The sequence below is a fragment of the Pithys albifrons genome, chromosome 1 (assembly GCF_047495875.1).
Source record: "Pithys albifrons albifrons isolate INPA30051 chromosome 1, PitAlb_v1, whole genome shotgun sequence".
NCBI lineage: Eukaryota > Metazoa > Chordata > Aves > Passeriformes > Thamnophilidae > Pithys > Pithys albifrons.
In genome coordinates, this window is record NC_092458.1 from 60,625,677 (window position 1) to 60,759,901 (window position 134,225).

The following is a 134,225-nucleotide window of genomic DNA, read 5'->3' on the forward strand; positions in this document are numbered from 1 at the left end:
ATGAGAAATGCCTGTTCTTTCAGCCAGAGTCAGCAATGGTGTGTGTGTGGCATAATTCCCCTGAGTTTCATTTTGCATTGGATGGAGGATTTGAGGTGTGTCCTTAAATTGCAAAGATAGTCTGGTTTGATCCACCCATTAGATGAGAATGGCAAAATTCCCACTAACTTCAAACCTAAACCTTTGTTATGATTATCAAATGTGACTAGTTAGCAGCTCTGGAACTGGGTGTATTGGGTATGGCTGACTCTGGCAGGAAGAAGGAAGATCTTAAAAGACATTCTGGAGTGAAAACGAAAATGTTTTTTCAGTAGAAATATCAAGCTAGGCATAATTGTTGCAAAGTGACTGTTTCTGATCTTTCTGCTTTCTTATTGTTTTTTTCCACAGTGTTTTGGGAAAACCCAAGATAAGGATAATTCTTTTTTTCCACTGGGACTCTATTTATAGGTTACAAGGCCAGAAGAGACTATTATGACGATCTCGCTTGACCTCTAGAGTAACAAAAGCTGTAGGACTTCCCTTACTTAATTTGTGTTTGAAGTAGAGCTCCTCTTTAGGAACAAGAGATTGCATCTTCTGGGAAATCCCACTGCAGCCCTTGGGAGATTATTCCAGTGACTATTACCTGTTGGAAAAATATTTTGTGTGTACATGATCAGGGTTTGTTTAGCTTTGGCTTCTGGCCACTGGGCCTTATATTTAACAAGAGCTTTGTTAAGCATGAGTTCCTGCCATGCCTGGTACCCTGGAATGTAACCATTTCTTAAATGTAAATTGTTTGGAGTCTTTTTGCCCACCACACTGTCCTTTTTTCTGCTCTGCCAAAGGCTTTCCATAGTTACCTAACAACCACCTTAAGCTGCAAACACCAGCACTGGACCAGGGAAAGCTGTAGTAAAAGTATTACCTCAGAGGTCATTTGTTCCCCCAGTTTTTATACTCCCAGCCATCACAGACAGACAGCATGTCTGTGCTATCAAACATGTGTTTGAACCTATATTCATACACAGTTCAGTTCCCATCCACATACCTCAGATGCAAATATGACTTAGACGTCAGACTTTTGCTGGATTCTCATTCCTGTGGGCATCGAAAGAAAGAAGGAAAGTGGTGTTTAAGGGTGGTCTCCTGTAAAACTGCACTAGGCTAAGTGCACTGCTGAGACAGGCTTCCCAGTCAGTGTCCAAAGCTAGACTTTTCCCAAGCACAGTATAAAAACTATGAGCTTGAGCTATAGTGGGGTTATTAACAAATAGTGTAAATGGAAAGGTTCAAGACTTCATCTGATTAAGCTTGCCCTGCAGCTTCCTTGGCAGCTTACAGAGGCTTTCCTGCAGGTTTGCTTCCTCGGGGTTGTCCTTCTTGCTGTGGTTGTGTGATTATTTCTCACAGTGACAGATGAAATTTCATTTGATCATCTCCTTATTTTGATAGTAAAGCTAACTACTCTCCCTGCAAGTTTTGTGTTTCCTCATAGGAATTTGGCTGAGGTTATATTTCTTGTGCTTGGTAATAATACTTTCAGGTGGGATAGTGGCGAAAGACTTGTCAAAGTAAGGTGACATCATTCTCTGCTCCAAACCTGTGGGCATCAGCATGAACTAACTGGTGTGACAGTGGAAGCTCAAGATTAGCTATCAACTCAGTATGATCTCCAGATCTTTATAAAGTAATGAGTCCCCAGGAGGGAGTTGCCCATCCTGTAAAGCATATTCTGCAGTCTTTGTTCCTAGATGTGTGATTTTATGTGAGCTGTGTTAAAATAGGTATTGTGTGCTAAAGCCCAGCTTACTCAGAGATTGTTCAGTGGTAGTGGCTTGTCTTCAGAACTTGCCACTCTCCCAGTTTGTGTGTTATCTGAAGTTGAACAGTGATGATGTTAGATCCTTTTTAAGGTCTCTGATAAAGTTTTAGATTGCTAAAGTCTAATTCATGATAAATCTTCAGATAAATAGATCTTGCATGAAAATTACACATTAAAAGGACATTTTGAGACCAACTTGTGAACACTGAATCATTTTAAAGCATACTGTGCTAATTCTACAGAAGCATCCTTGGTGGAAATGTCAGGTGTTTCCAAGGGAAATGCCCTATGGGAATGTAAAGTAGTATTACATTATAACTTTGCTCCTTTTACTCACCAAACTTGTAGCTTCATCTGTAATGCATTTTCCACAAACTTTTGTTGAGTGGAACTGGTGATGGTACTCTCCGATTTTATTATCAGCTTTTTCTCCCTGTGTCTGGAATCAGGGTAGGGGTGACAGCTCTGTATCAGCCAGGTCTGCTCTCTCTTTACAAACTAACCAAAAAAACCCACAGATGATCCAGTGGTCTGAAACCTCCACAGCATCCCCAGACAAAGTGATTGGGAAAATAGTATTACAAACTGTTGGATGGATGCAAATTTATCCAGAGCTGCTGATTTTAAGTTCTTTAACTGGAGCTGCTTTTATTTTACATTCTCAGACTTGCATTGGTACAGGATTCATTTTGTTACCAACCTGGAATATGGTTTTATCATCTGTTATCCAACCCAAAACCAAACAGAACAGTTTATTGAACGTCTGTGTTTCTTTTGCATTCCAATTAACAGATTTTTCACATAGCAGTAGATCAGCTGAATAGCAACTATTCTTTTGTTTCACATACCTATTAAAATTAGACAAATCATTATCACTCACCATTGCTGACTGCAGATCTCATCTTCTTTTAAGTTCTTTACTAGCTTTATGCTTCTTATTTTGAACAATTTCTGAAAATCTCGCCTTTTTTTCTACTTTTTTTTTCAATTGAAACGTCTTTGGTCATTAAATTAGTAATATTCTTGTCAGTTCTCCAATCAAGACTGCAGTGCAACCTTTCTTTTTTTCTTTTTTTTTTTTTTGGTAGCTCAAGAATCCAAAAGGACATGTTTCAGTTTCTCCCTTTTTTCCAGCCTCCAGCTTCCAGGTTTTTGAAGTTTCCCCCTAAACCACCAAATATTTATATTACTGTTTTGGCCCTTACCTTGATCATCGCTAACAGATGACTATCTTGTATCACAGCCAGCACTGCTCTGGGGATTTCACAATTAATTCTCCTTTGCCAGTATGGATGAAGGCAAATAGAGATTTCTCTGGCTTGCTGGCTTCTCTTTCTGAATCAGGGTATTATTACTGCTCCTGTTAGGAAGCTTGAGGTCAATTCCATATCAGCAAGAGGAGACTTTCAGCATATTTTACACAGATAGAAATCACACACAATAACACATCTCTTCCCCCCTATGCAGAGCAGAGAGGGAATTCGGTAGCCAGCCATTCTGCTTTCACACCTGGTGGTCTGTAGACAATATGCTACTACATGATCTTGTTTTTATGCCAACGGAAGAAAAAGACATTTTCTTCCCAACCCAACTGTGCTGGCAGTGGGGAGAGAGCCACAAACCAACACATCACCATATGCCCACTGAAAACCACCAACACAGCCAATCTGGTGATGGTGCCCTTCATAAGTACCCTTAACTTGTTTTGGATACAATCAAGTAGATCGATCTCAGCTCATGGTTGGAGTCAGTGTGGCTGCTCTGCCCTGGGTGAGCAGGGGGCAGCTGCCCATAGCCCTGACACTGCCCATCACTACATGTGCATGTGCTTTCTGCACAGCTGCCAGCTGCTGGCAAACACACAATCCCATTTTTACAGGCCATGATGCTTTTTCTTGCCTGAGTTTCCCGCCATGGCTGTCTTTAATGTTTCATCAACATGTGCTACCTCAGCACAGCAGTTATCTGGAATCTGCGTGCAGGTGGGATCAATCTGCGCAGTCCCTGCTTGTTTATTGCTCCAGCAGCTGGTACTACATATCAGCAATTAAAGGTCACTCTCTCTTTGTATCCTTCAGTGTCTAAATTAATTTTGTTCTCAACTTTATGGTTGTGGACTAAATGAGTATTTGTCTGCTCTCCCTTTCTCCTGTCCCTTCTGTTATTAGTTTCTCACTCTCCAGGGAGACCAACTTTAATTGCAAGGAAACCCTGCATTTTACCCACTGCTAGTCAGATGTCTCAGAAACCAGCTCCACTGAAGTATTTTAATGAAAAATATGTTCCTGATGAAACTTGGGCGACACGTTAACAAAGATAGATCTTAGTCCTTAGTATCACAGCAAGTGTGTTACATGCAAACGCAATGCAGTGTGCTTCAAAGGGTTTAATAAAGTAGCCTGTGTATTTACCCTGTGCTCATCCTCCTATTACCTGGGGTCTTTACAATTTCTACCATGTAATCATAAGGGCGACTTGTGATTTTTAATCACTATTTTTTGGTGTATTGGTTTTATTTCTGGCTTTAAAGAGACAGTTTGAGCATAATCTGTCTCAAGCAAATCACTTTACTCTGGCAGAAAAAAATTAAAAAAAAGCCTTTTTCATCAGGATTGGGAAACAAAAATATCAAAGATCACTCATAACTCATAAAATACTCTAAGGCCATTGTATCAAAGGCTCAATAGTAAGTGAAAAATACTGCAATACACAGAAAACATCTTGCCACATGTTCCAGACTCTTTCCTGCTGTGTGGATTTCTTTACTTTCTCCTCTGCATTACAGCAAAGAGATTTTTTGGTAGTAATTAAATCTTCAAAAGATTGTGTTAATAGAGGAAAAAAGCCTGGCACTACACTCACCAATGTAAGATTTTTCAGATGTTAAATATAGGCAGCATGTGAGACTGGAGTTTCAGTCCTGGGACTTGAGCAGATGTTTCGGAGCAAGGAGCCATTCACCTCACTCTCCTCTGAACTCCTCCATCATCTGGAATCTACTTATAGTTTTATTTTCTTTATTACTACACGTGATTTATTTCCTGTTTCATTCAAACCAAACCCAGTACCAGGGTGCATCCAGTTGGAGCTCCTGCCACAAGTGTGCATCTCTGCACCTTAGTACCTCCACAGTGTCACTGCCTGGAGCTCAATTCTTGCTGCCAGAGTCACACAGAGCAGGACTGGGCATGGGAAGCTCCTGAGCATCCAAAGGAAATGTTGAGCAATCTCACCGCAAGACGTGTAACAGATCGTGTAGCCGCAAGTGTCTGGTGGCAAAATGCAGCCTCTTTTACTTACCAGACTGAATACACATATATGTGTGTGTATCCCTTGCCCTCCAAAACATCATACAAAATCTTACAGGCATCAAAACAAAGAAAAATTAGCAAAAAACTGTACACACCTCTATTAAAACAAACCAGGAGAATATTAGGAATTTGAATTGTTCAAATTAACATGTTTAAAAACCACCTGGAAAATCTTTATGATAAAGGAATAGTTCACTTTTTGCTGTCCCGATTGCAGTCTGAGTTCCTCAGTGTGTATGTTGCTGTCCCGAAGGTTTTTGTTAGTACTGCAGATGGCAGTGTGCCTGTGAAGCATTAACCACCACAGACCCCAGCTGGGATAAGGGAAAGGGTTTTAGCGCAGGTTGATCAGGGCTGAGGGACAGCAGTGGGCAGCAAACCCTGATCAGCTGTTTGGTCTCAGCATTCACTCAGGGCAGGGATTCTGAGGTTGTCTGGAAATTTTATTTTCTTGATCATATAGATGATACAAGTTTAGGAGGGCCATTTTAATCTGTTTTTAATTTTGGACAACAGAACTTGACAATTACTTCCTCTTGGGCCTTTATGTCATGCCCACATTTGTTGTAAATGAATTAGGGAAAGCAAGGAAGACTCATTACATGTAACACTGGCTGATTTAAGTGCTCCTTGAAATCCATTCGTAGCTTTGTGAGCGTATTGGTCATCCACTGGTCTGTATTTAAATCACAGACTTCATGTCAGTAAAATAAATTTAACTCATAAATAAATTTATGAGTCTGTTGCATAAAAACAGATGGAAAAAGGGTGTTTTTAAGAAATGTCTGCAAGAGGATAGTTTTATCATGTGACAACAGTCCCTGAACATTATCCATGAACACTGGACATGACAAATAGCCATGCATTGTGACCTTTGGCTGCAGACAGGCACGTTAAGGAGCTGGTGCTACTGCTCTTTGCAATATGATGTTCTCTCTTCACCACTGAAAGCTGCCTCGCTGGCTCTGGACAGCAGCCCCCTGCCTGCCCAGCTCTCTTCGTAGGTCAGCAACCAGCACCAATGTGCAAGCTTGTGCCTGGGCAGCTGCCTGGTGGCAGGGGAGTGATTTTCATAGAATATCCTGAGTTGGAAGGGACTCACAGGGATCATCCGAGTCCAACTCCTGGCCCTGCACAGGACCCTACCCAAGAGTCACACCTTGTGCCTGAGAGCATTGTTCAAATGCTTCTTGAACTCTGTCAGGCTTGGTGCTGTGACCACTTCCCTGGGGAGCCTGTTCCAGTGCCCAACCACCCTCTGGGGGAAGAACCTTTTTCTATTATCCAACCCAAACCTCCCTTAACACAACTTCAGGCTGCTCCCTCGGGTCCTTCACTGGTCACCATAGAGAAGAGATCAGTGCTTGTCCCTCCTCTTTCCCTCACGAGGAAGTTGTAACCGTAGTGAGGTCTCCCGTCGGCCTCCTCTTATCCAGGCTGAGCAGACCCAGTACCCTCAGCCTCTCCTCGAATGGCTACCACGCAAACCGCACCGTGAGGGACCTGCCGGGGAACAGCAGGGCCCTCCCCGGGACGGGCCGGGGCCGCACCCAGCCCTCCCAACCCCTCTCGTACAGGGGCCGCGGGGCAGCGGGCGGTGTATGAGAGCTGCGCGGCCCCATGAGAGCAGGGCTGGGCTGGGCTGGGCTGGGCAGGGCCGGGCAGCGCCTCGCCGCCAGGGGCGGAGGCTCCCCTCGCTCGGCGCCCGCTGACAGCCGCGCCGCCATTCAGCCCTCCCGCCGCCGCCGGAGGGCAGCGAGCGCCCGGGGCAGCCCCGGCGGGATCTCCTCCGCGGGAAGGATCTCGCTCCGGCCCCGGCCGCGGGCAGCGGCGTGGAGGTGAGCGCGGGGCGGCCGGAGGGTGAGCCGAGCGCGGCGGTCCCGGGGCGCGGGCGGGTCACGGCGCGGCGGCTGTGCCGGGGCGGGCGCGGGTGGCGAGGGGCCGGGGCGGTGTAGCCGCGACAGGGCAGCCCCGGCAGCGCAGAGCCCGGGGGGCATGGGCAGGGCAGAGCCGGTGGCCACGGGCAGGGTAGAACCCCGTGGGCACGGACAGGCAGAGCCGGCGGGCGGTGCGAGCGGCGCTGGCGGGACCTGTCGCTCGGCTGTGGGGGGTTTTAAAAACATGCCTGTGACTGCGAGTCCTGGTTTTGCCCCTGCCGCTGTTTTTATCCCTGCCCGCCGCGCAGACCGTCCCTGCGGTCCCTGTGTCCCGTCCCTGCGGTCCCTGTGTCCCGTCCCTGCGGTCCTTGTGTCCCGGCGGCACGGGCCGGTCCTGCCCGCTGTTCCAGCGTTCCCGAGGAGCCGGGAGCACCAGCGCGGGGAGTGACTGCTCTGGTTTGTCATCCCCGTCCGTGATAAGTAGGATTAATTTTAGTGGTTTTCCTTATATCTGGTGACTTCTACTTTATCCGTCGCTGGAGCAGTCGAAGCCGTGTGAGTACACGGCAAAACCAGGGTAATGCGTAGGGGAAAGCTTCCCCATTCTCTTGTTAACACTGATACTTGAATGACATTCCAGACCTGCTTCTCAAACGTACTTTTCATTGTTTCAGCTGTGCAATATATACTCGCTACACTACGAAAATACAGGGGAATTCCAGAAACAGTGGACAACATATCCATATATTTTAAAAACTCTAGAGGGGAAGGGAAAGACTGGATACTGCATTCCTTCCCTTATGCCATAAGGTCTGATCTAATGTATTTAATTCTTTGCATTCTTTATTTATTATTGGTTGGACACCTTCCCAAATCTTGTCATGCTTAATGAACTTATTTTCACTGTACAGTTTCCAAAGTAATATCATCCATATATTTCATCTACTATAAGCCCTTCGGTTTCAAAGGACAGATGTTGCTGGCCAGCTAGCTCTTGAATTGCAGAGTTATTATCAAAAGGAGCTGAGGAATCCTAGGATTTTGTGAGATCTCATCCCAAATGTTAATGAAAATAGCTTTTACCAGCTAATTACTGGGAGTTTTTCTTGCACACAGAGGATCTGACGCTGTCCGTTTCAGCCTAGTGAATTTCGGTGCATAATTTTAATAAAGCCATTATCTGATAGCAGTGTAAAATTGTCGGATGTGTAAATAAGAATGAAAGATGCCTTTGAGGATGTCAGCTCTAGCCGCCTGCTGTGACAGACATCACACAGATACTTTCTGGCTAAACCCAGTATCTTCCGAGAAGTGGCATATTTTTGGCATTGACCACTCTGACTGGTCAGCAGTGATTAGATTTTGATCAAATGTGATGCATACTTGAGGTGTTCCCTCTTTCATGTCAAAACAGGAAGATTATATGGGAAGTTTTGAAATTCTCAGCAGGAGGTAACACTTCAATAGCTGCCTAATCCCATTGCAATAACCATATGCTCGTTGAAAATAATTAATCTCTTTCCTGCCATACAAATAAAATACCCTAAATTTGAGGAAATGTTGCAGATACACATTTCTTTTTGCTGTTTGTGTTGCTTGTGAAATGTAGGAAGGATTTAGTGACTTTCAAGCTTTTCAGTCTCTAGCCTAATTTACTGTCAGCCTCTCATGCATAGCCAGAATTGTGCAGGTTCTGGGTTGCAAATACAACGAAAAAAATGTTTACTAATGGACAGCAATTAAGGAAACTGTTTTTCATCTGGGATTTCTCTCCACCCCCTCCCCCCGCATTCTTGTCACCATTTTGCTTGCTTTAAATTTCAATAAATATTTTTTTTGACAGCATCACTGCAGATGGCTGGCTGGCTGCTTGGCTGTGTCCGTTGGGGTGGCGGGGGTAGGTGCTTGAGGCAGTGCTCAGGGGGTAGGCAGCTTCTTGACTCCAAGAGGATCACTTCTCACCCTGACCCCACACACACACATACTTACTTCTTCCCCAAGCCCTTCTCCCACCTTCCTCTCATGGGTTCCCTAAGTTATGAGGGATTCTGTGCCATGGCTAGGTCAACATTCACTTGGACACGTGGGGTCTGAGGGACAAGGAGAGACCAGGGCTATGCCGAGAGGAGAGATGAGCAAAGACAGGCCTATCACTGGAGGATTGGGCTAGAACAGGGGAGGGGTCAGCTCTTGCTGGGGGTTTGCAAACAGGAGGAGGACTGAGGGTACTCATGGGTAGGGCAAAATATGGGATCCATCAGTGGCACTTCCCTTTGCATGAGAGAGGCTCCAGAGCACAGAGGTTTTGATTGCCGTAGGTTTGTGTTCTCAGTAAACTCAGTGCTTGGTCATGGATCTGCTTAATTCCTGATGTCCCTTTCTAGCTGCAAGGCTCTTTTGCCTCTCATGCCCTTATGAAGGTGGCATAGGCACTGAATGCTATACTGTTGCAGCTGATGAAGGTGGTAACTACTCAATGAGCAGGTGACAGCTCTCAGAAGATGTGGCTGGTTTCGGAAATGTCATGTCTGCACTGTGGCCTTGGATACTGCTGCAAAAAGTATTGGAGGTCATAAATCAAGTTGGCTTAGGGTTTATTGTTGATTTAGGTTAATTTATTTTAGGAGGGTTTTTTTTAAAACCAAAATGATCACGAAATACTATATGATTTTAATGATACAGAGAAATGCTTGAATAGATTAGAATACGTGATTCTAGTAGGCAATATATATGTGACCTATTCTGTTACTTATTTGCAAAAAAATACTGTATGTAAAATTTCAAATTTCATGTTTGACTCTTATGCAGTTCATGACACTGTAGTGCCTGCAAGGCTCAGAGTTGATGTGGATTTATTCTTGTAATAGCCATACCAGATAGTGAGGCACTGTCTCCAGTGGAGAGCTATGCCACAGGAAAACAGGGATGTGACCAAGATTGCACAGGAAATCTGTTGTAGAGCAGCGACTCCAAGTTTTCCCGTGTCATTTGCGTTACACATAAGCCTTGGTCTTCATTTCCAAGGCGCTTTATGGCTTATGCCCTCCTCATCTGTCATTTGAAATTCCCTTTGGAGAGGAAGTCTTCCATTTCCAATCAGCCCATTACACCGTCTCTTGGAAGAAGAAAGCATCTTTTTATGTTGCTGTGCTTCTGCTGCATCTCACACAATAGAGCCTCAGTTTATGCTTGTCCATGAGAGCAATAAATTAAAAAAGCCAATTATTTGAAGTGTGATAGCCTTCTCTGTTCAATCATTTTTTGTCTCATTAAGTTAATGAACTAGAGGTAGAAAATCTCAATGGAATGGAAACCATTTTAGATGCACTGTCTGCCTCAAAAAGCATAATTTTATGTTGAATATGAAAAGTGAAGAAAAAATAATAGAGTGGGGAGGAGAGATGTGGAGAGTTTGGAAGAAGACCTAAAATTGAGAAGAAATGCAGACAGAAGTTGGCTTAGGGAAGACTGAGAGGAGAGGGGAGAATTCTGAATTGAGTTTAGAGGTCAGTATAAGATCTGTCCAAAACTGAGATGAGGCAAAAGGAGGGAAAACTGAAGGAGAGAAGAGGAACAACCCTGTGCAGAAAGAGAGCAGACAGAGAGGTGTAATACTACAAATGGACCAGCAATTCTTGCATTTAGAAGTGCTTTTAGAATTGAGCTAGCAAAGGTTCAAGAATTCAGGGAGGCTTCATGGAGAGGCTTTAATAGGAGCTTTGTTCAAAGGCAAGGCTGCCTTGAAGCTGGTAGCCTAAAGTAGCTGTATGTGTGTGAGGTGGGAGAACTCCTGCTGCAATCCAGTGATGGCAGAGATGTGCAGAGGGTGAAGTAGCCCTGGGCTAGTCTTCCAGAGGTACCTGATTTCACTAATTGGAAGTTAGCTTTGGTACCATTTCAAATACTCCAGTTCTAGCCTGGGTGTTGCCCATGTTGCATGCTGGAGGCTTTTCCCACGTGAGCCAAGGTAACACAGAAGGAAGGGAGAGAAGGAAAGAGGTTTTGGTCTGATGAATGATTAGTGTTACCAAAACACCCAAGGGTTCTGGCGCTGGGCTCCATCCACAGGCTTGGTTAGAAAGAGTCTCTGTCTTGAAAAGTCTGTCCTATAAATACAGAGCGTGAAAGATGGGCCGGGAAGGAGGGGAGCAGATTAATGCTGGAGTTTGCTGACATCACATGTCTGGCAGTAGCAGGAATAGGAACAGAAGTCAGGTCTAGTCCCTGTGCCTCCTGCTGGCACCCCGTCTCGTGAACCACGCTGCTTTTTCCTCGGTTGGGCTGATGTGCAAATTAAGATGTAAGGCAACAACCTCCCTCAAGAGTGCTCTCCCGCACAGGTTTTTTTCTTTCTTTCTGAGGATTTATTCTCCCTTCCATAACTTCATTTCCTCTGTGCAGTGTGTTGCTCATTAGACTGAGATTAGAATTACTTAAATTTCACCTGCCAGTGTGTGACTCTCTGAAAGAAGTATTTGTAAAAGCTATTTGAAAAATACATCGCTAGGAAAGCTAGAAATGGAAAGGTCCCATTAAGTCATCCAGAACAATCACGGTTGTTGCCCACAGGGTAGTTTTTCTCTTGTGTTTCAGGGCAGTTTACAGCAATGACATGTAACTTCTGTTTTCCTTGAGCAGTTACACTGGAGGCCAAGACATCTACTGCAATTATTTTTTTAAAATGAAACCTGCTTTTTCTTCCTTAGGCCACCTCGATTCTTTGTTTCGATTAACTGATTAATGATGAGTAACAATACAGGCCAGGAATGATGTCCCTGATGTGATGCTGTGCCTGCTGCTGGTAGCCCAGGGCAGTTATGGAGTGGCTGCTCCAGGAAGCAGGCTGGCTCTCCACCGCCCTCCACTAGCAGCTTGCCTCTTTCTTGAGGCATTAGGTTTGTCTTCCTGTAATTTACAGCATATCAAGTGAGTTGTGGGTGGTGACGGTATCACTGTCCCTATCTAGTGCTTTCTGGAGCCTTGTCAACTTTGTGGGGCAGATGATGATTATTCCTTTCAGATACGTACAGCTATTATTGTAATGAGCTTTTACTGAGCAAGGCCATGCTGTTAGTCTTTTCTTAGAAATTGTTCTCTTGAGCCACTTGGCACAGAGAGCAGTTCAGAAAGCTTTCAAATAACACATCTGCTGCCTCTTAGTTCAACAAGTCAAGCAATGCAATTGTTGAAATATCTCATTTGTGATTCTTAAAGAAGTACTTGATCTTTGCTGTACTTGCTTCCTATGGTTTACCTTTATTCTCCGCAGTTTTGCTTGCTCCTAACTTCTGCCTGCTCCACTGCCAGATTTCTCTCATAAAAAATGGTAAACTTAATGGATGAAGACCTTTCTTGCATGTTTCTGTGATGGTAAACACAGTAAGGCTGACTTGCAAGTGCTCCTATGAAACACATAAGAGCAATTCTTGTATTTTGAGAATGGCCTCTGAGTTAGAACTTTAGTAAGATCCCTAAATATATTGGTAGACCTGAATAGCAGAGGAGTTCGAGGACCAAAAAACTAGTTTGCTACTGAGCTTCTTTCATGCCTGAAAGCAGTTGACAGTAAATGATATGAACTGTGCAGCAGCAATAAATCTCCAATGTAGGTATATGCTGAGATCAGAGCTATATTTTGTATAAAATCCTCATTGTTTTGCTGTCGTGAGTCTTGGTCTTAATGTAAGACATGCACAGCAGCAGTTACTGCCATGCAAAGATAATACTGTTGTCACCTGTCTTTGTTCTGGCTCAGGAGCTAACATTTCTGGAGAAAAAATTTATTGTACAGTGAATTGTAGTTATGCTTATTCAGATCCAATTATACAATGTTAGTAATTTTTAAGTAGATGGGAGAGAAATGTTGATTAATAGTGTTGGGTTTGGGTTTTTTTTGCTTATTATCGGGATGTCTTTCTTCTTGTATTTTATAAAACAAAATCAACACAGCTGTAATTTTTTAACTTTTAGGTGTTCTTGGAAAACGTGCCGGCACTTCGGAGCTGAAGAAGGACATGAGGAGTAAAAGGCCCTGGGATCTCACTGGTCAGAATGAAACAGATGTTGAAAGATTTTTCAAATCTATTGTTAGTAGTGCTCTGTGACTATGGTGAGTATTGGAGCTGTCAAGGGAAACCTGCTCTAGGTGCATTCACAAGGTAGTTTTGGATTTATGTTTCCAAGTGATCTGTTGAAGTCAGATGCTACAGAAGCTACCACTGATACGCATAGAAGTTAGATCTTATGGAATATTTAGGTAGAAAATGCAACTTGCATAAACCACCCCTTTAGGTCAGAGCGGCAGGAACCTTTCCTGCTGTAAATTTGCTCAGAGAATTAAACAAGATAAATGAACAGATTTCCATGGGCATCAAGGGACTGGCCATGACAGAAGCACCTACTAGAACTCTACTCTCTTGTAAGACTTACATTTTGTAATATATATTGAATATCATGAAAAATAGGCTTGTTTTAGTTATCTAGGATGGACAGAACTGTGCCACACAACTACCTGTTTATCTCCACAACTAGGAAAGGTACCTGTGAGGGTTGGCTGAGATGAAACCATCTACAGTGTAGGCAACCTTCTATGACTGAATGAGCCCCCATCTGATGGACCTAAGCTGCCACTTAGCTTTTGAGATCAACAGAAGTGTGCTTTCTTCTGACCATATAAGAAACCAAAGGATGGTATTCATTCAATTTTACTCACATAAAATTAGGCAGGTAGTCAATCAGTCTCATTTGAGTCGTCCATGTACAAATCAGTATATATTGAAAGCTGCTTCTATCTGTCTGCAGCAGAGATGTGTAGAATTAAAAAGCACCTCCTTCTCACCTTCAGCTGCCATGAAGGGAGGTTAGACATCTTAAGTTCAAGTTAGACAACTGCAAGATGTCTACAAGCTGAGGGGCATAATATGCATGGTGTCTTATCCTTTCTAAGGATGTAGTAAGTAGGAAGTAGATTTGCAAAGGGAATTAATTCCTTATTGCACAGTGAATTAGAAATTTTGAAAATGGGGCTCTTAATTCCTAAACAATACATATGTTTTAGAAAATTGCCTTCCTAGTTTAAAAGCAGGCATTGTTCTGACAGCTGCAGTACACTATCAAACCATGCTGAAGGATTAAGCCATGCTGAAATGTCTACAACATGGAAAAAGTTGGAAAAGTAGTGGTTAATCCCAATTTATGGAATGAGCTGTGGTAGCAGGTAGTTCATGCCCCAAACAGCTGAAGATGTCTTGTGACAGAGAGAAATGGATCAAAAATGTACGCAGATTGCTCTCCACGTATAAGTGAGAAAAATTTGATTAGTGACTGAATACTGAGTGTGCTACTCATGCCTTTGTGCTTGCTTGATCTCTGCTCTAGAACAAGGGATCACTAGACTATGTAAAGAACCTGTAAAAGAATTTCCATATTTTAGATTAATTTAGTTCCAGTAGAAATGGAGACACTCATCTATGGCTTTTAGTACCATTTCTTACTTTAAAAAGACAAAGTTAACCAGCCCAGTTAGGAATACTGCATTGAGTGGGTAACCCAGTGAGAGTAAGTGTTATTCTCACTGAAGCCAAGAAGTGAGATGAATGATTGCAATATCCACTGGTTCTTGGTGAGCCAGTCCTGTGGGCATTCACCACTGGTTGACTCAGAGGTAAAAGCTATTATTCCTGAACTTTACAGAGCTTGGTGCAGTATGTAATTACAAGGTGCAGTTAATGAGCTAAATCTCTGCTGCAAACTTTGGGTGCATCAACTTTTGCTTTATTTCCAGTTAAAGGACTTCCCATAATTCAGAAAATTACTTCCAAACAGTTCTGCATATACACATCTTTGAGTATCACATGTGTAGGTAATTTTTAGATAACTATTTCACTCATATAGTTCTCTGTTTCGGATCAAGACTATTTTTTAAATGATCCAGTATGCTCTGGAAAATTACTGTAGTGCTAAAAAAAGCCCTAACGTACAACAAAACAGTATTATCATTTCTTATCAGTTTTACTGATGTTTTTGTTCTTAGCTCTGTGCTACTGGTGTCTGACAAGCCAACAGCACAACCCAAGTTGGATTAAACACACCTGAAAATAAATAAGTATCTGAATAGCACCCTCAAGTAATTCTTCTTGCTCTTCAGTGTCAACAAGGATTTTTCTTTTGATCTTTCTAAGCGTGAGTTCTTTCAAAGACTCCTGGCAGGTTGTTGGCACCACATTCAAGCTTCTTTCAATGGCAGACCATCCTAATGACAATGAAAAAATATACAAATGCATTGAAAGCTGCACCTCACTGGCTGTCCAAACAATTGGGACTAAGTCATGGGCAAATAGTAGGTTGGAGGGCAGCTGTAGGAGCTTGTGGTGGAAGCTGACTGTTTCTGACTGGTGCCTTTTGGAGCATCGTGTAAAACAGATATGTGGGCTGTCCAAGACTGCAAAGTTCTTGTGCTTTTTACCAAAAATGGGAGAAAGGATGCTGCGAACTGGGGTGTATCAGGCAGTTCTCTGCAGTGTTATAACATCATCCTCCAGTCATGCTCACTTTCCTCACTTCCTAAGCAATCTGCATTCATGGAAGCTACATGACAGTCCCCTGCCCTCTCTCCAGTCCTTTCGCCCAGATACACAGTGCTGTTACTTCTTGTCTCAGCCATTCCAAACAAAAAAGAGTGCAAGAGAGTCAGGGTAGATGTAAAAGCAAGTAAGGACAGTAAAGCAGTAGGTACAAACATAAGTGCTTTTCATTACTCTCACATGAATGTATTGCTGTGAAGTTTAAAAGTGAAATTTTTCATGGTGGATTTTTGCCATGGTCTGATTTCTTTTTCCCTTATAATAATTCAACTAGTTGAGCCTAGTCAATTCCTTTATAGAGAAATGCATCACTATCATTTGTAGAGAAATTGCCCACTATCAAACAAAACCCCAGCAACTTGCAACCACTTCATTGGGAAACTCTAACACAGCTATGAGAACTTCATCTTTGCCAGAGTGCTTGCAGTGGCCTGCTTTCTGCCGTCCTTAGGAAGAGTTGCCTAGATCTGGTACAGATCTAAATCCTTGCAGATAAGTTATTGATGAGGTTCTTTGAAGGGTCAAGCGTGCCCCAACTCCCACGGGCTCCTCTTGCCAGCCCCACATGACACTGTGCATGCTCTAGCCCAGGGCAACAGAGTTCCCCAACACTTTCCAACCCTAGAGTTGATTGTCCTGTGCTCCCTGATGTCATGCTAACAGTGAGCAAAGAAGGTGGGAATGTGTTAGAGTTAATTGCAGGCCCAAGGTAGAAGGTAAAAGCTATAAGGTAAAGAGATGAGAGCAGGAATTTGGAGAACTGTGTTAACAGTAAATTGACAGTAGATGATGATAGGAACAGGGCCTTAAAATGTGGGCAGGCACACGTGACAGAGCCAAAACGTGAAGAGCAAGGAGAATGTGTTGCTGGGCAATTCGTAGAGAAAATTTTCACAGGCATTTAGGGTCTGTTTCTTATGTCTGAGAGTCCAAGTTGAGATAAGGTTTTCTGGGGTGCCATGTGCTCACCACAGCTGAGATCAATGAGACCCTACTTCAAATGTCTGAGGGAGCATTGTATTTCAAAGCAGGTCCTGGCTTTGACAGGACATCCATAATCAGTTGATATTTGACAGTTTTCACCTTTGTGCCTGTGCCTTGGGTCCTAACACACTAAACAAGAACAGTGATATCCTCTCATCTTCCCAGGATTTTGGAAGGACAGACTCATTAATATTTCTAATGCACTAATATACTATAGGAGTACAATAGAAGAGTCCATGGGGGCAATGAATAATTCTGTGTTATCAGGATGGATTTTGAATGGTGTGCATTCAGTAATACATAGGACCACCCATGGAAGAATGAGAACAAAAGACCACTCTGGTAATGAGCACTATCCATCTGCCAAATGAGGCAGTGTCTTGTGGAAATGCAAATGAAAGACTGAGCTACAGTACATATATGTAAGAGTATATGCATGATTTATATGTGTAAGGCTGTGCATGCCACCTTTATTTGGACTTTATGTATGTATGTATGTGGTTGGAGCTGGTTATTTTAAGGGCATGTTATAGCTGGTGGCAAGTAATAGGCTCTTTTTTTTCTACTGCACGCTGCACCGCACCCTGATGTAAATGTCTATAGCCAGTCAGATGAATTTCTTCCTGAAAATTTTCCCTGCTGAGAAGAAAGTGAATCCAAGGTGACTAACTCAAATTGAAGCTTAGAGTGGTAGGCGTCTAATATTATGTGAGATGAGTCCTGCTACTCCTGACTGCCAAGTGCTTGCCTTGGCAGTTGCTGTGTTTTTCCAGCAAAGCTTTCTTTGAGGTAATCTTAAGACATGTGTAACAGTTTTAACAAGTCAAAGTATTGTTCGTTGATACCACTTATGAAAGGATTGCTTTAAGTGAAATTTTACACTTCTGTAGCACCTTCCACCTCAGAAGCCTATTCTCAGACAATTAAAGAAAGATGTCTCACACCACATTCTGTATCTGGAATAGATGTATGCAGTTGCCATTTTTCAGATAACCTTTCTGTGTCTGAAATCCTTAAGTTTCAAGCAACATAGAAAAGCTACCTGAGCTAAGAACGGAAATGTGATCTTCCCAATTCATTGCTTTAGATATGATCACTAGTTACAGCCTGTCTCAGGATAATTTGGCAACTTGCACAAACATGGTCATGCAAGAAGTGAATTTGAACAAACTGCGCCATTTATAATGAAGTGATGTCATTTGGACATGTTGCACCACATCTGAGACAAGAAAAGTGCTGCAGTCACCATCACTGTTATTTTCAGCTCTTTCACTCAAGTGTCTGCAATGCAAATGAGCAAAATGAAAGATTCATAAGACAGAGAAAGAGAAGAGGCTTCAAAAAGCATCATGCAGACTTTCTATTTTATTTAATTTCGGGGACATTAGCTTCTGTACTAAGAAACTACTGTCCTTTTTTTTGCTAAATTATAGCTAAAGTAAGCGGATAAACAGCTGGCCTCTGTGAAGTGGACTTTAAGAATCTGTAAGTGAAAGAAGTTGAGAAGTTTGAGAATCTATCCTGTTAAGTTTTCTGTGAATCTTTTGGGTGGTTTGTGGTTTACTTTAAAATAGTGGTTTTTACCTTCATGAACATGTCACTGCAGTGGACTTTGAGCTGGTCCAAACCACATCCCTGCACAAAGAGGTGTTGAGCTCTAACTGCTATAGCTAGGACTTTTTTTTTTTTGCTAACTGATTCAGTTGGAAAAGATTGAGATCCACTTTTTAATACCTATTTTTAAATACTTGTTTTCTTCTATAAGGTAGATAAACAATCAGTTGTCTGTTTGGTTCTTAATACTGTTGTGAAACTGTTTTCCTTTCAGTTCTCGGTGAAGTGGAGTATCTCCTGTTGGAGCACCCGGGTCATGTAGCCTTCAGCAATGACACAGTGTCTGTGGAATATCAGTACTACAGTGGTGGTAATGTGACAGCAGAGCATGTGTCCATCCTTTTGCTGGATGCCAGCACCAACGAGATAATTGCAAGAAAACAGCTTCCAGCAAATCAGTCCCAGGGGACGGTGGAGTTTGAGTGTTTCCATTTCAAGAGTGCTGGTGACTTCTTGTTCAGAATGGTGTCTCCCAGTGATAACAGTAGTGCTGCCCAGTGGAGCAGAAGCAGCATGTCCACCCTCCATGTGGAATGGCCTGTATTTCACATTGATTTGAACAGGAGTTCAGAGGTGCTTGGGAGCTCCCTTCAGGTTGGACTTTTTACAAATGAGCAGTTGTGTGCCATGAACAAGACTGTGGTTTCACTGGATGTAATATTCACCAGCACCCTTTATGAGTTCAGAAGAGTAAGCTCTGATGAGACTCTGGGCATTAGAACCAGCAAAGGAATCCCACTGTCTAGGTCCCAGTGGATAGAGTTTGATTGCCCGCCTGTTGGTCAAGAAATTTACATAACTGTGTTACTCAGATCATTAGTAACACAGTCCATCATTGCCTCCATAGGACCTGTAGATCTCCTCCACAAATTTGGATGCAGACTGGTTGTGGCAGCAGAAGCCACATGCAAAACTTTGGTTCAGGTGTTTGTAGTTTCTCCACCATGCACTTCTATCAGTGGAAAAATTGTTGTCTATAAAGAGGCTATCAAGCATCCAAGTCAAAGAACAACTTGGCTGTATGAAAACACCCTTCACCCAGGAGACAACAGGACAGAATTTAACTGCACTTTGTTTGATGTGGGGAAGAACAAATATTGCTTTGACCTCTTTAATTTCTCAAACCGAAGCTATTTCCCAACAAGAGTTAAGGAGTGTATGATGATCCAAAGGAATATGGGTTTGTACTGATGTTTTTCCTCTTTTAGCCAAAATAAGCACTCTTCACAGGCAACATGGGTAATGATAAATAGGTTTGATTGTGCTACCCCTTATTTGGGTCTCCTACACCAGACAAAATAGTTGTAATGTCATATGCAGGTGGGGAACAAGATAGACTGTTATGTAGAGGAACACACAAGGACATTTAGTAACAAGTACCACTGTGTTAGCATAAAGCTGCACTAAGTCAATGCTAAGTACCAATCAAAACCATTTAGGACATTCTGAATGATGTATATGTCTAATCTTGCTGAAAATGAAACTTGTCCCTCTCAGTGAAGTAAGAAGCTACTGCTGTAAATTTGGCCCACTGAAGACTCTAGAGGTAGGATTAGTCTTACCTACATCTAAATGTCTAAAAGCCAAAGGTCCAACATTAAGTAGTTGTCTAGATTTTTAGTCAAGAGGCATCTCATAAGGCTGATTCATGAGTACAGAGGATGCATGGACTGACTCCTCACCTGGGCATCTTTTTCTCTAGCCTGTACAGTTAAGTACACAGGCAGAGCTTGAGCCCATTTCTTAGCCCTGTTTCAAACCTTTCTATACATTCTATGTATATCTATGTATCTTATGCAGCTGTAGTGTCACAGGTTTGGCAGTCTACAAATCACAGTTGTATGGCAGAGGAAACCGTTGAGCCAAATATCCTTCTCATCACTCATTTGTGGAAGGCAACCACAGTGAGAGGTGGGCTGTATGTGCATGAGAGAATTGGGATTGGTTTGGGTTAGGTTGTGTTGCCTACACCCTGGAACGTAACAGTAGATGTTCGCATTTGGAGCAGGCTTCTATCTGTAGGTAATGAATTAGCCTTTCCCATGTGCACACTTGAAAGAGTTTGGGTTGGAAGGTTTGAGATGTACACTATTTTCCTCACCTCTGCACTCTGGTCTCCCTGAAAAGGAAGTGCAGGAACTCTAGCCAAAAAATGGTCATTGCACCTCATGGGCAGGTATCTGAGAGGGATCATGAGGAGACCAAGAGTACAGGAGCACCAGAGCACACAGTTCATAGCATTATGTGGTCTTATTTTGTACTCTTTCACAAATTCTAAAGCTGTTAGCTATTTAATTAACACTCTGTACTAAAAATTACCTCTATTTTCAACACATGCCAAACCCAGTATGTAGTTCTACTCTTCATCTTCCCATCTGCATTCTCTGTTGGCGCTGTCTCTCTTCCTTTGGCATAAAATAGCCTATGAAAGCATATTATTTTCTTAATGGAAAGAATTCTCAAGGAAAAAGGAAGAGAGAGTTCTAATTTTTCCTTTGTGCTTGGGTGGTATGTTACACTGATAGGGTCTAGATAATTGCCCTGACAGATAAATACCTAGCATATGATATAGATATGTTTCTGTGCCCAATATTTAACTGTTTTAATTGATGAGATCCACATTAAGCAATGTCTCTGCAGTCTGCTCTGTTTCCCTGGGTTCCCCAGTAGCATCAGCCTTACAACTAGAGCCGAAAGAATCAGGCTATGCCTCTGAATAGGAGAGTGAAGTCAATAGCTGCCAAGTTAAGAGTATCAAATCTACAAAGCCGATGAAAGCGAAACCACACTATGCAGTTGTAAATAAAATGTCAACCTGAAATTAATTAGACTCCAGCATATCTGACTTCGTGCCTGTATCTGTGAGACTTCAAAGCCTGCAGGCAGTGTTTGAAAGAAGCAGGGTGTTCTGGGAGGGGCACATCAGCCTGAAGCCACGACAGACAGAGTGAGCCTGTGCTGCCTGTGTTGGCCATCTGCCTCCTGGCTCCTTTGGAAAGTGCACTGCTGAGCCCTCTCCCCTGCTGCAGGGCGCTGTGGACTGATCTGCCTAGACCCAGACCCCTGACAGCTGTTTGTGTAAAACATGTGGCTGCCACATAACAGCCACCTCTCCTCAAGTCTTTTTGCTTTGGACTTCCTGAACTCAGTTTAAGGCAAGGAGAGGTGATAAATCCTCTAGTTCTGGGCTCCTATGCAACATAGGCCATACCTTTTCATTCAGTTACCCTGGTGTTGATGTTGAGTCCCACAGCTAGTTTTTGCATTTCACTGCTACTTACCCTCTTATCCAGTGTTTTATTGAAGACACCGCAAAACAGAGGCTTTTTTTGGTAATTTCTCTCAATACTGTGCTCTGATTTATTTATTCTTCTAAAAAGGGAAACTCTATGTGTTTCATAACTAAAGCTCATCTACCTTCATCCCTTGGTGACTGGCTTATATATTGCTCCTCTCTGAGCTGTTTCCTGTCCACTGTCTTCCCCTCACAAAGACATTTGCACATTGAGGTCATCTCAGTCCTTCCAGATTATCTCAGCATACTACAATAGACTGGAAAGATTGAGTCTTTAACTGGAAGACATTTTCTTCAGGATTTGATTAATTTACTGACTCTTTTTGGCTCCCTTTCTGTTATTTTAAACTCTCATTTTTATTTGATGACCAGGGTACCAGCTTTGGGTATTGTGTTCAGACATCCTCCTTTCTGATGCTGCTTGAGCATTAGCAGTCCACTTGCCACTACCTCTGCTTTCATTCCACCAATTGCATTAGATAATTTTGCCATAATTTTTATCCTGTAAACTCATCTTGTGCTGTTTTTGTGTATGACCTTTCAGTATGTTGTCTGCCATCCTGCCAGGTGCAATTTGCTTTCCTTCTTACCTTTTTCATTTTGCTGATTTACGATCTATTTGTTTGAATTATCCTAAGAAAGTACCCTGCATTGCTCCATACAACAGCACTATCTACTTTTGTCACTACAGGAGTGACATATTTTCTTAGTAATGGTTTTAGGGTTTTTTTTTGTGTCAACTATGGAAGCACTAGGCCTTATACTAATCCCTTTGGAATCTCTCAACATGAATTCTCACTCAGTGATGGTTTTATGTTGACAATTGCATATCCAGTCTGTCACTCAGCCAGTTCTTACTTAATTTAGCATATGCTCTATTGTTATGAAGAAGAGATACTGTTCTGTAAAAGATCAAAATTCCTAAAGCATTAAAATTGTCTTCATCCAAACTATAGAGAATGAGATAAAAGATGGTTTTGCCACATATATTTTCCATATATCAGACATAAATTGTATTCCTGATCCTTTGTCAGTTCTGCGCTTTACTCCTCCTCCCAGCCAGGTTTATTACAGCCTTTTGGAACAGGAATCTAACTTTTGCTTGGAGCAGGAAGGAGAAAGCTTCCAGTGGCCCTGAGCAGGCCACAGCAGCAGCTCTTTCAAGCCAGGCCATCAGGCTTAGAATGAGTGTCACAAAAAAACCTGTACTATCTAAGACTGTGACTATATGTATTAAAGGTAGGGAATACATCCATTAAATGTGAGACAGCACTTGTGTAGCTTTCTGTAGACTCTTAACTGGAGAGCCTGTGAAAAATTACCAGTGGGATGTGAGTCACTTCATTCATCTCAGTGGGCTCTTCACTGTTTGACACAGGTGACTTAGAGTCATGCAGCTGTTTTTTTTTCCCAGTGTTTGACCAGATTATTTGGATTTCTGAGGTGGGAAACTCTGTTAGATCATCTTGCCCAGAAACCGATGAGTTCCAGGCTCATTCTTTTCAATGCTTTTATCATGTGCTTTGCTCATCTGGGATTTAAGTGTTCCCAGCAGTGAGACTTCTGTACTCCTTAAAAGGATGTTCTATGTCCTAGCCTGTATCCCATTTGAAACATTCAGGATAAGACTGATAAAATTAATCAGTAATGTTAAAACGTAGAAAAAGGCATATTTTCTTTATATTTCTGCTGTTAATTAACTTTCTTTTCGAGTTCTTAGTTACACTCCTGAGACCAGCTTCAACTTTTGTGTGACTCCCAGTGAAGTCTCTTGCACTTGCCTGCAGCAGAGATGAATTTTATTCATCTGACTTTTGCTAGCTGTCAAAGAAACCATTGGTATGTCAGCAGGGCATAAGAAATGCAGCTGTTGCCAGCAAAGGGAAAGAGAGGAAGGTAGGGGAAGACATTCTGAAGGGAAAAGTGGTCTGTAAGGGAGGAGACAAGTAAGGGGAGTATCTAGGGGTCAGGTAGGGATATACAACTTCCATGAAATTTTTGCTCCCTGAATAAAACTGTATGAATCAGACCTACTTGTCTGCAGGAAAATCTGGGAAACAATTAGCTCTACAGCCTGAATCTGCACCTGGCTTGTGTTTATTTAGAAACAGGCAAATGCAGGGGATCCAGGTATGGCAGAGATGCTCCTGTGTCACAAAATGTTTCATCTCTACACATTAGGTATAAATCAGGAGTTATGGAATCACTGGTTTCGTACTTAGCTTCTGGCAAAAATGATTTTTAGTCTGTGCCTCCATAATTCTTAAAGATGCTTGTTTTGGGGAAAAGATTGTAATTTTTCCAGCTGAGTCTATACTTTCTTCTTTTAAAGAGATCCTTGTCCTTTCGTTGTCCAAATTAATAACCTGTTGCAATATGCCACCATTTCAGTGCACCCAGACTTCATTTCCAGGGAAAACTGAGGAGGGTGTTTTCCAAAGTCTTATCTAAACATCCACACAATAGGTGTAAACTCATTTTCAGGACCTAAAAATGGATCTCAGCTTCCATAAATACCTTGCAATCCCCCAGGCTAGTGTAGATGTTTATGTGAACCTGTAAATAATCATTGATTTTGTCCCCTATCACTGACCTTTTTGAAGTGCTTAGGAGTGTCACATGCATCAGGCTGGAAGGATGATGCTGAGTTTCCCTCACTGACTGGGCTGATGGATAGTCCTGCATGCACAAATTCTTATGAGCACAGGAATTTGAGGGGAGATATTTATGCAGAACAACAATTACTGCAGTTAATTGCATGTATCTTTCATGTTGGCAGATCTGCCAACTGTCAGCTATTTCAAACTAACTCATCAGTTAGATGTCTCCATGTTGATAATTCATTCCTCAATTGTATGTGAAAAAAATTCACGCTTATTAGAGCTAGTTTGCAGTGCATACCTTCTGTTTTTCCCCTGGCACTTTCAATCTGTTTGTCTTAAATGGGGGTTAATCATTTCATTTCCTTGGGGGAGAATAAACTATGCTTCATTTTCTTTTACATTCTGGTAATTGCAGGAGGTTGTAGAGCAAGTTGCAGGAGTTTAAATCTCCCATCTTTCATTGCAGCTGGAGCATTTCTTGGTCTTCTACTGCCTATGGCACATTTCTTAGCCCCAAAGCTATGGATGCCAAGTGTTTTTGCTAAGGAACTCTGTGTCTTTAGCTGAAGCCTAAATCAGTGGAAAGTGTCCCGGAGCAATGGGCACTTCTTAGGTTTGGCATCAATGTTAAAAAATTACTCATCCTAAGTGTTCCTGTATGTTGAGATCCAGAGGCATCAATGTGGAGACTGCTAGGCATCCTCCACTGTCACCAGTGTTAGCACTGGAGGCAACCAGAACCCTTCTGAGTCTGGCTCTATATCTGACTCTAGTTAACAGATGTTTAAACAAGCAGGGAATGTGGAGAGAGGGAAATGAGTTAGCTCATGCACTGGAAATTATGGCAGGAATTCACCAAGTTGCTTACACAAGGAAGTCTACAAGGAGGTAGGTCCTTCTCCAACTAACTCCATTGCCAGTGGTGAGGGACACTGCTGGAGTCCTTCCTGATACTGATAGGAAGAAGGGTATTCTGAGATCTCCAGATAATGTGAGACCATGAAGTCGTTTTGAGGAGCAATTTATGAGCCCTTGACTGACTAGTGATTATGAAGATTTTTTCTTGCTGACCTCACTAATAGCTTTGCTCGATAACTGATGTGATTTTCCAAATTGTCTGGGGCCTGTACCTTTGTGGGACTCCTTACCCTAACAAACTTCCTCCTTGGCATACTCTGATTCCCTTTTCTCCTGACATCACACACCATCTTACTCCATTTTGTACTTTACTGGGAACTGGCATGACTGCAAACCTGAGGAGTCTGAAAGCTTAGCCCTGCCATAGCAGCTCTCCAGCTTCAGAGACAGAATGGGGAAAGCAAAGATGTGCATGAAGAGCACAAGTGAAATACGGCCTGGGATCACAGATACTGCAGTACTGTAGAGTCAGTGGCAAACAGCCAGGAAGGTCACTTGGCGTTGTTTGGTTTTAAAACTACAGCACCAGTGTGGTGTCTCGCCAGACCCATCTTGCCTGTGGATTAGGTGAGGCAGATGTACTGGGACATGCAGGAGTATGTGCCCACACACGCTTTGCAGCCTCAGCTGACAGCACAAAGTGTAAGCTCCACACCTCAGTGTCCCAACCTGCAGTGCAATCAGTACCTGCACGCGAGAGAGCAGCCCCTCTGGATGTTAGGCTGCTCACATTGATGCTACTCAAACTGGCATGCTCACAAAAATTTGTTGGACAGAGCCCAAAGCAGTTAAAATTTCATGTTTATTGAAACACAGCTGTATTTATTTTTGTTAGAGACATTTAAAAATAATAACATACTATGAACAGTACGGCAACCAATATAACATGAAATCATAAAGCCATTTTCAGGCATGCAACATTATCTAGTTCTTTAACATCACAACTTGGTCAAGGGCTCAGAGGCATGTTAGGAGAAGCAACAAAATTAAAAATCATGGCCTCTGTTGGCAGTAGCAGCACCATAAATTATTTAAAAGAGCAAACTTTAACAAACCTGATCTACTTTTTAAAAAAAATCTATTCTACTGGTTTGCTAATTAATCTGTGGGCAGTGAAATGGAGTTAAGTAGTCTATTGTTTTTCTTTCTGCCAGATTTCAAAACTAGACCACCAAGGGGGTTCCCCTGGGCTGTTGTCCTTTAGGATTGTACCTGAACTCGTGCATTAGTTTGGAATTTAAAGTAATGGTCCTGCTTCAGTGTCACAGCTGTCAGATATGGGCAGGAATGGTACCTCCTTTTTCTCTCTGGGTTCTCACCTGACATAAAATTTGAGTGTTGCACACTGGATGAGGATGTTGTATAAGAAAAAGAGGGATTCTGTTGCACATTAAAAAAATACACTGAGTTAGTATTAGAACCTGAGTCTGCCCCCACTAAAATGTATAAATGAACATGCAACATTTCATTGCCTAACCAAAGCAATAAAACAATAGGGACGTGTAAACTGTCAAATGAATGATTCAATAACATGTTCAGATGCTGAGAAGATAATGAAGAGAAAAAACAACGTTGCCATTTCATTAGGCCTTGGAGGTTTATCCTCTGGTCACGTCATATAAATCATCAGTAACTATACTTAAATCAATGAAGCTATGCTGCTGTAAATGCACTGTTTGTCAGGCAGGAATTGGATTAATACATAAACTACCAACCCCCTCCAAAGGTCTGTGGATTCATTTCCTCTTGTTGTTGTTCCAGGCAGAACCTGCCTGCCAGGTGACTGACCACTGTGTTGCAGGCTGGTGCTGGGGTGAAAAGGAAAAAACAAGTGGAAGCTTTGGCCCAGACTGATGGGAACAGGAGCATGTCCCTGGATGCTGCTTGCTCTTTTGGTCTTGCTGTTTGTATTGTTTCGTTATTTATTACTGTTTTTCTTTAGAAGGAGAAGACAAATGGCTGCATCTTTAAAGGTAAGAAGGCAGACACATTCCTCACTGCTGTGAGCTTGTGTATTTATAGAAACGTGGAGCCCGTGGCAGCCCTGGAGCCCTTGCAGTGTCACCTGTGGGGATGGCATCCGGGAGCGCTTCCGAGAGTGCCTCACCTCCTCCCCGGCAAAGCCAGGCTGTGCTGGATCATCACGGGAGACTTCCTCGTGTTCCCTGGAGGAGTGCGTATGTACGTACCTCTGCTGTCCCACGGTTGTATGACTGTGCAGGCAAAAGCAAAGAGCCTGTTACCAGAAGGGCTGTGTCAAATGGAAACATTCGATCTCTCCTTCATTATATTGATTTGAGGGCTGACACATTCCTGTGGTTGATGGAGTAGGGTGGAAGCCTCCATGCATTTGTGGGACAGTGGAGATAGGACTCCAAAGCATAAGATTTCTGAATGCTGTGGGTGCCATGGATGCAGCTTAAAACCCCCAGCATGGACAGGGAGTGGAGGAGCACTGAAAGAGAAATCTTGGGGCTAGCAGAACATGTTCAGTAGTGAAAGCCACTCCAGGCAATGGAAATCTATTAAAAAGTTAGTCTGTTAAAAAGAGTGATGTTTTCATCAAGCCAGGTATTGCATTTTGTCAGTGTTCAAGGAGCACTTGGAATGTTTTAACAGGTCTGATGTTTTTAATGACTTGAAGATGCTGGCCATGTGGGTTTGCTTATTTTATAAAACTGTAACTATAAGCAGAGAAGAGCAACTTAAATGTTTTAGACCCCAGCTTAAAACTAATGTCCTGCTCTAGAGCTGATTGTCTTATGCCAAGCTCTCTCTGACTGCTTTGGGCAGCAATGCCACCAGCAAAGTGCAGGGGTAGGTTTAGTGTTTTTCTAAAGCTGGTGTTGAGCTGTTCTATTCCATGCCTTCTTGTTAGCAGCCGGACAGGTATAAGTACCTAATTTGGTTTGGCTCCTTGCTTGCCACTCCCCTCCTCTGGGGCTCAGAGAGCAGTGCTGGTGCAGAGAGCTCCCCAGGGCAGGGTCTGTATTTGCAGAGCACGTGCTGGACACATCATTTGTGTGTGCACCTTGCTTTACATGCGTGAAGGTGACAGGCCTCTCTGACCCTTCGTGAAGGTGTCACTCTTCACATGCAAGTGTGCAACTGTATAAGGTGGTAAATCATCCTGCACATACACAGCTCACATGCCTGGAATCTGCTTGGAGTTACAGTATGACAGCACTCAGCAGGTCTGAACAGTCCTCACATTCCAGTGAGGCCTCTGGGTTAATAAACAGGGTTTATATATCTAAAAATCAGATGCACAGGAGTTCTGCATCTGCACCCATTGCTCTAAGATCATTTGGAGGAAATACCTCATTTCCCTCTTGCACATGGTTTCTAGTCTTCCTGCTCCCACATCGGGCAGCTTCCTTTACAGAACCACCTACATGATTTGATCCCATTGAATCTTAGGTTGCTCGAGAAGTGACTTGACACCGTGACTTTACAGTGTTCATCTGCTGCCTGATCTCAGTCTAGGAGTGTCACCCTTCCCATCCCTGCTGTCTGCAGCTTTCCAAAGAAGACAAGCTTTGTTTTCAGCATAACTCTGCAGTCATTTGTCCAGCAGATGGAGCAAATGGCTGAGTGAGTGAGACCAGCAGAGTGTAGGGGCCGGGGAAGATGAGGTGCAGAGAGAAGTGAAGGGCTGTGACAAAGTCCTATTTCGAACCTTGCTGTTTGCTGAGCTGTTAACTGTCTTCTCCATGTGATGCAGCACAGTGTGCGTTACAAATAGAGAACAGAGTATTTGGAAAACAACCACAAGCAACAGGACTGAGAGAAGGATGAGATATGAATTAATTCCTCTGCTGCAGTGATACTTAACCAGAGCAAATGCTAGTCCTGCCTTTTTTCATGAGATCAGCTTGTTCACTCCATGATCAGACCTCCAGAACAGCACTGCTCTGGACTCTGGTGTGGTAGCATTGGGTTGAATGCAAGTTTTAGAGATCCTAAGAGATTCAGATTCTTGTTCTTTAAGCTGGTTTCAAGCTGTCAAAGTGACACAAAGATCAAAGTTAATCTGATGTCAGGATCTTTTAAAGGGCTTTGGGCTGTCAGGTAGCCCTGCAACAAAGAAATGGATCTCCTGCTCATCCCAACACCCTGCATGCCTGAAGGCCTCAGACCTTCTGAACTTTGCTCATCAGTCCATTTCTGCATCCTGCACACCTAAGAGCTGCACTGCCAGCTTGCTGTTGAATGAGTTCTCCTCTGAATTATGGGAAATACATGGTATCTGATTCTCATTATTCTAAAGTCACATTTCGTATGCCTGGACAGTCACTGTGGTGTAGACAGGAGCACCTGCGAAGTTTTACAACCAACTGTCTGTCAGTCTGATAGAAGGCTTTGACTTCTGGCTAAAACTAGAGACTAGGGCAGGGTGGTTCAGTGGTTCAGTTTGAGTTCACAGCTTCATGGTCAGTTCTTGTTCATTAAGACTGACCAGCCTTGCCCTCCAACAACATCTTCATGGCTCTACAGAGCTGATGTCTAACCACAAGAAATTGGGGCCTGCTAACAGAGACTAAAACTAGCTGCTGGACCAATTAATCCACTTTTCAACGTTGGTATATTCTACTCAAGGCTGCCCCTGAAATGTTAACCAATCTCTCATTTGTTCAGCTTTCTATAATGTGGTGCACTGGGTAGGTGAGAGGTTTAAATAGGGCTGTGGACAGTGCTGAGATGTTCACATTATATGTTAGAATCATAGAATATCTCAATTTGGAAGTGATCCACAAGAATCATTGAGTCCAACTTCCTGGTCCTCACAGGACTACCTATAGCTAAACCATATGATTAAGAGCATCATCCAGACAGTGCTGGAACTCTGGCTTAGTGCCACAACAATTTCCTTGGGGAGCCTGTTCCAGTGGCTGACTACCCTCTCAGTGAAGAACATTGCAGGATATTCTTCCCTGTTCATAACAGAAGAGTGTCAGTCTTAGAATGCTGGAGACACCAGAGGCTTATTCAGTTGAGAGCTTGCTGTAGCATGTTAAGGTTTTGGCCTCTGGAGCTGTGGTACCAGACAGCGGTGGAAGCAGCACACCCTCAGAGGAATGCTTAGAAAAGTTACACTGCCTCTGCTAGTGCTGACTCTCTTCTCTTCAAACTCATTCCAATTCTCACATCCACTTAAGCTCTCCTAAAAATACTTCTTCTAAAGTGATACCTGAAGTACTATCTTTGGTTGAAATATTTTTACCCGTGTTACAGCAATTTTTACCTGCAAATCTTAAAGTACTTAATAAAGAAGGGCAAATAGAGTTATACCATTTTACACTTATTTATGAATGCTTTATGGAAACAGCAAAACAAGAAAAGTAATGATTGCATTTAAAAGGTCCGTAGGCACCTTAGTTTAAAGTCAGTAGATTTGTTTGTGCCAGTTTGAAGTCATCAGTAGTATGTCATCTTCACTGAGCAAATTCGAATGGCAGACAACTTCCTGTACTGTATTGATTGCTTATTTTTTTCTTTGCAGTAAAACATCCATTCTGAAATACCCAAATGCTGATGCCATTGCAACTCTGACAGACATATGCGCTCTTTCTTACAGCTGTCAAGCCTCCCGCCCCACCTTCAGTCCAGCCAGGAGAGGACCAGAAAGCAAATAATATAGTTACCATCACAGGTATCTCCATATGCTTGTTCATCATCTTTACCACCATTCTCATCACCCTCTGGAGGAAGCTCTGCAGAGCTCAGAAATGCAGCGCTGCTGTCCGACGAAACTCTGTCCATTCTCCTGGCTTCCGGAAAAACTCCGATGAGGAGAACATTTGCCAAGGCAACAAGCAGCGGGACAGTTTTGCTGAGGGAGGGGATGCTCCTGTTAACATTCCTCTGACCTACAGGCAAAGCCTCCAATTTGCCCAAGAAGATGATGCCTCTGGAAGTGAAAACATTCAGCCTAACGCCCAGAAAATAATCCCTCCAATTTTCAGCTACCGTCTGGCACAGCAGCAGCTGAAAGAGATGAAGAAGAAAGGCCTGACAGAGACCACTAAGGTGTACCATGTCTCTCAGAATCCCCTCACAGACACAGTTGTTGGTGCCACCACGATGCTTCCCCTGAGCGGGGAAAACCAAGAGGAGGCAGCGGCAAACAAATTTCGGATCAAATCGCCATTTCTGGAGCAGCCAGCCAGTCACCCCAAATTCCTTGGGGAAAGTTCTCGCTCCAGGCTGGATTTTCCATTCACACAGGCCAATCCTGCAACGAGCCCTACCCAAACCCTGGTAAGAAGAGCTCACTTCAAGCACCAGGATAGCAGAGTGGACTTGTCTGACAGGGGCTGTCACAGAAACTCGCAGTTTAGAAGAACAGCCAGTTTCCATGAAACTAAAAAGGCCAGGCCTTTCAGAGAGAGAAGCATGTCCACTCTCACACCCCGACAGACTCCTCTGTACAACTCCAGGACCAGGACGTGGGACCAGAGTCTGGAGGACAGGACACGGCCAAAATCAAGAAATGCTAATCCAGCTTGTGAAAAGCTGGATCAGCCCCCCAGCACTGTGCTGGGGTGTGACCCACAGGGCCATGGCACAAAGTCCCACCACAGGGCAGGGCCCCTGGTGAGAAAGATGGACCTGATCCCTGACCGCCAGCCTGCTGATCAGGAGAAGGCAGTTGAAAAGCCTGAGCCCAGCCGAAGTAAGAGGGGCCCTTCACCTAACCCCAGAGGCGTGTGGCGGAAAGAAACAGGCTCAAACAGCAAGGATAATTCTCAGAGAGGCCCAAGTGTTAGCCCTGCCCAGTACCGAAGGGACAAGTGCCAGAGCTTCCCCTTGGACCCTGAGTTTGCCTTTTATGATAATACTACTTTTGGCTTAACAGAGGCAGAGCAGCAGATGATTGACCTCCCTGGGTATTTTGGTTCAAATGAAGATGAAACAAGTACTCTAAGCATTGAGAAGCTGGTGATCTGAGTGACTCATTGCAGCCCTGCACGAGGGGTTATGCATAGGAGAGGATCAGCAGGATCCACTGGCTTCTGATAGAAGAAGCAACAAGAATCGTGTTGCCTGCACACGAAATAGGAGGGAATAATGCCCCAGATCTGGCTTGTGGAAAAGTATTCCTTTCTTATTACTGAAAAGTGCTTTCATGTAATAATTTTTTTTGTGTGTGTACGTGTGTACAATACACACAAAATATCCTGGGAAAGCACATGTCAGTGAAGGCGTGACACAGGAACGGCCAGTGGATTTTATTGCCTGATGCAGTCATGTTTCATGAGTCAAACATGACGAGTGTCTCGATGCAGCCTTTCTTCATCGTGTGGACTCTGTACTAGTGACATACTGAAGCATCCATTATTTGGCATCCTCACCCATCTGCCCTGATTAGTGAATCATATCCCATTTAGGAAGCACAAACCTCTAGCTGTGAGCAGTTTTCATCATTTCTCTGGGAGTCGTCATTGAACTGCGTTGATATGTCATAGTTGCTCAAATAACTCATATGGTGAGGGGTTTTTAGCTGTTTGCATAAAAGTGCAAACAATTGATGCTGAATACTTTGAGTGAACTTAAAATTGAGGAGGCATTTTTCATCATTCTAGACTTTGATGTTTTCTTTCTGTCAATATTTATACCAAGAAAACCATAATGTACAAATATTTGCAGGAAATTAGTAGAAAAAGCAGGCTACAGAGAGGGCAAAGAAAACATGATCAGATTTTAGTCCTCACAGAAATGTTACTGCAGCATTTTACCTGTAAAAAGCAGTGAGAGAACTATTGAATCATGCATCCTTTCCATAATCATCCTTTCCTTTATTAAATTTTAAAAATGTAAATATATTGACAACAATACTACTACAGGAAGGTCAAAATAAATTATGAACAAAACCAGAAAACAACAAGATTATTTGACTAATACCTGTTCTGTTAACAAAACTTAAAAATAAAATGACAACATCTGGTGATTCACTGAGAATCTTATAGACTCAAAGAATCATTTAGGTTGGAAAAGATCTCTAAAATCATCAAGTCCAACCATTATCATAAACAGCACCATGTTTACCACCAAACCAATATCCCCAAGTGCCACATCCACATGCCTTTTCATAGAATCATAGAATCAGTTGGGTTGGAAGAGACCTCCGAGATCATCAAATCCAACCTTTAATCCAACCCCACTTTGATTACTAGATCATGGCACTCAGTGCCATGTCCAGTCTCACCTTAAAAACCTCCAGGGTCAGAGAATCCACCACCTCCCTGGGCAGGCCATTCCAATGCCTGACCACTCTCTCTGTAAAGAACTTCTTCCTGATATCCAACCTAAACCTTCCCTGTCAGAGCTTAAGTCCATGCCCTCTTGTCCTACTGTTGGTTACCTGAGAGAAGAGAACAACCGCCACCTGGCTACAACATCCCTTCAGGTAGTTGTAGAGAGTGATAAGGTCTCCCCTGAGCCTCCTCTTCTCCAGGGTAAACATCCCCAGGTTCCTCAACCTTTCCTCATAGGACTCATGCTCCAGTCCCTTCACCAGCCTTGTTGCTCTTCCTTGGACCCGCTCCAGCACCTCAATATCTCTGCTGAACTGGGGGGCCCAGAACTGAACACCAGGAATGTTGATTCCACCACTTCCCTGAGCAGCCTATTCCAATGCCTGACCACCCTTTTAGTGAAAAATGGTTTTCCTCATATCCAATCTAAACCTCTCCTGGTACAACTTGAGGCCATTTCCTCTGATCCTGTGACTTGTTACCTGGGAGAAGAGGCCAGTCCCCACCTTGCTACAGCCTCCTTTCAGGTACTTGTAGAGAGTGGTAACAGTGAAGTAGAAAAGCCATGATGGTTTTTTTGTTGTGCTTTAAAACCAGAGATCACAAATTGGCCATTACACACTGTTGCAAGTGTTCACATTTGGGTTGGAACCCCAGTTAAAAATAGAGCTGAAACTCAGGCCAGTGAGAATGACTTAGAGACTTTCCTTGCCAATTGTTAGGATAACCATCTCTCCAGGGACTTTGCAAAGGCCAGGGGAATGCTAGTGAGCAAAAACAAGAAAAGAAGAGATGCTGCCTGTGGAGTTTGGTGTGAGAGAAGATAGGTTTAGGCAGTGGACTGTCAGTCTTAAATCAACTCACCCATAAGGAGCCCAACCCTACATGCCCTTTAACCTGCCTTGTAGATGTGAAGGAAAAATTAGCACATGTTCCATTCTTTGGAAGGAACAGCTATCTTTCCCAAAATGGACTTTCTGAGCAGATAGATTTCCCAATCCCATGGTTTTTTTTTGCCCCCCCCCCTGCAAACAACAGCAATCTTAAAGGAAGAGCAGCATCACTGTGTGTTAACTGCCAGTTACTGATGGCACCCCACCGAAGTGTCCAAAGCATGCACAGCTAACTTGACAGGCACACGATGCCACTTGCTGTGACAGCCAAGGAGGAGCAAGACGCTCAGCATCTGGCCAGAATCAAAGCCAGCTGCTTGAATGGCCTTTTTGATGGGTGACATTTTACAGCTTCTACTGGAGTGATGTATCCGACTCACAGGGAGCTTCCTCTTTCCCAGGATCTGTGCCACCAGGGCACACTGTTGGCATTCAACCCTTGGCCCAGCGTGGCGTTGGTACCAGCTACGCATTCCCATAAACTGTCAGCTTGAAATGCTTTTTAAAGCATTTGAGAACATGTCCACGCTTGAAGAGTTATCCAAAGGCAGTCAATGGTAATGAGTCTTTAAATTGACTTAAATGGGCTGGAAACCAGACCTCTGAAGCAATTGCTGCTCAGATTACTCACCATCCCTGTACTAAGGTAAACTCTGCCGTGTGAAGCACATTCACCCTGAAGCAGCAATCTGTCAGCCTTGGAGCTTACAGGGCTACAGTATCTGTTTAAGCTCTGCTGAGCCTCTCAGCATGGGAAACCCTGGAGAAACGAAAGATCAAATGTACAGAGCAGCAACATTCAGCAAGCATTCCCTTAACCTTCAGTGGGAGTGATTTGAACTTGGTGGTAGCCCTCAGATCAAATAGAGTGCTCATCTAGAGGCATTTTGCCCTGTTTATAAAGAGGGTCCTGAAATGCTTCCTGGGGTTTGCTGGGGAAGCTTAAGGCTCCTGCACAAAGCCCTGTGACCCCTGCATCTCCAAGGGGGGTTCCTGTGCTGCAAGGAGGGCAGAAAAGGGGGAACATTGCTCTAAATCAGATGCTCCTTCCTGCAAACTTGTCTCAGTGTTGGGCTGTCTTCAGAGCAGCTACTGTAATGCATAAGATGTACTTAGGTACATCTTACATAAAAGACATCAAGGCAGACCCCCTCCCTCCCAGCTTGTCATACCTTGGCTTCTCTTTCTCTCTCAGAAAATATCACCTGAACATTGATGCTGGCTGAAGACAGCCCAACTATACTGCCTGCCTCTCCATATTGGCACAGAGGGAAACAGTCTCTCTAGTCTGGACTTTACATTGCTTATCACTCACTCACTGGGAAACTGGGTGGCAGATGTCTGACTAGGCCCTGCTGTCTTTATCTCCAGCCTGATACTTCATTTTCAGGTGGGTTATTGGCTGCTTAATAAACTGTGAAATTGGTAGTGCTGTCCCTTCAGTGCTGTAGTTTCCACAGTGTGTAATATTTACCCTGCTTCCTTAGCCCTCTACTGAAAAATGGGATTGAGCATCACTGGCCAGAAGGCATTAACTGAATTCATTCACATCTCTCTGTGTCTTCCACATAGGCAAAATTTGTCCTTACTGCCCTGAGCACTGTATCAGTGGCCATACAACTAGAATGTGTGCAAAGTCATTCCTTACGTTTCTCAACACGCAGTTACAACCTTGCACTAATATTTTACCGTAGTAAAATACAGAAGTAGTGATCAGAAGGGAAATAGTACTGGTTGTTTCCAGCCCTTTCTTCACAAAGGCAACCTCATTTCAGACATGTTGGTGTACATTTTGTTCCACATGGGTATGCTTGGGAAGAGAGCAGGGGTGCAGTCTGGTGAAGGGCAAGGACTTCAGGAACATGGCTCTCTGGATTGATGGCCAGTGCACTCTGATGTTCACATTCGTAATCACTGAGATGTCTAGGAAGCAGTGAGAACAGGGTTTTACCTTTTGACAAAGCAGAGGAACCAACCCAAATTTTACACTGAACCTTCACCACATGTCTCTGCATTGTCTCCCAGACAGCTTGAGCCATGGAAATTGAACTTACCTTGCAGACTCTCTCAATTACCCAGGACAGCAGGTGGAAAAGAACAGGAGCCAACACCAAAAGAATGCTTTTCTCATATTATGAGCTTTCCAAGATTTTAAACCAATTTTCTATTCAAGTTCCTACTGTTAAAAATCAGATTAAAAGTACTAAGTCCTAATCAGAAGGTTTTATTTCACCCTTTATGAGTGTATATACAAATTACAATATGTATGGATCTAAAACCAAGTAAATGGAAAAGAACTACCAGTTAAAAAAAACATTGTAAATCAGAAAAAAATAGGCTTATTCTACAACACAGTAGTTAAATCATTTGCATCAAGCTGATACTGTTGTTAACAACTTGTGGAAAATAAACTCTCAGTGTTCTCTTTCTTTCAGCACTTCACTCCAGTGAAATAATGAAAGCAGTTTGCCTTGTGGTTCAACCACTTTCTACTTTCTGATTCCCCTTCACTGACTCAAAGTCATCTGGTAATTTACAGGAGAATGTACAAACAAATCATATCTGCATTTTAGGAAGACCTAAGAATATCACTAAAAGTTTAGTGAAATCTGCCTAATTTTAGTCTGGGTTTTAAACTGGTTGGCAGGGTTGTCTTTGCATAAATGTGTTGCAGTGTGCCATAGCAGTGGATCTGCAGTGGAAAGCTGTTGGCAATGGAACCCAGTGCCCACACTGTCCATATTGTGGGGGTTAACTTTGAAGCAGTTTTAGTCTGGATGCACATTAGCAGTTGGAACATGTCCATCCACATGTTTGGTTTCACATGCTCCAGGGGCGCTCCGCTACTGAAGTGTGGCAATTTAGAACCATACAGAGACTTGCTTAAAAACATCTCCTGATGCAGAACACAGCACTAGCAAAGGTATGCTAGGTGAAGTCCAATTCCTCATTGCCTTGTTCTTTGTATTTTGATGTTCTCATAACTGAAGCACTGATGGCTAAATTAAGAGGAAAAAGGTTTAGACCTTGAAGAGTATAGATGAAGGGCATGCTTGATTATTCAGAGTCCAGAGAGCTTTTAATAAAAGTTCTCCAACAAAGTCCTGAAAACTGAAAAAGAAATCTGTGATTATGTCCAGACTGAGATCCATGTTCAAACAACTTGTGCGGTTGGCGTGAGGCAGCAGAAGCAGGTGCAACTCTGGTTATCACAGTGCAGGTTTGCTGATAGGCAGCAGCAGAGTACTGGCTATCAACTTACATAATTCTTTTCATCCTGTACTTTTTCCAAAGCAGCAAGTTTCAGCTGCCCTAACTGTTCTCACCGTCTCCACTCTCACTGTCAATGAAGAATGGAGCCCTGATTTTCATGGCTGAATATTTTAGTGAGTACCACATCCCATGCCATGTAGACCAAACCATGCCATCATCATGGGATCCCTTGTACCTTCCTCTTCTGTAGTATCGTCCATTCAGGTTTACGGCATGGCACCTTGTAACGATGTAGGAGAGGAAAAAAAGGGAATTATGTTTAGTGTGGGAAGATACTGCATCATTGCAGTAAAGTACAGTTTTCACACAACATACATTTAGAAATACCAGGGTGGGATGGAGATATATTTAATGCATTTAGTGGAACCCAGAGGAGTATATGGGTCATCCTAACACACTGATCAGACAATTCAACCTGTTGACTCTTCAGGTGTATTACCTACACACATTATGTTGCCTACACTCCTATGTTGAGGGGTGTAGTGCTATTTGGTAGGCTCTAGCTCAAGTGTAGGCAGCTCCCTATTGACACCTAAAAATTCAGATGTCTTTAAATTGAGATAAATCCTAAAATTGATGTACATTTTTGTAGCTCCGCTGATTTCAGTTGGTATATAATGAGGATCTGGTCAAACGGGCTTGTCCTGCACAAAAGCAGAGAAAAACCAAGAGTGGTGTGTCCACTCGCGGGGCTGGTGAACCTGAGTCCCTATCCACTGTTATGTGGTGTATGCCCAACTAGCAAATTCACCATCACGACTGTTGCAGGGTAGTTCACCTCCTAGACATGCTCTGCAATAGAGAAATGTCCTTTGTACACACTTCACCTAGCCATGGCTGCAATTGTTTTATTTGCTGGGGTATAATCCAAAGCACTTTTAGGAATTTTAATTGGGCCCTTTTACTTCCGGGTCATTGGCCCCTATGCATTTGTTCTGACCCATTTTCCTGAAATGAATGCAACTTACCTGTGGCCCATTTCTTAAAATGAATGCAGCTTACCTGCTTTGCTATTATGAAAGAAGCAAGTACTTTCTTTTGCGGATCTGTAAGTGTCTTTGATTTGGCTCGGCAAGGTGGCAAGTGCACACAGCAACCTCCAGCTACTGTAAGGCAGGCAAGTCCTCTCAGCTGTACAGCCACCCACACTTTACGCATCTGAGAGGAATTAGCTGTTTTCCATACCTGTTAAACCACCAACCGCCCTTGTTCTCTGATGCACAGTTTCCTGCCAGGAATCGATCGTGATCCTTGTCAAATGTGGTGAACTGCATCCCTCTGTGAGAAGCTGACCACTGATGTTCAAAGTTGCTCCCACCAGACAGAGCGTCGCCAGCATTACCAGAGTAGGTGCCAAACCATAACCTGTAATTGTCCTGCAGGAGTGTGTGAGACATGTCTTTGATATCAGATCCTTCTGCCTTTCCTCCCATTTTTGAGATCAAATTTGCTCTGGCTATTTTATTCACTGTTAAAGGCATGACTTTTGAAGACAAGGGTGACTTTTGTCTCCATGCTTCAATGATCCTAAAGTAGATCAATGCAAGATTTAAACTTCCAGAAGGGATTGGTAATTACTGCTGCTGCTGCAAAGGGCTTCAGATTTATTGTGGTTCAACAACCACTTGATGCACTATACAGCAAGATGGAAGGCTCTTTCTAGCTGATTAAAGAACAAACTTAGCAGAAAACTATGCCAAGTAGTTGCCTTCATAAACTGATCATTTGTTCGCTAAAATAAATATTTAGGCATTTAGCTCTTCCAAGGACTAGAAGCCATCTGATTTCTAGCTAAATCGTGTGGTCCTGGTCGCAATACTTAGAATAATAGTTCCATTGTGCACAGCTAACAGGTCTAAGAGGCTTGATATGAGATGGATTATTACTTTTGTATTGTGGGCTTTCTCCTATCATCATAGTCCGTCCTTTATGAAAAATGGCAATAAGCTATTAAAATGAAGCTGTTAAAACTTTTCATAAGAAAACTCTGAGTGCAAACTGAGCATAATGTCTACATTTCTGGAGCAGTGACAGTTGGAACTGGGACTGGCCCATACCATGGAACTCATGTCCTTGTTTATTTGGGCTACTCACCTGTGGCGTTCAGAAAAACAAGTCTGCAAAGAACAGCACCTGTATGGAGCAGGACACTGTCTACAGCTAAAAAGTAAACATGAAAATACAGGATCTTTCTGCCTTTGGGCTTTCTGTGTCTGTAGCACTAGGTGTAGTGCTATAGGTACTTCTCTTCAACATAGGAACTTACAACTGCTCTTTCAACACTTTGAATAGCGTTCACTGTTTTATTTTAAAACAAAGTAGAGAGGGTTTTTTCTGGTGTTTGCCTTTTATGTGACAGTCTGTAATACCCTCTTAGGAAGCAGGAAAGCAGGGTTCCATTTTGTTGCAGAGGTTCAAGTCCTGAGGGTCTCCTCACTGACAGCAGGCTTTTTTAATCATAAGACCAGAGGCAAATACATGTAGGAATCTCTGCGCCCTGCAGCAGAGAGATGCACCACCACAGAGCTGTCCTCTATGCAGCATCAGAGTTAGCAAGAGAGAACACACACATGGTCCTGTCACCTGGTGACTTGGGCACTTCGCAGTTGTAACAAAAAAGTCCCAGGCTTATGTCCCTGCTTTCAGGGCTGTTTGTCAGTCAGATAAACTAGAAAACCCAGGGAACCAGAGCGGGTAAGTTTTGCAGAGCTATAGTTACAAACCTGATACTGGTCTGATGCAGATGCCCCACCCCCACAGACCAAAACAAGCAAATTGCCTCTGTATCTCTTTCTTACCTGCTCATTTGCAAGCTGGAAATTTTCATAGACTGCATAACGTGTTTCTCCATGCCAGTCCATCAGGTCAATCTTTAATGACCTCTCTCCTAAACATAAAGTTGTGTCCTGTTAGGTGAGCTATCTAAAGCAAATTACAAAGAAATCTCCAGAGGGAAAATACTCGGACCTCTAGAGAGCAGATCATAGATGTGGTCATTGCCAAGCCAGTATTCATCATTCTTGCCCTGGAATCTTCCAAATCCCAGTTTGTAATCATCCCATGTCCTGCAGTGAGATACAAATATAAATTTCAGCATGTGAGGGGAATTAGACAGTTTGTGACACTTGGGTATGGAAACAAGTAGAATTCCACTTGTATTTCTGGACGCTGTTTTCTAAAAGTATCCAACTCATCACAAGCTGTGCTTTGTCACTGTGCATTAGAAGTAAATACAACTCACATCTTACTTTTTCTCCTGCTAAACCTGTGCGCACACATATATTGGAATCAAACCTTGAAGTTCTTGGATGTGGTTCTTGCAGGATGAGGTTGTCAGGCGGAAAGTGAAAGCAGCAGCTGTCACACTGGTCTTCAGCAAAACACCTAATACAGTTCTTCAGCAAGTCATAATGATTTATGTACTATCTTTGATACTCACATATACTTTCTGTGTATCATCATTTCAAGTTTTAGTAACCCTGTGTATATTCCCTCTCTCGTGTTGTTATTATGAATAGTAATTCTGTTTGACCTACATACAAGTCAGTACTCTTCAGGATGTTTTTCATTCACCTGAAATACCATGGCTAGATAGCTACCACTTGCTGGTCAAGCCAGCTTAGAGGCAGTTGAGGCAGCTTTGCAATGGACTGAACAGACTTCAAGAGGCTCTAGATATGCCCTGAAATTGTGTGTGCTGTGATAGTGAATTGATCTGCATGGGGACATTTCTTCTTTACTGTGCTACGAGAGCATCTCTCCTCCTGTAAATTTCTGTGTGAAAGTCACCTCTCTGGGATTTTGCATAATGAAAGGACAATCTGGTTTTGAATTATCTGAATACAGTAACAAGTGTTATGACATGCTGAACATAATTCCTGATATGAAAACAGATATGTTGAACAAGTCTCAGTCTATGCTCTGGCAGCAGATACCTGCCAATTTGGAGACTTTGAAAGTCTCTGAAAATCATAGAACAAATATGCATTCAAAATGCAGAGAAAACATGGAAAAGATGTTATAGATCAAATTTGAAAATGGCCTCCTGCTGCCAGTACATACCACCAGATTGCCCTAATCCAGAATTATCATCACTAATATATCGTTTTGCATACCCTGCCTCTCAAGGGTGGGGTTTTGCCAGACAGCAGAACAGGGGTGGGAACTGTTGACCTGACTGAAAACCCTGTTGGTGCAACAATGATGCACCCACCTGTTGAAATTTTCCCTGCCGTTACTCCGCCGTTGGATGACCGTCCAGCCCCCTCCATCAGACATGTCACAGTATGCCAGGAAAGGCTCTCGGTCTGCTCTGGGCCTGATCCGGTAGTAGCCACTTTTGGTCTTCTTCTGATTATACACTGCAGAGCAATCTGGGCAGAATGGTATTGGTTTGTTAAATGGCATGTGGGGGGAGCAAAGTGGTATGTGTTAACAAGAGAAGACATCACTGAGAGGCTGTATGGGACAAGAACACTTGGCCAACCTCTGTATAGATAACTCTGCAAGCCCTGGAGAACCAAAGCAAATGGTTCAGTAAGGTAGTAGCAATTCTGGTTTGCAAACTATTGGGCCTGACAAAGAACTGTAAGGCTCAAGAGCCTTTTACAGCCATGCCTTCTGAGGGAATCACTCCCAAATCTTTGGTGAGATGCAGGACAGCTGCAGATTAGGCTGGGGCTGTAGTATGAAAGTGAAGCAGGACTGAAACTGTCTCCATCAGCAAGATCATTTGCAGGGAAACTGATTTCCATGTGGAAGGTAAGGTAACCTCAGCTTACTTCTGATAGGATCAGGGAACAACAATTCTAAAACAAAAGGCTAAGCTCCTGTGACCAGCTCTACCAGGGCTGTATCAGGAGAGAGCCTTTCAGGACTTCAGTTCTTCACACTTTCAAGGTAATGCCCACAAAGGATAAAATCTTGGCCACAGGTGATGATGTTTATGACTATGTTCTCAAAGTAACACCACAGAACAAAGTATGCATGCCTGTTACTTTGCCAAGTGATGGAGGAACTGAGGAACGGGGAGGCTTTTTGGTGCCTCCAAAAAGGTTCAGTGCCTGCAGCTGAGCCAGGCACTCTGGGCTTCCCCAAGTCACTCAGGGAAAATGGGCTCTTTAAGAGCAGGGCCCATTTCTTCCTACAGCAGATGCCTAAGGTAAGTCTGATGGAAAACATGAGAGGTGGCTGTTCCTTTCTGCAGCGGAGTCCCAAGTGAGAAGTCCAGCTGCTGTTGTTCATGCTGTACCTGGGTGGTAGATGCTTAAAGCTGACTCTACCCCCAGGGGATATCTGCTGGTATGAGTACACCTAGTCAGATCTTCTCATTCCTATGTATCTGCATTTTAGAATACAATCCACTCCAAAAAATTAGCAATTTTAGCAGAAATAAAATATGACATGTGAGACACTACAGGGAGAAATAAACATTGTGGCACATTACTTCAAACTGTACCTTGGTCATAAACTATCAAATTTCCACTGGTTGTGGGTAAAAGCATGTCGTGTTGCATGCTCCTGTTGCCTGAAAACAGTCTACTATTTGTTCTGTGGTAAGTGTTCTCCAGGATGTCCTTCAGTTGCAGTTCATATAAGTAAAGCAAGTCTTGAAGTTGTTTTAACCTTTGTCTTAATTTATTGTTGTCTAGGAGGCAGGCATCTTTGTCCTGTGGAGAAAACATAACCCCCCATGCTTCAGTCAGTGCCAAGAACAGAGAGGCAGAGAGAGGAGTATGTGCCTCCTCTTGACCCTAACATGTCACACTGCCTCTGTGGATCAAGATGATGCGATGGTGGTCTCTTCCTAAGACACACTCTTGCACAGCATGAGCTGTTGAGCTGAATTTAATGGAAATGGGGTTTCTACAACAACCTGGCATTGATCGGAGCATGCCAGAAACTGATAGGATGTACAAAAACTTAAGTTTGGACAAAAATAATTTGTCTTGACCCCCATTTAATGAGCTCAAAGGGAAGATTTGCAGACTGCAAAAATGCTCAGACTGATAAGAGAGAGGGAAAGTCAGCTCTTGCACTGCAAACAAGCCAAATCAGTAAGGTTCCAAAATCATCTTTGTATAAAATTAGAGGATAAAAGAGCTGATACTTTGGCTATCAAAACACATTTTAAAAAAAAAACAGTTTGTTGTTTTTTCCAGTTTTTGGCAATGTTAGTTCAGTCACCCAGACAGCTACACAGCTCTTAATGCTGTGAAAACCCTGTATTATCAGGACAAGAAGAGTGACATTCCTTTAGCTGCAGGCAGATGCCTTTTTGCTCTACTCTTGCAGGTATCCATGCCTCTTGCAGGGGAGCATCCATCTCTGCATGACTGGGAACAATGAACCATTGAGAGATTGTACTGACACTAACTAAAATATACTCACTGAAAACCTGGGTGCAGGTGAGCCGAAGCTGACCAGGAGAAGGAGCAGCAGCAACCTGTGCATCGTCACACTCATTTCTTATCACCTGAAAAGAAGCATGGACAGGTTGCACTGGAGGTTTCTTTAGCTCCTCTCACAACCTAACATTTCCTCACAGTTATGTTTACTTCTCCAGAAAATGCTGCGGGACTTGTTAAGGAGGTTGCTTGAAACTACAGGCACGACAAAATCAGAGGAAAGATGCATATTAAGGCAAAGCTAAAGCACCAGTGCAGCTAAAACACCAGTGCAGCATACTGACAGGGGGACCAAGACTTAGGTATGAGCTCCTGATTCCCTGTAGAAATAAATATTCTATGTGACTTTCCAGCAGCCTCTGCCCCTTCTTCCAAGTGTCCACACCAAGGGAAAGTTACTCAGCAATCATGCTTCTATGAAGCACTTCTCACCAGTGTTTATTCAGTTCCAACTCCCTAAAGTTAAGAAGAATTTTGCCTCCTGGTTGAGTGACCATGGACATTGCCCCTTCACAGTCCTTGGAGTGGTCTGTCAGGCTATGATTAGCTTGGAGGCCAAGAGCAGAGGTCACACATATGACAAAGTGGACATAGGATAGTTTTTCTTGGATCTCAGAGGAAAAGATCTCTGCTGCCAATGTGCCCCAACACACAGATGTAACTTTTGTTGGAGAGTTTTAGCTAGAAAAAATGCTAAATGCTGACATTGGGAACATGCAGCTGAGTGTGAGTGAACAGTACAAATTGTTCACAGTGTGCTTGCATGAAGCTCTAAAAAAAAACAAATACTAGAAAGAAAAGAATCTGAAAAATAGGCTAAACTTAACTCCCCTGCTTCACATCTGGAAGCTGCAGAAACTTGGCTACCCAGCTCTATTCTCTGAGCAACATGCTTGGTTTCAGCTATGGCTCCACTAGCATTCCCACAGGGGCTGATGTTAGAGCTGCTTCCAGAGCTAGGAACAGGGGACCCCTCTGTCAAGATGGGCAGGCAGGGCCCAAAGCAAATTGAGGGAGGATCTCCACAGAAGACATCCATAAAAGTTGTTGTGGAGCAGGGTGCCCCAGCATGTGGCAATTTTTCAGCTCATAGAGAGCAGAGTTCAATATTACAGCAGGGGACCTCCTCCAGCCCACGACCACTAGTGCTGCTCACACCCCCTGGTGCCGGTGGCTGCAGCACTGGTGCTGAGATCAGAGCCAGGCTCCACACACAGAACATGGGTGGAGGCAAAAAGCTAACAGGAAGGATGGGTTTGAGCGACAGCTCCTGAAAACCAGACAGTGCAGAGCAGAGAGAAAGAGAGTAGCTCCATCCATGCCTTTAACAACACACATGAAATGAACTTACCTGTAACTTGCCTTTCTTCAGACCTCCTCCTGACTGATAAGGTTATCACCCTTAAAAGTCAGCTGTGAAAGAAAGTGATCATAAACCTGGATGCATTTCTAGAGGTTGATGAGATTTTCCTCTCCAGGCGGCCCACATCAAGGGCACGGATGAAGAAGGTTTCACAGCACTAGGCAGTCTCACAAAAAAGATACGCAGAATTCGTCACGGGAAAGTTACCCAAAGCCCAGGTTTCCTGTTGTTACCCAATACTCATCTTGCTGCTTCTCAGTGGGAATAAAGGACAGTAGGTTTCTATCAACAGTGCTCTCCAAAGGAGGGGGGAGAGGGGCTCTGCTGCTTGTGTACTATTACCCACCTTATTTGACTAGGAAGTTCAACCAAGGCTGACTTCTTTAAGTGTTTATATGAATCACTCAGACTAATGCTCCCTGTGGGAGTTTTAGCTCATGTTTTAACACAGCCAGGCTCATTTCAGTAAATTCTGAAAGGTGGAAATAACACAGCTTTTCCATTCAGCATTCCTTTTGCTGTTTAATCTGTTTTATAAGAGCACAGCTGTAATGCCAAAAGAGCTGCAAATTTGAAGCAAGAAGCGAAGATGGGGGTATTAAGCAAGATTTGCTATTAGATTGAAATCTCAGAAGGTTTGCAGGTGTGTAACTCTGAGCTGGATGATTAGATTTCTGTTAACAAACAAGGACATTTCTGGAAAAGAGAAAAAAATCCCCAAACCAAACAGATGGGTGTCTCCCTTTGCATTATGGCCAAGAAATTACAGATTATTTTAAAGGAAACAGCAGGAATGTTTCATTTTACAGACCTTTTTTTTTTCTTCCAGAGGAGAGACGATGGGGACAAAGACCGAGGCATATAAACCCATAGTAAACTTCTGTGCTACTCTTAAGGAAAGCAGGACTATCCAGCTACTACCTAGTACAGCAATGATGTTTGTTTCTTAAAAACTACATTCCTCTTCTCCCACAAGAACCTTGGCCCATTTCACTGCCAAAGGATTATGTAAACAGTGCTTTTCTTATCAACTTGTTTTCTACCCGCAGTTTTAGGCTGGTTCTGACAGCTATGAAATTGAGTGAACCACCTCCACATCTCCTCTTCTCCTTAGCAGGTACTTTAGCCTTTTCTTCAGCTCCTTTAGCCAGGAACTGCAGCTGACAGCAGGGTGCTCAGGTACCATCACTGGAGCTCAGGGAGGCTGCACTTCATCCCCTGGGGCTTTCATCCACAGCAGCATCTTTCTCAGCTGGACACATCCAGACAGCACTTGAGATGCTGCACAGCACTTTCTGCTCTTGCCTAGGCAGCCAACATGCTCACTGGCCCACAAGCACCTCCTTATCCCAGATGGGATCAGCAGCAGGACCCAGTTTGTGGTGGCAGTGTTGGAGTCATGGTGGGGGCAGCACGGTCAGTCCCCACAGCTGTCTGCTGGGACATATGGTTAGGGAGCATCGGGCCTCATATCACCAAGTCCTACTGGTCCTTGAGTAGAAGGGAGAGATGTGAGGCTCACACATGTATGTTATGTGACTGCAGCTTTGCAGGAACAGGACTCAATCTCCAACCCTCCTGCTGTGTCTGCCAAAACATCTCTCAGAGCCAAGACATCTGGAGTTCTCTCATGCTCACCAGCATCTGCATGTGAAAAACCCAGTCAGCTGGAGCAGGGTTCTTGCATGCCTGCTTCATGATTAACTTCTTTTCCCAGGCTAAAGGAAACTTTAGGAATATCTGAAGCACAAGAGACCAGTTGCCGTGAGGCTGAGATCATGTGAGGTGGGTCTAGCAGGAGGTGGGTCACGTGAGGGGGGTCTAGTTCATGTACTGCTCCACTGGCTCCACTGGCTCGGAGCTAAAATAGTCATCATAAAGAATGTGGACACTGTGTGATCACTGATATTTCCTCACAGATGTTGAAATCCCTAGGCAAAGCAATTGTAAATGCTTTTTTTTCTTCCTGGAAAACACATGCTTCTCACACATTCTTCAACGCAAATTCCTGTTTAGTTACTTGGAAGGAGGTCAGATTCCCTTTTCTTAAGATAGTCTGTGATCTTGTCAGCAAATAATAACACTCTCATTAACTAAACCTCCCCACCCTGCTGTCCTCCACCTTCTTTCCAGCAAAAGTATTTAGGTACTGAATAACAGTCACAAAAACCTATTATTCACACATTAAATGCACAGCCAGCACATGCAAAATGGTGGATAAACATGACTGAAAAGAATGGCTCTGTGGCAGCTCTTGATATTCCTAGTCATGGGGCACTGGGGTCCCCCTGAGAAAGACATGAAAATGACACCCAATGGATATTCACACTCACAGAGCGCAAAGGAACATCACTGCAGATGGAAGACATTGGTGTGCCTCAAAACTCTTCTAAGACCAGTTTCTTGTCTGGTTGTTATTAAAGGGGGAAGGGAAGAAATGAGGTAGACAGTTTCAGGCTCCAAAGGAGGCACAGAGATGGAGAATTTTGCAGGAAGAGTGTGACTGCCTACCTGTGCTCTAGTAAAATTCAGGGTACTTTGGACCCAGCTCAGAGCAAAACAGATAATTTTCAGTGAATCAGGGTGGTCTATGCACTTGCATTATTTTTATACTTCCCTGTCACATTCCACCTTCCATGAACACCCTCACTGAAAGAGACTCAGATCAAGCTACTTTGCAGACACTGTAGGTGTGGAGGCACCTTGATGTGTGAGCTACTATACATCTTCTGTAGGCATCTTGTGCTGCCAGATTTTTTAAAACAACGTTAATACATGAGATCTGCAACAAATATTTGTTGTTTTTAAATATAACAATAAAGGGTTTCATCAAAAGTAAGATAAATTTAAAAGACCAGGATGACATCAGCCACAATAGTTTCAATCTATGAAATAACCGAAACCAGTATATGCGCATGAAAAGTCTCTGGTTTCTAAGCAAGGAGTAACCACAGAAATCTGTGTACAAAGAAGTAATAATGGCAGACCATGAAACACTCTAGATCTGAATGTTTTGATAATGTTCAAAGAGCAAATACATAATTCAGTTTAACTAATGAGTCTGCATGCAGCCTATGAGTATCTAATGGGTTGACACAACAAACGTAATTAGTTTGCAAGGTCCTGAGGTTAAGCACAAGTCCCAGCGATTTCACATCAGGAACAGCTGTCCTAAAGGGAATGAGTCACAAGACCAGAGGGAATATGTAGATTATCTGCATGATCTTCTACCTACCTCAGGTCAGAGAACTCCCCTGACTTAATTCACTCCCATTTGAACTGGAACATTTCTTTGAGAAAAAGGCATTTTTCTGTAAAATAGTGCTGAAGAACTAACCACAAACCTTAGCATGCCTTTCTTCTGTTTAACTACTCACATTGTTAATTATTATTGGTTTTTTGCCTTGAATCTGCGTGTGCCAAGTCTCATCCTTCAGCCTTTTAATCTCATAAGACCTCATTCTGAGAAAGGGAAGAGCCCTCTGCTGCCAAATGTCTTTTTCCCTTCTGAAGGTTGGGTCCGTGTACATACCAGCTGTGTGCCTGCTCCTGGCTGGGAACCCAAACCCCTGTTATCTCCTCTGGCTGTGGGTGTGCATGCTGGGGGAAAGCCAGCAGGGTCATGGAGCAAGGGGTTGCATGGAGCACCTCCTAGGAAAGGCTAAGAGCCACAGCACAAGCACATCACACCAGTGAGTGTGGCACTTGGGTGGCATGGGGACGAAAGGCAAGGACAAGTTCTGCTTTCAGGGCTGTTTAATGTAGAACACGTACATAGAGGTGAGAAGATCTGTGGGTGGTGTTTGACAGTGTGTGGTGGAGGTGGACTCACTGGGCATGTTGAGGGGGCTCAGAGACTGCAATACTCTACCTAAATTTGGGAGCCCATTCCATCCTAAGCAGGGGCCAGCAGAAGAGATACATGTCCAGGACATGCACAGGAGCAGAACTGCACGTTCTGTGTGGATCTCTGCAGCCCAACAGAGAGGTGCCAAATCAAGTTAATTGCCTCAAGGGTTAGGCAGTTCCTGAACAAATACCTTTCAAGATCTGAACTTTGATGGCATAAGTCTGCTTACACGCCTTTTGCAGAACCTAGACCTTTGTTTCAGATACAACCCTGACCAACTGTGATTAAGTCACTGTCCTGATTTCAGCTAGGGTGGAGTTAATTCCTCTCAGTAGCTGTTGCAGTGGTGTGTTTTGGATTCTGAATGAGAATGGTGTTAATAACACGCTCATGATTTGTTTTTTTGCTAAGTTGTGTTTATCCAAAGTCAAGGACTTTTTTTCTCTTCTCTCATGCTCTGCCAGTGAGGAGGTGCACAAAAGAAACGGGGAGGGAGAATAGCTGAGACAGGTGACCCAAACTGACCAAAGGAATATTCCACATCATACAATGTCATGCCCAGTATATAAACTGGTGGGAGTTACTCAGAAGGGTGCCCGATCTGGGCTCAGGAATGGGGGTCTGGCATTGGTCAGTGGGTGGTGAGCAACTGTATTGTGCATCTCATAGGGGTTTTCCCCCTTTATATTATCGTTATTATTTACTATTATTATTTAATTTTACTTTATATTCAATTATTAAACTGTTCTTATTTCAACATACAACTTTTACTTTGATTCTTCTCCCCATTCCACCATGGGGTGTGAGGGCGGGAAAGAGAAGGAGGGTTGAGCAAGCAGCTGCGTGGTGTTTCCTCTCCCTTTGGGCTTAAAAGCATGACAGTCACTCACATTAAGGGCCATGTAAAAAGCTCAAGCAATATTTTCAACACCAAATCTTTTCTGTTTGTGGATCCAAGGATCTTCCTATTCTTTTTGCCACAGAATTACATGCCACAATCACCTGTCACTCGCTAATTCCTCCTGTTTGTTCCAGGACTTTTCAGTGTCACCTGTCTTCATCATAGTCACTGATGCTCCAAGTCTGATCTGCATGTGTTACTCCCTGCAACCAGGATGATTGTGATTTGCAACATGAGAAGTTCATCCAGAAATGCTTGCCAGCTTTTCAACATGTATGCCACGCAAGTGGCAGGTGCCTAGCAGTGAAGTAATGAGACTGTAAGTAGACCAAGGATTTTTTAAAAGAAAATGTTGCATTGTCCTTCAGGTACCAAGAACTGAAAAATATCATCCTAAGGTCTTTTGTCCTGAACTTGACAGTGGATATAATTTACAATTTTCCCAGTGCTAGGCAGTCACTCAATCTATCTGACCACTGCTCCAGCCTCAGGATTATATCTGGACCACAGTTTAAACCAACACAACACTAAACACTGTAAAACAATGTGGGTACACAAAAATCAAGAATTAGCAATTCTGATCTATATAAAACCCTGTGAGACTTCGCCATTGGCTAAGAAGCAGCAAGGAGCACAGCTGCTGCTAGGTGGTAGGGAGGAGGTTACTCCCCAGGGATTCACACAGTAGTTTCTCACAGTACTCTGCAGGTGCTTGAAAACAGCTAGGGTGAGATAACATAAACATTGAACTTGTGAGATATGGGTTATAACCAATTAAGGTTTGTGGCTTGATGGTGTTAGGTTCAACTTAGCCAATAATGTGCAGCTTTAGCCCTACATAAACCATGTGCAGTGTGTAATAAACGGCATTCACTCAATCACATTGATCTGTGTGTGATGTCCAGTTCCTCCACCATTTATTTATTTATTTATTTAAAACAACAACCAGTCCCTGCTGAACCTCTCAGGGAAAGAATTGCTTGAGGATGGTTTTTTTTTTGGTTATTTTAAGATTAGTGTGCCAGGTTTACACCAGTGTGGACCAGATTGAGTTTACATTTAACTTTTTTAATCAGTGATTTTCTAGACAGATAGTTGCTTACAGAAGCAACAAAATAGTTTTATCTTAGCAGTAAAACTTGCAATCTTGCTTTAGAAATACGTTTAACACAATTACTTTCCCCAATCCCATGATGATTTGCAATAATAACAATAACAACTATTATTATTACTACTAGTAGTACTACTACTACTATTAAGCTTCTTTAATATATTATATTAATTAAACCTCTCTGTGTACTCTGCTCTTTTTTCTCCTGGGAGCAAAGCCAAGTTGACAATCTATCACCATCAGGTTATCTGATCTACCTGCTTTTATTATTGGGAGCAAATTGATTTTTTACCCACTTATCTTCACACTTCTGCTATCCCAAGTTTAATAAAATTATAATTATTTTTCTTGTCTATCCCCCTTAAAAGTATCAGATATAGAAGAGCCATACCTACCAATTTTAAAATCTGTCAAGTTAAGAGATTCTGTTTACCACACTCTCTGTTATTTTTGGAATGTAAAGTATGTCATCAGCCCTCTGAGAACTGCATACTTAATCCTGCTCTTTACCAACTATGTAACTGGATTATTTACTGAACATTTCAGTCTTTTTTGCATTTTTTGACATTTCTGTTATTTTACATTGATGAATAACCATTAGAGGATCAGAACTGGATTCTGAGGGGTATTAAATATCAGGATCATGAGTTAACCAGCAAAATAAAATCAAAATGATTCAAAAGTCTTCAATTTAAACATCAGAACAGTTTCAATGCTTCCTTTTTATTTTTAGCTTTATGAACCTTGGCCCTTGTTCCTATGCTTTTCTCCTCTACCTGAGAGCTAGAAATTTAATTTTATTACTAAAAAGGTGCTGTTTTTATTCTATTCATCTTACTCCAGACATTAGGTGTTTAAGAAAATAGATCAACCACCAGTAAAATCATGATGATGTATGAGAGCTGGCAAATCTTTTGCAGCATCACAAGTGCTGTAAGATTAGTGACATTGAAAGGAGCAGTTAGTGACAATCAGTATCACTGGCAATGCAGCATCTTAAAAATGGGAAGAACTGGTTTTCCTTTTAAAGTGCATCTACAACCTTTTGCAAGCTGGCCCTGGCATTCCATCTGGGTGCCAAACTGGAAGCCTCCCAACTCCAGACTCTCCTTTGGCTGGTTCTTACAGGTTGTTCTATGAGCACCCCACTTCAATACCCAAACTGCCTTCCCAACTTGGTGCTTACAAAGCCCAGGACAGGGGAAACTGGATGTTTGTATTTCTATACCTTTCACCACTATGGTTCTTCCTGTGAAGGTGCTCCACAGGTATAAACTCCTGCTGAGTGTAATTCACAAGATCCCTACATGGTCCACAGGATCAAGCCTGCGCATGTACATTTTTTTTTCAGAACTAAGAAAACAAATTAATCTAATGCTTCTTCTCATCATCCAGCCTAATTTCCACCCTTGTTTAGCTGCTTCTCAAACACATAATTACCTGAATACACCAAATATACTTAGCACAAGCCATATGAAGTTTAACAAAGACAAGCATTGGATTTGACACCTGGGAAAGGGCAAACCTGGATATTTACACAGACTGGGGAATGAGAGAGCAGCACTGTGGAAATGGACCTCGGGGTCCTGGTCGACGGCAAGTTGAATATGAGTCAGCAGTGCCTTGGCAGCCAGGAGGGCCAACCATGTCCTGGGAAGCATCAGGCAAAGCATCATCAGTCAGTTGAGGATTGTCCTGCTCTGCTCTGCACTGGGGTGGCTTAACCTTGAATATTGTGTGCAGTTTTGGTCACCACAACATAACAAAGATATTAAGCCCTTAGAGAGTGTCCAAAGGAGGGCAACAAAGATGGTGAAGGACACTGAGGGGAAACTATTTGAAGAACGACTGAGGTCACTTGGTCTGTTCAGCTTGGAGAAGAGGAGACTGTGCAAAGATCTCATTGCAGTCTAAAGCTCCTTTATGAGCAGAAGCAGAGAGACAGGCACTGATCTCTTCTCTGTGGTGACCAGTGACAGGACCCAAGGGAATGGCCTGAAGTTGTGTCAAGAGAGGTTTAGGTTGGATATAAGGAAAAGGTTCTTCACCCAGAGCATGTTCGGGCACTGGGACAGGCTCTCCAGGGAAGTGGTCATGGCACCAAAACTGACAGAGCTCAAGAAGTGTTTGGACAAGGCTCTCAGGCATATGGTTTAATTCTTGGGGTGTCCTGTGCAGGGCCAGGAGCTGGACATTGATGATCCTTCTGGGTTGCTTGCAACTCAGGACATTCTATGATTCTACGTTTCTATTACTTGCTGTCACTGTCTGTACTAGCTATTCACCCGTATATTTACATATACAGATTTAAAAGGGAAATTTTCTATTTAGTCTGCTGCCCAGAAATGCTCCCTAGTCTCATCATTCATCTTAAAGATTATATTTCTTTTGGGCAGGGAGCATCCGGTAAGTCTCCTGCCATCGGTTAACCACATATCCCCCGATCAAGCCCCAGAAGCCCTGGGAGCAAGCCCCAAAAGCTCGCTTCGAGCTCCCCCTGCTGCCGACCGTCCTGCAGAAAGCCTCTCCAGCGCAGTTCTGGCCTCAGCAGCAGGAGCGGGACTGTTGTACAGTGGGATGATCAGACTGCTTGTCACTTGGCTTTTGAAAGCTATGAGATAGGTGTGAAGCCTCTGTAGAGTACAGGGTAACATGCCACATTATGGAGGCTCCATTTCTGCAAAAACATAAAAGCTTGATGCTATGTGAAAACCTCAAGTCCTCAGTATGATGCATCTTCCCTGGATGGCAGTAAGGGCTGCAGCGGGCTGTGGGTTCCTGGCTGCCCTGCAGCCCCTGCCTGACCTGCACCATCCTCATCCCGAGCACAGGCCCCCCCATCAAGCTGCCACACCATTTTAAAGGCATCAAGAGGGATCAAACCACGGCAGCAGCAAAGTTGACAAAAACCCAAATGGCCAGAGATCGGAAGCAGGAGGCTGGCCCCACTGGAGTGGGCTGGCAGGAGTCAGTGGGCTGGGGGCAGCATGGCCCTACACAGAATCAACTAGGTTGGAAAAGACCTCTGAGGTCATCAAGTCCATCTTATGACCACCATGTCAATTAGACCATGGCACTAAGAGCCACATCCAGTCTCTTCTTAAACACCTCCAAGGATGGTGACTCTATTTCCTCTCTGAACAGCCCTTTCTACTGTCTAATGACCCTTTCTCTGAAGAAATTCCTCCTAATGTCCAACCTGAACCTCCCCTGGCACAGCTTAAGACTATGTCCTCTTGTCCTGTTTCTGGTTGCCTGGTAGAAGAGACTAACTCCCACCTGGCTACAACCTCCTTTCAGGCAGTTGTAGAGAGTGAGAAGGTCCCCCCCCATCAGCCTCCTTTTTCTAGATCTCACACACTTTGGGCCTAATTCTGAAAACTCTTTGGACATGATGGTTCAGCTGTCCCATGGACAAGACTCCATGCTAACAGACATGACACCAGCAGGACCACTACATCCAGGAAGAAAGAAGAGTTCACAGAATTACAGACTATTCTGAGTTGGAAGGTACCCACAAGGATCATCAAGTCCAGCTCTTAAGTCAATGGCCCACATAGGGGATTGAACCCATGACCTTGGCATTATTACAACCAAGTTTTAACCAACTGAGCTAATCTCCTCCAGGCTGAACAATCCAGCCAGCTCTCTCAGCTGCTTCTCATAGGACTTGTGCTCCAGACCCTTCACCAACTCTGTTGCCCTTCTCCGAACCCACTCCAGCACTTCCATGTCCTTCCTGAACTGAGGGGCCCAGAACTGGACAGAGTACCTGAGGAGTGGCCTCACCAGTGCTGAGTATAGAGGATAATCACTGCCCTGTTCCTGCTGACCACACTATTGCTGATACAGCCCAGGATGCCACTGGCCTTCTTGGCCACCTCGGCACACACTGGTTCACGTTCAACAGCTGTCGACCAGCACCCCCAGGTCCTTTGCTTCCGGGCTGCTTTCCAGCCGCTCTACCCCCAGCCTGTGGTGCTCTTGTTGAACCTCACACAACTGGCCTGGGCCCATCAATGCCGCCTGTCCAGATCTCTCTGCAGGCCCTTCCTGCCCTCCCGCAGATGACACTCGCACCCAGCCGGGTGCCACCCTCGGCGGTGCCCGGGCGGGAGGGACCGCGCTGTCCCCGGCGGGCGGTGCGGGGGCGGCGGGGCCGTTGCCATAGCAGCAGGTGCGCCCGCCCGGCCCGGCCCGGCCCGGCCCAGCCCGGCCCGGCCCAGGTGCATGTAACGCGGCCCGGGTGGCCGAGGCGTGTTCGTGCTCCGCTGCTCGACCTCAGCGCGGGTGAGCGGGGCTGGCGGCCGGGCCGGGAGGCGGAGGGAGGGCCGGGGAACAGCGCGCAGGAAGCTTAGCGCAACTTTCCGCTGAGTGCGCCCGCGCCGGGGGCGGTGTCGGGGCTCGACTTTGAGCCCGGCGGCCGGGCCGGGGTGAGGTGGGGGCGGAGGGACTGAGAGCTCCGCAGGGGTCTGTGTGAGCGGGGGCGGGCTCCTGGAGCCGCTCCCCGGCGTCCGTTCAGCCAGCGCTTGCTGCAGCAGGCTGGGCCTGCACCCTGCGGAGTTGCTGGCTGGGACTCCTCTGCGGTGCAGAGTGTGAAGGAAGGGGAAATACTGAGTGGTGAGGTAAAGATGCTGTTATCACTGTGACTTTCTTGGTATGGTCAAAAAACCTTCATCGCAGTGCTGAGTGCACTGACTCTGGCTAGTGTTATAGTTAAAGATTGAGCTTTGTCAGCTGTAGGGGGGAAATAGTTGGAGCTGAAGCCTGTCTGCTGGTAAGGCTCCTGTAGGGTGCTGGTATTTACTGCTTCTTGTCCTTCTCTCTCACCAGGTGTGCTTCTCTTAAGGCCAGCAGGGCAGCAAGGGGCAAGATGACAGCTGTGAGGTATGAACAAGGGGCAGAGCCGTCAGAAGCATCCGGGTGAGTGAAATGAACTGTGCCAGTGTGGGGGTTTGGGGTTGAATATGCTGTGTGTGATCCCCTGTCTCTAGTTTCTTAGTACTTCAAATGTAACAAAGGAAATAATGATGGAGAGTTTGGTGTTCATATAGCATAAAGTCTTTTTATTCCTCCTCCCATTGCCAATGCTGTTGTCTGAGAGAAGGGATATTTTTGAGATAAATATTTTGTTGTGATTGACTTCTTGTAAGTCATTAATAAGCAAATAAGGAGTACAGAATATCCACTCCTGGTATAAAAAGCTCTTGGCAGTAAAGTCTGTTCTTTTTTAGCATCCAGACCGTCAAGGGACTTAGAAGAGAGAGTTGAGGTCTCTTGTAGAGCAAGGTGCTCTCACTCTGCTCTCTTAAAAGCCTTAAGTCTGAAGCTGTCTTTACCTGAGAACAGTCAGAAAGGCTTGTGCTCTGTAGGGAGTGTGTGTGTGTGTGAAGGAAATAACTTCTACTATCTGCCCCCTTTCTTCTCTTCCACCTCAGTAGTCAAAGACTAATTGTAGCATGTGGGAGAGTTTGTTCTACCTTGGACAACAAGTAGATGTAGAATGATCAGCAAAACAAACTCCCTCTGAGTATTATCTAGAACTGAATTCTTGTGTGAGAACACAATGGGCCTCTGTTTTATTTTTGTGTGAAAGATTGTTTTCCTAACTCAAAACACTTCTGTTTCTCATTTGTACAGTGGCTTATTGTAATCGCAGTAGAGGATAAGAAGGTGGCATTTGATACATTTCATGTGTCTCCAAGTATAAGAAGTGACCTGCAGCAAGATTGCTGTAGCAGCAGCAGTAACATGCTTTAATAAGTGAAGCATTTCTGCTGTTAAGTAAGTGTAAATTCCCAAGTGAATATTCCATAAGAATAGCTTGGAAGCAAACATGCATGGATATGCATCATTTGCTTCAGCTCTAGGAACAAAAAATGAGGACACTGGTGTCTGGAGATACTAGAGCTGAAAAATAAGGCTTTAATACTGAAATGGTTGTGGTAAAGTTTTTCTTCTATTGAGCCTGATACTGATTGCAAGTGGTGAAACATTAGTACTGATTGCTGAAACTGTAAGAGAAGCATGATTAAACTTTTTTGCTTACAGGTGGCTAGCCCAGACTGCAGAAGCAGTGCAGGGTGAAGAATACTTGAATCCTCTGAGTTATACTAATGCTTCAAACATGCTATGCTGCCTCAAACAGCATGAAAATATCAATATTGAATATGTGTGTGTAGTTGTTCCTGTCCAAGAAGCAACGATGCCCAAGGCAGAGCCTCAGCCAACACTGTGGCTGTCCCATTATGCAGCACAGTATTTCTGTGGAGAAGGCTGGAATAAAACCTCCTGGATTTGGATGTTACGCTGTTTATCTGAAGCTGTCATGGTGCCTTCAAAAAAACAAAAGCTTGATCTAAAGAGACCCTTTTAAGGAAGTATGGCAAACAGCCACTACCCCAAAAATATGCTGTTCTAGCACTAGCTCAGCTGCTACTCTGGTCTTCCAGTTTCCGGTCTGGTATCCTGCCCTGCACAAAAACATCTCTGTGCTATGGCTTTTCCTGGTGGAAACATTCACTCTCTGAACAAGAAGTTTGCTGTAATTGCAGTAGTGTCCCTTGGACTCTCTGAAGCTCTGTTGCATATGTACATTTCTGGCCCCTCTAGAGCCTGAACTGTTAAGTCCTTAGTGGGCTCTTGGATGCCCTATTTCAAAGCCCTTTATCCTACTGCTGAACATATCTGTCCCTTTTTGGGGGGAAAAAAGGGAAAACTTGTGAGTGGTGGATTGCTAATGGGAAGTAGGTCAGTACAAGCCAAGGGGTTCTGCAGTGCCAACGTGGGGAAAGCCTTTCTTCCACTGGTTAAACCTGTGCTCTGGCTCAGGCTGCTGCTCACTGCTCAGCTGAGAGTTAATTCTTTTCTCTGGAACAACAAAAGATACCAGTATATAGAGCTGACATCTGTATCAGTGTGTGACTTGTACTATTCCTTTACCAGCTCTCCAGCAGCAGAAGAGGCCACAGTAAAGATTGACGATGGTCGTGATGAGGATAATGAACCAGACGGCTGTTCCAAGTAAGCTAATGAGATACTAAATTCTTCGCTTACCCTTGACAGTAGAGTTTGCTGAGCCAAAGTAAGAAGGCAAATGTCTTGCTGAAGTAAAGATAAGCCCAGTAAAATGCCTGATATTGACATTTGTTCTAGGACATAGTTAAGACAAGTAAGTTGAGGAAGTTGTGTATGCCTCTAGAGATGAAAGCCCATCCCAAGAACCCAAGTGCATCCATCACATTATGGGAGAATGGGTAGTCCAAACTGCATTGATTAAATTTTCCCAAAGCAATGAGTTTGAGAGAACAGAACAAGTGCTGGTGAGAAAATGAGGTGAATGAATATATAGGGTAAACAATAAGCATTGTGGCCCTCATCAAGACTCAGCTGTCTGAACTTGCTAGTAGTTAACTCTGTTCTTGTTGTTTTCTAACAGTGTTTAGTTCATATCACTGTGTTACTGACTCTTATAGCAAATTTCGTCAAGTCAATGACAAGTCAATGGACTTGTTTCTCTGTTCCTGCAGCTCAAGAACAGTAAGGCTGTGCCTATTATCTCACTTATTCTATGTGACAAGGTGTTTTTCTAGATTTCAGAAGTTGACATTTACAAATGTATTTCACAAAAGCTTTAAGCCAAGTATGTAAGCAAATGTGTCATGTTTTCTTCAACTGATTTAAGATGTTATCAAGCCAAATTGGAGCGGTATGTGTGTATATTTGTGTGCAATGCACTTAATAGAGGTACTTGTCAATAGGCTGTGGAAGCTGAAGTCTTGGTGTACGTACTTCCGTTGCATTCTGGGTTGACTGGGCAAGGACATAGACCAACATACAGTGTAATTAATGCAGTATTTCCTTAGATATTTGAAATTCATAAAGGCAAGGAAAACCTTCTGTATGCTAAGCTGCCTTTAGGACAAGACATGTTATAACATCCTTGACTTCTGTAAGAAAAGTGAGTACTTCAACCCAAGTATCTCCTTCCTGCTTAAGGCTGCTGGTTAGACCTTGTACCACAGCTTAATGTAAAAGCCTAATAATGAAAGGTGTGGGTTAATTCAGTAACCCCAGCAAGATGCTGCCTCAGCACTTCAAAGGTATCTAGCCATGTCTTAAACTGAGTTATTGAGGTGCACCAAGTGAAATGCAATGCTTGAGTTAGCCTACAGGAAACAAGTATCTTGGACAGGGTCACTGACATGCAATGTGAGTTACTGAGCTGACAAAAACTTCCTGTAACAGTGCAAAAGAAATCTACCAGTACTTTTTGTCAGTTTGTTAGTACTTATGGTAAAAGTAGCAAATGTCACTTGTCAAATCTCTTCTCTTGCAGTGCAATTAGGAGAAAAATTTCCCCATTTGTGATGTCATTTGGATTCAGGTAAAAGCTCATGCTTGTGAAGATATATGGCCAAGGTAAAAATAGTCCTCATTTCTGATGTGAGAACTTGAAGAGTTCCTTGAATAGCAGTAACTCCAGCCTGCTTTGTCTGAAAAGTACTGAATGCCCTGTCACTCCCACAAAGATGGCTTGAGACAAGTACTGGGATTGAAAAATAGGTCTTAAACAGGTATGACTGCACTCTCCAAGAAGAGCTGAAAGTCAGAACTGTAAATGCCATTGATTGGGATAAAAGCTTTTTAATGGCTTATTCTATGCTGGCAGCCTTTGAACAAACAGTTGGTCAGTTGTATGCAGTCAGTTATTTTTAAGGGACTGCATCAAGTCATTAGTGGAAGGAAAACTGAGTAAGATGAAAGGCAGCACTGACATTTGTTTGCCTTAAAGCATTCAGGTTGGCACTGCTTCTAGGTAGCTGTGGAATTCTAAGTTAATAGCAAACCTGTGTCTGAAGTAAATGTATGGTTCCACATGGATGATATGCTCTGTGCAGATCACTTAAACATGCAATTGGAATCCTTCAGCTGCTAATTAAGCAGGCCTCAATCTACATAAGAGGGCATGCTCTTGCTGGAACAGCTTAAAAAAAAATCTGGGCTTGTACTATTTAGTTGATAAATGTCAGCAATTCATTCCTGCCTCTCAAGTTGACTTGTATTTTTCTCTTTGCAGAGTATTTGGAGTTGTACTTATCATTGTGGACATCATAGTCGTGATTGTGGATCTAGCTATCAGTGAGAAAAAGAAAGGTGTTAGAGAGATTCTTGAAGGTGTTTCCCTGGCAATAGCACTCTTCTTTCTCATCGATGTTCTTCTGAGGGTGTTTGTTGAAGGGTAAGGCATGGGCAAAAATTAACTCAGAGTGGCAAGTCATCGAGTGAGGAAGGATGCAAAACTTCAAGCTTGAGCTGTGAACATGGATGCTATGTAGACTGATTTTTCTGGTCATAGACAATAACCATGTCTCATGTTGGCTGTTACCCTTCTATAGAATAATCTGTAAGTGTTTTCAGTATTAAGTGAGTGCTTGGAAACTGCATCAGCTTTGCCATACCTTAGGTGTGTAAATAAGGTGTAAGATTACTTTTAGTGAGACTTCAGAGCTTTGTGTTAGGAACTACTTCAGGAGAGTCTCTCTAGCAGTAGCTCTGTATGGGTGGCTTTTTTCCTGAAGATGTATTTCAGTCTTTGCTACCCATGTGGGCATCTGTCTAAAAGTCTCTTTTGTTTCAGCTTCAGGAACTATTTCCGATCCAAACTTAATATTTTGGATGCATTCATAGTGGTGGGCACTCTGTTAATTAATATGACGTACTCCTTCTCAGACCTTGCTGCAGCAGATCAGATACCAAGGTGAGAATGCTATGGCAGCTGGTAAGTGTGAGCTCTTTTCCTGATAGTCAGTTCTAAGAATTTTCTTGGGCACTTCTAGGTTAGATGTGTGCATACTAGATCACAAATACGACATAGTGTTTCATGGTACTAATGAAGGATAGACATGTAACTCTGGTCCACAGTTATACTGTAGACTGTCCCTATCTCAAAGGCAGAACTGATCTGAACAGATCAGTTGTAACTAAGTTGAGTAGTGAGGTTGTCAAATGCCCTGACTTGAGCAATTTTTGGAGAAAGATGTTCAGCCGCCCTGATAGAGAGGAGGGTCTGAAGGTGAGAGAGAAGAGTGGGATTATAGTAGGAAATGGAACAGGCAACTGAGGGAGGACCCCCATCCAATGGATCTTGAAATAGGAGTTGCCAAACGGTCTGTTTTCCTTCACTTTTCTTTCCCCAAAGCCTTATGGTATACATGTTGGATTTTCCAGCCATGCCCCTGGCGAGAGAAAACAGGCTGTTTGTGTGCATAAGCTGATTCAAGTCCTATTGCCTTCCGATTTCTGTAGCTTGATCAGATAACCTGTGAGAGGATTTTGTTCCTGATGGAGGCAGAACTACAGCTTTAAGATTAGTTTACCTACACTAGGTTTGATTTAGTGAAACTTGCCTGCATCAGCCAGGGAAAGAAGTTGAGCTTTAAAAAAAAAAGAAATTGGAAAAAATGGCACCCTTCCCAAATTCAACTGACTAACTGGCCAAAGGGAGGAACACTATTTCAGAAGAAACCAACTCAGAGTTTAGTTATTGAGGAATCCAGTGTTGGACAAACATCTGTAAGTACTAGTTGTCTTTTCAAATGCTGGCTAAACTCAAGTTACAAAAACTCAAACTGTCAAAGGAATAGCTTCTACAGCCTCAGTCATATAAGGCTGTTTCCTTCTAGGTTGTTGTAAACATTCATCTGAGTTTTTAATGATTAATTCCCATTACCCTGACCATGTTTTTCTAAAGCAGCTTTCATCTTATGGCAGCACTCAGTTAAAGGTAGGAGAAAGAGCACTATGATAGGGTAATCTGCACTGCTGTCTTTTCCAGGCTTTGCTTGTGTACGCCTCATCCTACATTGGCCCATCCAGTTTTAGATTGGTGTGTGCAAGGTCCTTGTATTCAGACCTGATGAAGTTGATGGGAATTTAGAATAGGTTTTTGACTCACATAAAGAGGAGTTCACACTGATCCTCTTAGGAGACACTCAGCTGGGATCTATCATCTCACCCATTCAAGTCTTGAGGCCCTCTGTAAGGCTCCTTATGTTAAAGGTTCTTAAATCCTGTTCTAACCAAAATATTACTAGATGATACCTCAAGTTTGACCAAATCTCATATTTTGAGATGAGGTGCTCTTGACACCTAGCACTCCAGTAGTGTCCACATAATCCAACTAATTTCCAGTAGCCTACCTGGATTTATAACTTTTCTTTCCTCATAACCCTTCCTCGAGAAGCAAACAGCAATCTTATAGCATCTGATACATCTCAGAATAATTAGAATTTGAGTAGCTCTTATGTGGATGAGAGCTTATATATGACAAGTGAAACTTCAGTGACAGTCCATAGAGGTAACATGCCCTTATGGAGGAGTATGGTTTCTATTTCTGATCTGGTTTAGCTGAGTGTGTGTTGGGATGAGTTACCTCTTTCCTTGAAGTCTGACCTGTAAAAGTACATTGAGGAATGAGAGCTGGGTATCAGCCTGGGAGTTCATGCTTAACTGGTTGACTTCCTAAAGGGCAGAACACAAACTGCTTTTATCTTGAAGAGTAGCATCTCAGAGTTGTGGTTCATGCTGGGGAGAGGGGGTATGGAGTTTTGACCCCACTGTTTGCTGCTGGCTCCAGGAGAATTCTGTTCTCAACAGAAGAAGGTGATTCTGAGTGATCCTGAGTTAGGAAGATGCACAGGGAAAAGCTGCAAGTTTTCTCCAGGTGTCCAGAGCAACCTTGTCTTGCTGACTTTAAGCTCCACATCAGTGGAGAGTAGGCTGTCTTCAGCTGTAGGTTTGTCACCCTTACTGTTGGTATTCACCAGGATTTTTCCACAAATGTATCAAAACCTAAAATATGTGTGTATGCTGCTTAAAAGTATTTGCTCACATCTCCTTAAGGAATGAAATGAATGTTAGTTTGGCCTTGTTCCCTAGAGGTAGGGGAAAGCAGCTGCCCCTGCTCAGTTGTTTTAGTAGAACAACTCACCTAAGTGTCTTGCCTGCTTCAAAGTTCAACAGCAGTTCAAAGTTCCTCAAACCAAACCAAGTGCTCAAGTTGCTGAATGATTAAACACAGGATACATACTGATCTGTTCTCAGATCCCTTAATCAAGTCATGATGTACATAGCCTGTCTATCTTCTCTTTTCAGTCATTTTTCAGGTGGTTGCATACACTTAAATACAGGGGTGAGAACAAGGAATAAGAATTTTGTGATAATAACATAAGTAATGTTAATGGAATTTGTTGCTTGCTGGTCACATGTGCCTGTAGAAGTCTGTTTTAGCAAGTAGGGGATTTCCTGGTTCTGTTAGCTATTCAGAATGTGTACTCCCAAAAACCTTTAATAATAGAACCATGGTGTTCTTCAAGCAGGGCGGTCCCGTGGTGTAATGGTGAGCACTCCGGACTCTGGATCACAAGGTTGTGAGTTCGAGTCTCAGCAGAGACCGTACCGGGCAGTTAAATGCCTCTCTGCCATCCGATCCCGTCAGATCTCGGATGCTCAGCAGGGTCTAGTACCGGGTGCTGTAGACAGTCCTGAGGACTTCACTGTCACTGTCCAAGCTTGCTCGGCCGTGGCAGATGGACCTCAGGATTGAAACGGTGGGGCCAGCTCTGCGCACGCTGTGCCTCACCTAAAAAATCCACTGCGCAGGCTCGAAGGGCACACCCCCACCTGGGGAGAGCCCTTCCCAAATCTTCGTTCGCGAACTTTGGCCATACATACATTTGCTCCAAAATCAGCCTGAGAAGTCCTAGTTCAATATATGAAACAACGCTTAAACTGTCTCAAACAGCTTTTAAGTAGCTTTAATCTTTGCATCTGAGTTTAGTTGTCTCCATTTTCTTTCATGTTGAATCTGACGTCTAGAATGGTTACTTTCCTCCGAGTTCTGAGAATTGTCATCTTGATAAGAATATTTCGCCTGGCTTCACAAAAGAAGCAACTTGAAATGGTGACCAGAAGAATGGTAAGTTGGCCTCTTAATATATCTAGTCTACTGCTACTCTGTCCAGCTCTAGCTCTTGCTTTCTCCAGGCAGCTATCAATGGTAAATAGTATTGCCCAACCAGCACATCAGTGTCCCTGACAGCACACTGAAGCTAGTTGTTCTTAACTTTGCTCAAGAATGCAGAAAATTGACCTGGAAGGCTGACATATCAAAGTGATTGCAACAGCACCATGTGTCTCAACTGACAATTTCTAGCTTGTGTGGTACATAAGCTGTTTTTTCTCATATGGGAGAATGTTGGAGTTTTAATCCCTCTGACGTTTTATTTCGTGTGAAAATGAAACAACCTAGTTGTTGAAACCCTGTCCACTGTCAATGCCTCTTATTTTCATCAGGGGCATTAAAGTGATACTTTAAGCTTCAAGTATGTCCTATTGCTCAGGAATAAGCAGTTTTGGTTATGTTGCCCTTAACTTTATTCTTTCTTCTCTTAGCATCCAAACTCTCAAATAACAGTGACAGATTGATGCTGCAGTCTGTAAAGAATTTGCAGTATTGTGTTCATTGTAATAAATTTTGTTTCTTCAGGATAAATATTCTGCACAGGGCTTCTAACTAAAAGCTAATGCAATAAATGATACTCTTGGCTAATGCTGTGTACTTTGCTATAGCAAAATGAGGCTCTGCTGCTCAGGCTTAACTTCAGAGTTTGGATGGCTGATTTTTCCTATTAACAGGCAACATTCTGATCTTTGGCATTCCTGTGGAAGATTAAATCTATTCTTTTTTTTTTTTTTGGTCAGGTCTCTGAAAACAAAAGGCGTTATATGAAGGATGGCTTTGATCTGGATCTCACTTATGTTACTGGTTTGTGGAAACAAATGTCACTTTGGAGCATGTTAATTCTGCTAAGACTTGTTCTTCAGTTAATAAGTGCTTGATGTGACATACAGACAATGTTTTAGACTAATTATATTCAAGTATGAAGTCAAACCAGATCTACTCCTTTTCTTTGGGATTTTGAAATATGGATTCCCGACTCTGGCACTGTTCTCAAGAGTTAGCCTTCTGGGAGAGAGATGTAATGATAGAAAAATCTCCTGAGACTTAGAGAGCCAGAGCTGGGAAACTATTGACTTAGTGTTTTTGCTTCTCATTCTGTGGAGACTGACATTAGTGGTGTCTGATGCTTTGGGAAGCATTATTTGTCTTGCTCTAGCTATGCTAAATGGAGGAAATGCCTCTCAGAAATGGGTAGATTGTTCTTATAACTAATATAGGAATAAGACACTTCATAAGGATGTTTCTCAGTCATGTAGTTCTTACATGTAGGGGCCTTTCTGTTCTTACTGCTGATTGCTGTCTTCTCCACAGATCGAATTATTGCAATGTCATTTCCATCTTCTGGGAAGCAGTCGTTCTACAGGAACCCTATAAAGGTAAAAATCTACCAACTTCACAGTTTCTGAAACCTCTTTTTTTATAGGTTCTCACTAATTTACATGTGGACTATATTGCGTCAGTCCTAGTTCTGCTGGTTTGGCCTGTTGGAATGATTGACTGATGGTCTCCACTGTGCTTCACTGCTTGTGTTGTAGTGCCTCAGCTAAGCCTAGTGGGATGTATTTCAGTATGGACACACTGGTGCTCTGATGATTTAGTTCTTTGGGAATGCTTTGGGGATTCAAGGCAGTTCTGTCCTGGGCTAGTAATACGGATAAGATTTATTCACCTAAATGAAGTTGTTTAAAAGGTCTACATAATGTCCTTTTCAGAGGCATGCTGCCTGATATTGTAGAAACATATATAGGGCAAGGAAGATAGTAGCAGTAGTACTTTTATTCCAGCCAAGAAACTGAGTTGGAAAGGCCTGCTGTCCAAGGGCTGTCATGAATGCTGTTGCCAATCTCATGTGGGGGTGGAAGTAGCAGTAATGAGGAGAGCACTAACTATTCTGCACTGTTATCTTGTTACTGCTTAGGAAGTTGCAAGATTTTTGGACACCAAACATCCAGACCACTATAAAGTCTACAATCTCTGCAGTAAGTATGTTTGCCTGCTGGCTATACTGAAATATTGCTGAATGGAAAAACATCTCAAGGTATTCTGCTGATAATAACAGATCTCAAAACATGTAAGTCAGTCAAAAGTGCATAGCTGTTTCTGACTACACTCTATCCTGAATGTGGCTGCTGACTCTACCAGAGGTTGCAAAGCTAATCTAATATTGTACTGAAGCTTGTAAAGGCAATACTGGATGTCTTGCAGTATAGACTTCCTTGTTCATGCTGAAAATTTGATTCAGTGTTCCAAAATCATTATTGAAAATAAAAGTGGTAAACTAATCCCAGGCTAAAACTTGAAGTAATGCTGGAGAATCTTCTAATGATGGCTTAGAAGAATGAAATGGAGAATAGCTAGAAATTATTCTGTTTAGAAGTGACTAAAAATATTCTTCAAGAACAATGGTTTTGTGGTTCCTGCTTCATAGCAGTGTGTCAGAGGTGGAAGCAAAGTATATTCTAAAAGCATTGATGCTTGCAGTCATTAAAAAGTAAAACTGTCCTCTGAGCAGCAGAGGTATAGATGGGAGAGGTCAGATGGGGCATGTGGTGTTAGTGGCTATTTATCACTTTGCCTGTAGGTTTTTGCTGTGGTTGACCCTGACACTACATCAGAACACTAACTTTCAGATCTCCAAGTAATCTCCACAGAAAGGAATGATGTCCTGGGCCTGGAGATAAATTTGAAGTGAGAAGTGTGAAATTGGAAGCTAAGCAATCATGGCATTAGCAAAATTATCTCACATGTTTTTTCATTTTGATCTGTCTGTTTACACTATTGTCCTTTAGAAGCTAGTGTATGCTCAGATCGGCAGTTGTGTATCACAAGCTCCTTTCTTTGTTGCACTTCCCTTTCCTGGCATAACTTCAGATGTTCTTCTGTAGGTGAAAAAGGCTATGACCCCAAGTACTTTCACTACAGGGTGGAAAGGATCTTTATTGATGACCACAATGTCCCAGCACTACAGTGAGTCTTGTCAAGAAATGCGTATATTGTGATAGCTCTGTGTAGGCATTTACATTGATCTCCTAATTTTCCTCTTATTTAGGGACATGCTGAAATTCACTGCCAGTGTCCGTGAATGGATGAGTCAAGATGAAAAGAATATCATAGCAATTCACTGTAAAGGAGGGAAAGGTAGGATTTCTCATGTAATCTGTATATGCTACAAATAACACTTCATTGTTATTATAGCTTCTTTGACGTCAGTATGGCCTTAAACCATACTATGAGATAGGATTATAGTGTAACTTGACAAATTCTTCAGACACTGAATAGCAACAGTATAGTCTTTATATCTCTTAAAATGTTCTTCAGTAACTGTTTGCTGTCCTAGCAGCTGGGACATCAGTCCTTCAGGAGAGGCTGGGGATAAGGAACTACTAAAACTGCCACTGTGAAAAGTGTTAGGCTGCTGCTTTGGCTTCCAGACAGCCAGTCGGCTGCACTGAATATTCTGCATTGTAATATAGCTCAAGCTTATACTTTGTTTAAGTTGGAAAAGGACCTTTAAGGTCAAGTCCAACTGTTAACCAAGTACTACCAAGTCCACACTAAACTATGTCCCTCAGTGCCACATCTATGCATCTTCTAAATACCTCCAGGAGTGGTGACTCAACCACTTCTCTGAGCAACCTGTTCCAGTGCTTGATAGCCCTTTGGGGTAGAAATTTTTCTTAATATCCAATCTAAATTTCCTGTGGGGCAAGTTAAGGCCATTTCCTCTCATCCCTTTGCTTGTTTCTTGATGGAAGTAGCAACCTCCTTCCAGGTAGTTGTAGAGGCCCATGAGGTCTCCCCTCAGCCTCCTTTTCTCCAGGCTAAACACTCCTGGCTTCTTCAGCTACTCCTCATAAGTTCTGTGCTCCAGATCCTTCACCAGCTCTTCTCTGGACACACTTCAGTACGTCAATGTCTTTCTTGCAATGAGAGGCCCAGAACTAACATATGATTCCAGGTGTGGCCTCACCAGTGATGAGCACAGAGGGAAAAATCACTTTCCTAGTCCTCCTGGTTATGCTGTTCTTGATACAGGCTAGAATGCCACTGGCCGCCTTGGCCACCTGAGTGCACTGCTGGCTTGTGTTTGGCTGCTGTCAATCAGCACCCCAAGGTTCTTTTCCACTGGGCAGCTTTCCAGCCGCTCTCCCTGAGCCTGTAGCACTGTATGGAGTTGTTGTGATCCAAGTGCAGGACCGAGCCCTTCGCTTCATTGAACCTCATACAGTTGACCTTGGCCCATCCATTCAGCCTGTCCAGATCTCTGCAACAGATCAACACTCCCACCTGACTTGGTGTTCTCTGCAAACTGACTAAGGATGCACTCAGTCCACTTGTCCAGATCATTGGTCAAGATATTAAACAGAACTGGCCCCAGTACTGAGCCCCAGGGACACCACTACTGACTGGCTGCCAGCTGGATATAACTCCATTCACCACCACTCTCTGGGCCTGATCATCCAGCCAGTTTTTCACCGAGTGAAGAGTGTACTTGTCTGAGCCATGAGCAGCCAGTTTCTCCAGAATGCTGTGGGAAATGGTGTCAAAAGCTTTACTAGTGTCCAAAATAGGTGTCATCCACAGCCTTGCCTTCATCCATTAAGCAGGTCACCCTCTTGTAGAAGGAGATCATGTTGGTCAAGGAGGATCTGCCCTTCATAAACCCATGTTGCTGGGCCTGATCTCCTTGTTATCCTGTATATGTTGTGTGATGGCACTCAAGGTGATGTCCTCCATAACCTTACCCCCCTAAAATACTCTAGATACTGCTGGATCTTAAATCAAGATACACACAGTATTGGGTGATAGAGTACAATGAATTCTTATGGACACAAAATAGTCAAAGCTGCCTCATGAACTAACCTGCAGGTGCTATCTGCAACCAGTAGTAGTGTGGGAGCTGTTGAAATGCATAAATAACTGCAAATAAGCCAAACTTCCTTGCAAATATATGCCAAGCGCCTGCTGTTACTACTGCAAATACTTGTCTTAAGACAGGTAGTTCCTTAACATAAAGTTGCACTGAAATGAAGCTCTGTTTTAAAATGTTTTGCAAAACTGAATGTTGAAGCTACCTGCAGGTCAAAACCAACTTGAAGAATAAGTGTAGGGAGGGTTACTTGATCTGGGAGGTTTTTAAGTAAAAAACTGAAACTATATAGGACTTTCATTCTCTCAGACTTGACGGCTTCTTTGTAGGATTGTGGGTGAATAGTTGGAGCAGAGAAACAGCTCTCAAACTTGTAGCATTGGGAAGTGCCAGTTTATACCTTTGTTTAGTAGAGTGCTATATTCTACCCTGCTGAATGGAGTATGCAGATATCAAGCAGTTTCCCAAGTGTCTCTAGTAATACTACAAGGAAATGTGGGGACTGCTTTCAAGGAATAAGCTAAAAAACTGTAATATCTTTTCTTTAATTTGTTCTTCTCCGAAGTACTTGACTACTTGACTGTCACCTACAACTCTAGAAATAGATGAGATCACAGGAGATGACTTCACCTTCAGAAAAATAATCCCAAATACCTTTAAACTGCTGTAACTTAACTTGTCTTATACTTCTAATACAGGCAGGACTGGAACAATGATCTGTACCTGGCTCATAGACAGTGACCAGTTTGAAAGCGCAAAGGTAAAACTGTATTTTTTTTGTTTAGTATACAAAATGCTCCTTTAGAATCTACTGAGTTGGTGAAATGCAATAATATTTGACAAAAAAATTCTATACTGGAAAAAAGATTGTGTGAAAAATCTGTTTTTAATGAAAGTTCTTGCAAAGCTTTCTACTATGTAAATTCTAATGCTGTCTATTCTTGATCAGCAAGAACTGGGAAAGTAGCATTTAACAGGATACCAACTCGAAGCATTCTTTTTGGAGGCATGATAGACCTAGGCCCTTAAGCAACAACTTAAACTGTAGGTGAATTCTGAGCAAAGTCTACTAAAGATAGTGTCACTGTTTTTCAAGTGGTCTTGAGTGAATTTTCTTTTCTTTCCCCACCCCCTACCTTAATCTCCTTCCAAGTAGTGTGAGGCATCAAGAATTGTTTTGTCTTGGCAGCCAACATTACAGCAGGAAGCCTTTCTCAGGAAAGGGAGAAAGATCAGCTAGGACAGGTGCTTATGCTGCTTTGGTGTCCTAGGTCTAGTATATCAATCTGGAGGCTTAGAATGCAAAAGACCCAGGTCACTCAAAGTAGTCCAGGCAGAGTGTGTATCCATTTAATTACTTGTTTTCCTCAGAGTCTGGTTTGTGAAGATCTGAATTAATATTTGGCTTTGTCTGCCACAGACAATTTGGGAAATACAGTTGGTTCAAAAGCAATTGCTTAGAAGTCATATTGCTCTGCTTTACTCTTTCATGGATTACAGACTTAATGTATCTGTCTTCCTAATTAGTATTTTCTTATTCTAGTTAAAAGTCTCCTTGAGAAGGTACCAAAGCAACTACTGCCTATTTTCACTTGCCTTCCCGAACTGGACTTGAGTAGTGTAGTTCTAGTTTAAAATCCAGTTCTCAGGAAGGGGTGTGGTGATAGAATGGATATCTAAACCCGTGAAATTTTTTTCCTGTGTAGGAAAGTTTGGACTACTTTGGGGAGAGAAGAACTGATAGAAGCACAAGTACTAAGTTTCAAGGAGTTGAAACTCCATCCCAGGTAGGCTTGAGCAAGTTCAGTAACAGTAGCCATACCAATACTAACCTTGTGAGTGCTTATGCTGCCTCACCTCCTCTGCCTTGTTTCCTACTACTTGCTTAGCTCCTGAACTTTCTGTACTCTTTCTTTAGTCTTTCTGTACGAGTTGGAAGGCTAACCACTGGAAGGGTTGCACTGCGTCTTTTCCTGCTTTCCTTATGCCCTTCTCTGCATAATAACATCAAATCTGAAGTATGGTAACTAAGATAACAGAATTCTTGAGATTAGGAAAACCTCTAACCCCGCTGTTCAAGCAGGGTGAGCTGGAGAAGGTTGTCTATGGGTGTGCCCAGTCAGGTCTAGAATATCTGCACAGATGGAGCTTTCACAGCATGTCTGGGCACCCTCACAGCACGACACTGTAATACAGTTGGGCTGTTTATGAAGGATGCACAGAAGCCTGCAGTCTAGCCTGGGATGGGGTTATGGCACTGATGTGGCTGTGTGTAGGAATACATCCTCTACAGACTACATTCACTGGGAAATACTGCACAGGTGTTTTGCCTCAGACTGCAGTTTTGGGGATTTGCTCATTGTAATTCACTGTACTATGTGATGCAAGGGTGTGCAGTGAATCTGGTGACAGAGGTACTTTAGTTGCTAGTATAAAATAAAATAGAAGTATAACTGTCCTTTAGAATGTGCTTCAGTAAAAAGAGTCTTGTATGTTTAAACATTCAGCCTCTTAAAGCTAAAATATAAAAACTCCTCACTTCTTGCTGAACTAAGAATTCTTCCTAAAAAATGAAATGTGAATGCTGATGAAAAATGTAGATGTTGAACTGGTCTAGAGGATTTTTTGAACTGGGAAAGGGAAGGAGAACAAATGGCTTTCTTATTTCTGGACTTTGGAGAGCTAAAATCATGAAGTACAAGATCTATTTAAATGCTACTTCTGCCTAGAATTGATCTGTTTTGGGTGTAGAAACTGTATAATGTGTCTGGGTTTTTTGCATTACAGAGTAGGTATGTTGGTTATTATGAGATCCTGAAAAACAAGTATAACTTGAAACTCCCACCAGAGAGACAACTCAAAATAAAAAACCTCAAAATCCACACTATACATGGTAAGAACTCTTGAATTTGAGCATTCCTCTATCTGGTAATGGTTTCCTATTACAGGCAGCTGATATCTACTGTCTCTCTTGCTAAGCCCATGATAAGAATGTAGATTTTAGTGGGATTTGAGAATTTAAGTGGCACAGAATACAATGAAGAGTATTTTGGAGTCAGTTGCTCTGTGTTGTGTTGCTTTCTGGATGTCTGGTCAAACGATGGCTCACACACAACCTGCTCTGTTTTGGAAGGGGAATCACTTCTCAAGTTAGACTATTCCACATGTGGAACTGGATCCACTAATGTTTCTCAGCTTTTTATACATGCCTGTTTCTGTATATGTGCACAGGTAGTCTTGATCAAAGGCTGGAAGTTCATCACTCTTTGTTCAAGGTGATTTCAAACTGCAGTTCTTGCTCAGCCAGTGGAACTAGACTCTACATTACCCTGATCCACTAGTGAGATTCACTGCTACTTCGATATATTTTCATCCACTGAATCCTGAATTACCTTTAGTATTTCAGGTCTAGTTTTTATCAAGGCACTCTGGAAAGAAGGCACTTTTGAATGGATGTCACTTGGTTTACATGACCACTTATGTTTTCAGCTAAAATGTGTGCTCTGGTATAGTGTAATGCTTTCCTCCTAGGAGTTGGGAAGGGCAATGGAACTGATATGAAGGTGCAGATAATAACAAGGAAGCAAGTTGTACTAGAATGTGTATGTGCCAGACAAGAAAACTGCAAGGTGAGTACTATGAAATCACATCAGTTGAGTCACAGAAGCTGGAAGGTCAAAAGTGTCTTTGTGTACAAATTGAATACTGGACATAAAACTATTTAACTAAATGGATGATATAAATTTTTAGAGGATGGAAAAGCTAAGCTTTGCTAAATCCTGGGAAAAGTAGTGGTAAGATAGTGAAAGATTTCCCTAGGAGTCACTTAAATGCAAATAGCTCACTCTGTCCTGAGTAGCTTAAACTGTTGGCAAGTATTCTAGCACTGTTGGTTTTGTATACCATAAATGAGTAGGTAGGTATTGTCATGAATTGGTCCCTTGTCTTTCTGCACTAACTTTTCATAGAACATACTTTATTCTGTTACCCAGCTCTTCTTTGATTCTGAAAATGACTCTGTAGTCATTGGCTTGGAAGACTGCCCTGTTATAAGTGGTGATGTGAAGATCAGATTTGAATCAGATTCTGTAAGTATAAGTGTGAAGACCTTCATCTGGGTATGGGGAGAGGCTGCAGTGCACACTGCTCTTTGGCCTTGGCTGGCTGTGTGGTGTGGGGCAGAATTTGTTCTTCCCCAGTGAATCCTGCTGTGTGGAGTGGTCTCACTATGCAGTGAGGGATGCAGCAAGAAGTGCTGCGTCAGCCTATATAAGCAGTGGATGCATCAGGCTGTTCGTATAACAGTGCAACCGAGACATCTTAGTTGGGTACCTGCTGCTTCTAACATGAGGCTCTTACCTCATTGTGTTGAATGTCCTAGTACTGAAATAATTGCAGTGAAAATAGTGATCTGTGTGTGATACTGGGCTCTTTATGTGTACTGACTCTGGCATTGTAGCTTTGTAAACCAAACTACTGAGGACAAGTGGGTACTCTTGCTCTGCAAAAGGATTGTTATTGTTTAATACAGTCCTTAAACAAATTCTTCATCCTTTAGGATCTCCCAAAAGGCTATGATGACTGCCCATTCTTCTTCTGGTTCAACACTTGCTTTATTGAAAATAACAGGTAAGTGATCATTGTGACTGCCTTCAGATCTTAACTTCTGGTGTCTGAACAGAAATGAAAGTTCATAAACGTGGTACTGAAAACTGAGGTAGATTTGAGCAGCCAGCTGTCTGAACTTCCAAATCAGTACTGGTCTTTGTCCCTCAACCGTAACTTGTAAGCAGGCAGTTTCTTGCACTGTACTGAGTATTTTAAACACATGAGCTTTTTATCTTAAATCGTTGGACTGTTTCCTCAATGCTCTAAGCGTTGTTAAATGAATTTGAATTAAAAAATGTAATGCTAATTATTCAAATCTGCCATCCTCTATAGTACAGCTGCGTGAAAGGCTGGAACTCGCTCAGTAGCTTAGTAGTCAAACATTTAGACCATGCTTAAAGGTACTGATGCTTGGGATACCAAGAAAAGGCTCTCTTATGGCTTCTCATGTTTTTGATAAAGTTAGAAATTACTGTGTTTTTTCTTGCTGAGACTAAAACTCCTGCAGAAGCTCCAGCCAGTGAAAGTTTGGCTTGTCTGTCTTGCTTGGGGAGTGATGTAGAAATGCAGACACAGGAGATCCTTATCTTCTGTCTAACTTGCTTTGACAGATCCAGGCAGAGGAACAGTGAAATTGACATAGGAGACAAAATTACTTGTTCTCCATGATTGGAATAGGAAGGAAATTTTTTTACTTAACTGATCCTGTCAGAGTGAGGAGAGGTAGTCATGAACTGTTTGTAACTGTAAACTTAGCATGCTGATCCAGCAATGCACCTTGCAGTCTAGGGCAGACACCTAGTTAGATCAAGCCAGTACTAGGACAAATGTTTGCCTGCTGTCTGACAGCCCTACACCATTGCCATTTCTAGAGTTTTGCCAAAGTGTTTTGTTTCTTCCAGAACTAGGGAGGATGCCCCTACCAGCCTTTCATTTCTTCCCTTCTGCCCAGAGGATTCTGGTAGAGCTCAAGTGAACTAGGTCTAATCAGAAGTGAAACAGCTATTCAGACAGTGCTTCTATCTCTATACCTGTAATTCAGCTGTAGCTGATGTGTAAGTGCTTTTAAATAACAAGACATAAATTTGGTAAATATTAAAATTGGAGCATATGCCCCATAAAGTTGAGTGCTGAATCTAATACTTGCTTTTAGGAAGGTTAACTATTAAATTAATGACACTTGCATCCCATCAGGAGGCCTTGAGCTGAATGCAACATTAATTTTAACAGTCTTGCATTGTGGGGCTCTAGGAGGGGTGTGTGGAACCAACCCACAAACCCATCAGTTGACTTTGTTTCTCAGACCACTTCAGATGTAAATAATTGGCAGATGTGGCTGATGTCTGTTTGTTTTCATTCAAGATCTGGGGCTCTATTTAATATACTAGGGTTGAGATTGAAACTTTCTCAGGTGACTGAAAGGAAAAGCATGTCTTAGGCTATAAGATATGCTACTGAATTTTGTTTTTCAGACTCTACCTTCCCAGGAATGAGCTGGATAACCCTCACAAGTCTAAAACATGGAAAGTCTATAGTGAGACATTTGCTGTGGAGGTGAACTTTATTGATTTATAAGGGAAATTTGAAATAAGGGAAACATGTAAAACTTATCTCTTTCCTGGAGAATATCTTGCTGTTTCAGTATAAAGTGAAGCAACGTCATTTTGATGTACTTAATGTATTTCTGTGTAGATACAACTTTTCAAATAAAGTTACATGAAGTTCTGTTGTGCAGGGCAATAACATTCTAAAGAGTTACTTAATGTCAGCTGACTGTCACATCATCCTTTGGACCTTAGGTATCTCTGCATACAGGTAATTCCTGTTTTGGTAATCTAAGACAATTGCCAGTCTTTAAGCAAGAGCATTAACCTGAGGGTGGGTGAAGACCAGCAGTGTTCATGAGACTGAAGGAGGTGTGTCAGATTTTTTTCAGCATCAGTGTTTTCCACAGATCAGTAGAATATAGGAATTTTGAGGGAGAAATATTAGTCTTCCTCAGTCAGATGACTCGTGCTTGAGTAGAAGCCTTAGTATTGAACTGCTCTTCATCAGGAGTCAGTGATGTAGGGTTTTGAGCAACACATGTCCTGGTAGCTGCCTGTGGGGGTTGGAGACTGCACAGCTGCTTTTCTAATGCTGTACCTCCCCACAAAGGGTTGGGATGGCCACATGCCCTAAGACTTAAGTCTGGATCTCATCAGCTCATGATCATCCCAGCTGCCTGGAATCAGAGTGAGGCTTGCCTTAATGCCTGCATGTAATGTGTTTGATCTGTGCATTTGCTCGTTTTAGCTAATAGTGCAAATGCTCATGGACCCCTCTTGAGCTGTACTAAGACCTGTAATTTGCAAACTTCCAGGAGGCTTATTCTGCTTCCTGATGTTCTCAGCAGTGCAGCTTTTCTATGGAGACTTTATCTTCCTTGATGTGAAATAAGTTGAGGTGTTAGTTTCTTGTTTCTGTAGTCTTTTTATTGTTAGGAACCAAGCGTGAAAGGGGAGTGACAATCAATGAGCTTTCCAGTTAATGAGGTAAGCAGAGGTGACACATCTTCCCTCTGATCACTCTGGGATAGTGGTGTCCTATCAAGTATGTGTGTGAACTGAACTTTTGGTATTGTGTTGCTAGCTAGTACTTAGGAGCTGGGCTCTTGGAAGCTGCTTCTATCAGCACTGTACTTCAAGTATGGAGGCTGAAACCTGTCTTGAATGACCAACAGTGTCCCACCAATTGTTTGGAATTCTAGTTGCAGGATAGAGCGAGCCAGGGTTATTTATGTACATGTAGTCCATGCTCCTGTCCAAAACTGGCCCAGATTGAGCTGGATCACCTAATCTAGTTCAGTTCTATGTATCTCCATATACAGGATTTTTCATGCAGTACTTAATCTTGTAACTACTTTTCCTTCCTGACTGGAATTTCCTTGATTCCAAGTTGTACGTATTGCATCTTGTCCTGCCACTGTAAGCTTCTGCAAAGACCCTGGCTCTAGCCCCTTCCTCAAATGAGGTAAGTGTTAGACACTTTAGCTTTCTACTAAGGGGGAAACAAGCTCTGCTTTATCCACCATCTATTCTCATTGCCCTGTGCTTGACTTGCTGTGGTCTGTCACTGCCTTTCTTCAGCTGGGGAACATGTCTGCTCTGACAGATGTGAGAGGTATGAGCAGAGGGTCAGGACTGCCTCACCTGCTGACTCCAGAGCCAGCTCTGTCAGCCTAGTCTTTGCTGCAAGGGTGTGCTGGCTCACCTTCAGCTTCTGCAACATTGTTGCCCAATTTGTGGTATTGCTTTGGAGTATTGCTTTGTGGTATTGCCCCTCAAGGTTATGTGGTGCTAGCAAGGTTAATACAACCCCTGCATCTCTGGCTTGAGAAAAGGAAGAAATATCCAGTTACAAAGTTGTGAGATCCCAACTGCAGCACTAGAGGGCAACAGGGCAAGCAGGCACATAAGGTCTCAGTGTCCCCATGAATGTGCTTGGGGCTGGAAGAGGCTGCCCTTTTATTGCAGCTAGAAGTGGCTGATGACTAAGTTAATTTTGGCTTAGCTCAGGCAATTGGATGCCACTGTCCTTGGATGCCCTTTCTACTAGCTGATGCCTTTCTAATAGTTGCCAGGGCAGTTAAGGTGACCTCTCTTCCTGCTTATGGAGTAAGCCAGTTTTCTCAGGTAGCTGCAGCAAAGGCTTTCTCGCTAAAGCAAATGTGGTGAAGTCAAAGCTATTGTGTAAGCAGGAATGAGAAACAAAATAGCTGTTTAAGGGATATGCTACATTTCTCTTGGGCCATCCAAGCCCCACTGCTCAGAAGATGGTAAATAGAGGTCCTGCTCTCCCTGTTGCACTGACTTTCACTGGATTCAGTGTAGTGGACATTAATCCCTTACATATGTGGAATTTGTGACCTATGCTGGACTCCTGGCATTCTTCTGAAGGAAATTTAACTTTAGAGCCTGTATCATGGTAATGTAGAAACTTGGGAGTTGAGGTGAACCTTAATGCTAGAACTGACTTTGATACTAACAGAGCAACAGGCCAAGGGCTGAACCATGGTCTTAATTTTCCATAGCAGAAGATGTAAAATCAGCAGTTGTTTCACAGCACCTTGCTCTAGCTGCCACTTTCCTTTCAGTTTTGAGGGCTTTATATGTTCATTGATTGTGAAAGGTCTTTTCCTTTAATTCCAGAGAGGTGGTGATGACTCCAGCCTCTTTGTTTCTCAGCTAGATAAGCTTTTCAAATTGTGTTACATGAACAGTCATCAGGTAGTCAGTAAATCAAATGAAAGTTTATTCCAATTAATTTCTATACCATTATGAAGTTCGTAGCTGAACAACTGATACATGTGTACAGCTTAAGCAGCTGGTAATGGAAAAATTACTGCTTACATCAACTTCAGAAGGTAAACACTCAAAAAATACCACCAGCTTCTTGCTGTAGGTTCAGTTTTAAATATCCTGCTTCTCTTGAAGCTTCAACTTTTGTATTAAAAACTGCAGCCATGAGCTTTAAAAATGAAAGCAAAGACAAATCTAAGAAATAGATTGAAGTATTCCACTGATGCAAAGTCAGTCCTCACCTTTTTGTAACTATTAGAAACATGTACAAATATACTATTTCTCTTAGCTAGACAACTTTGAAAAGGAGAAGTCTAACAACTCTTAAACCCTCACCCTCCTACCTGAATTATTTAAGCATTTGGTATAAATTTCTTTAAAGTACTGGCACTGAAGAGTATTGCTGCCCCTCAGGTACTGGTCAATCAAGGTAAAGTGTTGCAATAGACACTGAAGATTCTTCAGCTATGCCCTGTTCTAACTGCATTTCTGATGCTGCGTGAAAGGGAGATGAATTGTTCATTCTGCACTTAAGGCTGAAGGAGCAAGAAGAGTTCCACTGACTGTGGAACTGAAGAAATCACCTTCCAGCAAAGGCTGCATAATGCAAGGAATTAGCCAGCTTAAGTGCACCCTGACTCCATTGCAAGAGGCAGCAGGTATTGACATGATTTCATCTAAGCCTAAAGCTTTTTCCTGTTTCTGGGATCCAAAAGGGAAGCTGTAACATGCAAAACTAGGCTGTTACAGCTCTGACAAATGTGGTTGCTGTGGCAAGCTGCTATTTTCCATGGAGCTGTGATCATATCAGACAATCAAAGAGCTCTGTCTGTGCCCCCCACACTGGTGGGCTGCACTTACAGCACACAGTCAGCATTCCTGTACAACTCCAGGCCCAAGTTTGTGCTGTTCTGAGAGCTGCTTGAACTTACTCCAGGATAAGGCAGTAACTGCCTCTAACTAGGCAGAGCATGCTTGTACAAAGAATGTTCTACCTCAAGAACAAAAGTGGTATCTGGAAATAGGTGTCACTGCATCATTTTGGGTAATACTGTCAAACTGCCCATTTAATCAAGTAACATGACCAAGCAGGCATGCCCTCCAGGCCTGAAGGTGATACAAGGTATCTAGTCATATGAGCTGTTTCCACTCAGCTGCAGAGGCACTGCAAGTGGCAGGACTCATACCAACTAAGAGTGTGCTACACCAGAGACCATGGTGTCATATGTCTTTAACAACAGTTGTGGCTTTCTGCTCCACTTCAGCTTCCTGTCCTTCCACCACATGGACTCATTCACGTCAAGGTGACCCAAACAGGAGCCTGCACAAAGCTGCTGTCTCTGAGCACAGAATTTTAACTATTTCCAGCAGTGTTCCTTATGTTAAATGCTGCTTAGCATATTCCACCACTTCTTGAAAGGATGTAGAAAACAATAAAATGCTGTATAGATTTCTTATTCTAGTTACTGGGTTTCTTTTATCAAAAATGCATGCATATCTTTTGTACAAGGTCAAGGGTGAATACTTCCTACTTTTATAAGCCCATTTACTAGGACAGAGTATGTAAGTCAGATACCATCTGCCATGACCTTGGCAAGTCAGAGAGTAGCTGGGAGCTGGAGGAGAATAGGGGTCTTAGTTGAGGGATATGTCCAAGTCATCCATAATCAGCATGATTAGGCAAGACTGATGTGGAGTCACACACCAGGAACACCTGGGACAGTTCACTACCACAGCACAGATTTAAATGAGTGCTTGGCAGTAGGCAAATTGTAGCCTACTGTTGCATGTTACATTAAACCCCACAGGTCAACATAAGTCATTTTAGCACCATTACAGGTCAGGAAATATATTTGACATACAATGTACCTAGTGCAGAATCTGCAAGATGGAGATAGTTCTGCTTGTGCAATTCAAGCAGCATGTCCACATCTCTATAAAATCACCTAATTTTAAAATATTACAAATCCTAGACTGGAGCTGAGTTCCTAAAATTAGGTTGCTGATTGGTCCTTCTCAGACCATCACATGATCTACATATTTTTTATCATTTATTTAAATGACCCTTAAATAATCTTTTGTTCTTTATCTGCTAGAAGATATCAGTAAGAATCTATTTGTTTAATCATAAGTTTCCGGCTGTACTCATAAGCAAGGAACAGTGCCCCATTGGCCACGAATGCACGGATCATAGTTGGTGTTAGTCCAGAATACAAGGCAAGTACACCTGGAAATGAAATCAGAGACAGCAATTTAATACATTGGCCATCTGCATCCCTCACTGTGCTCTTACCTTTGAAGGGTACTGAAGCAATGCTTCTTCTTAGAGGAGCATTAACGCACAGCTGAACTCCCTGGTGTAGCTGCTCATGCAGTTATTAGATGCTCCTATATCAATATTCAATATTGTAACAGTTCAGCCACGTAACTGCTTATGTTAGAAGCTTATGTCAGGTATGACAAAGTCTTGGTCACCTGAGATACACTTCACAGTGGCTATACCACAGCTGTTAAGGAGACAGGAAAAGCAGCAGGAGCTGTGACCCAAGTTAAAACAGTTCTGAGAGTATCTTCCCTAGCAAGAGGGCCAGGATTCATAATTGCTGCCATTTACATTCTTAGACCATCTTCCAAAATGCCTGACCCAGGCCTTTTCCAGAGATGAGATGCTGAGGTAGATGCCTCAATACCAGGCTCGACAGGGCTGTTTGATAAATCAATCCACAGCCATATATTAACTTCTAGAGATGGAAAAAAATTCTGCGTGGAACAGCCAGTTCCTTCAATTTTCATGTAACCTAGGCTTGGTCATAGGTAACGGAACCCATTCCTTTATCTACTTTTAATGCATACTGAGTTTTGTTGGCTTTAAGAGAATAGTGGGACAGATGTGGTAGGTCTCAATTTCTAGATTCCAAGCTTTCCAGATTACATGAAGCATCAATATTTTGGTTTAGTGGAAAGGGTTATTGTCTGTCTCTAACACATAGTCACTGGACTAGATAGATTTCTTTAGCAATTTTAGGTATTGAAGGGTGTAGATTTCAGTCTGTAGCCCTGTAAGATTCAGTTTTTCAGCTTGCATACTCACCTTCAGTTCTCACGACAGTTACAAATGTTCCCATAAAGCCTGCTTGCTTTCCAGCCATTGAAAGAACCTGAATTCTAGATTTGACACAGTCCACAGGATACACAGCAATCCACAGACAGCTGCCTCCAAAACCTCCACTTAGTAGCAAAGGAATGGGACCTAAAGTTAAGAAATAAGCCTTTATACACACCATAATATTCACCAGCACAAATATAACATTATTTCATCTAAAAAAGTCAAAGAGAACAGAGGATACTGCTTATGACAAAAGAGCAGTTTCTGCTTCCTCCCAAACTTATAAGTTAATTTTAAGCCACTGGTAAATTGCAAGTCTACCTGGAAGCCCAAAGGTTATAAAGAGTGCCTCTTAGATTATTTGCCATGCTAAAAAAGCATAACTGAGAATTCTGTCTGGACTGTGTTATCTAAATTAACTCCTTTAACACTCATAACGACTTTCCAAGGCTAATGTGAAATGGTTTAGAGTTATGTCATATAGTGTTATAAATCACCTATATAGAAGTTATTTTGTGATCAGTCATTTTTTCATGATGTACCCTGATTTTGTATTTCAGATCAGGTGCTTATAAACACCTTGTAACAAGTGAGTCCAGAATGCATGCAGCTGAAATTCTGACTCCCAGCAAGACAAATTATTACTCTTCAGTCTTTCAACAGGAGACACACAATCTTTATTCTGGCATCACCACATTGTTAATGTGTCTAATTTTCAATCTCAGTGTTCTCTTACTATTATTGTAATTACATGTAATAGCATACATTTCAGCAGATGCTTGAACACACTGTTCAAGAGAATGCAGCTAAATACTTCAAAATCACTCTAAATGCCTGCTGAAATTAAGTTGTTCAGAGTTGTGTTACACTGTAGGGTCAGATATTTCAGCAGTTTTGTACTGCTAGCTCACTGTATTCATTCTCCATTTATAATACATCCTGCTTCATTATAAAGGGGTCACTTCAATAATTCATTACTATATATACACAAAATGCAGACTTTCATATTAAGTAAGTCCAGGTTCCTTCATTTTACATGTATTTTACAACTGCTGTGCATTGTCAGTGTATCTTCAGGGAAGATATGCCCTCCTTTAGGTCCCCCATGACAACATGCTAAAACCCAGCTGGAAAAAGAGTCACCATACCTAAATCATCTTTTGATCTCCCAGAGGCAAAGAATGTCCGGCTCAGTTCATACCCTCCAAAGAAGAAGAAATAGCCTGGGACTTCCCGCAGCAAAGTGCTTGACAGGCCACGGTAAAATCCAAGAGGACCATCCTTTTGAATAACACCCTTCACTACTGACCAAACTGTACTGATAGAGAGGTTGATCCAGTTAGTGATGCTTAATAGCCAGATTATGAGAAGTTACAGAACAAAGGCAGCTGCAGTGACAGTTAAGGGCTAGACCCATTGTGCAAACAACAGAATACAAGTGCAACTTAGAACAAGATCCTACTGGGAGCCCTTCACTGGCATTTGGCTTTACTAGTACCCAAAAGGTCTGCAGGCTGTGACCCTCTCAGCCACAACTCTTCTCTGATTAGCAATGCACTGCAAATGTGACATTAAGCCAATACAGAATTTGAAGTAAGAATATACATAAAATGGTTTCTGAGGTACTGAGCAGGGTATATACTTACTTGTGTCCCTGGATTATCTTTCCTGACAACTGCATTTCATGCATGGCCTGTAGCCGGCACTTCACCAGCTCTGTGGGACAGAGGACAAGGGTGGCAAAGGCAGAGGCGAAGGAGCCTGCAGCAGCATTCTGCAGATCACTGCAAGAAAGAAATTGCAGAAGGTATTTGGGCAATTACCTTTAGTGTAGTGGAGCCACCACACCACCAATCAGCTTCCTGAACCTGTACTATAAATATCTTCAAGAAAAACTGACACAGTCTTGGTGGAAAGAGTCTCGAGGGAAAAGGGCAGTTACTTGAACTAGAGAGAGGAAAAAACTAATTCCTCCTATCTTCTTGTATAATGCAAAGACATCCCCTTTTGACACCAGAGAAGATATAGTGCAACCTCTACCCTTTCTGCTATACGTCACTGACTACAGCAGAATAAACACTGTCAAGTAGTACTCCTCTTGGCTTTTATAAAGATTTCCATAGACTTGTTTTACTGGGCAACTTTTGGGTACTGGTTACTTCCTCAAAGAGAACAGGAGCAATAATTATCTCATATAGATAGATGTCAGTGTTTCCAAATTCATCTTACCAGGATTAATACAGGCTTTCAGTGGAAGATGCGAGAAAACTGAAAGCAAGGCACAATGGATCACTGTAATCTTTCTATGGATGTGCTGCCATGAATGCAACCATGTGAATCAGAGATAGCACAGACAAACATAAACCATACACTGAACAAGACAGCACTGTCATCTGAAGTGACTCACAGTATTCCAAAACTAGAGCTTACTTTGTGGTGATTTTACACATACCACAAATTCTGGGCTTGCTAAACTGGCAGGACTTAAAAGGTTGGTATTCGAGGGTCGTTCTGTTTTATGATGCATTTTAAACAGGCTTCTTTAAACACTGGTGTGTTAGACAGGAGCTGCACAATAGCACAGAAGAAGTGGAGCGTCTCTCTTCCTTCAGAATCTGGGGAGTCAGCACAGCTGAGACTGATCTCGCTGCAGCACAGAAATTCTTTCCATAGGAGGGAGATGTTTGCCCTGTGCCCAGCAGTTTGATACATCTATAGTATCAGAGATTAAAGCTACAACTTGTCACCTTGCAGAAGCACTACGAAATTAAAGTTGTGACATGAAGCAAAGCTCATGACATATTCAGATACGGCAGTGACTGCTATGCAGTCACACTATTTGATCTTGAATCAACAAGACATTAAGCAGCCATCCTGGATCACAGAAGTACCATTATCCAACAAGGGAAAGAAGGATCAGATGCCAAAGGCCCTTACTATTGTTACATACTCAAATTACATTCCCATTCTGTATCTCCAGAGACAGTAGTACACCATTGTACTGTTCAAAGGGTCCTGCATTACGTCCCCTGCACACAGCATGAAGATGATCCTAGGGCCTCTGCACATCTGTGATCTACCTCCCAGGATGATCACTAAAGACAGTTAAGAAGTGAAGTATGGTGCTGGTAGGCCTACCTCCTACATTTTAGTGGGTAGGAAAAGGTAAGGCATCTGTAAGCTGAGCAAGCAGAAACCTCCTGATCTAAGAAATCAAAAAAGAAAGGTGAAAACAGTCCTGTCTCAGCTCAGGGGTCTCACTGTCAGAGAAGAGTGATAAAGAAAGCAAATAGAGATAATTAATATAATTCCTTTCTTCATAACTTCATAGTCCCCTCATAGCAGGGCTCAGTCTCATGTCTTCATGTGACAGGAGAATACCTCAATGTCAGTTTTATATAATTGACTTGCACTTAAGAAGCTATCCATACCACTTCAGGGATTTCAAATGCAGAATCATGGCCTTCCCTGCTATTTTTACTGGAGACAGATGTGACAGAGGTAGAACAAACCTATTAATACAAAGCTGTGTGTGGTAAACCTTGCATCCCTCTTTGAATGAATGGTATTAGGACACTAAGAGAAGTCTTCTGTACACTGTGGCACAGCACAAGGATGGAGAAGGTACATCTAATCTCAGGAGACATACCTTGAGAAATGGATAACAGTAAGGCACACTGAAACTGCTGGATCACTGACAGCTCTAAAGAGATACATCTAGAGAACAGCCATCCTAGCTACAAAGATCATAATCATTGTGCCAGTGCATAAATCTGTAACCTGTTCACACCCTGAATACTTTACACAACTCTGGTCTCATAAGCTGAATCCCCAGACACATTAGAATTACAAGAGTTTCAGAGAAAGTCAGTGATTACAGCTAAAGGGATAGCTTCAGAGTGCTCATTGATTAGGAGGGCTGCAATTCTCTAAGAAAAGATTCAGGTGGGGAAGAGGGGCATGGAGCAATGAATAATGATCTACTAAGTCCCAGGTAGTGTGAAGACAGTGGCTAAAGATCAACAACTACAGAATTAATGACTGTCATCTGCAGGGCTCCCTGCCAAAGTGTACTTCAGGTGTGAGGTACTTAGAATAATTCAAGAGGACACTGGACAAGTCTTCAAAAGATCAAAAGTCACTGACTGTGTCAAACCAGAATCAAAAAATCCTCTTAACTAAGAATGCAACCTGGCAGAGGACTCAGTAAATGTTAAATACTTCTTTCTCATTCTTCAGGCAGTCGCTTATGGCCAGTGCTGTAGACTGTAAACTGTTCAAAATGAGACCTTTAATCTAACCACCATTACATTCAAGCTTCTGAGACTTAAATAAATAAATGTTTAAAAGCAAGGCAATATTAGAAAACTATCCTTTCTCCTTAGTGTGCCACCCTGTAAGAAGAATCACTACCTCCCACGCAAAATTAGAATAACCTAAACATCAAGGGAATGCTAACTTTCAGGTGTAATGCTCAGTCTCATTGGTCAAAATGTTCCAGGTCTTGAATACTCCAGGTAAGCTGTGAATACCTAAACCAGCCAGCTACAGTGAGTGATTAGTAGATGGCTCTGCTATGATTAGACACCATATCGTCACACAAGGGTCTATATTTCAAAATTTACACTTTATAGTGGCAGAGGGTGGCCTGGGACATCACTTGTACCCTGACAATACAGTATTGGCAAACAGCAATGGCATGATTATTTATTTATTTATTTATTTATTTTAAAGGACAACCCAAATTTTTATTACTAACCTGAGCTTTGTTTTCCTGTCTAATCCAACAATTCTTCTCACAATTTGTTGGCAAAATCCATAGCACATGAACAGAACGGAGTTCTCTGCAATGTTGGCTAGAAGTGCTGGTGTGGTTCCCTTGTAGAAGCCTCGAAACCCCACTTGCTTATAGGTTCTCACAAAACAGTCAACAAGTCCTTTGTACATGTTGGGGAACGTCTGCATCTTCACCTTTGCAGTGTCAAAGGGCTGGCCAGTCACCACACATGCCGTCCCACCTAAGCAAGCAGGGGAAGTTAAGAGAGTCGCTGAATGTTATTGCAACTTCAACATCTATACTCAAGCACCAGTATAAGCAAAATCACACAGAAAGCAAAGATGCGTTAATTCTCTGTAGGAAAAGAAAAGTGCACTGGCTTTGGCACAATGGTATCAATTGTCACTGCTGAATTTAGTTACCCTAAAAAAAAATCAGCTGAAGGAGCAATAAAAACATGATTTTCATTAAACATTTCTTTACCTCATCAAAAGCAAGCATCTAAATGAATCAGCTCACTTGCATAAACTTGTGCTGAATTAGACGTATTGTTCTGCAATCAAGTCACTTGCGTCAATCATTTAAGTAGCATTTTTCTTTTGCTCATTAATCCAGTGGTTCAGAAGCCATCTGATTTTATATTCCAATAATAAAAAAAAAACTCTAAAAGATTAGTAATCAAGTGATTCCACCAGGACAAGAAGAACACTGCTGAGAGTGCTAAACTGATCATACATAATAAGTTGATAACCAAACACTCAAACCCTTTACTTCAAAAGTCCAGATGGCTCTTAAGTGCATTTATTTCCACATACTGGAAGAAAGTGTTGAGTACAAGCTGAAAAAGAGCAAAAGGGCAAAGTTTCTCAACATGATATCTTTTTCAAACTGAACTGCAAGGTCAATACCCTGAAAACTTGTGAGATATTTCCATCAATGTCATCAATAACCGTTTTGCTCACAGTGCAGTGCCTTTTCACAAGGTTTAACTCAATTAAGTAGTCTGCAGAAAGAGCTAATGTTATACTTTTTCAGTAAGAAACAGTGTACAGTGATAGCAATCTGTTAGAAGCAGATACCTGACAGGAAGCATATGATATATGTGCCTTACACAGGCTTTATGGTTTTGCTTTTTCAGCAAGAGAGAACAGTCCTAAACCAGAAACGACTCTTTAACCAGAGCACAGTTGACCTGCACATACCTTAAATTATCTGTAAATGGAGATAACAAAGTAACTGAAATGGAAACAAATGAGTGGTCCAATTAAGATTAGGTTTTCTTCCTTTATATGTGGAGAGGAAGAGTAAGCAAATGTTTGTTTAAAGAGCAATATTTACAATCTGTTTTACTCTTCGCAAACACATTTGTGTTACATTGTTCTTGCTCCTCTGCAAAAAGGTACTTCAGGTCTTTGGGAGAAACTCACGATCTAGCCGCCATAAAAACTCATTCTCAACCAGATGGATCATTAAAAGCTTCAGAGCAAATCATGCAAGGAAGCATGTAAAGATTCCTGCTCTGGAAGGATAACCAAGGAGCTAGCTTGGACCAGTAACATCCACGTAAGCTTCAAATGCAAAGCAGAGCTGGAAAGGTTCAGCCAATGTTATTTGCAGGAAAGTCAGGAGATATTAATCTACAGTACATATGCTAGGTTGTTATAATAAAATAATGGCTGTTGGAAGATGCCCAGAAAAACCAGGAATGGTCTCAGAAACGTAAAGCTGAAAAATTGGGAGTTGACAGCTAATGGCTGTTCCAAAAAGACTGTCATTGAAGGTGGCACAAAAAGTCTAGTAAACAGCCATGAACTTTGTAAGCCTCAAGATTAAAACCAAGAGTTACAGTTATTATCCAAAATATGAAAGAAAAAAAATTCTTCCAGCCAGCAGTAAAGAGTCATAAAAAACCCAACCCAACTACAAAATTAAAACAAGCAAGAAAACAAAAAAGTAAAATATATTTGAACATTTAGACAAGTGTGGTCCTAAATAACCTGGCAATGATGAAGAAAAGAGTCCTACTGAATCAAAAGTGATTAGATGTTGCTTAGATCCTAGGCAAAGGACTATGACCCACAGGCAGCTAAATGACTTATTTGTTCTTGTTTGGAATTTACTTGCCCCAATATGACATTACTTATCAGATAGTCAAGACTGTATCTGGAGAGGAAGGTAAAATCATGTTACCCATTTGCTGGAGGAACAAGCTGTTTACATACTCAGATACATTTTCTAAAGGGTGCAGAGACTGCCACGCTGGACTTGTGCTGTCACCCCTTGCTTTCTCACTGCACTATTAACCTCCACACTGACAAATGACCCCAAATAACTACCACTGAACATACTTAACACCATCAATACTGTCATATTCACAGAATTAACATTCATAAAAGGACTAACTGCAGGAGTTGTTGTATGGGAAAGAAAAAAATCCATAAAATTGTCAAACTGGTTACAAGAGTAAATTAGAAAAATCTTCCACCTTCTCTGTATAAACACTCTCAGCTTAGAAATGTCAGAGAGATCACTTTTCCCTGGCAGAGTTAAAAGCCAGATCCCTCAGACACAGATATTACCGATATGGCAATGTCAGCGAGACAATACAACCATTTCCACATAACTGCTCCAGCAAAATTTTATAGCATAGACTAGACTGAAGTGGAAGTCAGTTGAGTGAATTCATCATCAGTTCTAAAAGCTGCACAGAATGTTGTCTGAGTCAGTAACCCTTAGGATAGCTTCCTGTCCCTTTCAATCAGAGAGGGTTCCTGTGACAAAAGCAGTACTTTGATCATTCAAAAACTGAAAGTTTCATTCCAAAACTCTCCTTGTGACTGATTCTTAAACTCATGTAAACATGACGACTTAAACCTCCTTACAGCAAATCATGAGTCTGAAATAAAGGGTTACACCTTCACTGTGTGACAGGGGTTTCATTAGGGTGGAACAATAGTGATACAGTGACAACACTGGCTGAGGTCACTGCTTCGTCTCCATATTCTTAAAATACAGAAGGTGAGTGAGGCTTTTTATAGCAGAAGGAAACTGCTTTTACATTTGTCAAAGGCATTAAAACTGTCTCTCAGAAGTTTTGTGCTATTAAGTTCTCTCCAGCATTACCTGCAGCTCCTGCTGTGAGGTCAATAGCAGCCTGAATAGCAGAGTTGATCCTCATGCTTCACACTTACCAGTTACTTTAGAACAAAGTCTCCAGCTTTCAGGTATGTATGGAGATACTTGTCTCCTGAGGGAAGAGAAGGATATACAATTTACAATAACTTGACAGGCAAAAGCATCGCAGGAATGCTTTCACATTCACTCTTCATTTAGAGACAGAAAATACTTGTGCCCAGGAATGAGACTGCCTAGCCTCATCTTACTTGGGCTTTCCAGCTTCTAATCTAGATATCCCAAGTGAAAGCAAGGAGTACATCCAGGGAACAGTGCTGAGCAGTACCTTTATATTGATTACAGAAGCATAGTCTGCCATCGAGTGTCTAAGACTACCTGGCAGGCATATTTCACCCCTCTCTCAGCTCCTCACCTATAAAGCAAAACAATCCTCATGGTGAAGAGCAGGTAAGAAACCTGTCCATGATGATACAGCCACATTAGGTGGCTCTCAGAAGATGAGTAGAAAGGGAACAAACATGACCATCTTAAATTGTGTCTGGCTGTCACGTTCCCAGGGCAAGTCCAGCATATTATAAATGCAAGTACAACAGCATATTATAAATAAGAATTGCACCTCATCTCTCAGTAAGGTGGCTGGAAAGCACAATTGCAAAGGGGACACTTTGAAATAAAGCACTCAAATTAATTCAGTTCTCAAATTTGCAGTAAGTTACTTTCACTGGGTGAGCAGTTAAAACAAACTTAGTTATCTGGGGCAAAATAACTCAGCCAAAGAGCTTCCTTCCACTGTTTCAGAATCATGCTGCTGAGTGAGACACTTGGCTGGTGGTGCTGTCAAAAAGCTGCATGAGTCTTAAAAACCACACAAATGTACATGTGAATTAGTGCCTCATTGACTTTTAAGTGTGGCTTCAAGTACAGTACATCAGTAAACAGAACAATTTTCAGTCTCCTACCTACTGTAGTGCTTCTTTTGATGCTTGTTACCTCCCAAAATATATATTGGGGTAATATGAATGGGAAACATAATTTTCAGTAGGCTACATTGAAAGGATAATTAAAAAAAACGGTGTAAACCACATCTGTTGTACAAGAAACAGACATTTGAATACAAGCAAGGTTTTAAGAAAGCCTCTCTCTAAACAAATTTGTTATTCCTGAACCTTAAGAAAATACACCAGTAGGCCAAATACTGTCACTCAGTGACTTTACTCATCCTGTCTAAGATGTGTTGCATAAATCTAGACACAATGGGTTTAAAACAAAATAAATCATTACTCCTGTAATAAATGGCACTAACACATTCCATTTCCAAATTGTGGCTCCAGATTTGACCTGCTTTGCTACTGACAGCATAGCATACTGGGTGTTATTTCAAAATGCGGGCTCCAAGGCCAAATTGTGCTTTGCTATCCTATATAGCTCATTAGTGTTCACACAACACTCTGCAGTTTTGCACCTCATTTAGAGAAAAAGAGGAACAGATCAGTGAGACACACTTTGAATGAAGGGAATTACTAGAGAGCAACAATTGCCTGTGTTCAGTAAAAGGTACACTGCTTTCATCATGCTGAGTGCTTATCGACTAGTGCCAGTCCCCAAAGGGAGCACGTGCCAAATCACCCACAGAAAACTTGGCAGCAGAAGGAAAAAGTATGCCGATAAAAATATGACCGTTTTAAGATCCAAGGAAGTCTAGCTGCCTGATCTGTATCCTCACAGTGCCAGTTTCAGAAGATTTAAGTCTCAGTCAGAATTAAACCAGTATTTTATACGTACATACCTATTTTTTTTCTTATTTGTAATAACACTAGTATATTAAAAGCTGCTTGTAGATAGAGCAAGGCAACAATTGCTCTGCTACTTCCAAAGCGAACCCAAGCCTCAAACCTGGAAATACAGAAGCATTAGTTAGTGTAACAGGTCCTGCAGAGTCCTCCGCCCGCAGCCCCAGATGTTCCTCTCTGCTGGTGCCTTCTTCAAGCACGGAGATGAACCCGGGAGGCAGCGCGGGCAGGCCATGACTCCGCTCCCCAAGGTCAGAGCAGGCCGGCGCTGGAGCAGCAGCAGCGGGGCGGCGGTGCCTACCGGGACTCCCCGCGGCGGGATGGATGTCACCACACGTGCTCGCGGCCGCTGCGGATGGGCCGCTCACGGGCCGGACCGACAGCTCCAGGTTCGCTCTCGGAGGGAGGCTCAGGATTCCCGTTCCGCCACCACCCGCCCATTTCGAGCAGGACGCCCCGGCCTGCGTTCGGCGGAGGCCCGCGGGGGCAGAGCCGCCCGCCCCCGGCCCGGCGCCTCTCCCGGGCGGCCGCACACGCCGCGGGTCCCGGAGGGGATGCAGCGCCGAGCCCCGCGCCCGCCGCGCATCTCCGGCCCGCTCGCCCGCCCCGCTGCCGAGCCGCTGGTACCCCGGCCCGCCCCGCCGACCTCATGCCCGAGCAGGGGGCGAGCCCGCAGCCCCCGCCCGGCGCCACTACTCACCGGAGCCCTCGCCCGCCGGCGCGGCCCCGCCACCCCCTGTGCTATATTATATGGGCGGCGAAGGAGGCGGCGCGGGCCGGGCTGGGGCGGGGGAGCGGCGGAGCGACGGGATGGGCTGTGGGTAATCCGGGGCTGGGCTGTGTGTGAGCTCACTGAGCAGGGTGCAATGGAATTTATGAATGAGAACCAAAATATTTTTTCTTCTTTTTTTTTTTTTGTTTTATTTAGGTGATTTGTTTCTGTTTATTTATCTTTTTTTCTTTTGGTTTGGGTTTCTTTTTTAATTTTGTTTTCAAGAAGGATTTCTTTAGGAATTGCATACCCTGAAACAACAACAGTTTCTGTGTGCAGGGGAACTGCTGGGGTTGCCGAGACAGTCTCCTAAACTGTCACTTTGGTGATCCTGGCTTTTCGGGACTATACAGTGGCACATAGTGGCCTAAACCACTGTCGTGGATGTTAATATTGCTTTCCTCAGCTGAAACTACAGAGCACCTTTCCCCCCTCCCCCCTCTCCCATTTTATTTGCATTTAACTGAAGTGCTTACAATAAGGCTTGTCAGAAACGATGTCTGGCTGAAAGCAGTAGGACACTGTACAGTCCGTGGAAAGGTAAATGAGCAGGACCTGTTATGTATATCAGTGATCAATCATACTCGAGATACTCTGCCAGACCTGGCAGTGTTTCTGGGAAGCGCTGCATGCCTGTAATCCCTGTTGAGCTGCACATGTATTTGCATGAATTGAGATATGCAGACCTACATATTTGAGCTTAGATCCATGGTGTTTTCCACCAAATAACTCTGATGGCTCCTACTTTTAAAGGCCAAACCAAGGAAAAAGCATAATAAATACAATAAAGTTAGATGTATTTTTCCATCACTTTTAATGAACTGTAGGGTTCAGATTTGATTTTTCTATATGGTTATTTTCTTGAAATACTCCTTTTGAATGATTTATCACAAAATCATAGAACGGCCTGGAGTGGAAGCAACCTTAAAGATCACTTAGTTCTAATCCCTCTGCTGTGGGCAGGGATACCTTTCTCTAGACTAAATTGCTCGGAGCTCCAACAAACCTGGCCTTGAACATCCAGGGATGGGGCATCCACTACTCCTTTGGGCAACTTGTTCCAGTGCCTCATTACCCTCAGAGTAAAGAATTTCTTCCTAATATCTAATATAAACTTACTCTTTCAATTTGAAGCCATTTCCTCTTGTCCTCTCACTACACGCTTTTATAAATAATCTCCCTCCATCTCTCTTGTGGGCTCCCTTCAGGTACTAGAAAGCCTCAATTAGATCACACCAAAGCCTCTTTTCCAGTCTGAACTATCCCAATTCTCTCAGCCTCTCCTTGCAGGAGAGGTGCTTCTGCCCTCTAATCAATTGGGTGACCCTCCTCTGGACTCACTCCCAACAGGTCAGTCCTTCCTATGCTTGTGACACCAGAGCTGGATGCAATATTCAAGGTGTGGCAATTGTGAAGGAACAACAGGCTAAGTTATAAATGGTTTTAAAAATTGAATTGTAAATTATTTTATTTCTTTAATGTAAAAAAAATTACTGAGTCTGGGGTAACCAGTTGCGATCTGTGAGTTAGTTGTGCAGCTCAAATAACCTTCAATACTTAGAGATTACTGTTTAGTTGCAAAAAAATTTGGCCCATGTGTTGTCCTCTTTTTTAGCAGGATGGCAGCACTGTGGAAAGATCCAGTTGGTGAAAACCATTTGACTCCTAATGCAGCGAAGCTTGTGATTAATATGCCATTACACCATGTGCTGCCTGCCATTGCCATTTGCCAGCTGAAACATCAGGCCTTGTGTATTTCAGGATGCTTTTTCATAGCCTTGTTCCTCATTCAGACCATCAGGCTTGATCTGCTCTGGTTTGGACCCCGTACAAAAGATGGAGATGGTGGTAGCACTTGAAATAATTGCCTGGAAGGTTTTATAGCCATGAAATGCATCAGTACAATGAGCATATTGCCACCACGTGGCTATTTCTGCTGCCTGCACCCGTGGCTACTCAGCCAAACCAGCAGAGGGATCAGGGATAGTGCAAGTCTGAGGGGGAAAAAAAAAAGCTCATATTCTTGTTACACGTCTTTGAAGGAATGTTTCCTTGCAGTGTAAGAACTGTACTTCCAGGGTCTGTTTTCAGTAAATAATTTTTCTTATTTTGCTTAATATTCTTGATAACTATCAGTTGCCATGGAGTTACAGAGTACCATGAGCATTTTCTGCCTGTAGCCAATTGCAAATACTTGCCCTTTGAATCTCATGGAAAACCAGCAATCCATAATACCAACATGCAGAGATGAAAATGGTGTTTCTCAGACAATTTTTTAACACTTCTATCCATTTCTTAAAAAAAAAATAACTGATGGTTGATGCATGAAATGGATTTCTGGAAAGTTAGTTACTGAATATCAACTGAACTGGGAATTGTCTTGATACATTTCCTCAGCCAGTGCAATGTGATAGTACCGGGCAGCAGCTCACACTGAAGGAGGGTTGCGATACAAAAGCATCAATCTTTATGACTAAAACTAATTTGTTAGTGATGTCATCTAGATTGGAAAATCCGTGTGAGGGAAATACAGGGCATTTGTATATCACACCCCTTGGGCATCCAACATCCCTCAGAAAATGGCTGGATGCTGAAACATCACTCTGAACCAGCCACACACCAAAAGTGCCGTATGGGCTGAAACCTGTGTTTAATACTTAGTGTTTTCAGTACCACAAGCCTTAGAGAGAGGTGAGATACACTCTAAATAGCTGTCTGTAAAGGAATTAATTTTCACATTTCTTAAAGCAATTTGTGCTCTGAAATACAAGATCATCTGTCATTCAGAGAGGCAACTTTGGTCTTCAGATACCCTGTCACACAGTTTTGGATGCTGCTACATGTTTTATTTGTCTTTAGCTGTAGTGCTGACAAGAGTCTGAAAAAAAACACCAAATCCCAACTCTTCTGGGAACATAAATCTGTTGAATCTATTAAATCTGTTTCTTAAATATAAAAAAATACATACTTAACTCTTAAGAAACTGGCATGGGTAAGCGACTAGGACAGGATTGGAGTCCTTACTTTGGAGCCAATTTAGGGATTATTCAGTGATGGAAATAGCAGGAGCAACCTGTTGAGACACATGAATCCAGTAAACACAGGTTTGCTTTTCCTCCACAAAATTGTTAAAGGTACATGCTTTGGCCCCAGTAGAGACCCTTGCACTTATCTGCTCTTGCTCAGTGTTGAGAGCTGCAGCTTCTCCAAGCCATTGGGGATCTCCAACCATTAAAGGCTTCAGAAGTGCCATCCCAGGGCTTGGTTTTACAGAGTCAAAGAATCAGTCAGGTTGGAAGTGACCACGGTGGATCACCTGGTCCAACCTCCCTGCTTAAGCAGGGCCATCGCAGAGCACATGGTATGGGATCGTGTTCAGACGGCTCTTGAATATCCCCAGTGAGGGAGAGTCCACAACCTCCCTGGGAAATCTCTTCCAGTCCATGGTCACATGCACAGTAAAGAAATTCTTCCTCATGTTCTGGTGGAACTTTCTGTGTGTGAGTTTCTGCCTGTTGCCTATTATGTCCCAGTGGTTGGCACCACCAAGCAGAGCCTGGCTCCATCCTCTGGACGCTCTCCCTTCAGACACGTGGATGCACTGATGAGGTCCCCTTTCAGTTCTCTCTCCTCAAGGCTGAACAGGCCCAGCTCCCTCAGCCTTTCCTAGTAAGGGAGATCATAGAATCATAGAATGGATTGGGTTGGAAAAGACCTCCAAGATCATCAAGTCCAACCCTTGGTCCAACTCCAGTCCCTTTACCAGATCATGGCACTCAGTGCCACGTCCAATCTCAGTTTAAAAACCTCCAGGGATGCGGAATCCACCACCTCGCTGGGCAGGCCATTCCAATGCCTGATTACTCTCTCTGTAAGGAATTTTTTTCTGATATCCAACTTAAATTTCCCCTGGCAGAGCTTGAGCCCGTGCCCCCTTGTCCTATTGCTGAGTGCCTGGGACAAGAGACCAGCTCCCATCTGGCTATAACTTCCCTTCAGGTAGTTCTAGACAGTGATGAAGTCACCTCTGAACCCCCTCTTCTCCAGGCTAAACAACCCCAGCTCTCTCAGCCTCTCCCCATAGGACTTGTGCTCCAGTCCCTTCCCCAGCCTCGTTGCTCTTCTCTGCTAATCCTCTTCACAGAGCTCCACTGGACCTGCTCCGGGAGCTCCACGTCCCTGTTCTGCCAAGGAGCCCAGAATTGGACACAGGACTCCCGATGCAGCCTCACCAGGGCTGAGTAGAGGGGAGAGATCACCTCCCTCGACCTGCTGGCAACGCTCTTTTCCCGCTCCTGCAGCTCCTGGCACAGCATTCCCTGGGAGCGTGTCCGTGGCCGGAATGGGTCTGCCAGAGAGGAGGATCCCGGCCGGAACGCTACTGCGCGGAACGCGCGGCGCGGCTCCTGTTCCCGGCCGGCGGCGCCGGGAGCGCGGGCCCGGGGCTTGGGCGCGATGTGGGGCCGTATTGGTGTGCGGGGCTGGGGCTGTGGCGGCCTCGCATCGCGGCTGCTTGGGCCGGCCGGGGCAGCGCCGCAGCACGGGAGGCCTCCCAGGTACCGTCACTCCCGCACATCCTCACCTGGCATCGGGGGTGCCGACGGTGCGGGGCTGTGCCCGGGGCCGGGCCGTGTCCCGGAGCGCGGCCTTCTGCGGGCCGGCATCCGCCTGTCCCGCCTGGTTGGGCGCCAGCAGCACCACGAGGGACCGGGAAGTGCAGTCAGGAGAGGGGAATGGCGTGGGTCGTGTTTCTCGCGTTGCTTTCCTTGCCGTCCTTCCCATCGTGGGGTGGTGTGAGCGATCCGCGTGTGTGACCTGGCCCTGGTTTGCGGCGTGTGGGGCAGCAGAGCGGCGCTGCCTCCTCGGCACTGCTGTGCACATACCAAGAGCAGTGTTTGGGGATTCGTTTGGGGCTGATTCCAGTGGGATGAAGTTCAACAAGGCCAAGTGCCGGGTCCTGCACTTTGGCCACAACAACTCCATGCAGTGCTACAGGCTGGGCACAGAGTGGCTGGAGAGCAGCCAGGCAGAAAGGGACCTTTGGGTACTAATTGACAGGAAGCTCAACATGAGCCAACAGGGTGCCCAGGTGGCCAAGAAGGCCAATGGGATCCTGGCCTGTATCAAAAATAGCGTGGCCAGCAGGACCAGGGCAGTGATCCTTCCCCTGTACTCTGCGTTGGTGAGGCCACACCTTGAGTACTGTGTTCAGTTCTGGGCCCCTCAGTTCAGAAAGGATATTGAGGTGCTGGAGCAGGTCCAGAGAAGAGCAACAAGGCTGGTGAAGGGACTGGAGCACAAGCCCTATGGGGAGAGGCTGAGAGAGCTGGGGTTGTTTAGCCTGGAGAAGAGGAGGCTCAGAGGTGACCTCATCACTGTCTAGAACTACCTGAAGGGAAGTTATAGCCAGGTGGGGGCTGGTCTCTTGTCCCAGGCACTCAGCAATAGGACAAGGGAGCACGGGCTCAAGCTCTGCCAGGGGAAATTTAAGTTGGATATCAGAAAAAAAATTCTTCACAGAGAGAGTGCTCAGGCATTGGAATGGCCTGCCTAGAGAGGGGGTGGATTCCCCATCCCTGAAGGTTTTTAAACTGAGATTGGACGTGGCACTGAGTGCCATGATCTGGTAAAGGGACTGGAGTTGGACCAAGGGTTGGACTTGATGATCTTGGAGTTGTCTTCCAACCCAATCAATTCTATGATTCTATGATTCATGTTTTCTAAAAGATTTTTAACTGGTTTAATGACAGGCCAGTTGCACCTTTATTTATTTTTTTTCCTATTTCCAAACGCCTCAATATTTTTGAACAAGCTCCGATGCTGGATGGCCTCCTGCACAAAGCAGCTCGGGCACTTGGGTAGCTGCATTTGCTCCCTGGGGTTGAGATTCCCAGCAGGAGGCAAACCTGGTGGCAGGTGAAACACAGTGATGCAAACTGCAGCGCACTGCTGGCTTTAAATGTCTAAGGCTTGCAGTCTTGCTGTGTTTTCCTGTTCTTCTTACCTTTGTAAGCAGAGATGAGGCTGAGAAATGCGTGGCTGTTCAGCCTGGAGAAGAGAAGGTTGCATGGAGACCTCATAGAAATCTTGGAGTGTCTGAAGGGGGCCTGCAGGGAAGCCAGAGAGGGAGTCTTCATCAGGAACTGCAGTGATAGGACTAGGGGGAATGGATACAAAAAAGAAAGAGGAAATTCAGATTAGGTATTTGGAAGAGGTTCTTTACTTTGAGGGTGCTGAAACACTGGAACAGGTTGCCCAGGGAGGTTGTGGATGCCCCAGCCTTGGCAGCGTTCAAGGCCAGGTTGGATACCTGGAGGAACCTGGTCTAGTGGGAGCTGCCCTGCCAGTGGCAGGTGGGTTGGCACGAGATCATCTTTGAGCTCCCTTCCAGACCCTTAACATTCTATGATTCTTGTGGTTTCTGAATGCTTAGTGTTGAGGAACATGCAGCCTGAATTAATGAAAAATGAGTTGGACAAAGACCCGTGGAAAGCAACATGGTGTAAAACAGCAGGAGGGCTCCTGCCATCTTCCTAGTAATGAGGTTCTGAAGCTTTGCTTAAATTTTCCTTGTGCTTCTCAACATCCAAATTTAGGATTTAATGCTGACAGTTTATTAAGTGCAGAGGGACTGAAGTGTGATGTGTTCTGATACTGGCAGATTTTCCCTTTTTAGCCAAAGAGAGATAGGTATGAGGAGGAGAAGTAGGTAAAAATTCCTTCAGATTTGTGGAAGTGTTTTAAGTTCTACTGAAGTGTTTAATTTTATTTTATTTTTTTTCCTTTATTTCAGTAACTTGAGGGTGATTTTTAAGCAAAATTGACAGTTGTGAATTTAGAGATTTAAACACTTCATTTTAGAATAGTAAAGAGAACAGTTCTTTGAATTTTTTGGTCGCTTTTCTAGAGAATGCAGTTGTGTCTGTGCAATCTCCTGAGTGGCTCCCTACTGCCCTGGCTTTGCATCCTTACCTGCACTGTCTCAGTTTCAGCTTCTTTGCAATGATACGGTAAAATAAGTAGAGGAACTATTTCAAAGGAAGCATAACCCAAATAATTTCTTTGTTACTTTGTTATCTTGTAGCAGAATCCATTTCCCCACTTGGCTGCTATATTGCAGTATAGGGGAATGTGATCTGTAGTAGTGCCACAAAAGTGAAAACATGTGAAGCTAAATGTGTGTGTACAGTCTTTTTTTCAGATGGCTGTGAGTGTTCTCTTTATTGACACATCTTGAGAGTTTTGGTGTGTTTTCTGTAGTATCACTGAATATAAGTATCAGGTACCAGTAGATTCAAACTCATTCTGCTACCTAATGCAGAAATACTTAAGAACTTTTAAGTTCATAAATTATTTCCTCCACAAATAAACAGTGTTTTAAAGTTGCTTACTTGATTTTTTTGATGAGGAAACAGCAAGTAATCAATAGTTTGAAATGGTGTCCCAGTCCTTCTCAAAAGTCAAAAGGTACAGTTTGACATATTTAACATATTCAGGTTGCACTCCATTAGGCCTAAACAGTTGTAATTGATGTTTTGGGGTTTTTTTGTAGGCTTACAAAATTCAGCCTTGGACTCTGTAACTTCTGTTTCTTAACTTTGTGTATCGTCTAGCAAAATACAGAAACCCTTCAGCACAAGCAGTGTGCTTTCTACTGAGAAAGATGAATCTACCACTTCCCAAGACAGCCCCACTGAAGGGGCACCAAAGAGACAGGAGGGTACAGCAGGAACACCAAAGCAGAAGCTGTTAGACATTATTGGTAATATGAAAGTGGAAGTCAGCTACAGAAAGAAGCTTCAAGAATTAAAAGCCACTGAGAGCAAAAAGCAAGCCATGAACAGACTGGAAAGCCCAGACAGTGAAGGTCCTCAGAGAAATACAGAAGACATTCAACGGTAAACAAACTTTTCTTAGCCTCTTTTATCCTTTTCTCAGGTTTTTTTTTTTCATTATTTAGAACAACATAAACCATCAAATGTCATTTCCAGCTATGGAAAAGAATCTTAGAATGTGTTGTACAGATGTAGATTGGGGTAAATCACAGAAGAATCTGGACAAAAAATGCTGGTAGCTTTCTAACATACACCACCATTTGCTGCACTGAGACTCTGCAAAAATGCCATTAGCATCTGCCTGTGGAAAGTTATTTTAATGGGAAGGGGAAAATACTGATCAGATAAAATGTAGTAAAGCTGAGGAAAAAGAAAAACAACATTTAAGAATGGCATCATGATTGTCAAGTCTTTGGTGTGGCTCCTCTCCACAGTGTGTTGCATCATATTTGTTACCCCACAGGTCTGTGCTGCCAGTAGTCCACAAGCTGTATGTCCGAGGAGCTGTGCAGTGGCACAGGGCTGCCATCTCCCCAGGTTTGAGAACAAGAGCTTGTCAGAGTCATTCAACATTGAATGATTAGTGCAGGTTAGGGCAAACCTGCCTGTCCCAGTGGCCACCCTCATTTGGGAAAATATCTGATTAACTTCTCAGTTATTAAGACATACAGTGGCAGTACAGAAATGACAATTTAAGTATATTCAAGGTTGGGTTTTTTTTTGTATCTGTTGTGTGTCTTACAGAGGAAGGCCTTTAAATGCAGAACTGGTGAAGGCTGCTTCTGCAGTTGCATCTTCCCTTCCACTCAACAAGAAACAGACAGAATCAGAACTACTTGCACAACTAAGAAGACATGAAGAAACCACAGATAAACAGCGGAAAGGGGGCACTGTCAACATACGGTCTGTTTAATGTTATTCTCAATTATATTCAAAACTCTGATTTTTCAATGTCATCCTGAAGGTGACTGGCTTTTGTGTTGGAAAGATGGCCCTAAAAGATATATTTGGGCAGTTTATCCTTGGGATTAATGTATGTTAGTAACATCATTGGTCTGATTGTAACAAACTCTAAATTTTGCCATTGTCTTTCTAAAATGGTTTTGCAGGAGTGGAATTCTTTTCCTGCCCAGGATCATTGCTGTCTTGGTCAGGCTAGCAAAATAACAGCTTTTTTGTGAGCCTTTTTTTTTTTTTTTTTTTTTTGTCACAGGCTTCCAAAACTCTCATACAATGGATGGATTTGTAGACGTTTCAGACATTCTGTCTGGACTGGTGAATTTTCCTGACAACTTTGCAAAACTGAACTAGAGCAGCTCTGTTTACAGCCCCACCCTTCGTTTCAAAACTTTCCAGTCAACCCAAGAAACTCATCTCTTGGCTTAAGTCTGTTTCCAGTGTGGCTTTCAAAGAGATGAGAAACATTTGTTTGGAAACTGGAACAGTTGTGCATACTGCTCTTTGGGATGATAGCTAAAGACAGATTTTTCATTCTGTTTTTTTTTCAGCTAATATTCAAGTGACTACTCAGAAAAGAAGGCATTAAATCTAAGTGAAATGTTGAACCAAACAGAAAATTGAATCTTCAGCAAAATATAAATGTAAAACCTTTCTTTTTGTCTGTTTGCAGTGTGAACTGCAGGCTGCTTATCTTAGTTCTAATTTATTTTGTGAAAATGAATTTGTCCCAAACGAGTATCTAAGTTTGACTTATCTATTATTATTTCTAGGTTACATAGGTTATTATTTGTAGGGATCAGTAAAGGATCTGCTTGATATGGTTATCAATGTACTGCAAAGAGAGCAGCCAACAAGCTAATGGTGTTTGTGGCTCATGTCTGCCTTCTGAGTGAGTAGAAATTAAGAATGTGACGGATCTTTGCAAACAGGTTGAGTTAGATAATTGCACAGAGTGCATATACAGTGCTCAGTGAACAACTTTGTTAAGCAAAATACCTGTTTTTCAGTTAAAAGGATATTTATATAAATCATATGTTCGTTAAACTGTTAATTACCAATGGATTTGTGCCCTCTCTGTCACCAGGCTTTTTAGAAGAACAGAGTACACAAATGTCTTAATAATGGCATCGGCTGTGGGTGGCCAACTTGAATGGAATTAGAACCTACTTGAGTACCTGATGAGATGCTGGAGGACTATGGGGATACTCACTGAGCTAATACATGCAGTGTCTAACCTCACCTCATACGTGCCTGTCTCCCTTCCCTAAGGTGCACATGACCTTGTCTAGCTGGGATTGGTTTGCCTACTCCCATCAGGGGCTCCCTGTCCTGTCAGCCACTGCACATTTCCTGAAGCACCCAGCTCTGGTTGCAGTGGAAGAAAGACAGTGACTAAGGAGCTTATAGTCTAAACAAAAAGGTTTTTTTTGGAAAGAGAATCAAATTTCTTCAGAAATTTAAAAGCTGCAGCTATGTAATGCCTCTATATTGTTAATTGGTTGGTTAAAATGTGGTACTACAGATTTTAATGACATGCTTGTGGTGGATGAATCTCTTGTTAGAAAAATGCATTTTCCTCAACCAGAATCAGGCTTTTTGGAATGTCATGGCTGGCTTGCTGTGCTTTGAGTTGGCAAGTTCTATTCCCTGAGGCAGCTTTGTGACGTAGCTTATTTCCCCCAGGGAATGCACTTCTCCTCCCTCCCTTGCCCTGTGCCATTATTTGCTGAAAAGTTTTAGTTTTCTTCTTTAACAGTTGAGTAACAGTTTGAAAGTCTTTGTCAGTGGGTGAGTTTTAAAGAAAGACCAGCAACTCCTGCTGATTTTCATGACAGAAAACTTGATTATAGTAAACCTTTCAGAGTTAGTAGTGACCTTTCAGTTGTTTTAGATAAATGTAATACTTTCAGGTTTCTGACTCCTATTTAAAAATGTTGATTTTACAAAGCCCAGCAGCCCTCAGACTTGATTCTGCATGATTTATACTCCACAATGTATCAATCCACACAGCACACTAAAATGCTTTTAGTGTATTAGAAACATTTACTTTTGTTGATACATGATTATTTTGTGTTGAATTTTCTTTTGACAAGAGAATATGGGCAATTTAGCTTCCCATTTTTTTCTATAAAAGTTTTGCATTCAATATACTGACACATTTTAAAAGCCAAGATATATTCATTCACTGTTTGAAATATTTAAAAAATGAGTGACTTTCACAAGCAGTAGAACCATATTGTGTGGACTGCAAAAAACTGGATACCTCTATTGTGGTTTGTGATATGTAATCAGCTGTGCATTGTCCAGATCTTTTGTGCCAATTATTTTTACCAGGATAGTGGCACAACCTCCAGAGGTCACTGTTGTACAGTCATCTCATCACCTTGTTTTGGAGACAGCACAAGGGCAGTGTGTTCGTGAGGAGGGGAAAATATTAATGATACAGAAGTTTATTTTTCTCAGTGTGGGATAAAGTTTCACTCAATGGAAATCACAATAGCACTACACCAAAATAAAATCTGTAGTTTCAACCTAGAAGTTGAAATTTCAGCTCCTGTTTTGGGTGAAGAAGAAGAAAAGTATTTCAGAGCTTTGACTAAAATATATCCAAAGCTCCTTAGGTCTCCATTTTTAGTATTATAATTTTGACTGGTAATCAGAAAGGAGAGAGAATCTATGGTTGTTACAAAAGTTCTTCCTCTTCCTGTCTCTGGAAGGCAGAAGTGTCTAGGAATTTAGGTTTTTACCATCATGTTGGGAGACGAGGTAGTATGTAATATCAACCACTATAGGTACACTGGGGTTGGAGTGTGACTTTGTAAACTGATGGTTTTTGTTACAAAAGGCATTAATAAAATCTTTGTACTTTTATTTTTGTTAATACAGGGGTACTTTTAATGAAACAGATCTACTTTTAATGATAAAATGTTGAATGTTGCTGCCAGAAACATTCATATACCAATGATGGGGTAACATTTGTATTTCCCATTGAGAAATATGATACCATTGAATGCATGTTCTGATGGATTGGTAGTGTAGTCTGTTCAGATTTACTGTGCAAAACTTGGGACAGTCCCATGGTGTAAAGAAGAGCACTCTGGACTCTGAATCCCAAGGACCTGAGTTCGAGTCTCAGTGGGACTGTCCCTTGGCAGTTCAATGCCTCCCTGCCATCCCATCCCGTCACATCTCGGATGCTCAGCAGGGTCAGCCACGGTTAGTACCGGGTGCTGTGACAGTCCCGAGGACTTCCCTGTCACTGTCCAAGCTCTCTCGGCCGTGGCAGATGGACCTCAGGACTTAAACGGTGGGGCCAGTTCTGCGCACGCTGTGCCTCACCTAAAAAATCCCCTGCGCAGGCTGGAAGGGCACACCCACGTGGGGAGAGCCCTGCCCAAATCTGCGTTTGCGAAGTCTGGCCATGCATACATACTGTGCAAAACTGCAGGTGAATCAAGGAGAGGTTCTCTGAGCAATCCTGACTCCCCTGAAGCACAGGAACACTTCAGCATTTTAGGTCACAGCTGAGTCAGGCCATTGGGCTGGGCTGTGTGTGTGTCTGACCTTAGGAATTATGTCCCTTTGACTCTCATAAGTGTGTCAAGCCTCTGGCCCAACACCAGCTTACTAATGCCAACAGCCACTTCATAGAGTAATTTCTAATGTGAGATATACGACTAATCTGAGAGTGGTTTTTATTTAAGATTAAAATAAAATTATTTAAAACTTGCTTTCAGATGCCTTTCAGAGTAGGTACCAGAAGTGCTGTGCTGTTCTTGTTCTGCCATTTGAAACCACATCTAAGACTGAAGAGAAATCCTGCTGTGTTGCTGTGGCAATTAGCTTTTACAATTTTCCAGAAGTATTTCTTTCTTGTCAGTAAAATCTCTTTTGACTTAAACTGCCAAAAGCGTAATTTGAATTTCATTCAGATTTTAAAATGGATATGCAGTATTTTTGACTTGGCCTGTTTTTATTTTTTGAGACCATACTTTGTCTCAAAACTTGAGTGCTGCAAGTTTGGCTGTCTGTGTGTGACTGGAAGCAGTGGGTGGAGAGGATGGATAGCTCTGAAGAAGAATTACCAGCTTGGCCTTTACCAACCAACAGACTTGCCAGTTAAGGGATCTCAGGGGCAGAGGCAGAAAGGTGGTGTGTGTTGCCCTTTGCGTTCAGAATGATCTGCATACGGTGCTGGAAGAGATCAGAACATTTACTCTTCGCATATGATTCTGACTACAGAATTACTAAGGAAGATGTGGTCTGTTAATGCTGTAATATGATTATGCAACGCAGCAGATTGCAGTGGATCAGGAAAGGTGACCTACTTATTAGGGTGGCATGATTGGCCCATGTCAGCTGATGTGTGAAGGCAAGCTTCCCTTTGGACTGCAGCAGCACAGCTCTGTCCCTGGGCAGTGTTGGTTCCTGTCCAAAAAACCTGGTGATTTTTACCTCCCTATTTCAACCTATTTCTTGTATCCAGCGAAATTCCTTATTCACTTAAGTGAAACATATCTGGTACACTCTGTGAATATTGGTATGCAGATACATGATTGTTTTTTTTTAGTTGGAAACAAAGTAATTTTTTTTAGTTGGAAACAAAACAATTTCAAAGAAAGCATTCATTGTAGATTTAATAGGCTAAAATAGCACTTTTCCTATATAGAATGTAACAACTAAATGGTTTAGAAAGTCAGATTTGAATGTTTATTGGTTTAAAGATGTGTGTATTTTGTGAGGAATGTGTAGTTCTGCCTCATAGAGGCTTATGAAACCAATGGAGAGTAGAGTTTCTGGTTAATACATCTGACAAACTTCCTTGCTTTGTCAATTTGTTGAGTTTTTACATTTCATGTTTTTAATTTCAGCAACGTTATTTCAGAAATGACAGTTAAAAGGCAGTCACCAGCACAGAGGCGTGTGAGGATATCCCATCGCATTTCCTTGGAGTTGGATGAGGATGGTCAAAGAATAAGGCCTGAAAGATTTTCATCTCAGTCTTTTGACTCTAGAAGGTATATTTGTTGTGTTGCCCACCAATAGAAGGAGCATGCAATTACTAATGTTACATTTTAGATAATTAAAAATACTTGGTGCTGAAATGTAATTGTGCTTGTTTCAAATAGCTTAAATTTTTCTCACTTATTCATAATGCAATTTTACGTTGCTTTCTTAACTGTTTGGGAAATGGAGGTTTTGAAGTCTTGCTTTCCTCTCCTGGAAAACTTTGATAATGTTCTATGTTTAGAAGAGTTTCATCGATTCTCTTGGGGTTTTAAAGAGATAATAAAGTTGGGTTTTTTATTCTACCACCTTGTTGCAACTAATAAGTCATTCTTTAATTGATTTCTCTATTTTCCGTGACATTATAATTGTCTATGAAATTATAATTTACTTTGTGATTTCAGGATACTCCTTATCTTGCTGATTTTGTCTTCCTGTTATCTTGTATTATGTGGCCACTCTATTTTTTAGTGAATTAAGGAGTCCTACATTTTTGGTTTACTCATGTAAACTGTGTTTTATTGCCTGCAGTCTTTTGATTTTCTGATGGCAGCTCATCATTCCTTCTCAGTATATTCTTTCTCTAGCAGTTTTTAGTAAAATTAACTTCTGTAGTCATTTATTTACTTTAAGAATTAATCTCTTTTTCTTGGGATTATGGACTGGAAGTTGAGGGAATCACTTGTGTTTAGCTAGATCATGGTGAAGACAGAATTTGGATAACTAAGAAAATAAAAGCCTAAGTTTATAGGTGAATAGATGTAGAGTATTCTGCTCTCTTTGGTAATCTAAGGCATCTACTTCAGTGTATCATAAACAGAGAATTGTGAGTTCCTGTATGGAACAAATTGGAACACAGGCATTGGGCCATGTCGATCATGCGAGAACATTAAAGTGGCTTATGGCCATTAGAAGTCATTAGAAGAACTTTAACCAGCTTGCTGAAATGGTTCTGAGTAACTTCCTTGTTCTTGAACTGCTAAACTGCCGTGGTGTGTTAGGGTAGCATCTCTTAGGCCTCTTCAATGTTATAGATGTGCAGTGTTTTCTGTTCTGATGCAAAGCTGGTAGGAGGTGCAGGAGGGGCTTTTTGTGATGGAAGTTGAAGGGAAGAGCCCTCCTGACTTAGAAATTTCTGTCCTGGATTTTTCATTCAGCTACAGACTGCTGATTTGAGAAGAAAGGGCACTGACTTCGTTATCAGATGAATAGTAGCTCTATAGATATTTTTATTCTTTGCATCATTATCAGACAGAGGTAATAGTCACATGGAAGTAATTTTGTTATTACTCTGCAATTCTTCACTGACTACAAGTAATGCTTTATTTAAGGTGTTGGATTAAAGTTTTTCAAAGTATGTAGGAATAGAAATAATGTGATCCAGAAAGATAAACCTGAGCTATTATATGCTTGTATATTACTTTACACATTTGCTAAACTTCTCATTTATTACCATACTGTAAAGTAAAGTGAGTTTCACTTATGTTTGACAAAATTATTAAATTAATGATATCTGAGAAACAGTCTTACCTTCTTTGTGTGATGAAATTCTCCTTGGTATATAACTTTAGGAACAGTACTTTAAAATAGTTTTTAAAATCCCTGTAATGAGTAAATTGTCTCCAGTTTCAGGCCTGAGTTTCGTCCTGCATACTTGAAAAACCTAATGGATTTACATATCAATTGATAATATGAAAAGAATGATTAGGAAGAATGTCTAAGTTAAGTCAAATTAGTAGGTTGCAATGAAATGAGTGATGTTGCTTTTTAGTAATTTAAATCTGTCATTTTAAAATAAATGTTCTTCCAAGTCATACTTGTATCTTTGGCCAGTGTGATTAGGAGTGACACACAGACAGGAAAATACAATCCTAAATCAACATTCTTTTAAGGCTTTGTAACTAGATTACTCTGTGGTGAAATAGATCCAGGGGAGTTTCATCACTGAAATGTAATATGACAAGAGCAGGTTTGCAGAAGTAGTTGAGGCTATTTGAAATCTCCAGTAAACCCAGAAAGGTGGAATTTTAAGGTCAGAAAGGGTAACAGTGGATATGGAATAACAAAACATAGTAACTGCAAGAATTTCAGTGAAAACGTGGAAGGTAGTATGATTAAAAGTATAATTGTTTCTAAAGACATTAGAGTTTGTTTTCATTAATAAGAATTTACTTTGATTACTTGTTGAAGTCTTGTATTTCCAATTTTTTTAGTATAACCTTATGCTGATGATAAATATCATTGCAAATAGTTGATCAGAGTGAAATATTTTTATATTCAGAAGAGAGGGCATCAGGATGAGTCTATTTAAAATATATCACGGGGATATATTCTGACTGTTTGGCATACAGCAGAGAAGGTGGCTATGTAATCTTCCAAAAAGGTTATTTATGTCATAAAGCAGGAATTATTTGATTTTGCTGCTGACTTTTCTGTTCCTGAATTGTGCAATATTTTTACAGAGGAAAAACCCAAGTCTTCAGATAGTTACGACTTTGTAAAATCACTTAAGTGCTGTGGTTTGATACTGTTTACCTTTGTTCAGCTTCCTAAATACTCCAGTAAAAAATGACTGCAAATGTAATGTTTGATTTATGCTCATTCTTTCACACGGAAATGTTTAGAGAAGATTTGTTATGAATAATAGTCATAAACACTTTCTCTGGTTAAAAGCCTGAGAATTTAGTGAGAGCCACTATCTCTCTTGGTTTTTTTTCCTCCAGAGATCTGTTAGTTCATGAAAATATTTTGTGCTTTTTAATTTGCTATCTGGCAACGTTGTGAGGTGTTGTGAAATACTAAATATCGGTTTTCTTTTTTGTTTATAGAAGTCTCAAAGTAGGAAAGAGGCTTAATATATTCACTAAGGCTTCTACAGAACCAGAACACGCACTGAAAACAGGTTAGTGGAAAGTCAATAATGAAAAACCCAGTGAAGCCAAGTTCTGCATTTTTAGAATATCAAGAGATTCATTGCTGTGAGGAAACTTATGACCTGTTCACTTTCTGCTTTCAGACTGATAAAAGAAATGACTATGTTAATGCAACTCTGATTTTTACCAAGCAAAACTTCCATGCAGTGTAATAGACTGTTTTCTGTGCTGATCAGGGCATTCTGTTACTGAACTTGAAAGGGTATAAGTGGCTTTTTGTCACACATGTCAGTCGTACTTCTGTGAGTGTAAAGCCAGCCTGGAGGATGGATGTGCCGGCTTCAGCTTCTTTGGTCAAGTTGCAGAGAAACACGAGGCTGTGATCTCAGGGAAATAAGCAAGCTCTGCAGGTGGCTAAGCATGAGCAGGGTGGTAAAAAACCAAGACTACACACTGGATTGCTGTGTGGCCTTCTTTAGCTTAGTGTTCCAGGTGTAGCTTCAAAGATCCTGTCAGTGGCTGGCAAACGTCACCTTGTTCTACCTGTTGTAAAGCTCTTAAGGTATGTTTAGAATCATAGAGTAGTTTGGGTTGGAAGGAACTTCTAGAGGTCATCTAGTTCCAACCCCCCTGCAGTGAGCAGGTACGTCTTCCTAGATCAGGCTGCTCAGAGCCCTATCCAACCTGACCTTCAATGTTTCCAGGGATGGGGCATCTACCACCCCTTTGAACAACTTGTTCCAGTATTTTACTACCCACACTGGAAAAAATTGCTTCCCTTTATCTAGTCTGAATCTACTCTCTTAGTTTAAAACCAGTACTCCTTGTCCTGTTGCAACAGGCGCTACTAAAATTTCTGTCCTCGTCTTTCTTACAAGTTCCCCTTAGGTACTGAAAGGATTGTAATAACGTCACCCTGGAGCCTTCTCTTCTCCACGAGGAACGATCCCAGTTCTCTCAGCCTTTACTCTTTGAAGGGATCTTCCATCCCTCTAGTCATCTTCAGTGCCCTCCCCTGCATCTGCAGCAAGAGGTTGATGTGCTTCCTGTGCTGAGGACCTCAAGAGCTGCATGCAGCGTTCCAGGTGTCATCTCATGAGAGCAGAGTAGATGGGCAGGATCTCCTCTCTCAACTTGCTGGCTGTGCTTCTTTTTATGATTCCAGCTGTCTCTGTGGGCTGTAAATATACATTGCTGGTTGATGTCCAGATTTTATCCACCAATATCCCTAGATTGTTCTTGGCAGGTCTGCCCTCAGTCCCTTCACCCCCCAGCCTGTATTGATACTGGGAGTTGCCCTGACTGAGGTGCAGCACCTTGCACTTGGCCTTGTTGAACCTCATGAGGTTCCCATGGGGCCACTTCTTGAGCTTGTCCAGGTTCCTCTGGATGACATCCCATCCTTCAGGTGTGTCAACCACTCAGCTTGGTGTCATCCTCAAATTTGGTGAGGGTACACTCAATCCCACTGTCTGTAGTGTTGATGAAGACAATAAACAATACTGGTCCCATTACAGATTCCTGAGCAACATCATTTAGTCACTGATCTCCATCCACACACCTTGACCTCTACTCTCTGGATGTGACCACCCAACCAATTCCTCATCCACCAAATATACATGCCAAAAGTCATGAAAGATAAAAAATACCCCAACAAATGGCAAAGTCAAAACATGTAAGACTGACCTTCACATTCACTGAATGGCACTGCTCTGCAGAACAGTCTTAACACTGCATAGCAGGGATGGCTTTCACACCTGAAGGCTTAGCTTTACTGTGAACTGGGTTTAGCTGAGAGTGTGTGAATATGGACAAGTTGTGTAAAGAACTCCCTCCCTCACTTTCTGAACAATGAAACTACATTGTTACCATTTATCTTTAATATGCTGCTTTCCCTCAGCTATTTTGAGGCCCTTTCAAAAAAAAAGACTTTACTCCAGTGTGGTGACTTAGAACTTTATATAAAGCCTGCAACGATAGAAGAAATAGTACTCCTCTCTGATATTTTAGAAAATTGCCTGTATTGGTTTCTGTTTTAAAATAGGACTGTTAGTTTTTGCCAGATTCTAGATGAGTACTTTTTTCTTTCTTTTATTTTTTTTACACTTGCAGTTGCAGGGAGAAATTAATTGGTTTACTTAATTTCTTTAGTAAAATGTCAGATAGTGCTCTTTGCATATTTTCAAGCAGCTGTGAGCTTTCTGAATTCAGCCACCTCTGTGGAAGTTGCTTATTAGACTGGAATTCAATTTTCTCTTTTTTAACACTGCCAATATCGTTAAAAGTGGTCCATTTTACATATGAAAACATAATGAATTATGTTTGTAGCTATCAAAGCAAATGTGGTGTTTAAGGAACTGGCTTTTGAGTTGCTTCAAATTTACTCAGGTAAAATGGTCAGAATTTAAGCTTTCTCCTTTTCATGAGCAGAATGCAGACACAATGGCTCATGGTAGTCACTCTAGATAAAAGGGTGAGATGCACTTTTTTTTTAAACACAGAACTGGAATGTACACAAATTATGTAAGAGAGCAAGTGGACTTTCTTGGATTTGTAATTGGATGTTAAGAAGTAAGCTTCTTTCAGCTTTTTATGTGGTATTTCCTTGCTTTATTCCAGGTAGCTGTGAGGAAATCTACAATATATTGTAAGCCAGAAAGCTGATTACTTGTTTTACTGACTAAGCCTGATGACCTTTTTTTTTCATTAGTCTCGGGAAATACCAGTGTGATACTTGATACCTTGATTCATTTGTTTTCACTGTCTTAGCTCATATTAATGAAGATAATGAGTTAAAATATTGTTTATACATGATAGAAAAGCAAGTTTTGTGTTAAGTATTGAATATTGATTTTGAAAACCTTCATGTTAACTGGAAAGTAATTTGGCATCCTGAAAATAGTCTTCATAACTGTTAACATAAAATGTCAGTATTATTTTCTGTTTCAGGAGATGAAAATATAATCTTTATCACCTTTATGGCAAGCTTGAAAAAATTACTTTCTGCCTTCCTCTATTAGATGATTTATTAGTTTCCTTAAGACATGGACAATAATTTCATTCTGGTATGGTTTCTCATGTTGAATTCCAGCTGAATTTTATTCTTGCCTCCAGCCCTCAAGTCAAAGTATTCAGCTAGGGAATATAGTTCTGGAAATTTCCCTCTTAAGAAATAATTTGAGTAATATCTTCTGATTTAACACAAAAAAAACCTGAAAACACTTTTCAGTATGTGACAATACTGTTTGCACTTTCATTGTGTTTTCTCTTAAAGGAGGGGGGCAGGAGATTTTTTTTTAATTTGATTGAGTTGTAGGGCACTGAGCCAAAGATGAAATTACATCTTGGTTTCAAGTACTTACACTTGTGAGTAGTAAAATAATAGCTAATTGGCCATAATCCACTTCAAGTGGACTCTAACTTTTGAATTCACATGAAGATTTCTGTTCCAAGGAGTTTAGGGTGAATTGATAACAGGAGGAGGCAAGAAAACAAAGGGGAGTGCAACTTAGGCCAGCTCACGAGCTGGCAGCCTGAGACACTCCCAGTGGTTCCTCCCTGTCCTGTGGTAACAGCTTGTTCCCTTCAGTTCAGTGAAGCGGTTCAGTCTGGGCTCATGACCAGTTCTCCTGGGTGGAGGGGCAGGAACTCCTTAAAAGTAACTGCTGCCATATGAGTAAACTTTGATTTTTTAAAAAAATAAAATTATATGCATCAGGGAAGATGGATCCCTAAAGGAGATGTTTGACTTTGTGAAAAGAATAGGAAGTCACGATTTCTCAAGCCCAAGAGACAAAAACTGGGACACTCAGGAGTGGGGAAGGGATTGCCATCATTTGTAGATTGTGTTGATTCCCTAAAGGAGAATATAGTTATGAAGTACCTGAAAACTCCTGGAGAAGTAAGATTCTTTTAGCAGAGTGCACCAGTCAAATTCAGAGTTTGTTCTATCCACAATTTGTGAGAAGAGAAAACAGATTGTGGAAAAATTAAATTCCTGCTCCATGTGGAAGGGTTAAAAATAAACCGTCCCCTAGGAGTTCAGAATACAATTTTATCAGAGATTTGAGAATTTAGTGGGCTTTCATGTCAACAGAGAATTCTCATTTGAGAAGGGTGATGCTGGCATCTAAAGTAGAAAAATTTGCACAGCTGAAAGGATTAGTCTCTGCACAGATTAATGTTAAAGGACTGTTTTACCCAGTGAGAAATCTTTGGCTGCTGACAGATCTTTACAAAATTTGTTTTTCAGTATCTTCACCAACTATTTGGGATCTGGAGTTTGCAAAGGAGATTGCAGCAATAACTGCACAGCCTCCCCGAAATGGTTTTGAGGAGATGATCCAGTGGACAAAAGAAGGAATACTGTGGGAGTTCCCAATTGACAATGAAGTTGGTACGTGCACTGTTCTCTGTCTCGACTTATCTTTTTTGAAAATTAGAGCATGTTTGACCTTTGACTGTTTTAAAATGGTGTTTCAGCTATTAGTCATGCATTTGATAACAAATATAACTTCCTGACTGTCCCAGATCAGAGATGCTTCAGATGAACTCATTCTGGCACTCTTCAGGTGACGTCCTGCAGGTGGTTTTGCTGATCTGACAAGTGGCGGCTGCCAAAAAAGGGGAGAACTCCCTTCCTCCCTGATGCCTTCAACATGAAAAGGCCATTCAAGTCCATTACATAATACCTTTTACTATGTAACTTCTTTAAATTAAGCTCCTGTCAGAATTTGGGGAATCTTAAAACTGCTGTGTGTTTTATAATGCTGATTCTGTTCTTTGGTGTGGCTCTTGGACCAAGTGCCTAGCTGGATCCCAGTCAGCTATCTGCCACTTTCATATCTGTCCAGGCTGAGCCCTAAACAGTTACTTGCTCCCTTTGTTCTATCTGTTTCATAAGAATAAACGGTCACAATATGCACTCACTCTGGCCATCTGTGTTAATTAGGCATCTTTGTGCACAGTATTTTCTTTTATTACCATAAAAAAAAAGCTCCGTGTGAAGTTCAGCCAGTAGAGAGAGGTGAATGTTAAGGAAGCGAAGAACAACTACACAAAGTGTACAGTATAGGAAAGGGGACTTCATAATTTCAGGGGGAGCATGGTTGTGGGTTTTGGTGGTTTTTTTAAGACTTTAGAAACATCAAACAGAAGTGCTTCATAGTGATTCACTCACCGAGGACAAACAGGTTAGTATCTGAAGCTGGAAGTCTTTGAAAATCTGTGCTGTACTGAGTTGCAAATTGAATAGTGGGGTTCATTGTTTCTTAATGTTTTTTCTCATCCTATTTGCAAGTTTCTTCATAGAATTTAATCACTGCTCCAAGAATTGATCTGTTCCATCATGTAGAAATCCAAGTATGCTCTAGTCATGTTTTTGCAGGCTTCAAACCACTGCTGCCCATGGTTTGTGTGTTGCTGTAATGTGGCTGGAACCCTGCTGTCTGGGGCCGTCAGTTGACAAAGCGTCTCTGGCGGCCGGTGGTTTCTCTGTTGCAGCAGAGCGGCTGGAGCTGCGCTGTCTGGGGTGGGGTGGCGAACGGACAAAGAGGCTTTATATGTTCTTAAACAAGAATCTTTATTGATTTGTCCACAAAGACTAGTCATGTGGAAAATTCCAATGGAGCGTTCCAAAATCTATCACCTCTCAGGGTGAAATACCAAGTCAGTAAATTCCATCCTATATCAAACTGCCAGCCACAGGCTGTTAATCACATCAGGTATGTCAAAGCAGAGGTAAAAGCTTGAGAACCTTGCTCCAATTATATCAACATACTGTAGTTTCAGTGTCTCTGCAAAAGAAAGATACCCCTTTCTTCTGTTAATTTTCCATTTTTGTAACAACCATTTCCCTCAATAAGGAGGACATTAATTCAGCTTATTCTATCTCAAGAAATGTGTGACTTTTCTTTTATGGCACAAGCATGTGATTTGAAAAATGTAAATGCAATTAAATTTTCTGTTGAGGAGGCATGTATACTCTTCTTTAAGCATTATGAAAGCCTTTTTAAGTTTTAAACTAAATTTAAAAGAAGAAAGACAACTGACTGCTTATACCTCTTTTTCTTGGCTCCAGAGCATCTCTGATGATCTCATTAGGGTGCTTTACCAAGGCACAGTGCTGTGCTTTATGGCATCAGCACAAGATCATGATTTTTAAAATTATTTTGGTGTGAACATCTGAAGATGTGGTTAGACATACTGGCTTTCTGCAGTGGCCAGCAGCAGTGTTCCCCCACACACCCTGCTGCCCTGTTGTCTGCTCCTAGCTACATGTCCTTTCTCTTGTCTGATGCAGTTGAAATCACTGTTAGGCAGAAAATTACCTTTTTGTACATCTCCACCTCTCAGCCTCTGATTAATTTTTACCAGTTTAGCAAACCATTAGTATAGCTTGCATGGCATCATTCTTGCTCTACCTCCTCTCTGCTTGCCTCTCCTGCTTCTAGTAGCTTTAACTCTGCTCCATGACTGCCATGGCAAAAAGTGGGGAATAGTATTGATTTGTGCCTCTTTTATCATTTCTGTGGATTTATGCCTTAATGACTCCAAACCTAAGGAGCTAAAAAAGACAGTGCAGGTTATAGGTGCTACTTTGCCTCAACACCTCAATATGAGGAGCAAATGTTTTTGATGGGCCAAAGATTGTTACTGCACAAGTGATAGGAAGACTTCAGAAAATTAATTCCTCAGTTGCCTCTGATGGCTTCTGTAGGCAAAATTCACCAAGTCCTGTTCTGTCTGTTTTGCTGAGATGCTGTTCCCAGCAGAGAAGTATTGGATCAACTTGCCAAGAGAGGTGGCAAAATTACACAACCATTGTCAGGGTTGCTTTAGTAATTCTGTGTCTGCTCTAGGGATCTATTGAAGAGCATGATTTATCTCATTCTAAAAATCCTAGAAATGTAGAATGGTTTGTACTGAAAGGGACCTGTAAAGATCACCCAGCCCAAATCCTGTGCCAAGGACAGGGACATCTTTTCACTAGATCAGAATACTCAGTCATCCTTATAGTGTGTCAGCAACACTCCCTATAAGGGATGGACATCTGTGTTTGAGATGACGTCTTCAAAGCACGATTGGTCATGTCTTGGAAGGATTAGTGTTTGAGGTAGAGAAATTCCCCAGACTTTCTGTTTTGTACTATGTTGGGGATTGGAAATAGAATATTGAGAGTGGATGACTTGTTGCCTTGAGTTTGAAAAAGAAAATCCACTACTTTGGACTCCTTCTATGCATGCTCTTTAAAATTAGGTTTCTGAGGACAGTGCAGGAGAGGCTGAGGGGCAGTTTTGCAGCAGTAGTCAGGGCTTGCTGGGGGTGGGGGTCATGCAAGCGTATCTCATCTAATCAGTTCCCTCCAGAGGTTTTCAGCCTCTGATGCTTTGGGCAATTGTGGTCTCGTTCTCTGTCATGCACACTTCACTGTTTTGAGGAATGAAACATGCGGTCTAACTGAAGTATTTGGTCTTAACACTTCATCCCCAAACCATGCATCATGTCTTCAACAAACGGGAGATCGAAATACACGATGTAATACTTCCTTCTGACCTGCATTTTTGTTAGAGTATAAATGATTTAATTTCTTTTTGTTCAGAGATGAAAATTGGTGAAATTGTTAGACACAGTCTCTCCTGACACCCTGTATCTGTTCCCAAAAGAATAGCATCCAATAGGCTATCAGCATTACTCAGATTCTTTCAGTAGTGTGTTTGTTGGTTTAGTTTTCTTGGATTTTTGAGACCAGCAGAGGTATGGAAATCTAGAAATGTTGTTAGTTCAAAAAAGCAACCAGTAGCATCCAGGTACAGTGAGATTCCACCTTCCCTTGGTGAGGGAAAGTCAGCATGGGTGGCATTGTAAAAGGATCATCACTGTGCTTCTGTTAGTAAACAATAGGTTTCCAAGCACAGCAAATACACCTTCCGAAGCTGACATGTTTTTTTTATTTTTATTTTAACTTTCAATGTAAAGAACAAAACTTCCGAAGAAGGAAACATGCTTTATTTTTTCAGGAACAAGGGAGATAAGCATGTGTAACTGTTATTCATACACTCACACATTTCTAGGAAAAGTCTATAGGAAAAATAGACATATTTTCCAGCTCCTTCAGGTACTGCTGTACATAAATTTTAAACCAGGAAAGTGGTAATGCAAACTTACAAGTTAAGAGACTTCTCCATCCCAAAGATGTGCATAATTTCTTCTGAAACTATAGAAGCTGTTAACAAAGGAATAAGCCTAGAACTGATACGGATTAATTCCCTCAGTTTTAATACTCCTATTTTAATTTTGTGAAATAGTATAGAAAAACATGAAACTGGCTAGTTTAGAAAAACATGAATACTTATATGTTTCTGGTGTAGTCTTCCCACTTTTGTCACCAATGTTTTTCTCTAATAACAGATTTCGATTTAAGCCGGCAAATTGAGATAAATATTTTCATGTATATCTAACTGAAGAAAAATTTTTCGTTGTAAATCCCAGTTTGCCTTATTTTTTTCTCATAATTGGGAATGGCAAAAGCAGCCTTTTTTCTGTATGTAGGAACTTCTGTTCTGAGTCTTTGTCTGTAGTATCATAGTATGAACAACAGCAAAATAAATCTACAGGACAGAGCAAATTTATATAGGATCTGAACTATGCATGGTTAGAGATGTCCAATAATCCCTTGGCCCATGTTCTGTGGGTGCTTTTGATGGTGGTTTTGACTTAAAAGAGGCAGCTGGTGAGATGCACAACATTTTTATGTCAGTGTATTCCCCAGTCTAAAAGGTGTTACCAGTGATGAATCAAAATTTTCAGGTATTGAACTAACTGGATTTTAGCAGGAAGATTGATTTATTCCTACTCCTACCCCAGCATCAGCTTTTAGTGGGATTACCAGCCAGAAAGTTGATTTAAATATTACATATTCTTATAAATGTGAGCCGAACCATTAATTTTACTAATATAAGATTATTTGCAAACGGTATTATTTTTTACCTTGTTATATTTGCTGTTATATTATGAAAATAACTTTTTGTCCTTTTGGTTAGGGATGGATGATGATGCTGAATTTCATGAACACATCTTTCTGGAGAAACACCTCGAAGGCTTTCCCAAGGAAGGACCTATTCGCCACTTCATGGAACTAGTCATCTGTGGGCTTTCGAAAAACCCATATCTCAGTGTTAAGCAGAAGATTGAACATATTCAATGGTTTGAGAAGTATTTCGAGGAAAAGAAGGAATATCTTCAAGAGATTTGAGACTTGAGAAAATGCTTACCCTTAAAATGAAGAATCATTATGTTGCAATTGAGAATCTGTTATGAGGAAAATACTGTCAGTGCATAGTAATCGTGTGACCTGAAAGTGGTATTTTAAATAATAAACCAAAAGGTCATACTTTCTTATGTGTGTGTCTGTGTATATGTAGGTATTTTTTACAACAAAAAAAGGAACTGAAAATTATGGCCTTTGTAGAATGTGCATTTAAAATTTAGTTTATCAAAATTCTTCTCTTTTAAATTTGAAACTTTGAACCATACAAAATCTTAGGTCTAATTCCACTTCCTATGCCCTTATCAGCTGGCCTGTATCTTAACAGGTTTGATCATATTTCCCAGTCTGGAGAACTTGCTGTGCTGTCATTTCGAAAAACTTCTGATACATCTCTAATTTTGAAAAGTTGTTACTGAGTTAGTAAGGGGTCGTTTTGCTAATTCATTAACCACACTGGTATTTGGATGGTATTAATCCTTTCTCTCCACCTTTCACTAATTATTGGTTCATTTTAAAGTTTTTGCTAATGGCTAAGTCATTTGAATGGTATGCTTGTTGGTTCATCTACTCAGTGAAAGGCTGTTGTTTTCATGAGATGTATGCATAGCATAACACTGATGAGTTATATAAAATAAAGGAGTGATTGGTATTGGGACTGGTGCCACTGATAATGGCTTTAAACTACGAAAGGGCAGGTTTAGATTAGATTTTAGGAAAAAGTTTTTTACTGTGGGGGTGGTGAGGCACTGGCAGAGGTTGCCCAGAGAAATTGGATGCCCCATCCCTGGCAGTGTTCAAGACCAGATTGGGTGGGGCTTGGAGCAACCTGGTCTAGTGAAAGATGTCCCTGCCCGTGGCAGGAGGTTTACAGCTAGATGTTCTCTGAGGTCCCTTTCAACCCAAACCATTCAATGATTCTATGAAGTCTCTCTTGCCATCCATACATCCATTCTGAAGCTTTTGACTAAACCTCCCATCAGTATTTGTTGTTTAAAAATGGATCTGGATGTCAAAAAATCCATAAAGTGCTGTTTCACTAGAGCAAGCAGTTTTATGATTACTACAGTGTTTGGAGCTGAGACCTCCTTATCTCCTGCATCTGCAGGGCTAGAAAGAGAATTTGGCATTCCTGGCAAGGGAGAGTTGTTGCCTGCAGATTGCTGTTTTATGATGCCACTGCTTGTTTTCTGTCTAGTCCTCCGTTGCTGGTGAAGGAACTTTGTATTTTCTAGATAATACTTAATTCTAATTAAATGTGTATGGTTCTTTATATCTATTAAGCAGTTGCAATATATTTTACTTCAGTTATCTTTTGTTAAATTTTCATCCAGAACTACTGATTCTTAATCCAGGGTTCAGAATGACTCTTGCTGCTTAACTTCCGGAGCTCTTCCAGCCTTGCATATTATGTTCTTCGTTGTTTTCTCCAACCATGTTGGCAAGTATTGGCCCTATAAATACACTCCTTTCTGTTTCTCACATTTCCTCATAACTCAAGCAGGAAGGAGGATGAATACAGAATTCATTGCAGAATAAAGGTAAAACACTGGCTTCATATGCAAACTGGTTTTAAAATAAGAATTACAAGAAAGCAAATAAAAAATACAGAGTTGGCCTTTTTCTATGAGTTGGAATATTGTTGCTGTGTTCTGCTTAAATCCAGGACGTGAGTTTGCCTGTCTGGCAAAGAGAAAGGCTCTGGTGATGGAAAGGAAAAGAAATGTTTTTACTTTCTTGCTATAAGAACAGCAAGGTTCGAGTTCTGCAGAAATTTGGAATAGAGAGAGTGAGAATTACATCAAAATATCTCCATTTGATACTGTGATAGTTTGGTTCAAGCAGATTTTGGTTCAATGCCCAGATATGTTTTGCTGAAGAAGTACCATTCTTCCGAAATTCCTACCACACTGTAACACACAGCCTGCATTCTGCTGTACTCAAGCCTTTTCTAAAACAAGGTACAGTAACTTTGAAGTCAGTGCAAGATTTTAGAAACAGCTCTTTTGTGTATTTGCATCTACTCTGTGTTTTGATATGAAAGACAAGACACTCACAAGCTCAGCTCTTGCTGGAAGAGGTTCAGGAGCGTTAGCTGTGTATGAAAGTACTGAGTTTCATAGCACCGGGACCAAGATGAATGTTACTGTTTAACCAGATTCATTAGGAGGTCAGTACTCTGGCAAGCTCTTAACAAGAGCTCTTGATGCTTACGGTCTTTGGAAAGCTGAAGTAATTCCTACTTAGGTGCTTAAATATAGATTTGAGAGTTAATACGAGGCAACAGGATTTGAATAATCAGACCTAGCTGCACATATGTATGGATTCTTACTGAAACCTCTCAAGGCACATTAGGAGAGCCCAAGAGGCAGAGCTTTTATATGTTTGGATTTTTTGGGGAGTACACTGCTTGGTAGTAGGCTTTACTACCTTTTAAAGCATTGCTTATGGATTAGTCATTTAAAGCATAAAAATCCTTTTTTTTTTTTATGCACAAAGGATAAAAGCTGTCTGCTGTTCAGAGCAGAGCCAGTGCTGCAGCTACTGATTCCCATTCTGTAGTCATTTGGGCTTTTCTTAGGATAGCTGGTTTTCCCTGTCTTTTAACTGGTTAGGTGATATTACATGGTAAGTCAATAGACTCGGCATTAGGATCTGTCCAAGGCAAAACAGAGTGTTGTGTTCTGCACTCTTACATTTCCATCTTTATTTATGAAGCTGAGGTCTTGCAATACACTGCTAATGCTCTACCTCCATGACACCCACATTCCAAAGTTGTCTGTCTGGCTTTGCGAGGAGCTAGGTTTGATGCTTTCCTGAGTAGAGTAAGAGGATGGAGCAGACTCATCTGGAGCCATAATTCCAGAGAATGTTGTCTGTGTGCAATTTTTAAGTGACAGTTTTTTCTTTGAGGTGAACTACAGTGGGTACGTAGCAGAAGGAGAATTTCTTGTTGAGTGGAGATGGCTAAGCATGCAAAGGCTTAGAAACTCACTGTTGGAGAGTGGTAGCTGTTAGCACTGTGAATGATGGTCATGGCTTCCCCAGCTTGGCTGCTACACCATGAAGAAGCCCAAGTTTTATTTCCCCCACTTTTTATTTCGTCTGGGTAGTCTCCATTTTCCACCTGTCTGGTGCAACTACAGAGGGTTTCTGGCCTTCTTGGAGGAGATGAAGCATTTGCTCCCCAGTGGGGTATTAAGAAGCTGGAGGAACGATTGTGTGGTTGGATTGAGATATTATCCATGCTGGGATATCAACTCTTGGTGTTAACCCCTACCAAGCAATTATGCTGCAGCCTAACTGGCGGCTTGTACTCCTTGAACAGTTACCCGAGCACTGGAAGAAAGATGTGGTGGCTTAATTTAACCCTTTGGACCTGGCAGAGGAGCTAAAATGGATCGGGTGAATACAGAGGAAAATCTTGCGCATGTCCCAAGTTGCATGCGGTTTTTGCTGAAACCGTGTATTTCTAGATGATGAGGAGCATTAAAAGGAGTCCTGGAGTGCTACTTAGGTCCATTTTCTTTCAGCACTTAGAGATAATAAACTTTCAGCATGAATATAGCTTCTCATCAGAAGCTTGTGCTTTCAGAAGCCTGAAGCATTGCAGCATTTATGTAAGTGGCTGTGGTACTGCTTTCAGTGAGGATTTAAAAAGTAAATAGTCTTGGTTTAGTTGGGTTTGTGAGGATCACTTAACAAAATTATGTTTGTGGACAAAGAAAAATGACTTCTGAGGTTTTCACTGCAGACACAGTTGCAGGAAAGTCTGACTGCCACTGCAATGGTGTCCAGCAGGGCATGGTGAGGTTGTAAATCCCACCCTGTCCAGTGACATTTTCATCTCATGATCTCCACAAGATGTCAGTGTAGATTTACTGGATTAGATATAAAAATCCTTGTGCTGTTCCCTCCAGCAGATTAAAGCAAAAACTGTTTTGGAACTGCACAATAGGTTTGATTGTGCTCCTGGAATGTGTTGCCTGTGGAGGAGCGAGGTGGTGAGTGTTGGCATCCAGAGGGAAGAGCAAGTGACAACCTGAAATGGGAGCAGAGCTCCTGGCTAAAACATGCAATACTTTGCTCATATCAGGGTGCCCTTATTCCTACATATGCACTTGGGTGATAAAGTGCTCTATATTTTACTGAAAGAAAAGCTGGAAGCCTCTATTAAAACTTGAAGGGGGCCAGCCTGGGTGGTAGGAAGGATGTGAAGGTGTGGTTGGATCTAGTCATGTATTGGAAAAGCTGGTGTGTGGTATCCAAAGGTTACTTGGTTTCTTTACATGGAAACTGGTTTCTACAAAGAAACTGGGAGCCAGCATTCAGCTCAAGGGAGTTCCCTTCATCTTTTCGCTCTTTTGCGTAGCAGTCCCTGCCTGTCAGAGAAACTTTTAATGCCTCTCAAGGTGAGTTGAGATAGATGTCAACAACAGAGGAGTTTTTCCATGGAAGAAGGTTCTCTGAAGTGCTGGCAGTGGGCACTTTTGGTGATGCTGACCAAAGCCCGGGTATGGCCACGTGTGAGAGGGAGCTTCCCCAGGTCGGCTGGGCTTCTGCTGCTCCATGCTCCTGCACTGCCCAGCCTTTCCTGGGACTGCCTTGCCCTGGGCACTGCTGGGCCAGCTGAGGTTTGCCCTGGGCTGCCAGCTCCCAGCTGCTGCGACCACGGCAAGGAAAAGAAGCAGCCATAGGGATGTTTCAGAGCCAGCTTTCCTCGTTTCTCCCTTGCAGCGCCTGGTATTTATTCCCATTTTCCAATGAAAGCCAAACGCCAGGCAGACCCTCGCGCTCTCCCTGCAGCTGGGGCTGCGGCCCCCGGCGCTGCCTTGGCGTGGGTGGCACCGCTGCCAGCGCTGCGCTCGGGAGCCGCGGCAGCCGCCGAGCGATGATTCATTTGCGGTCCCGAGGGCTGCACCCTGTCACCCGTGAGGGAGGAGGGAGTGAGGCAGCAAAGGTGACGGTATTTGTCAGCGCTGGCAGAAATAGCCACGTTTCAGATTTCACTGGGGAAGTGGGTAGGCAAAGAGAGATCGAGGCTGGTGTGATGCGCAGCCCCATTCCCAGACGGCCTGGTAGCCAGACAGGGAGAAAGCGGTGACCCCATTTTCCTCATGGACAAGCATTTGCCCACCAAAATTTGAGGGGATCCGAAACACTCCTAGAATTTCCATATTGTGCCTAACAAATAGAAATAGGGACACAAACTCCCTCTTCCCTTGCTGTGTCGGTCTCACCCCGCCCTGGGGACAGCTGAGATGACTTTCTGGAGTGGAGGGAATTCCCAAGGAGGCATTCCTGTTTTCCTGCCCACCATGCCACAGCAGTTGCTGGGGTCCACTTGACCCGTGGAGAATTATTCTTATTTTCTTGCTGGCTAAGGGATTTCGCCTGTTGAAGAGATGGACTCTGCCTGCTGCTTACCCCTGGCATGGGCCAGTGGCTGGGATGTGCTCCTGGGCTGCCCAGCGTGGTCTGCAAAGATGGGCAGCTTTCAAAGACAGGATAATCTTATCTTTAGAGACAATTTTTAAATAGAATGGACCCTATTGCTCAGCACACCATAGCCACATTGGATAAGGGAAAAGGTGTGAACAAAACAGCCACTGAGATCTGAGGACAAAGCTGTGGTCTTGTTCCTCAGGTTAGTGATTATGCCCTGAAATCAATGGGGTTGCTCAAGCAAGTTGCCATTTGAAATCTAAGACTTTACTGTGAACTCACCCTAAGCCTACCTGGTGAGGAGTTGTTTGCTTAGTGCTTTCCAAAGGAAAAAATGGAACTGGAGGCACATATAAACAGCTATTTCTAAAAGCCTTCCAGTCTCTTAGACCAGGGTCTATTCCATATGTATTAGATATGTTAGCAGCAAGTTCCAAATTATTTTAAAATTATTCTAAAAGCTGGGTTTTAAAAGCCTAAAAGTTTTAACACAAAAAGTGGGAAAATAAAAGGAAAAGGTGTAAAATAAAACATAAGGCATGTTTCAAATTTAGCCTAATTTTGAGATGAAAATCAACATTTCTGCAGTGCTGCAGTGTTGCTCTCAATGTGATCAGCTCAAAAGATGCTGTTATCATAGAGTTGAATACCCTAAGGAACTTATCGAAAGCTAGTCCGTCCCCCCCCCCCCCCCTTTCTTCTGAAAGCAACTTAATATTGCTATTTTTTGAAAAGGGTTGTTCTAGGACAGTCACATGATATACAGGCCTCAGTGTGGCAGTGCTATTTCAGATTGGCAGCAATACTGAGCAGCAATATCCAGACATGGATTGTGCTGGTGTCATGAGGGTGTAAATCCGAGTTTCCGATTGCTTAAAAATCAGAAGCAGCTGCCAGGCACATGAAAGGTTGCTTGTCTGAATTCAGGGCTGCTGTCAGACTGGGTCCTCTGTCATTGCAGGCTGTGTGATTTATTAACCAGAGGGGCAGAGAGGGATGAAGGCTGCCTAAAGCCACTCAAGGCACCACCATGGTTGGTGGGGCTGCTGTGGGTCCTGCTGGGATGCAGCAGGGAGAAGAGGGATTCCTCTGTGCTCTGCAGAGGTCAACCATCTGCTTCCCTCTCTCCTAGATCTGAAACATCTCCTGTTCCTTTGTGAGTGTCTTCTGCAGATATTTGAAAAATGACTTAAGTTTCCCTGCTGTGGGGGCTTGCCCAGCTTTTATCCTCCCTGTCCATAGAGAAAATACGTTAATCTGATGGGTGTTTGCAACTGTGAAAAATGAAGCTAAGGCTCCTTTCCCTGTGTAATAATTTTAAAAAATTGATGAAATAAGCTTGGCTGTCTTTCCAGGTGTCTGCCATGCCTCTTCTGCTTGCCCAGAGCTCACTGCTGCTGGTTGTCATGCACTCATGGAGGCCATGGAGGCCTGACCCTCTGTGTTGGCTTCCAGAGGAGTTTTGCTGTCAATGCAATTGCTTCCAGCACCAATTCTCATGTGAGATAAGATAAGTAGTCTTGTTTGAAAAGTCAGGCTGGGCCCCCCCTGTGGTCATCTCCCTACTGGAGGAGACTTTGGGGCTGTACATCTGACAAGGAGAGATGTTGGAGGGGATGCACCTTCTTCCAGGATGCATTGACTCCCTGGGTACGTGTGTACCATGTAATATGTAGGTTTGGTGTGAGCCTAACCGACACTCAAGACAGTTTTTCTGCAACATGTTGATAATAGGACTGACCAAAACTGTAGCTTAAACACCCAGCCCTGATGTTTTTCTTCTGTGAACCAAGAGGCTGGGAATGGCTAGCTTTCCAAAGCCTCAACCTGTGCTATGTTGCATGGTGGGTCATTTTCTTCACAGAAAAGTGATGGCTAAGAGGGGCCTTGGGCTTTGGAAGGGGTACATTTCAGTTTGGCACCAGAGAGCAAGGGAAGTGGGCTTAGGTTGGCTGATGCTTGGCCTGCAGCCCCCTAGTCCTTGAGCCATGATGTACTCAGCTGCACTCCCACCAGGTCAGGGCTGTAGCTCCTGCAGCTAAATGAGCCCTGAATTTCCCAGAATTTTAAAGAAACTGTTGTTTCTCTCCTGGCAGTAGTATTATTTGTACTTTGAATGAGACTGTGCAAGACTCATTCCCAATTCTCCATGGACGTTGGCCTTAACTCATTCTTTGTCTCTTCTGCAGCTCATCCAGTAAATGGAGAGAATAATCAGAATTCAAGGTAGGAATTAGACAGATTTCACCTGTCTCATCACCATCACTGAAATATTTCAACCATACTGCAGTGAAGGGAAGGGATTCTGCATCTCCCCCTGAACCTACCCCACATCTCCTTCAGTTGCCAAAGCTCTGTGTTGGTAACAGAAGCAGACTTGGGCATGGCCAAGAGGTGAAAGCTGGAGCTAGTGCCTGATCAGGAGGCTATGGGGGACACCCTTGCTCTTCTCCAGAATACCCAGTGCCTTGAGACCCAGCAGCATCACCTCTGAACATCACTATCAGAGATGGAGGATGAGTGCTACAGTTTTCCCTATCACCCAGTCCTGGGAAAAGCACTGAGACCTGTTAATCAGATATTCTCTCTCTTCTCACCAGGTGGAAATGGAGAAGGAAAAACCTTCATCCCTTCTCTCCTGGCCATGATGGGAAAGAGAAGTTTTATTTACTTTGCACTGCCTCATATGTGGAAGGAGGAAGAGAAAAGAGAATGTAGAAAGGGAGAAAGGAGGGGCTTGGGGTACATAAAGTGCCCATTGCTGACCACACTGGGGTCTGCTGAAACCTGAAATGGGCACACCAGGTGGACAGTCTGCAGTATGGCACCTCCACTTGCAGACAAAGTGTTTACTGAGTCACACAGTAACAGTACAGGACAAACTGGGAAGGCGACCCAGAGAAAAGTCTGTCCCATCTGTGGTTGTGTCAGGAGTGTTGCTGGATGTTATTTATAACATTTAATTATTATTATTTTTACTTGTCCCAGTTCTTACCAGACAGAGAAGGTCACTCAAGCCATTCCTCAGGAAAGAAAATGGTGCTGAACTGGTAAAATAGAGCTAAATTCTTGTGGGTTTGTTTGTTTAGTTGGTTTTTTTCTTTTTTTTTCATCATTTTACCATCCTCACGTTGTTGAGCACCAAGATTTCCTACACACTTCACCTGAATGACAGTTAAGCATGGCATTAGAAAAGACAAGGAAGGGTGGAGCAACAGAGATATGGAGGTGAGTCTGTGTTAATTCTTGGCAAATAAAAAAAAGAAACATTAAAACAACTTCTTGGCAACAAGGAACAGGGGTACATGCCAGGGTTGTGGGTCCTGGGGCTGTGGGAGGCAGCTGCATGAGGGGGAAGCTGGCAGAGGGAGTGCAGCCCTTCTTGCCCCTCCCTATGTCAGTGGGATGCCTAGTGTGGGATGAGAGCTTTTTGGAGATGGAAAAACAGCCCTTCCATCCAGATGGGATAGCTCTGGGCACTAAACAGGACATGCTGGTACTGGAGGGGTTCTCTTGTGGCAGCAAGTCTGGAGGCAGCTCCAGAGTTATGGCCATCTATACTCTGCAGGGTGTGGGAACAGTCAGGGGCACTGAAAGTGCCCCTACATGTGTCCAAGTGGTGTGTGGCCTGAGGTCATCAGCCTCATGTACCCAGGTTGGAAGGAGTTGTTACTGCTGAAAAAGGATGTAGAATCAGGCATAAAATGGGAAGAAATTAAAATCTTGTAGCAAGTTTCCCCTACTTTTTTTGATCTCCTTATACTTAAAAAGAAGAAGTTGAGGTGTTGGGGCCTTCCACAAGCATTCACCTTGGGCTGTGGGCTTCAAACCTACCCTGTCTAGATCATAAACTCCTTATTTTGCTGTGGTCTGGAGATGAACAGTAACTGTGGTGTGAGATGAAGAGTTCCTCCTCTGCCTTGGCAGTGTGACCCTGCCCAGGAATAATGACTGTGGTGGCTGTCAAGTAAATGCAATAAAAAATTTTATGTTACTGTTACCACACCTCTCCTCACTCTGATTCTCATAATTAGGCCAGATAGAGCAGCTACTAATTTGAGTATTTTCTGTGGCTACCCTCAGACAGTCTTTTTATCAGCAGTCCCTGATTTTAATTGGACTATGAAAAGGCACTGCCCTTTTCTGAACCATTTGCTGGACCTGCTCACCTCAACAACCAGTGACATGATTTTACCTCACAGAAGCCAATATAACAAATCGGCAAATAACTCATGGTATCTGATAATCCAAGTGATGTAGGTGATTAATTGCCTAGAAATTTACAGGAAGACACTCTCATACTGGGTTTTTGATGGTGAAAAATGAGCTCTGAGTATCAGCGTGCATGGTCCAGCCTTTTTCAGGAATGGAGATAAAGATTTGAATCCAGGACATTCAGAGCTAAGTAATTTCAAAGGTCCCTGACATGGGTTTTTCTCTGGGATGAATGTATATCCCTCCCCAACAAAATGGTCCTACATGGAGATAGCTGTTTTGCACCAAGATACTTCCTGGGGGGTAAGGCTATCCTGAATATCCCAGGTAAATAAAACCCATCACTCATGTATCATGAAGTTAAAGCGAGGCAACATAGCCCTCTAATCGGATATAATGAGTAGTGCAAGATGCATGGCTTATTAATTTCAACTAGCATATTTTTCTTTTTTTCCTCTTTCAGATAAAAGCCAAGCAAACAAGCGAAAAATTTATGACTTAATGATTTTCAGTGACAGAGAGTCCACAGAATCACTGACTAAATTGTTGCAGTCGTTATTTATGCTGATGAAGTAGATGGAGTTACTGTAAACTGAAGTTACACCAGTGTGACTGAATAAAAAATTTGGCCTAGTTACCCGAAGGGAGCAGCACTTTGAAGTTTCTGTATGCCTTTAAATAAAATTATTCTCCAGCAGAAGATGTGGAAATGCAAGACTTTTCGTCTAAAGCATTCTACAGCAGTCAATCAGTCTCCAGTATGCTACTGGAATATTAATGCCAAATCCAAGTTGCACCCATGCTTAAGACAGTTAATTGGACTTATTTCATACATCAGTCTGTCTGTTGTCGTTAGGGCTATGTTGCTGCTGGCTGTGATAACATTTTTATCTGTTAACTTCCAAGCTGCTGCGAGTAACACCAGCTACTCATGAAATGAGTCAGCTAACTTTCCTTTTAACCGTTTGTTCTGCTCCCTGAAGGTGTAATGAATGTTGTAGTATGACAAGCTGGTTGACACTCATTCCTTTAAAGCTTGTGTATCAATTTTATTGTCATAATTGGCTTTGTAAAAATGGATTCAGAGTTTGCAGCAGCTGGGCAAGAAACATTTGTCACTTTAGTGCGAAGACCTGAATAAAAAAAAAATTATTTTGATTAATTTAAAAAGCATCTTATGGTGGAAATTGGTGTCACAACATCCAGGCTTTTGCTCCCACAGGAACAATTCTTACAGACTATTTGAATTATCCAGAACAGCCAAGATAGATTTATACTTAAACTGGATTATAAGTAAATACATTGCAAATCACCACAACAAATCACTACTGATCACAATCAATTGGAGTGATTAAAGCTCTGAAATCTCTCCTGAAGTTGCATAATAAATATGAAATTCCATGCAAATGGCACTGCAGTTCTTAGTCCCAGTCAAACATTGTGTCTCTCATCCCTCCTCTCACCCAGTGTGTTAAAAGATTTTCCTGATAAATGGCTTTTCCATCCTGGATGAAATTTCCATGAGAGTACTGAAGACCATTATCCCAGAGGAAGAAGGAACACTGTAGTTTGTTACACCTTAAAAAGATTTTAGGCCCTATAGATTAGTCACACCCTTACTCAGGTAAAATATTTTCATACTAGCAAACTTATCTCTTCACATGAGAAATGTCTGTGGTATTCTTCTTAACTTCCTGTGCTTAGCCGCTGGGGCTATTGTTGCTATACATGGCCAAGAAGCTACAATTTCTCACCCCAGATGTGAACAGGATTCTCCAGCATATATTTATCTTTTTTTCCAATACATCAGATAAATATTTGGAAGCTTAAGAAGTCCCTTGGACTATGTTTGTTCAATGTTTCAATAATCTACTGTGAAGGTACTTGCAAAGGATAATTCTTCTTTCTGGTCCATGATATTTCACTTGTTCGTCAACTCAATGTTTGCTTCATGCTGATTATAAGGGCCATAATGCCATGGCACTGAAATCCACCAGTTCCAGATGTCTCTTGCTCTCTTTGCTGGGAGAAAACGAGGAATTACACCCCAGAGGATGCTTCCCAGATAGAGGGTGGAGATTGCTCTCCTGGGACTGCTGAGTGAGGTGGCAAGATGTGGCTGTGCTAGAAGCCCATTTTCACCAGTGCTGTCTGGGACAGAAGGGTGATAGATGACCCCAAGTATGTTGCTGACATATGATGCTGACAACATCTGAGGAAGGCCCCGTAAAATGTAATCCTTAATCCATCTCCTTGGGAGCTCAGAAAGGTTGTTGGGATGTGAGAGATTTTGAGCCCTTCAAAGACAGAACATGATTGTGCCTACTGCACTGGTGTGAACTTGGCCTGCACAGTAGAAGCCTTTTATAATGTCTGTGTGTTTTGTCCTCATCCAAACCAACCAAAACAAAAAAAAAAAGTCCCAGATGACCCATCACTCACCTATCCATGCCTGCCATAAGACAGATATTAATGTCTGCCATCCGGTCTAGGTGGGAGGCAGATGTGCCAGCAGACATCAGTAAGGGCACCTGGGAGATCAGCAGTGTAATTGCTGAGTGATGAATACTAGTTTGTCATGTTCTGGTAACCCTCCCCACATACACTCACTTTATGTGCTTTCTTTTCCTCTTTAGAGGAGAGATGAACTCAACCCATAAACAGCCCTGTAGGAAGACAGCTTTGTGTGGCTCTGCTCTGTGTGAGGGGCTGATGAGTAAGGAATGTAAGGAAACCTGTGCACCATAGGAGCTGTTCTCCAGACTGCTCTGCTACTAAGTGCTCCTTTGAGGTCTTCTCCTCCAGCCACTGTGCTGCAATAAAAGGTGTTAACACTGCGTCTGCAGCACTGAGAGCACCATCAGCTCTGGTGGTGTTGGTAGTTGCTGGAAAAGACACTGCCAGGAAGAGATGTCAACAGTAGCTTTAGGATGTTCCCATAACCCAACACAGCATGGATGTACCTCAAAGGCTGGGGGAGGTGACCTAGATCTGATACATCATATCTCGCCGAAGGGTGTTGCTGCAAAGTGGCACTCCTTGATACAATTGCTTCTCAGTGACAGGAATGAGGTAGGTGTGTTTTAATGAAGAGTGGCTTTAGCTTCATCAGGAGTCCCTGTGTGGGAGGATTGCTCTGCTGTGGGTCAGCACTGCGGGTGGGTTCACCCTGCTCCTCCACATGGCCAGCGGCTCCAGGAGCTACAGGACCACCCTTCTGGCTCTGGCCAAAAGTCACCTGAAATATCTCCTTGCTGATAGTGCTGGTGCTAGTGAAAGAGGTGATGAGCTGGACTGATAGTTGTGTCTTCTGTAGAACAATAGCTAAGCAAACATTCAAGGAGAAAGAAACTAGTGAGTTGAGAAAAAGAACCTGTATTTCTGTCCTAGTTTCAGCTGGGGTTAAAACATGGTGATTTCTCATGGTGGCAGAATACTTGTGCTTGGCTAACAGCCTGATGTGAGCTGCATCAAGACAGAATATTTTAATAGGGTAACAGGGTGATCCTCCAGTTGTAAGGATTGTCTCCCCAGTAGGTCTCCTTTGATTTAACGCTCCCCTGAAAGGACTCGGGAGTGCCTCCATAAACACCTAATGCTTCTGTGGACCTAATATTCACCCCTACAAATGTGCACATGATTCTGCATGTGACAGAGCTACATTTCATGGGGTATCACAGTACATTTTCTGCTCCATTTTTTTTCATATTCTTTGTAAGAATTCCCTGGTTTTACCCTTAACTGTTACTTACTAAGTTAAAGGTATGTACTTGCAGAGGATATTCATCCCTGGCTTTTATCTGAGGTTGCCTGGATGGCTGCCTGGGAGGCTTCAGATTCGTTCTTACCTTCATCTTGTCCCATCATATAGAAAACCTGGCACCTGACCCTAGCACTGCTTCTCTGTTCCTGTGAACATTTCTATGGTTTGCATGTCTGAGGCTGTGTTCTGCTTTTCTATCAAATACTTACTGCTGAAATGATCCTCTAACTCTCAGCTGAGCATGACACTGTGTTCAGCAAATGCAAGTCTGCTCTTCAAAACCTTTCATGCTGCTTGTTAGTGCAGCATCACTTTGTAAATCAGTGTCTCACTTCTAATTGTGAGGAGTCCCATTCATAGTCAAGATGTTTCTGGAACTGGACATGGCTGTCTTTTGAAAAGTCTCTCCTGGTCCTCTTTAATCTTTCTCTTTTACTGTGCAGGTTGTGCATGCTCTACTTCTCGATAAGTACTAGAAGCCCTTGTCTGAAGACTCTTGCAAAAAGACTTTGTTTTAAGTTAAACAGGTCTCTGGAGAGCCAGGCACTGATACTGTGTGCTTTTTTCCATGCTTTTGACAGACTTCTGTGCCATTTTCTGTAAGTTCATCCTTGGTGCTTCTTGCTGGTGTCTCCCTGGGCACCCACTTTGTATCACATTTCTGCACACATTGCTTTAAAACAGTTCTTCCTACCATCATGAAAAGACCAAAAAAACCCCAAAAACACCAAAAAAATACTCTTGCATTGCCAAGATGCTTCAACACCCTGTAATCCCTGGTTGCTGCCACAAGGTTCCCTCTCCACTCACTGCACTGACTCACCATTGGTTTTGCCCTGCCTCCACTTCTGATACACTGCTGGTAGGTAAGATAAGTCCTACAGAAGAGTGGCTGATGAAAACAAGTCTTTGTTGTAATAACAGGTTAACAGGTGAAGGGAGCAATCTGAGAGGGAGGAAATCTACGTTACCCTGTAGTACCAATAACAGCTGACTCCATCTGCAGCTCTTTCAAACAAGAATTCTCTGATATTCTAAAGGCCTTTGGTAATTCTGACTACAATCCATGCAGACTTTAAAGTTGTTGTCAATCTTCTCTCCCTGTCCTCTGACACTAACCCATTTTCAGCATATACTAATATACTAATTTTTAAGTTGATATGAAGTCTACAACACCAGCATGGCATTTTAAAGTAAATTCAGTAGCAGAGGTTGAACACTCACAGATTACTAAATTATGTATCTTTTATCAAAGTGAAGTACAAAGATGGTTTTAACTCATAGAATCATATAATGCTTTGGGTTGGAAGGGACCTCAAAGATCTTTTAAACTCATAGCTAAATCTAAATTTGTATGTTTGATAGCGCTGTGTAATAATAATGATGGTATTAATAAAACTCTATTATTAGTCTTTTATTATAGGCTAAGGAAGATGATTCTGCCACTCTACTCCCCTCTTGTGAAACCCCACTTGGAGTACTGTGTTCAGCTCTGGGGTCCTCAGCACAAGTACGATGTGTAACTGTTGGAGTGAGTCCAGAGGGTGACCATGAAAATGATCACAGCAGGAGCACCTTACTTACGAAGACAGGCTGAGAGAGTGGGGGTTAATTAGCCTGAAGAAGACTAGGCTCCAGGAAGACCTTGTAGCTGCCTTCCAGTACCTAAAGGGGGCTACAACAGACCTGGAGAGGAATATTTGACAAGGACGTGTATTGGTAGGACAATGGGTAATGGCTGTAAAATGAAAAAGGGTAGATTTGGATTAGGTATTAGGCAGAGATTCTTTACTGTGAGGGTGGTGAGCCACTGAAACAGGTTTTCCAGAGAAGTTGTGGATGCTTCATCCCTGGCAGTGTTCAAGACCAGGTTGAATGGGGTTTGGAACAACCCGATCAGGTGGAAGGTGTCCCTGCCTCTGGCAGAGGGGCTAGAACTAGATGATCTCTAAGGTTCCTTACAACCCAGACCATTCCATCATTCTGTGAAATCAAAATACAGGACTGCTCAGCTCTCCTGTCTCTCAGGCTAGGCTTTGGATAAGTGAATTTTATCTGTATGTTTCTTCATCAACTACAAGTGGAGGTAAAGGGGATTGGCAAGGACCAAAACTGTAAGTTTTAGATACCTGAGTCATGGCAGGTGAATCTTACCTACATGCTGAACTGCTAAATGAAGCCACACACAGGTTCTTAAACATCCATCTCCCCAAAAGCCTTGGACAGCAGAAAAAGGACTTGAAAGCTGCTCTTCCAGCTTATGACTTGGAAGATTGCAGGTACTTTCCCCTTTGCCTGGAGATATTGTTAGAAGGCAGCAGAGGCCCGTTTTACTGCCTTAACAGGTTAATTAACTCTATTTTCCCCCAACTTAGCTGAGCAAAGGTTTTGTGTAAGGCACATGCACTATATTGTGAAACAGGGCTTTTCTCCCATGTTCTTGCTGTGCCCATAGTGATATGGCTAACAAAAGCTGTTGTCTCCTGAAAAGGAAAATCACACTTCTGAATTGTTTCCAATGGCCTGGGTTGCTCTTTTGGTTTCTAACTAAGCTCACTGCATTAGAAGAAATCCCCATCACAAATTGTCTGTTTCTCCCACCAAGCTCTTGTGAATCATTCCCAAGGGAACAACATGACGCCACTACCATGCTGAGCGTAGCAGCTGCCAGGCTGCTCTCCTCATCTGCTGCAAGATGATGCCCAACGTGAGCATTCAACAGCTTTTGTGGGTCGTTAATATGACTTTCAAAAATTTTTGGCCTTTTTTTCACCTGAGATGATTCAAAGATATGCCACCATGGTTTTGCAAAATACGTTTCCAGAAACTTTTTCTCAGCAGAGTTGCCTGTGACAAGAAGTGTAAAAAGTCTTTGGAAATCAGGGAACTTATTCTGTGGTGCAATCTGTGTAGGAAAAAGTTCATTCGCCACCTTTTTCTTGGCTCTGCCAGTACAGATTCAACATCTCACAGCTTCAATTCCTGCAAAGCACTCCGAAAATATTTGTCACAGTCTGCTTTTGCTTGAAACCTACAGAGCAGAGCAAGCTGTGCAACACAGCATGCCAGCATGCTTGTGAAAAATCCCTTCTAGATGCTTGTCACTGCTCTGCTTAGCACTTTGTGCTCTTTCTCTAGGCATTTTCTTGACCTTGTGTTTACCTGCATGGCACTTACCCACTTCCTTGCTCAGCTGCAGATCTTTTGGGCTGGCTCCTGGCTCAGGCATCGCTGCACACACAGCAATCTGTCAGCTAGACTGTAACCCCACTGAGGAAGAGACATGCTGATTTCATCTGACATTGGCATATGAATTTGATTAAAATATCAAAGAAAGAATGTATTGATGTAGGTGTTTTAGTAGACCTGTTTGCACAACTTCATAGATGTTGC

The 134,225-nt window shown here is 42.5% G+C and overlaps 5 protein-coding genes across 12 annotated transcripts; 3 read left to right on the forward strand and 2 right to left on the reverse strand.

Moving 5' to 3' along the window:
- The first annotated feature begins 6,794 nt into the window (after positions 1-6,794).
- On the forward strand, positions 6,795-32,881 carry THSD1 (thrombospondin type 1 domain containing 1). Of its 2 annotated transcripts, XM_071552073.1 has the most exons (5): positions 6,795-6,956; positions 12,966-13,104; positions 18,390-19,355; positions 27,014-27,172; positions 30,570-32,881. In XM_071552073.1, the coding sequence occupies exons 2-5, from the start codon at positions 13,047-13,049 to the stop codon at positions 31,940-31,942; spliced, it is 2,556 nt and encodes an 851-aa protein (XP_071408174.1). In that variant the 5' UTR covers positions 6,795-6,956; positions 12,966-13,046; the 3' UTR covers positions 31,943-32,881. The 2 variants fall into 2 exon arrangements, with proteins under 2 accessions (XP_071408174.1, XP_071408184.1); XM_071552083.1 differs by lacking the exon at positions 27,014-27,172.
- A 3,469-nt stretch (positions 32,882-36,350) lies between these two features.
- LOC139679332 (fibrinogen-like protein 1) lies at positions 36,351-45,491 on the reverse strand. The gene is made up of 8 exons (XM_071571002.1): positions 45,174-45,491; positions 43,806-43,890; positions 42,874-43,084; positions 41,629-41,788; positions 40,383-40,480; positions 40,214-40,302; positions 38,601-38,791; positions 36,351-37,635 (listed from the first exon to the last, which is right to left on the reverse strand). Exons 2-8 carry the CDS (start codon positions 43,878-43,880, stop codon positions 37,455-37,457), a joined length of 1,005 nt encoding a protein of 334 aa, XP_071427103.1. The 5' UTR covers positions 43,881-43,890; positions 45,174-45,491; the 3' UTR covers positions 36,351-37,454.
- A 9,766-nt stretch (positions 45,492-55,257) lies between these two features.
- Positions 55,258-79,332, forward strand: LOC139670420 (phosphatidylinositol 3,4,5-trisphosphate 3-phosphatase TPTE2-like). Of its 4 annotated transcripts, none has more exons than XM_071552106.1 (21): positions 55,455-55,672; positions 55,881-55,970; positions 57,993-58,070; positions 59,386-59,433; positions 60,127-60,288; positions 60,688-60,807; positions 63,927-64,026; positions 64,812-64,875; positions 65,383-65,447; positions 65,990-66,050; positions 66,957-67,038; positions 67,121-67,209; positions 69,640-69,701; positions 70,648-70,728; positions 71,729-71,834; positions 72,473-72,570; positions 72,934-73,029; positions 73,500-73,570; positions 75,022-76,561; positions 78,304-78,548; positions 79,155-79,331. In XM_071552106.1, exons 2-19 carry the CDS (start codon positions 55,921-55,923, stop codon positions 75,122-75,124), a joined length of 1,536 nt encoding a protein of 511 aa, XP_071408207.1. In that variant the 5' UTR covers positions 55,455-55,672; positions 55,881-55,920; the 3' UTR covers positions 75,125-76,561; positions 78,304-78,548; positions 79,155-79,331. The 4 variants fall into 4 exon arrangements, with proteins under 4 accessions (XP_071408224.1, XP_071408207.1, XP_071408214.1 ...); XM_071552113.1 differs by having other exon boundaries at positions 75,022-75,364; positions 76,487-76,561; positions 78,304-79,329; XM_071552123.1 differs by lacking the exon at positions 55,455-55,672 and adding an exon at positions 55,258-55,337 and having other exon boundaries at positions 78,304-79,332.
- On the reverse strand, positions 77,821-91,870 carry SLC25A15 (solute carrier family 25 member 15). Of its 4 annotated transcripts, none has more exons than XM_071552156.1 (9): positions 91,398-91,868; positions 90,694-90,800; positions 88,964-89,019; positions 86,544-86,610; positions 85,755-86,013; positions 82,642-82,779; positions 82,144-82,313; positions 80,981-81,139; positions 77,821-80,116 (listed from the first exon to the last, which is right to left on the reverse strand). In XM_071552156.1, exons 5-9 carry the CDS (start codon positions 85,958-85,960, stop codon positions 79,992-79,994), a joined length of 798 nt encoding a protein of 265 aa, XP_071408257.1. In that variant the 5' UTR covers positions 85,961-86,013; positions 86,544-86,610; positions 88,964-89,019; positions 90,694-90,800; positions 91,398-91,868; the 3' UTR covers positions 77,821-79,991. The 4 variants fall into 4 exon arrangements, with proteins under 4 accessions (XP_071408257.1, XP_071408247.1, XP_071408238.1 ...); XM_071552146.1 differs by having other exon boundaries at positions 88,896-89,019; XM_071552137.1 differs by lacking the exon at positions 86,544-86,610 and having other exon boundaries at positions 88,896-89,019; positions 91,398-91,870.
- A 4,000-nt stretch (positions 91,871-95,870) lies between these two features.
- MRPS31 (mitochondrial ribosomal protein S31) lies at positions 95,871-117,539 on the forward strand. The gene is made up of 7 exons (XM_071552180.1): positions 95,871-96,025; positions 99,083-99,367; positions 100,049-100,207; positions 105,136-105,282; positions 108,100-108,173; positions 112,397-112,540; positions 117,186-117,539. The coding sequence occupies exons 1-7, from the start codon at positions 95,925-95,927 to the stop codon at positions 117,395-117,397; spliced, it is 1,122 nt and encodes a 373-aa protein (XP_071408281.1). The 5' UTR covers positions 95,871-95,924; the 3' UTR covers positions 117,398-117,539.
- The last annotated feature ends 16,686 nt before the right edge of the window (positions 117,540-134,225 follow it).

Bases quoted from the DNA above. Each gene is read 5' to 3' on its own strand.
- THSD1 (XM_071552073.1), top strand. From the start codon at position 13,047: ATGAAACAGATGTTGAAAGATTTTTCAAATCTATTGTTAGTAGTGCTC. The intron at 13,105-18,389 runs GTGAGTATTGGA...TTTTCCTTTCAG, and splicing joins AGTAGTGCTCTGTGACTATG to TTCTCGGTGAAGTGGAGTAT. The intron at 19,356-27,013 runs GTTTGTACTGAT...GTGTATTTATAG, and splicing joins GATGATCCAAAGGAATATGG to AAACGTGGAGCCCGTGGCAG.
- LOC139679332 (XM_071571002.1), bottom strand. From the start codon at position 43,880: ATGAGTGTGACGATGCACAGGTTGCTGCTGCTCCTTCTCCTGGTCAGC. The intron at 41,789-42,873 runs GTACAGTTTGAA...CATTCTGCCCAG, and splicing joins TTTGATAGTTTATGACCAAG to ATTGCTCTGCAGTGTATAAT. The intron at 37,636-38,600 runs GTATGGAAAACA...CATCGTTACAAG, and splicing joins GGCGGTTGGTGGTTTAACAG to GTGCCATGCCGTAAACCTGA.
- LOC139670420 (XM_071552123.1), top strand. From the start codon at position 55,921: ATGACAGCTGTGAGGTATGAACAAGGGGCAGAGCCGTCAGAAGCATCC. The intron at 66,051-66,956 runs GTAAGTATGTTT...GTTCTTCTGTAG, and splicing joins TAAAGTCTACAATCTCTGCA to GTGAAAAAGGCTATGACCCC. The intron at 73,030-73,499 runs GTAAGTATAAGT...TTCATCCTTTAG, and splicing joins TCAGATTTGAATCAGATTCT to GATCTCCCAAAAGGCTATGA.
- SLC25A15 (XM_071552137.1), bottom strand. From the start codon at position 88,950: ATGAGGATCAACTCTGCTATTCAGGCTGCTATTGACCTCACAGCAGGA. The intron at 81,140-82,143 runs GTATGGTGACTC...TCTTAACTTTAG, and splicing joins GAGATCAAAAGATGATTTAG to GTCCCATTCCTTTGCTACTA. The intron at 80,117-80,980 runs GTGAGTATGCAA...TTTCATTTCCAG, and splicing joins AACTGTCGTGAGAACTGAAG to GTGTACTTGCCTTGTATTCT.
- MRPS31 (XM_071552180.1), top strand. From the start codon at position 95,925: ATGTGGGGCCGTATTGGTGTGCGGGGCTGGGGCTGTGGCGGCCTCGCA. The intron at 100,208-105,135 runs GTCTGTTTAATG...TTTTAATTTCAG, and splicing joins GGGGGCACTGTCAACATACG to CAACGTTATTTCAGAAATGA. The intron at 105,283-108,099 runs GTATATTTGTTG...TTTTGTTTATAG, and splicing joins CAGTCTTTTGACTCTAGAAG to AAGTCTCAAAGTAGGAAAGA.